General features: G+C 46.4%; 1 protein-coding gene across 2 annotated transcripts; it reads left to right on the forward strand.

Annotated features, from left to right (window-relative positions):
• The first annotated feature begins 13,186 nt into the window (after nt 1-13,186).
• On the forward strand, nt 13,187-119,558 carry LOC147701777 (sulfotransferase 2A1-like). Of its 2 annotated transcripts, none has more exons than XM_086930403.1 (8): nt 13,187-13,544; nt 40,749-40,956; nt 82,011-82,219; nt 83,998-84,124; nt 91,572-91,666; nt 100,921-101,101; nt 108,801-110,438; nt 118,524-119,558. In XM_086930403.1, exons 2-7 carry the CDS (start codon nt 40,812-40,814, stop codon nt 108,914-108,916), a joined length of 873 nt encoding a protein of 290 aa, XP_086786529.1. In that variant the 5' UTR covers nt 13,187-13,544; nt 40,749-40,811; the 3' UTR covers nt 108,917-110,438; nt 118,524-119,558. The 2 variants fall into 2 exon arrangements, with proteins under 2 accessions (XP_086786529.1, XP_086786530.1); XM_086930404.1 differs by having other exon boundaries at nt 13,297-13,544; nt 40,800-40,956.
• The last annotated feature ends 24,621 nt before the right edge of the window (nt 119,559-144,179 follow it).

Raw genomic sequence — 144,179 nt, forward strand, 5'->3', positions numbered from 1 at the left:
CATTGTCAAATTTGCACCCTGTTACTTGTTACTTTAGTTTTGTCTTGAATATCATGTTGGATTTAATGTAACTAGTTGTTTGATGCATTGGAGCTTAAACCTTGGTCTCACTGTTCAGGAGTTAGCACAGCTGAGGGATTAGCATGTAACCCTGTACTCGCTATGTTGCCTCCTGCCTTAGGGCTCTGTAGCCCTAACATATTGGTGGCTTAACACATATTGTAGAGGGAGTTTGGTTTTGCCATTGCTTTAAATTACAAAGTTAGGCTAGCAATTAAACACTGCCCTTTCAAACTGCAAAAGCTGTCCAGGAGACTCGCTGTATCTGTGCCACAACCAGTGTGGCCAGTGTGGCACACCTAGTTCTGTAATTCCTGAGGTGCCTCTGTAACTTAAAGGCCCTGCTCTCTCTGGTACCATGTACTAGAAACGTACAGCTTAATTAGATATGTCAATGGGTACAGACAATGTAACATATACAATCTGGGGTCAGGGCACTGGCACTAAGGTCTGGTTAGCAGGCCTCCATGCACTCTTAGAGTAAACAAATTAACAGCACCAGTCAAAACACCTGGGGGTGGCCAAACAAAACAGGCATTTCCTTACACGTTTCTAATGTCAGAGCCTGTTTATTTATTTGAAAAGTTTTATATATAGCGCTGGCTAGACCCGGAGGTATCAGAGCGCTTTACATGAGTTACAGCGAGTTACAGGTTACATAGTTACATCCCTTAAATCAGAGTCACAGGGGAAGGGAGGGAATACACAACAGGAGAAAAAAGGAAAACAATGTCAGATGTCCGACTGGGTAGGTGACAGCCAAGGGGGTGAAACCAGGGCCAGACTCCTCTTTAGCTGCATGTGACAGCTCCACAGGGCATCAGCCAAGGTTGCTCGTGCATCGAGGTGAGAACAAACAGTTTTGACGCCCATGGGACGTCGTCAAAGGTCCAACAGAAATTCCGAGGAACGTTATTTATGAGTTATATATAGTGCTGGCTAGACCCGTAGGTATCAGAGCACTTCACATTAGGCTACACAATGTTACAGAGAATGGAATCAAATACACATTACGTCAAAAATTAAGCAACAAATTGGGAGAGGAAAGAAAGGTGAGACAAATAGAGAGGGGGGAAGGGGGAAGTGTAAAGGGGAGGATAAGGGAAAAGACTGCAGGAGAGACGAAAAGACAGCAGGAGAGACAAAAGAAAGCCTGCCCAAAGACCGACTGGGTAGGTGACGTCCGAGAAGGGAATCCACAGACCATCACCCCAATAGCTAAACAGGTAGCTCCATCGGGCATCAGTCATATAGCTAGGTCTCAACTGATGAAGGAAAGTTCACAGAAGAAAGTCCAGTGGATAGACAGGGTGGGAACTATGAGCAAGGACGGGTGAGGGCAAAAGTCAATAGCAGGGAAGAGGAGAAGAGTAGAGAGGAGGGGGTAGGGGTACCGTGAAGAGGAGTAGGGAGAAAGGTCCAGTAGAGAGACACAGGAGAGTTTGCCCAAAGACCGGCTGGGTAGGTGATGGTCAAGGAGGGAAATCCATAGCCCATCTCCCCTTTAGCTTGCGAGGTAGCTCCACCCGGCGTCTGTTTAACTTGAGGGATAGCTTTGCTGCCAAACACCCTAGACCATGGGTTCCCAAACTGTGGTTGCGGATCCCAGGGGGTCTGTGACACATTCCCATGGGGCCCACAGGCAGCAGTTTTAAAAGCACTGAAAAGTTCCTTGTAGAATCAGCAGTTTTTGGGAAACAATAAAAGTGTCAGGATTACCAGTGATTAAAGTACCTGCTGCAGAAAGATGGGAGTTTTCTCCAGTGGCAGATTTGACTCAGCTAAGGGAGCGCAGATGGGTAATATGCCTGCTTCAAAGAACGTGTACCATGTATTTAAAAAAACAGTATTTTATGTGCATAGCTCAGTGGGCTACGGCTTTTGTCACAGAGATTCTTTTGTTACTGTGATGTTCATAAATTACAAACGTAATCTAGCACAGTGAGCTATGAACTGCCATCAAAGAGTTGCATGCAAACTGCATGGTTCAACTTAGAAGGTTATGTTTTTTCCCAGTTTTTCATTATCCTGAAGCTGCTAAAAAATGTTTGTTGGGGTAGAAATAAATTATTAATATTAAAGTCAATGCATACCACTGTGTCATGTTCTGAACCCTGAGTTTGTGCATCTCCAATCCAAGCACTCTTAAAAAATGCCTACCAGTCGGGATGACATGTGACTCCTAGACCTTGTCCTACACTTTGCCGTATGTAACATTTCCTACTGATTTACACATGTATGATTCATTTTCGTATGTGTGTGATGTAAAGTGCTCTGACACCCTACACTGGTATGAGAGGTGCGATAAAATAAATGAAATACATGTGACAGAGGGGCTATGGAGAGATAAAAGGCCCTGTTGGAGGGTGAAAAAGAGGGAATAATTGGAGAGCCCCAACAAAGATTATCGTATCCATCTACACAGTAAGGTCATCAATTACTGTGCTTTAAAAGCAAATACAATCAATCATTTTCCCCAAATTTTCAAGGGGTGTGAGCCCCACAAAGGCCTCTTTGTAGTACTCAGGCTCACTCAGTGCACTTGATGTGTACCATACGGGAACTGATTTGACAACACTTTTCACGGCTGCTTTGGATTCTCGCACTGTGAAATAAAAACAAACATTGAAAAGTTAGCCGCTATGATGCAGCACCAACCTTGCCACTACAACTTTTTCGATCTATGCAAATATTTTCAATATAAAATGCTAAAATCTTCAGCAATTCGAGAATTTGTTTGGTGTGCACATGTGTTTATTTCTTTCAAATGATTGTCCTAATGTTCGAAATGTAAATCATACAAATTGCTTGGAGGTCCCCGGCTTCCAGTAGTGACTCAATAGACGTCCTCAGGAGTCAAAAGTTTGGGAACCACTGCCTTAGACCATTAAATATGTCTAACCTGAGTAATAGTCCTTTTGTTAGATACATTAGCATGTGACATTACTCTGCTGTCTGATGTCTGTATTTATAATGTTTGAGTCACTAGAGAGATCGCACTACTACTGGAGGAGGGAACACATTAATTCTGTGTAATCAGAGAGACAGATGTTCTGTCTGTTGCCAAAACCTGCAGATCTTGCCACCTGACGTACAGCTCTCCTGCCTAAAGTCAAATCCAATAATATATCATCTTGGCAGTAGTTTGCTGTCTACAGATAAAGAGACTTACAGTGTAGTCGACAAGGTGTTCTGTCACAAATATGGCGGATATCCCCTCCACTGTATTACAAGTGCATTATTGTCCTGATTTTTAATCTATATAGAGGAATGGTAGTCTCACAATGCAAAGAAATATGGATGTGCTGAATTACTCATGCACGGAACTACAAAATGTGTGAGTACTGCTGCCTGGATGCCAATTTCAATATAAGATTTGTAATTTGAGAAACAGATATTTTATCTTAACACCTTTAAGAGTTGTGTAACCTGATCGCATTTCTGCATTGTGCCTGCAGCTGTGTGCTCTTTCTTCCCTGGGAGACAACATTCCTGTGTGGTAACTGAGCTGAGCCTGTAAATTTTGGGTTACTTCAGGGAAAGCTCCCACAGGGGAAGGGCACTGCTGTGAGTCCACAGTCCTTGAAATACTTCTCTATCAGATATTATTAGTTACAGTTTTTTTCCAAGTGGCCACATCTCCTCCCTTTTTAAAAGTTTTGCAGTTCTGCTAGTTGGAAAGTGGGTTATTGGTAGGGCCAAAAGTAGGTCTGCCACTGGCAATAAGGCCACTAACACATGATAGGACTCAGCATAGGTCTTAGAAAATTACTCCTATGCTCAACCCTTGGTAAGGTGGCTGAGAGCATACAGGCTTAACTTCAAAGACAAGTATGTAAAGCATTTAAAAACACAATTTCAGTAAATAAAAAGACACAACACATAATAAAAATCCAACACCAATTTATAACAATAGGAAATATTTTTATCTTAAAAATAACACCAAAACGACAAAAATCCAATGTAGGGAACCAGAGATATGAATTTTCAAAGATTTCGCAAAATATAGCACTTAGAAGCTTATAGCACCATATTGGGATACCTGCTTGCGATAGACCAGGTCAAAGTCAAAGTTTCAGGCCGACCACAATGGAGCCCTGGGTGGCTTCAGCTCGCGGCAGGTCCTGGTCTCAGTTTCTACCTTCGGACTTAGAAACTTTTCTGGAGCTTTACTCCCCGAGGTCCTTCGAAGCTCCCAGCTAGTCTGGATTCGGTGAGGGTTCGCCAGATTGCCTTGCGACGAGCTCCTGGCCACCTTTCTTCAAGCGGACTTAGAAACTCTTTCTTCAGCGCTTCAGCAGGGCAACCCAGGAGTCCAAGCCGACACGCGGTTGAAGACAGGCGGCTTGGCGTACGCTGTTGCTTCCGGTCACCTTTTCTACGAGCGCACTTCGAAACTTTTCTGGAGCTTTTTCTCACAGGGTCTCTCGATGCCCTTTAGGTAGCCAGATCCAGTGAAGGTTCGCCGGCTTCAGATTTCTTCTAGTCCCAGTCAAACTCTGGAAGTTGGACCAATGGAGTTTTTAGCGGGACGACCCTGGATGACTTGGCCGGCTCGCGGTGGAAGGCAGGCGGCCTGGCTGGCCAGGTTGAGTCGGTCCTTCTATGGAGCTTTTTTTTTTCAAAGTTGCTCCAAAGTTCTCCAAACTTATTGTACTTCTTCCTGAAGTTCCTCAAGGGGTCCCAAAGTGTCTCAAACTCACTCCAAGGGTCTGGAAACTCCAAGATGGTCCTTGAAAGTTGAGGACTTCAGTTCCCTCAATCCACTCTTTCGTTTTTTTTCAGCAAGATAGTCCACAGGGCTGTAGTTTTAGATAGTGCAGTCTTCGGAGGTCAGGCCTTAGAAATCTTTGCACAGCAATCTTCTCAGCTTGGCAATGTCCTGCTTCAGTAAGATTCAAGCAGCAGATCTGGAAGGCTCTGCCCCTCTCAGATACTTATTCCCAGTTCTCTGGGTCAAGCAGTAGGTCACTGCTGACCAATGGGAGCAGGCCAAATCCCCAAAAATATGACCACATCCTGTAGAGTGTGCCATTATTTTGTCCCAGACTGCACCAATTCTTCCAAATTCATAATGGCTGATTTTCCAGCAGAGTCAAGAGCTGGCTAAACACACCCCGTTGGATGGCTTATTTCCATAGGCTCTCCCCCTACCATTTGCCCATACCTTCCCTAATCCTAGGTCTGGTTGGGGTCAAAAGGGTTTAGTGGAAACTGACACTGAGGCCATCCCTCTTCCTTTGAAGACCATGGTTTACGACTCCTCCCCCTGCTCTGGCATTCCTGTGTAGCAGCACATGCCCTCCCAGCAGAGCTGGTTAACCCCAGTGGCTCTTTATCGCCTCTTCAAAGAAGCCAGGCTAATCCACTCAACTCTGACCAATCAGGACAGACCACTGGAAAACTGGATTTGGATCTACAACCAAGAAAGTCTTATAACTTCTTGTCTGTGCATTTTAGGAGAAATTTAACAATATGATATTGTTGGATTTATTAATATCATTCTGGGAAGTCTTTGAATGGCATTTCTAGACTTTTCCTATCAAGAATTATTAGTTACTAACCTCTTGTCATGTTAACCTATGTGGCCTAGGATTTGCAATGGGGAAAACGACTTGGGCCATTTTTCCAGCACTAGGGCTTACAAAACATATTTTATAAGTACTTCCCTGATTTCTACAGGACCCCCACCCCATGTGCCACTAGGGGAGACTTTAGGGGTTCTGAATCTGTAGAAATATGACAGATCCTCCCTCCACAGTGCTCCTAGCATCATAGTCAAATTTGAGCAGCACTTTACCACAATGTGGGGAGTGAAATGTGAAATTTCACTTAACCCAGGGCATATAAAACTCATTTTATAAGGGTGTATCTTATAAATATCTGACCCTCTACCCCTGGGACACCTAGGGGAGACCCTGGGGGTTCCTAATATGCCAAAACACTGTATGTTATCCATTTGTATGTGCCCCAAATCACAAAGTCGAGTTTGGGCACACTTTTTTTTTAAAGCAGTGCTGGCACCCAGGGCTGCTTTTAAACTCTCCTCGGGCTTCAGCAGGGCACACATGCAAGTGCAAAAGGAGCTGCTGGCCTCTAAACTGTCATGCTCTAGCGCACTAGGGACTTCTAGGTAGTTTCAATCCCCCTGCCCTATTATATACTAGGGGTTATAGGGTAGGTCATGCCAATCAGAGGGGTACCCCTCCATACCATTGTGCACCCTAGTGTATGTAGGTGTTTTAACTGTATTCAAATGTGTCTCTTTCAGCATAGCACTGGCCCTGGGCCTGGTTAGGCAGAGCCCAGGGTCAGTCAGAGTCAGTTACCACCAGTATCAGTCAGTAAAAAGTTGGGGGGTGCCCAGGGCACATGATGACTTTGCAACACTGCCATATCACAGCTTTGGTATCAAAATTCTCTTTAAAAATTGCTAATTCCTGAAGAGTGGAGGCGATAGTTTCTAGATTATTCCATGTTGTTGTGACACATCACACCTATTTCTGGGATTTCCTTTCACAAATCCTTGCTTTCCTTTGTGTTGTCATAATTATAGTCTTGTGCATGCTGACATAGACTCTGTACTTCAAGTACCAGAATGCAAAACAAAAAAACTTGACAAGCTGGGCAACTCACACTTGGAATTAGAAACGGAACTTCCAAAATGCACTGATAAGTTAATTGAAGGTTGAGGTCTGCAGCCAATAGTACCAGGTAACAAACATTGTCCTAGTAACCTTTGCAGGAGGGATGTGATGCAGGAGAGGTTAGCAGGTGCCACCAGGACCCTGTGATGTCCTGTCCTGTCCTGTGCCCGTTTTTTTAAAATAATCTATATAATTCTGGCTGTTGTAATGTTGCCTAATCTCAATTACGCCACTTGACTATCCCAACTGAAAGTAATTATTCAGTGGTATAAATAAAGATGTTCCCTCCAACCCCCTTTTCTGCCCTGCAGGATTTGAAGAGGGCCCGCATATCCTACATATATTTCTTGTCCCGGCAGAAATGGGGCCCCATGAAAAGTTTGGTTCCCCCCCAATGGCTGCCACGCCACACATGGGCTGCAGGGGCTTGTGTTACACCTCTGTAATTATTTGTGTGTGGGGGGTGTAAACAGAATGTAGTTTAGAAGGTAAGTCCTGTTGATATCGAGTCATTTGGTAGCTCTTGTACTGACGGAGCCACCCGGCCCGTCCACACACGCACGCACGCACGCACACAGCCTGAGGGCGGGTCTCGCCCCAGGTATAAATAAACGGGCGCGAGACCGCCTCGGGGTCTTCGGCCCTAACTGCTAGCTAGTGTCTGCCTCCATTTATTGTGCTGCTGTTTAGTAAGGCCCCACTCTGCGGCCTAGGTGTTCCCTACCCCTGCCAACAGCACACTGGCGACGAGGCGGGTACTCTGCCCACACCTCACCCCGCGGACACGCCTGCTGTGTCCCGGGGTGTTTTGGGCACCGCGCTCGCGCTGCCTGCGCTCGAGCCTGCGGCTGTGGCCCACGTCGTCACCCACGTGGGTGGCACTGCTGCCTGGGCCTGGTCAGCCCTGCCGGACCGGTGAAGAGAGCATCGCGCCTGCCTCGGCGCTCAGGTGAGCCCCCCCCAACCCCATCCTCGGGGCCTCACGTCGCTGTCCGCTGCTGCCCGCCGTGTGTCCTGGGAGGGGGCCCCCACCTCACGCCCCCATCCCCAACGGGTCCGTGCTGCTGCGAGTGGTCTGCGGACGCCAGACCACGCGGGTGCCTGAAGAGCGTCATCCGGGGGGGAAGTATCGGCCCCCGACGCGTGCCCTGCCTCCGCGCTGAACGTTCACGGATGTGCACTGCCTGCCCCAGCGTTGTCTCACGCATTTCGCGGGCACGTGTTTTCCCGCCCTGCCGATCCTCACGCATCTCGCGGAAGTCCGTTTTCCACTGCAGGAAGCATTTGGGACTACTGCTGTGTCCAGATACTGCTCCCTCAAGATTCCACGACCACCTGTGACCGGCCACTACGCGAGGGTGCACGCCTGACACCCCCCTTGGGAGCTGCGGAAGCACACGCTCGCAGACACTGCCTTAGACAGACGCACGTCGCCGCACAGTGCTTTGCGTCCGCGCGCGGCCCACGCGCCACCGCACATAGAGAATGAACGTGCAAGGGGACGGCAACGCGGTTCCACCGGCCCCAGCCCCTCAAGCTCCGGCCCAGCAACAAACGGCCCCCCCTAATGCACAGGCGCCGGCCCCCGTCGCCAACGCCCCGCCCGCTCTGCCAGGACATGCCATGGCCGCACCGCTCCCACCTTTCAGCGAGCTGGCGGATCCGCCCACAGCGGCTGCGCGGTGGCGCCTATGGTTGGGGCGGCTAGAACACTACTTCGTAGGTGTGCGGGAGACGGACGCAAAAGTGAAGCGCTCCCTACTCATGTGCTACGGAGGTGACGAGCTGTACGAGCTGTTCGAGACCCTGCCGGATCGGGGTGACGAAGAGGACTACACGGCCGCGGTCACGGCGCTCAATCGCCACTTCGACCCGCGTGCCAACCCAGACTATGAGTGGTTCAAACTGCGCCAGGCCCGTCAAGCGGAGGGCGAGTCAATCGATGAATATTATGCGAGGCTTCGCAAGCTGGCTACCTCCTGCGAACTACCGGACCGGACTCTGGAAATCAGGACACAACTTATACAAGGCTGCAGATCAGTCCAACTGCGGCGCCTCATCCTACGACAGCCCCGGATCAGTCGCGATGAGATCCTCGTCCTAGCAAGGTCACATGAGCTCTCCAATGCCCGAGCAGAGGCGATGCAAGCTGCGCTTGATAGGCCTGCCGCTCCAGCCAAACACGTGTCGGTGAAGGAGGAACACGTTGACGCACTCCGCAGAAGGCCTTTCCAAAACACGCAAAAGACCCAACAGCCGACGTCGCCGCGTTCTGCCTGTGGGAACTGCGGGATGGATCACCCATCGCATGGTCGGTGTTTTGCGAGAGGGAAGACTTGTTCAAACTGCGGCAAACTGAACCACTTCGCGAAGGTGTGTCGCAGCAATGGCAATCGACGGACTGGCCAAAGGGGGAGAAGCGTCGCCCAAGGGGTGCGCCAACTATCACTGGAGGATCCTGGCCCCGATGGTGACGCCGCCCAGTCGGCCTGCAGAATAGACGATGAAGATGACGAGGTGTTCTTTGTCTCGTTTGTAGGACGGGAAGGTTCGAGGAGGAGGCCACCGCCCATGTGCGAGGTTCAGATTGACGGATCCCCGGTGAAGGCACTGATCGATACTGGCGCATCGGTAAATGTGATGGACAATGTACAGTATTAGCAACTGTCCCCTCGACCGCCACTGTCACCCTCAAAGGCAAGAATATACACGTATGACAGCGATGATCCACTACCCCTGCGAGGGGTAATTGACGTAACAGTTGTTTGCAATGGCCAGGAGGTAAACACCAAGTTCCATGTGACCGGTGGCAAGCGCGGCACGCTCCTCAGCTGCCACACGGCGGAGGACCTGCAACTGGTATTCTTCGCTAACCAGATACATGAACGACACGCGGATGCCATGCTAGATGAGTTCCCAGCGCTCTTTCAAGGATTAGGTCGCCTGAAGGGGAAGATGTTCAAGTTGCACATCGACCACACGGTGAAGCCAACGGCACTGCGACATCGAAGGGTTCCTTTTCACCTGCGGCCGCAGGTGGAAGCCGAGCTGAAGAAACTAGAGGAACTCGGGGTGATAGAGAAAGTATCAGGGCCCACTCCCTGGGTGTCGCCCCTTGTGGTGGCCCCCAAGCCGAAGCAACCAGGTGCCATAAGACTCTGTGTGGACATGCGCCTCCCCAACAAGGCCATCAAGAGGGAGAGGCACCTCACGGCAACGATGGACGATATAGTGGCAGATTTAAATGGAGCCCGCTGGTTCTCTAAATTAGACCTCAATGCTGGATATCACCAGCTCGAGCTACACCCGGACAGCAGGAACATCACAACCTTCTCGACCCACGTAGGCCTCCGCAGGTACAAGCGCCTGAGCTTCGGTGTCTCCTCGGCCGCCGAAGTATTTCAAAATGCAATCAGGGAAACACTGTCGGGACTTCCAGGCTTCATTAACCTGAGTGATGACATCCTCGTCTTCTCCAAAACGCTTGAAGAGCACCACGGACACCTTCGGGCCACGCTCAGGAGGCTTGCGGAGCACGGCCTCACCCTACACAGGGAGAAGTGTTCTTTCTACAATGAATCGGTGGAGTTCTTTGGTTACGTATTCTCCCGAGACGGCCTGAAGGTAGACCCGAAGAAGGCGGCCGCCATCAGGGCAGCACCAAAGCCGACGTCTGCGCCCGAAGTCCGCAGCTTCCTAGGGATGGCCACCTACTGCGGCCGTTTCATCCCTAATTTGGCGTCCCTGTCGGAACCCCTACGCACACTCACCAAGTCGTGGCATCCGTGGTCATGGTCGAGGAAGGAGGACGAAGCTTTCCAAGCAGTGAAAGACGCCCTGATAGATGACAAGGTCATGGCGTACTTCAAACTGCACAGACAAACAGAGGTTGTCGTGGACGCCAGCCCGGTGGGGCTAGGTGCAGTCCTGCTGCAAAAGACAGAAAACCAAGAATGGGTTCCCACCGCATACGCAAGCCGAGCACTGACACCGACCGAGATGAGGTACGCACAAATAGAAAGAGAGGCGCTCGCAATCAAGTAGGCGTGCCAGCATTTTCACTTGTAACTGTTCGGCCACGAGATCAAAGTCATCACGGACCACAAGCCGCTCGTGCCACTGTTCGGGGGCTCTGCCAGGCTGGCACCACCCAGGATCGAAAGATGGGCCATCCAGCTTCAACCATATTGGTTCGAAGTCATCTTCCGCCCTGGAGCGGATAACCCGGCGGATTTCTTGTCAAGACACCCAGGGCAACCCTCTACCGCATCAGAGCTAGAAGACGGAGAAGACGTGGAGGAATTCGTCAGGGCACTGACCCAGGATGCCTGTCCCAAAGCGCTCACGCTGGAGGAGATAGGTGCTGCCACAGAACGAGATGAATGTCTCAGCCGAGTAAAGGCCACACTTGAAAGCCACTCCTGGAAGCGATTTCTAGAGGGCTGCGGAGCGCTCACGCAGGAAGAACAGACTTTCCGGCAACAGATGTGGCGAGCTCAGAGTGAACTAAGCATGGGGCCCCATGGCGTGGTGTTGAGAGGCACCACCATCGTCATACCAGCGAGCCTGCAGAAAGAAGTAGTTCGCCTCGCTCACCAAGGGCATCAAGGAGTAGCAAAGACAAAAGCCCGCCTGCGTAGTCGGGTATGGTTCCCTGGACTAGACAATGCGGTGGAAACAGAAGTCCAAAACTGTCATTCGTGTGCCATCACCAGCCAAGAACCAGCACCACACCCCGTCATCACAGAGGACTTGTGTGAGACCCCGTGGTCAAAGATCAGTATGGACTTCAGATCATTCCCTGATGGGCGACAGGCCCTGGTGCTCATCGACTCATGCTCCAAGTTCCCAGTAGTCGAGGTGATTCCATCCACTGCGTTCAACCACGTGAAACCTGCACTCGACCGTATCTTTGCCATGCTAGGTTTCCCAGACGAGGTTAAATCGGACAATGGACCGCCTTTGCAAGGCAGCGATTTCAAGACATACCTCAGCAGGAGAGGAATCAACCACAGGAAGATTACGCCTCAGTGGCCGCAGGCAAACGGCGAGGTAGAGAGGTTTATGAGGACAATGAACCGAGCCCTTAAGATTGGTGTGGAGCAGAGAGAAGCCCCGGAGGAGTGCCTGGCCCAGTTCCTAAGCGCATATCGGCAAACCCCACACTGCACCACAAAGTGTGCGCCGGCGCACGTCATGTTTCGAAGAAACCCGCGAGACTGTATACCGACGAGCCCTGCATGGAAGGCCCCCGAGTTAGACCACGAGGCAACCCAGAACCGCAGAAGTACCAATGAGAGGGCCAGCCGAGCACGACGTGCCCAGGTCAGACCACTTGTGGTCGGTGATCGCGTGGTACTGAAGACCCGTCAACACAACTGGAAATATCAAACCACTTTTGAACCCGAGATATGGGAGGTCGTGAACATCCACGGCACGATGGTATCGGCCATACACGGCAGGAGGGCTGTGACCAGGAATGTGTCATGGTTCAAACGATTCTCTGGAGAAGATATTGAGAGGGAAGGAGAGTCCGAGGACGGCGAGGGAGGCGACGAAGACCTATCGCCCCCTGGGACGCCGACGGAGCCGTCCGTTCGGGAAACACCGGTGCCCAGACCGGCCTTGGACCCTGGCAGCAGTCTGACAAGCCCAGCAAGTAGCCCAGTGGAGCCGGAACATGAGGAGTCTGTTGCAGAGCCGCGGAGCCAGAGGTACAATCTCCGACCCAACCCAACCCCCAGTCAGAGCCTCAAGGACTATGCATGGGGTCTCCGCGTCTCTGGGACTGTAAAGTAATTGGGACTAAAGAACTGTGAGTTTGGAGGGATGTACTGACGGAGCCACCCGGCCCGTCCACACACGCACGCACGCACACAGCCTGAGGGCGGGTCACGCCCCAGGTATAAATAAACGGGCGCGAGAACGCCTCGGGGTCTTCGACCCTAACTGCTAGCTAGTGTCTGCCTCCATTTATTGTGCTCCTGTTTAGTAAGGCCCCACTCTGCGGCCTAGGTGGTCCCTGCCCCTGCCAACAGCACAGCTCTGTTTCTGGTGGTACTTGTATTCCAAATTTCACTGAGGCCTTGCCCTGGTCTCTTTTAAGTGGTGTCCTTTTCTTTACTCTCTTACTCTTAGTCTCTGTCTAAAATACACCAACATTTCAAAGCAGGCAAGTGAGAGATAAAAAACAAATTGTCCGGAAAATGCATTTTTCCTATTGACTTAGATTGAAGGCAATCTATCTGCAAGGGGTCTATTTATATGAATGGTGACAGGCAATCAGCCTTTCATTTTTTGCAGTTTAATAAGATAGTGCACACAAAAACAGGGTTTTAAGCTCTGTTTTTGTGTGTGCAATGTAAAACGACCAACAATTAAACATGGAGGCCTGTCACCCGCTAAACAACCTCTCCAAGAATTGAGGTCAAGGCGCTCTGGCTCAGGATACGTTTCTGTGCTCCACCTGGCTCGCTTCCAGCAGATTCGAATCGGGTTCGCAGGCAGGAGGAGGAAGCTTTGATAAATAGAAAGTCTCCCGCCTGAAGTGGGAGGGTCGGCATTTTTGGCCTAGTTTCCCTGTCACGGAGGGGGGACGGAGGGAGAGAAAAAAAAAAAGTTTCCTTCCTTCTTTATCCGATGTTCTCCTGGTCCAACCGGCGAAGCCCCGCCTCCTCCGCCTGTGAAAGAGCTGGTGTGTGTGGTTTTTTCTACTCACTTCCATTCCTAGGAAGCGGTGGAAGGTCAGAGGTCGCCTGCTCGGTTCTCTGCGCGGATTTGTGTTATTTCGCAGCCGCTGCAAGCAGAAAGGACGTGTTTTGGTGAACTCTCCCCCAGGTAAGCAAGCGCCCGCCTGCTTAGACCTCTTGCGCAGCGAGAGCTACATTTATTTTCCCATCTTCGCCGTAGTCGCACGTTTGCGTGTAGAGATGGTATTCCATAATCTTTTCATTTCTTTATCTGTTTCCGAACTTCGAGTCTGTCACTGTCTGTTAAGCAGGGCATGTACTTGAGTAGTTTAGAGCTACGTGTGTGCTTCTCCTGCCTATGTTTCCAGTTGTTTCCCGATTTTCCTATTCTCTCTTGCGATCAATCTTCATATAGCACATAATAGCAAAAGCAAAACAAGTGAACATCTAAAGCCACCCCCATTGACATGGGCAATACATGGTAATTTATTTTTTTCAAAGAAGCATGTGAAATGCGTACATTTTACGGCATTAAAAAGTTCCAGTCACCTGTCATTTCAGAGACTGCTTTTTATCAACATACATATTTAGGACTTCCGACTGCTTATGTGCTTTCTGTGGGTGATGCAATGTCCGATACTCAGTTTATTTCAGATTGCATGCTTAGGCAAAACAAACGGAGGTGGCTAATTTGTGGTGGTCTAGTGTACATCTGATACAATCAAACCAACTTCAGACACCGCGCACTAATGTGTGTACCCACACGGGCAGCTTAAAACCACCACGAATGTGCATGCTCTGTTTAGCAAAGCATAATTCTGGAGAGAGTCACAGTGCCCAGCTGAACTTGCTAAAAGATGATGACTATAAAAACATTACCAGGCGAGAGACTCTGTGGTTTTTTCGAAAATGCATGCACCTCCGTCAACAGACATCCACAAAATAGATGGCATTTTTCCTGCAATGGGGCGGGATATGCGGTTAGTAATATGAGGCGGAAAGGTCTTTTAGCGCAGGTGTAAATCTTTACGTGTTTGCGAATGAAGTGGGAGTGCATTTCACGTGGCACAATACAACCAAACCTTCTAAATGCAGAATTGGAGTTACTTTGTTGACACACTGAGGCACCCAAGCTCTGCTGGACAGTTATGTCGCCGTTTGCACACGAGTTAGTCACAGCCTGGGGAAATATAATTTCACATCATTCTACCATCACCATTCTAAAAGTTAACAATAAAATGCATTCTATTTTTTAGACCAAATAACAGTTAATGAAGTCGTCAACTATGAACATTGCACTTCATGACTTAACAAAAGCCTGGATCAGTGCTTTAAATGGAAAAAAATAAGTGCAGGTGCTCACCAAAAGGAGCAGTGGGCGGAGTTTAGGGCGGGGCTAAGGGGAACAAGGGGCGGGGTTAGCTTTTTGACCGTGCCAAGGTTGTATGCACGAAATCTGCATGCATTTTATCAACCACCTAAGGATTACATGCTGCTTCAGCCTGCCTTAAATCGAACGCTCCGTCCATCATCCCCTTTTGTATTACTTTGTTCGCCCTAAGTTGGCAGAGTATGCTCAGACGTGAGTCACTTGCTCACTTGGCCACTGGATTCAAGATAGCTGATAGATGAGGATTATGAATCCGAAACCAGTCCCAGGATGCTTGTTTCCGGTCCAGGGAAGACATGGCTTGACTGTTCGGGCTGGACTGTTCCCATGAGTCACAGGGTCAGAGTGATTTGCATATGGCCATGTCTGAACTGGGGTGGCTGAGTGAGCTAAAGAATGGTGATGGATTAAACCCAGATCAGTTGACTGGGAGTGAGTTTTTGATTGGCTCAAACGCTCCGTCCATCATCCCCTTTTGTATCGCTTAAATCGAACCGGTGGCCTACAGCCCACTGAACCATCTGTCCAGTACTGGTACTCTTTTGTAACATGCACACGTCACTTTTCTTTTGTAACATACTGTTTGCTACCTCTTACATTTTGTTTGCTTTAGATACTTGCGCAAGTGCCACCATTGCCTCATGTAACGTTTGTTCTTGTCCTGGAGTGTCTGCCATTTATTGCAGTACTATACCTCTACTTGTACTTTGTATGCTTTTGTAACCTGCACACGTATCACTTTTTCCTCCTGTAATGTATAGTTTGCTACTTCTTGTATTTTGTTTGCTCACAATTGTCACCTTTGCCTCATGTAACTTAACGTTTGCTTTTGTAATTTGTTCACTTGTAAATTTCTCCTTATTTATCATTGCTGTTCCTATTGTGAAGCGCTCTGACACCTTCAGGTAAAGTCCGCGCTATATAAAAACGCATAAAATAAATAAACAAGTCTTTCCTGGAACATTTGTAAACCAGAGTTGTGGCCAGAGCTAACAACGTCTGTACTGAGGAACCAGGTGCCAATCTTCACATTTTTGATTGGTCTTAAGGCCTGTCCAAGGTCGATGAAATAGGAATCGGTGAGTGTGGAAGTGGAAGTATGCAAGAAAGCAATTCAGATGTGTGGCGACTGTAAAAGCCTTCCCATAGGTTCTTTTGTTAGGTCCTGAACGGTGCCTCCCACCTCCACCCATTAGATTTTACAGCCCCCCTGGGAAAGATCTTTGGATAAGCAAATGACTCAGCAGACACACCCCCTGCTCTGATTTACAAAGCAGCTCATGCTGGGTCATGGTGACGAGCTCCATTGATTGATTCTCTGCAGTGCTTGAAAGGTGCTGCCCTGGTATAACTTGAGGGATAAAGGGAGCACGCTGCCTCGGTTAAAGTCCGATCCCCATGAGTACCGGTACTCTCTTTCTTCTAGAAAAAAGTGCCGGTATTGAAGGGGAGAAAATGAAGAAGTGCCGGTACTCAGTACCGGTGAGTACCGGCCCATTTATAGCACTGGCCTGCATACCCTTTTGTGACAAGTGTGCTTTACAAATCAACATAAGGTGTTCCCTCTCTCTCTGCAAAGCAAGGTTGTTTGTATTGCACGCTTTTCTTTTTAACGCTTTCGAGACTAGCTGCATGGCCCCTTTTGTGTGTAATTAACCTGCTACTTTTGTTCTAAACAATTGAAGGCCAGGAGAAGGGAAGCAATATTTGTTTGTTTACATTGATTGACAGGAAGAATACTTAAGGAATGACTTGCAGGGCTTATCCCTGTCTTAAATAGATCTTTCCTCCAAGTAACTGTATGACCACCCACCTTCGAATGCACATTTCCCCCCCCCCCCCCCCGGGACTGCAATTCTCATTGGTAGAGTTCCAAATCTAGAGCCGCCCACAAAACACACTTCCGTGCGCGGGCTTGTGGTTGTGGACATTCTCATGTTTAGGAGCAGCGCAGGCACCTCTGCAGCCCGGTGGCTTTGTAGGAGCACATGGCTGTACAGTTATACTGAATGGTAGGTGCATATGGAACAATATATTTGGTAACTCAGCTTGTCATTACCAATTATTACTGAGCTTCACTTCTTCAGCTTACATTTTACATGGTGGTGCTGGATGCACGAAAAGAACTGGACCGTTTATAGAATAATTCTGACTTGTAGAATTTGCTGGAAATGTGATAAAAAAAAAACCAGAAACCAACAGCCACTCAAAACTCGAGCACTGGTGTTCCGGCCATACAAACACTTACGCCTTGGAAAAAGAGCTGTCTGAGCAAAGCGGGTGGCTCTCCGCAGCAGCTGCTGTGCACGCTGCTGCTCGCTTACGCGGCAATACTCTACAAGAGTTAACTTGTTAGAAAAAGTGGGACATGCACTAACCATTAGCAGGCTACGATTTTTGAGTGACACAGCAAAAGCCAATCCAAAGCGGTGGGATGAGTCAAGCCCCACAGAGTACATACAACTGATTGCCTGACAGTGCAAATGCTTTCTAGGCTCGACCTAATCATGAAAGTGGGATGGTGCTGTTGTTTTATTTTCTTCCCTGCACGGGGAAAATTGCATTATTGTTGTGATCTGCAACTTGTTAAACTCTATTAGTATTTCTAATTTTGAAATGCAAGGAATGTACAACAACAACAACAAAAATAACCATACAAACTAATACTAATCAATCAATCAATCAGGGAATTGTAAGCATGCTACTCACCTGTGAGGGTCTCAAGGCGCTGAGGGGGGGTACGCAGATCTGTTTAGCCAAAGAGCCGGGTCTTGAGGGTCTTCCTATAGGTGTTCAGGGAGGGGGCGTGTCTAATGTCTGCCGGTAGCTCATTCCATGCCTTGGCTGCAGTGTGAGAGAAGGATCTTCTGCCTGCTCTGGCTCTGTGGCGGCAGGGGGTTTTGGCCAGTGCGATGTTGGAAGATTGGAGGTTTCTTTTTGGTACGTTGAAGTTGATTCTGTTGTTGAGGTATTTGGGTCTGTTGTTTTGTAGGTGGGAGTGAAGATTTTGAAAGTAACTCTTTTCTCCACGGGGAGCCAGTGGAGACTTCGTAGGTGTGGACTGATGTGTTTGTGTCGGGGGATTCCGAGGACAAGTCGGATCCAGTCCAGGGCTGTTCCTTGTGTGCCTGCATTGTCGTGTGGTCTGGCGACTAGTGTGCGGTGGGAGACGGAGTAGGATGAGGGCTGCGGAGTGGCCTTGGTCCAGGAGGGTGCGGATGTCGTCTGTGGCGGCAAGTAGGGTGGTCTCTGTGCTGTGGTTGCTTTGGAATCCAGATTGGGATGGATTTACGACGGCGTTCTCTTCAATGAATCATGTCATAGTTTCCTATTGACTGTTTTTCTCTGCATTTTTGGCTGCGAAGGGGAGGAGCGAGGTGGGCCGATAGTTCTTGAGGTTGGCGGGGTCAGCTGTGAGCTTCTTGAGCAGATGTCTGACTTCTGCGCTCTTCCAGTCATCAGGAAAGAGCTAGTTTTGAAGGTGGTGTTGATGGTGTGTTGTAGTTCGGGTGCGATGGCGGCAGCGGCTCTGTGGTAGATGTGAGGGGAGCAGGGGTCGGTGGGGGCCAGAAGTGGATGCCTTTCATGGTCGAGGCGGTGTCCAGTTGGAGATGGTGGCATGGCTGGTGTTTCTGGGGGGCGGGGGACATCTGTGGCGCCTGGTGAATGGTCGATGAAGTTGTTGTAGAGGTTTTTGATCTTGAGGTGGAAATACGTTCAAAGCTTGTCGCAGAGGTCTTTGGATGGGGTGATGTCTGTGGCTTCACTGCGTGGGTTGGTGTATTCTTGAATGACAGTGAAAAGTTCCTTGGAGTTGGTGGAGTTGGCCAGGATTTTGTTGTGGATAAAGTTCCTCTTGGTGGTTCTGATCTGGTTGTGGTAGTCAGTCATGGCATCCTTGTAGGTGATGTGGTTTTTAGTTGTCTTGGTGTTTCTCCAGTTCTTCTCCAGGCGTCTGCAGGTGCATCTGGTTTCTTGGAGAGCGGTGGTGAACCAGGTGGCTTTCCTGGGGTGTTGTCTGTTGGGGCTGCGCAGCGGGCGAGCTCGTCTGCTCAGTCGGAGACCCAGGTGTGAAGTACTCTGGCTGCATTGGTTGTCTCGGGTGAGGGTGGTTGTGGTAGTCCGTCATGGCATCCTTGTAGATGATGTGGTTTTCGGTTGTCTTGGTGTTTCTCCAGTTCTTCTCCAGGCGTCTGCAGGTGCGCTCGGTTTCTTGGAGAGCGGTGGTGAACCAGGCGGTTTCCTGGGGTGTTGTCTGTTGGGGTTTGCATAACGGGCGAGCTCGTCTGCGCAGTCGGAGTCCCAGGTGTGGAGTACTCTGGCTGCGTCGAGTACCCAGGTGTGGTTGTCTCGGGTGAGGGTGGAGTTAAGTTGCTCGTCGGTAACCTTGATCCAGTTCCTTCGTGGTGGGCGTGGGGCTGGTTTTGGTGCCTTGGGTTTGTGGATGGCGAAGTGTACGCAGTGGTAATCGGTCCATGGCGGCTGCTTTGTGTGGCTGAATTGGATGCTGTTTCCTGCTGCGAAGATGGGGTCGAGGGTGTGTCCTGCTCCGTGGGTTGGTTTGTTGACGAGTTGTTTAAGTCCAATGCTGGTGAGGTTCTCACGAAGGATAGTGGAGTTGGGGTTGCTGGGGTTGTCGAGGTGGAAGTTCAGGTCTCCAATGAGTATGTAGTTTGTTGAGGCGATGGAGTGGGGTGCGATGAAGTCAGTGATGGTGGTGGCGATGAAGGGTGTTCGGGGCTGGGCGGTCTGTGGACGAGGGTTCCTCTGAGTGTGGCTTTGGGTGTGCTCTGGATCTGGAAGTGAAGGTGTTCGGCGGAGGGGAAGGTTTCGCTGGATGTGGTGAGGCGGAGGGTGCTCTTGTGGGCGATGACGAGGCCCCCTCCTGGGTGGTTGGGGCGGTCTTTCCTCTGGATCTTGTATCCGTCTGGCATGGCGGTGTTGATGTCTGGGTGGAGGATGCTTTGGTCCAGGTCTCTGTGAAGAAGGCGATGTCGGGCAAGAGAGTGAAGTAGGTTTCTGATTTCCACGGTGTGTTTGTGTACACGGCGTGTTTGTGTACGGAGCATACGTTGAGAAGGATGCATTTTAGGGTGTCGCCAGTGCTGGCGACAGAGGTATTGGAGGCTGGGGTGGCAGTGAGGCTCTGGCGGCATTGGAGGCAGGAGAACTGGCTGTGGGTAGTGTTCGGCGAGGCCTGTTGGCATTCTCTAAGTCTTCCAGGGTTGAGTGCGGGGGAGGATGGTGGTGGTGTCATAGCTATGGGTAGTGGGAGGTCCAGGGTTCCTGGCGTTGGCAGCGGACGGGTGCAGATGGGCTTGACTTAGGCGAGCCTTTGGCACACCGGCGGTGTGCCCGCTGCACAATCACCATCAAGTAGGGGAGGTGGGAGGGAGGAGAGGCTGGGAGGCGGGAGCGGGGGAATTCCGGTGGGGAGGAATGCCTACTGGGAATTCCGGGGGGAGGGGCCATAGGGGTAGCAGGAGCAAAAGGCGAAAGGAACTGGCAGGCACGAGAAAACATAAACCATGGTGGAATTGGAGCAAGACACAGGCACAATAACAATGGCACAACAGGGAAAAATTTAGAAAAAAAATGGCTGAAAAAGGTTATGGTGGTTGCAGGCAGTCTGGTCCCAGTTGGAGCGGGCAGCAGGCACAGGAGCGGACCACAGCCTCGAACCTCCCAAGGAGGAGTTCAGGGTCTGGAGGCAAGAGATGGCACAGGAGATCTGTGGGGAGAGTGGACCTTGACCGAGGTCAATCACTTTTAAAGCGGACTCTCCCTCCCCACAACAATTCCAAGGTATAATGTTTTGAAATATTTGAAATGCCAGAATGGAAAAAATGACAATAAATAATATTTATTTTCAATCGCTCTTCATTGAAGTTTGCTAATATACAAAAGGAGGACAATGTACTGAGACGTTTGGCAATTCCAATACAACACTCAAGAAAACAACTTTTTGTCATTAAGGGGCACATATATGACCGTTTGTTGCGGTCGCAAGCGGACACTTGGGCCGTTTGCAACCACTAAAACTTCTTATGCAATGTACTACCCTATTTTGCGAGTTGGTAACCTAATACTGACTCGCAAAATAGGCTTTGCGAGTCACTATTAGGAAGGGGCGTGCTAAGGACGTCCCTTCCTAATAGTGAGGCGTAAGGGCATGTACGATTGTTTTCAGACCAAAATGCAGTCGCAAAACAATTGCAGTTTACCACCTACTTCAAATAGGTGGTAAATCAGTTGCAAATGGGAAGGGGTGCCCGGATCTTTGTGAATGGTAGCGAAAAAAAAATTTTATGAGCAGGCAGTGGTCCCAATGACCACTGCCTACCCTTTTAAATATACGGTAGATAACCGATGGCAACTTCGACAGTTAATTACTCCACTGCAGGCCAAGGGAGCTCAAGTGTTTCTCCTCAACCCCGCAAAGTTGAAGATTATTTACAAAGAGAAAACACAATTTTTTACAAATGTGGGACAGGCTAAGGAATTTCTAAGCAAGATTAGTAGTCCAACCAGCTAAAAAACGATTCAGAGGGGTAGAAAGAAGAAATCCTGGGGGGTAGTTAGTCTCAGAAGTAAATCAGATGGTAATGTGTGCTAATAACCCTCTTTTGCTTTGTTATAAGCTACCAAAGTTGTTGCATGTTTCCTTTTCTTTGGGACCATGTATTGGGCACATAATTCTTGTTCAGGACAAGGTCTCTCTAAACAAGAAGGAAGGATTCCGCCCTAATTATTGAAATGTATGTGTTGCATAGTTGAGGTTTTGCGGGGGCGCGGGGAATCACCAGTTGCATCTTTAGGACCATAAGTCCAAAGGCCTCGTTATTGGGAAGGGAGGGGGGTGGGCAAGGGGGTAGATGGGCAGAGGGAGGGATGGGTAGGTGGAGGGGTTTGGTGGTGGGCTTAAAATGGGGTAAAAAATCTACTCTTGTATTTGAAGATGATATGGATTTCGAAAGACAATTAATAAAAAACATGGTAGGCAATTTGACAAAAGACTACTATATGGTCCTTTTAAGGATAAATGGGGTCATTTCTGGGGACTTTAGCTGAGCCATATGTCTACTGTTAGAGATTTCCGAATATGTTTGTTAAATGTTTCAGGGCTAAACAACTTTAATAAACGTAGAAGAGTAGCAGCTGAGTTGCGCCATGTCGCTTCTCATGTGGTCTGCTTACAAGAAACCCATCTCCCTTGGAACAAACCAACTACTAGCAGAATTGGGGTTCAATATTTTAGCTTCATCTCAACAATCTTGTATGACTCGGGGGGGGGGGTAGCTATTTTAGCAAAAAAGAATACAGTTACGGTACGAAGGAAATTAACAGATATAAATGGTAGGATGGTAGGTGGGCGATAGTTGAATGTGGAGGGCAGCACGGGAACTTTACAATATGTAACATCTATGGCTCTAATATAGATGACTCAGGGGTTTTAGAGCAAGTACATGGCGAGCTAGCAGCCTGGGCTACCCCCTTGATTATTTGTGGGGACAGGAACATTAATTTAACAACATATGATATCGTTGGGAGAGCGAAGGTTTATAAAGGCCGGAAACCACCGATCTGTAGAGCCCTTTTCAACTTGTTAAAAGATTATGGGTTGGTTGATGTTTGGAGCACCCGGTTTCCAACGGATCCTGGTTTTACCTTCTATTCCCATCCCCATCAAAAGAAGGTTAGGCTGGACTACTTTTTTGTAGAAGTGCCAAACCTAGCCAAATTGAAAATGCAGATTTTTCCCAATATTTCATCTGATCATACACCTATTGTCTTGTCAATTGCGGGTTGGAGGGTATTGGCTACAACTAGAAAATTTACCTTCGATCGAAAATTATGCCTTAATGAAGAGTTTAGAGACCATATGAAGAAATGGATAAGAGAATTTTTTGTTAGCAACACAAATTCTGCTCCAATTAATATTGTCTGGGATACATTTAAAGCCTGTTTTAGGGGAGATGTTTTAAGCTTTGGGCTTGCCCGGCAAAGAAAGGTAAAAACAGATATGGATAGGCTATATCAAGCAGAAGAGAACTTAACAAGGGGGATAGCTACCCAGGGCGATGTGAAAGCATTAGAGGTTGAGGTCGCAAAGAAAAGGGCAAAAATACTGGGAGTATAGGATAGTGAAAACGCAAGAAAATATTTGGCACAACGTAAGATCTGCCATGAGTATGGTGAAACAATAGGCCGCCACCTAGCCTTAAAGTTGCGTATGAAGGATGCTAGTCGTAATATATCATCCATGAAAGACAAAGAAGGAATTTTAAAGACTGAACCTCAAGATATATTGGCTATTTTTCATGACTTTTACTCAGAATTGTATAAGACGGAACAAATCGGCTTGGAGGAGGTAGATCTTACTATATTAGGAACACTTGTCAAGCTAGACCCATTAATGATGGATTTATTGGAGGCACCTCTATCAAAAGAGGAGCTAGCTATTGCAGTTAAAACGTTAGCAATGGGGAAAGCAGCAGGTCCTGACCAGTTACCAGGGGAAATATATAAACTGTTTTTTGAAGAACTTAAAGAGACTATGCTTGATACATTTAGGGCTGCTCAAATCGGGGTTGCACCGAAATCATGAGACAAAGCTATTATAGTTGTATTTAGCAAGAAGGGAAAAGAGACTGATCTTCCGGGGTCATATCGTCCCATATCACTCTTAAATTGTGATGGGAAGATTCATTCAAAAATTTTAGCAAATCGGATATCTAAAGTCATTATTTCATTAGTATCTGACGATCAACATGGTTTAATTCCAGGTAGAGGAACAGTGGCACATATCAACAAAGTTATTACTCTGTTTGATATAGCTGAGGTAGAGAAACGCAGCTTAGGGTTGATATTATTTGATGCAGAAAAAGCATTTGATCGTGTGGAATGGCAATATTTATGGACATTAATGGAAAATATGGGATTTTCCCGGAAATTTATGACTGCATTGCAAATTCTATATGAGGCACCAACTGCCAGGATAGCGTCCATGGGCGCAACTTCAGAAGTAGTGCAGATAACTAGAGGTACAAGGCAGGGGTGCCCCTGCTCTCCTCTTCTTTTCACATTATATATAAACCCCTTTATTGGTATGCTTTCTAGTAGCGAGGCTATTAAACTGTTCTGGGTGCTTAATATCCCTCATATTGTTTTCGCCTTCGCTGACGAAATTGCAGTGACTACAAAGGGATCCTAGAGTAGTTGTAGAAGCAACCTATTTGGGGGTTAAGATAAGGGCAGCAATGTCGGAGGTAGTTTCGGCTAGCTGGGTTTCACTATACAGAAATATAGCGGAATCCTTAGAGAAGTAGGGGAGGCTACATTTTACCTTGATTGGCCGAACCAACGTATTAAAAATGAATGTATTGCCAAGGGTATTGTATCTTTTTAGATCACTACCATTAGAAATATTACCAGCCCAAATTCAGCAACTTCAGGCTTTGTGTGCAAGATTCATATCACCTCCTGGTAAACCGCGTAGAGCTATGCGGCTTTTGACACTACCAAAAGACAGGGGGAGGGACTATCAGTCCCTGATTTTTTTTATTATATTATTACGTCTGTTTTCTCCAACAGATGCTTATTCTATTGATGGGAGGTAAAGAGGGAGATAATTTAGTAACATCAAGCTCCAATACTTCTATATATCATCTAACCCTGGGAACGGCAGCAAATCGGAGTTTGTTTAGGGAGATAGAATGGAGCTACTACAAAAGAACTAAGTTCAAGACGGTAGAAGCAGTCAGTAATATTTGGAAGAAAAGCACGCAAATTAATTAACTTAGGAACTTTAACTTATTATACCCCATTAAATGCGATAAAATTGCTCCCATCTATTTGTGGTGATAGTGTGGCGAGGGCCTGGCAGGCTAAAGGGATTAAGATGCTAGGCGACTTGTATGACCAAAGTGGAATGCTCAAACAGTTCTCATTACTTTCACAGGTCTATGGGATATCACCAACACAGTTTTTTTAATTTCTACAAATTAGAGACTTTCTAGTTAATAAAAATCTGAAACTGTTATCTAACCCTTTGATGGAGGCCCTAAAGGCTCAAAGTAGAATTGGTGGGCTATATAAAATCTTAAATTCAAGAAAGAAGGATGACTTGGAAATACATATGGCATACTGGGCGGAAACTCTTGGTGAAAATGAAATAGATATATCAATGGAGGAAGCGATTGCAAGAGCTAGGGAAGTTCTTATGTCAGCAAATTTACAAGTGCAATTTTTTAAAACTTTATTTGTTATATTATACACCTGCGCGGATGAAAAAATGCGGTAGTCGATATGATGGCAAATGTTTTCGATGTGTTTCACCCGATGCGGATATAGATCATATTTTTTATTCTTGTGTTAAGTTGTCTCCTTTCATACAAGCCATGGAACGATTCTTATCTGTCATATTAGAGACACCTGTTTGCATAACCCCTGCCTTGATGCTGTTAGGGATGGGGCAGGATGTTTCAAAGGGGGAAGCCTATAGAAGTACAGATATGTTTTATTTGTTGCAATGACTATAGCCCGATTATGTATAGCGGGGGACTGGCTACGCCCGGAGCCTCCAAGATTTGAGATGTGGAGGGCTAAGGTATACAGAATTTCAAGCCTGGAATTTAGTCTTTTTTCGTTAAAGGGGACAAGGAAACGGAAATTGGGTCTTATGATTTGGGAACAATTCTTGGCTCACATGAACAATTGAGTGAACTAATTTGTAAATTCCAAAGCATCATGCAAGGTATAAAGACTAATAGTTGCTGAAAATGTAACATGATAACTACACTTTTTAAGTTAAATTACAAATGGGGATATTCTAATGAGAAGGCACATTTTTTATTTTTTTTTGTAGTAGCTATCTGTATTTATATTTTGTGCTGCATACTTTCTTAATGAATTTTATTGAAAAGGCTCAGCTTGACAAAAACAATGCTTGAAAGCTATGTAAGAATTACATACATATGGACACTGTATATTGTCAAATGTCTATTGTGCTTTGCAAGTGTGGGAAAAAAAAGAATATGGCTGGAGCCCTGGATTAAACTTTTGATGCACCTATTGCTGTGGTTGACATCCAGGTATGAACCTCTAGTCACTACCATGACCTTTACTGTGACAGACTGCTTTCTGGAAGATGGGCAGGGCAGAGGAGTGTGCACTTCCAAACGAAACAGACCCCAATGCAAACTTCGGACTCGCCCTAACATTGGGTGTCTTGAAAAGGACTATAAGAAGGAGAACTCGAGGCCCCCAAAATTGTCAACGGTCTAGCAGCTTGAAGGGCTGTGCGAGAAGCAGAAGTTCTGCAAGATTTCTTCCTGTGACTAGGACTGGAAGCCATTAACTGCCAATCTCCCGCTGGGAAAGGGAACATCTCGCAGGAACATCCAAGAACACCTGCCCCTGGGCCATCAGTGCATGTATGCTTGTCAAGACCAGTGAGCTTTGTGAGGAAGTGGAGGGCGCTGGAGGCAGAGAGGTCCGGTGGGAATCCTAATGAGTGAATCTCTGTAGCAACAGTACCTTGCATACCTTTATCTCCGATAGTTTCTTATTGCGCTAGATGGGGGTTACTCGTGCTCAGGACCTGTTAGAAAAACATGCAAACCGTGTTCCTTTTCCGAAGCATAAGGAATCTGCAGAAGCATACGTTACTTCTTCCTTATACTTTTCAAAACAGATCTTTGCACGGTCGTGTCCTTGCAGCCACAGTTACGACACATGCATTGGCAAAGTGGAAAGGTTTCCTTCGGTGTCCTGCTAGTTTGGACGGTGTCAAACACATGAAGCCTCTAAGAATGGCAGTAGAGCACATAATGTTAGCATTACCATTCGAACGTTTAGTGCACTATTCTAGTTCCTGTGTTTGTTACGTGCATTTCTTAATGTGAACATATTTATATACAAACAAACGTTTCTTGCTTATAACTTGTTGTTATCACATAAAAGCCCTTCCATATCCATTACCCCGAGGAGGAATTGGTATAAATGCACCTCTAGAGCTTGCCTCAATGAAATTCCTATGCTGTCAAAGTCTACAAGTGTATATAATGGACAGTCAGTACGAAGTCAATTAACCCAACAAGCGTTGGCGATGCCAATAGGTCTAGTTTGTAAATAAATGCCTCCTCCGTCAGTGCTGGCTTATGCATTCCCTAGCTTATTATACATACACTCTGTCACTTTTCTTAGCACTCGTGCGTCAATATATCAACCCATTGACTCATTTTTATGTTCATTCACTTATACAACGACAGTAAACTTGCACAACATATGCAAGATAATAAGAAGTGAAAAATGGCGGGCATATGCGTACAATAACCAATAGGCATTGTGTTTAGAACTAATGTGTTCACCATCTTGGAATGGTGAAACTATGGACAATGCCAATGTATGACTGTGGCCTGGTCTAGAGGCTGTGGCCTTGTGTGGTGTGGCACTTTGAAGAATAAATGAATAGAAAGAAAGCAGGCTGTTGTCACTGTCTGGGGAGCTAGTGTATGCTCCAATATAACTGAAAATAAAAAGATGAGAATGAAAAATAAGAGGAAAAAATGGAAAACTAAAGGACTGGTCTGTCAGCCCTGCCACTGAAGCACACTCCCTTTCTGTTGAATGTGAATGTGATCAGAAAAAATACTCCACTTGAGATTCAATAGAGCCAGTGTCTGCTGTAGTTGGCCCATTGTCCCATGTTGAATGTTGTAATCTCTCTTACGCAGAGGGGCTTATTTGCTTTAATATGTGTTTCATAATAAATAAATTAGAGTTATTGCCTGTGTTAACTTTATAAGAACAGATCAGAACTATGCCATATGGCAACTTTTCCCAATGAACCAATCAGGCGTATAGCCTTTATCATTGGCTTTTCATCATAAGCAACTGATACCTTCTGTATAGAACATAAGCTTCCTCATAAGGCAACCATTAAGTGCACAATATGCCCATTTGTAAGGTTATTGACATTACAGTTTTAAAAAGCTTTTGAAATCCCCTTAAGAGGCTATATAGTAAGAATCATGTTAATGTTAGTGAAATTTATAAAGCGCAGCTTTTACCCGGAGGTGTCCTGGGTCTAGTCATCTACTGTGGCCAAAGGAAAGAAATTTATTGGGCAAAAAGCCAGGTCTTTAGGCTTTTCCTAAAAGCTAAGAGGTTCGTGATACATCTTAACTGGAACGGCAGGTGTTCCAGGCTTTGGCCGCACTGTAGGTAAAACTTCTACCTCCCCATCAAACTTTTTTTTTATGCGTGGCACTGAGATCAGCGTAGCCCCTAATGAACGAAGAGGTCTGTTCGGTGTGTACCGGTGTAAATGCTGCTTTATATAGTCCGGTCCTGAACCATACAGCACCTTAAAAACTAGACAAAGGGCTTTGAAGCGAACTCTGTTTCTTACCGGTAGCCAGTGCAATTTGTTTATTTCCTTGGTAATGGGCGCAAACCGAGGTGTGCCCGAGAGGAGTCTAGCTGCTGCATTCTGCAATGTCTGAAGTTTATTCAGGAGCCTTTGTTGAGCATTGAGGCGCAAACTTTTACAGTAGTCCAATCTCTCATCACCTTGCAAATCTTCTATCCCCATGCTTTGTTCGAGAAGTTAATCAGTACAAAAACTCTTGACTACTATGGTAATCTGTAATATATCATTTAACAGAATACCTGCCTATAGGCTTCGAGCACGATGTGATGACAATAACCATTAAAAGCCTGTTGCCTTTAACACATGTTTTTCACAACAAGTAGGTCAGACCTACTGGCTTTCCCATAGATTTTCATAATAAAAAGATAAATCCAAGGAACCTGACATAACGTTTCCCATTAACACAAGGCCTATGGTCTTTATCATTAGCTTGGCAACCTAGCTAACTGGCGTACCGAAGTGCGCATAAGCCAGTAACTATCATGCATACAGTTATGAAATTACAAATATGTACAACATAGCATTTGGGAAACCAATACACATACTCTCTCAAAATGACCTAATCCGGATTACCACACTGAAAATCTTCTACCGCCCACAGTTTGTCACAGGGGGATGGCGTACTCAAACACCGGTCTAATGTGGTAATAGTTCCTGTAACAAAATAAACCTATCTACAGCATGATAACAATCCAACATTAAAGGTGCATTGGTTTTAATAGATACTTTTTACAATAAATAAGCCAAGCCTACTGCCTTTTTCATAACGTTTATATAATAAAGAGTTCAGACCTATGGCTTCGGCCATAACTTACACTGGTGAATCAATAAGGCCTGCACGCTCCCTTTGTCTTTTACTCCACATCATAACCAACTGAGGCTTGTTGGACTGAGTGTAAGCTTACAACACAGCAGCCGTTGGGCATAGAAGTGTAAGCAGCATTGCATTTGGCAACATAAATTACGAAAAAGCCTAACTAGAATGATCACAGTGTAAATTTTCTATCTCCACAGTTTGTTAGAGGGCAGGGCGGCTCTAGGCTCATGGCGGCCCTGGGCAGGGAGCGTAGGTAGGGGGCCCTGGAAGAGGCTGTCCGGGCGGAGAGCGGAGGCCAGTGAAGAGGGGGGGTCAGGGTGTTTGGAAGTGGAACAGAGCCGGAGGCCGCCAAATCCCTGCCAGGGGCCGCCACGCAAATATGTATCCATCCTCAGAGGATTATTATATTAAGGATATATATTGGCGTGGTGGCCCCTGGGGTTTGGTGGCCCCGTGCAGGTGCACAGCTTGCACATGCCTAAAGCCGCCCCTGTAGAGGGGTTATCCAAGACTACAATCCTTGCCTGCTACGGTAAGCTGTGAGAGTGCCTGTAACAAAATACCTCTGCTGGTTTTAATAGAGTACTAGTAATCCATCCTTAAATGCCTATTGACATAACCTTCCATAGCATCTGTCGGGCCATTGGCTTTATCGTAATGTTTCGTAATAAATAAATGCAGCCTATATCTTTCTTCATTAGCTTGTCACCATAAGCAACAAAGGCCTTCCCTATAGAGCATCAGCTTGCACACATGGCAACCAGATAAGAACATTATAATTATATAGAAGTTGTCTGATGGCATCGCAGTGGCATTTATGTGACCTTCAAGGGCAAGCTCCATCCATCACAGTGACGTGTTTGACCGAAATGTCAAACACAATAGCTTAGCTTGAGAAACAGCCTAACTCTAGAAACTCGATAAACAAACAAATTCAGCTTATCGGAGAGTGCGCACTCTTTCTGTGGAAGCACACCGTTTTTGACAAATCATATGCTGTACTCATTTGAACCAACATCTGTGTGGGGCCACTGTCCATTTCAGTGCTACTCCTGAAAGTTCTTTTTGATCACATTAGGTCTCAACAACGACTCTTATCAAGCGTTACCCAAAAACTGATCCCATCGCATAAAGTGATTCTCACAAAAGAATTAAGACACAACTGAGTTATCGGGTGTAAGCTATAAAAACACGCATTTGTTGGCTACTCTAACATTCAAGTTGACAAACAGAAGGGAAAGTGTTTTTTTTTTTCCAAGTGACAGACCAGGATGAGGGCAGCACGTTTTGTTGGGGCAGGAAGTACTGCAGTTTGTTGATGGCCCTGAAAACCTCATGCAAAGCATCCTTGGTTCCGTAACAGGGGGCTGAGCACGCCTCCAGCAGCCAGAAAAAGGCTTGATGACATGGGATGAATGGGCACTCTTTTCGGGGATCTGGAACACGCAGAATCTTTGGAATAAATCTTTTTCAAGGTATTTGATTTGTCAAAAGAGGTGAGGCAGGAAGACTGAGATTTCGTTTCATAGACGTGGTGTACATGAAAACGAAAAGGTGAAATGATGTTCTCATTGGGTGTGCTGATGATCGAAGTGTGACCCTGTCGTATTTTGACGATGGCTGGGTTAGCGCTTAGCTTTGCTACACGATTCCCGCTTAAATTAGCTATACATAGAAACGCCATTTTGTATGTGTTGGCGGCCATCTTAAATCATGAACGGCCTCGTGGCCGGCGTGCCCTTTAGTCCGTTGTCCGTTCCACTGACCACTTCAATCTGCCCAGCAACAGGCTATTTTTAGTACTGGTCAAACCACACATGCGCAGTTCACACTGACCAGTCGTTCCTCAGGAATGTGCCGCAAACTGACCAGTGGGTTTGAAACCCTCCAATGAGCTGGCAGTATTCCAAAATATGCCCTTATATGTACATAATGTTCTGTAACTTTGTGCCGCGTGTACGTTTTATTACCTATAGAATCATATAAAAGAAGGGTCACACCGATGTTCGGTGTGATACCTCTTGCATTACCGAAGGGTGCTGTATGAGTGTACCACCACCCCATGGGGTCTTAATAAACTTGTTCTTTGACTTTTACAGTTTCCGTGCCAACAGTCTTTGAATGTAAGTGGGTTATCTTCGGAACATGTAGGCCTTGGGAACCCTAATTACTTCAAATTGGCGACCACGAAGGGACTCATCGGCGACTCGGATGCCCGAAGGAGAGGTCGTGACGAAGGCTTGGAAACTCGCCATGGACGCGCGCTGCCACGAGTGACCCGAGTCTTGGCTGCCACGGTGTTTTTTCCTTTCCTTCCGATCTGACCTTCCAGGTGGCGCCGGTCTCCGACTGAGTTTTCGAGTGTCTGCATCGCTGAGAAAGTGCCATTTGGCTGATTTGGCTTACAAGACCTTGGCAGTTGGAATCTGGACATTTGAGACTTTGGGTAAGCTTTGTGTTCGGTAAGGTAGTCTTCGGACGCTTACTGAAATTCTGTGATTTGTGATCGGTAAGGTAGTCCTCGGACGCCTGCCGAAGTCCTATGTTTTGATTTGAGTTAGCTAACATTGTGAATTTGTGATCTTTGAACTTATATGTGTAGTGCACTTCACATAGGCAGGCATGTAGAGATGTTTCTCTAACTTTGTTTTTTCCCTTTGAGCGGCACATTTGTGTGAAGTACTGTAAGTGCCTTTTTATACGGTGTCACGCTTTCGTGATACTTTTTGAACATGCCTGTTTTTAGCACACTTCGAGGGATGTGTTGTCTCGGAAATGGTACCACAATTAGGTTAGCGGAATCACAGCCGGCTCCCCCAGAGGGAACACCAAATCGTGAAATGTACATTAAGCATGGCCTTCCCCCTATTATGTACAGCAAATTATGGCATAAGTATACAAAGGCCGATCCTGAATTGCAATGGCCTCTACATGGGTCGTTCGATTTACGTAAAGTACAGTTTGTAGAGCAATGTTTGTTTCAACGCAGGTCTAGACAAAACATGTTTGATTGCGTGCGAATGTGGGAGAAAGCGGTGCGCGAGCGAATGAAGCGTGAAGTTGCCTTGGCGGACAAAGAGCAGCGTAAGGCTGCTCGGGATAAGGCTTTACAGCTTGAGGAGAAAGAGGTTCAGGAGAAGAAAGAAAGGGAGGAACGGGAATGTAAATTGCAGACGACTGGTCAATTTCCTATCCGCCGACCGCTTTATCCTGTCCTTAATAATGAAATTGATGATTTTTCATTACTAGATCGGTCGCCGCCTCCGTATGTTTCACCGACGGCCCCAGCTGAAGATTCAGGTGATGAGGGGCAGGATAAGTTGGAAAAGAAGGGTGTATCTGCCCTCAGGTTTTCTACGGAGAGGTCCGCACATTTACGTAGTTGGGCTCGTAAAGTGAATAAGAAATGTGTTTCTCAGGAGGAGGTGATTGCGGAGAGGAGTAAGTGGTTGGATCTTGAGTTAATGTATTTCTTGTCTTCTTTGGCGGATGAAGTTGTTGTCGCGTATCGTGATTTTTCAGACGTGTTAGAACCTAAAGCTGTCTCAGTACATCGAGAGAATTTGGATAAAGGTTTATTTGCTCTGTCAGATGTTGATGACCTTTTCAAGCGATTGATCCAGCTGCGGGATGAAACAATCAACTTGCGGGAGGAGCGAAAAAGGAGGCAAAAGGAGTCCGAGTCGAAGAGTAGCGAGTTGACTAAGGAGTGTTCTCTCCGGGGTTCAGATAAGAATTCTGCAATGCATGTTATGCCTATGCGTGAAGCTGCGCCTCTGTATGTTCCACCAAAAGGGGAAGGTACGGATGATGATAAATTGTCAAAGGATGCGAAGGGATATTTTGTGTATAATTGGGTATATACGCCGTGGAATAGAGCAGACGTAATGGCGTTGAAAAATTCTTTACCTGATCTTCGGAAAAACCCGGCGGCATTTTATGAAGGGGTGGAAGGGGCTATTTCGTCTTGTGGATATAGATTTGTTCTTTGGGTTAATTCTGCCACCTGATATGTGGCGGAAAATTCGTAAAAATAATGATGAAACGATATTGGGGGGCACATGGAAGGAAATTAATGCCTCAGATTTAGACAGGGAACCAGCATGTAAGTTAATTTTAGATCTCCCGGCAGCTATTCTGACTAAATTAAAGACGCTTGTTCCTTCTAAAAAGATTGATTGGACTATGTTGACGTCGTGCAAACAGAAACCCGATGAAACGGTCTCAGATTTCTTTACACGTTTTGAGGAGGCATTTCATGATTACAGTGGTCAATCTTTGACAGATGATACGGGTCGGCATTTGTTTGTAGATAAGTATGTGGCTAATCTCCTACCGGAGATTGCGAAACGATTGAAGTCGAGTGAAAGTTCCTGGGCCACGGCGACCCCTGCGTCCTTGTTAACTATGGCTCAGTATTATGAGCGGCAGGAATTGGAGGCTAAAGAAAGTGTAGAGAAAAGGGCGAAGGAATTGAAAACGAAGGTGATGTTGGCGCAGGTTCGGGGAACACAGGGTAGAGGGAATGATAGAGGCAGACGGGGTGGAGGAAATACGTCGTATGGTCGTACGGACATAGCGGAGGATCAGTGTGCTTATTGTAAGGAGTTTGGGCATTGGGCCGAAGATTGTCCGGTACTTCGTGAGCAGCGTAGTCAGCGTGGTCGAGGAGGTGGAAGGTCAAGAGGAGGTTATACGGAAGTGAGAGGTGGCGGAGGTGATCGTGGAAAGGTTGAGGAGAGGGGTCGTGGCCAGGATGAACGAAATATGTTTGATAGGCGGAATCAATATCAGATTTCGGAGGGAGAGAATGTGGAACACCAGGATTATGTGCATGCATAGGACTGCGTAGGATGGGGTAAGGAATCAGTTGAAGTGCCGGTAGATCAGCAGGGTCCATATGTAACAGCGGGTATTCTGGGTTCTACTGATCAATTTCTAGTCGACACAGGAGCTACACGTAGCGCTTTGTCGAAAAACTTGGTTCCGAGGGCTCCCCTGTCTGGCGAAATGATTACATGTGTAGGGTTTGATGACACACCCTCCCCCAGCCCATTGTCCAAGCCCCTTGCACTATGTCTTGACAAATACTTTAGTTTCGGTCAATTTTTGTTATCACCCCATACCCCAGACAATATCCTGGGTATTGACTTGCTTAAATATTTTCGAGCGACAATACGTTGCGCTCCGGAGGGAGTGCGGGTTATCCTGAATGATAATTATCCTGACCCCGACAGGTTTTACGCAATTTCAGATATTTCAGCTTTGGCCTCTCTCCCGCACACATTATGGGCGACCTCAGACACGGATGTGGGAGAGATGCGTATTCCACCGATACATATTACTGTTAAGGAGGGGGCCCCTCTACCACGAGTGCCACAGTATAAGATTTCGAGAGAAGGTGAAATTGCATTGACACATATTGTTCAGGATTTGATTTCTGCAGGGGTTGTGGAGGAGGTCCCTTATAATGTTTGCAACAGCCCTATTCTTCCGATCCTTAAGAGAGATACTGACGGCAAAATCTATCGCTTTATTATTGACTTGCGAGAGGTCAACAAAATTGTCATTCCTCAATACCCGGTGGTGTCTGATATTACGACCCTGCTTACTTTGGTTCCACCAACGGCCACCACGTTTAGTGTAATTGATTTAAAGAATGCGTTCTTTTCCATCCCTGTTCATCCTGATAGCAGATACCTGTTTGGCTTTACGCTCAATAATAAATCGTATAGATTTTGTCGTGTTCCCCAGGGATATACTGAAAGTCCTAGCATCTATAGTCAGGCTTTGAAAAGGCAGTTGGATTCCTTTAAATTGCAGTCTGGTGTTGCCCTTATCCAGTACGTGGATGACCTTCTGCTGGCTGCTGACTCTTATGCACAATGTGAACAAAGTACACTTGCGTTGCTTTTCTTTTTGGCACAGAATAATCATAAGGTTTCGAAGAAGAAGCTTCAATACTGTAGACCTCAGGTGACCTACCTCGGTCATCTGTTGTCTAAGGAGGGGCGTGCATTAACATCTGATCGAATTCAAGCAATTTTAGACACACCAGTCCCACGCACGCAGAGAGATGTACGTGCCTTCATAGGGTTGACGTCCTTCTGTAGGCAATGGATCATGGGTTTTTCACATATCATAAAACCTTTGCTAGCATTACTGTCCAAAGCTACACCAATGCCCCTTGAGTGGACAGATGAATGTCAGAAGGCTTTTGAACAGCTGAGGCAGGCCCTTTGTTCCGCACCCGTGTTAGGCACACCAGATTATACGAAACTTTTCACATTGTACGTGCACGAGAATGATGGGTGTGCGTTGTCAGTATTAGTGCAATTACACGGGGATAAGCAGAGACCATGTGCATACTTCTCTGCCGTTCTGGATCCTGTGGCACGAGGGTTGCCTGGGTGTTTTCGAGCGGTAGCAGCAACAGCAGTGGCCATACGACAGAGTGAGGGAATAGTGTTATCACATAAATTGTTGGTGTTAGTTCCTCACGCAGTAGATGCTTTGTTAAACCAAACAAAGACCCAATACCTCACGAGTGCACGGCTAACAGGATATGAGCTGACACTTTTGGCGCCACACATTACACTGAAAAGATGCGCTACTTTGAACCCTGCCACTTTATTGCCCTATCCGGCTGAGGAGGGTCAGGAAGAAAAACATCATGATTGTGTTTTCCTGACCGAGGAACAGACAAAGGGTCGTGTTGACTTACAGGATGTCCCACTTCCAGATGTGGATGGGGAACTGTGGGTCGATGGATCGTGTTTAAGGCTGCCAGATGGCACGACTTCCGCAGCCTATGCGATCATGACACTTAAGACAGTGGTAGAAACAGCTAGGATACCACAAAAGTTGGCTCAGGCAGCAGAGCTGATAGCCTTAACAAGAGCCTGCGAACTGAGCGCTGGTTTATGTGTGAACATATACACGGACAGCCGGTACGCCTTTGGAGTGGCACATGATTTTGGGCTACTTTGGAGAGAACGTGGGTTTTTGACATCTCACGGAGACCACATTATGCACGGAGAACTAGTGCGTGATCTCCTAAATGCGCTGCTAGGCCCAAAGAAAGTAGCGATAGTAAAATGCAGTGCCCACAAAAAGATTACGGATAAAGTGGGTCAAGGAAATGCCTTTGCAGACAGCATAGCTAGACAAACGGCTATGTCCCGAACTAGCTCCCCCATGTATGTGGTACAATCGCAGGCTGAGCGATGGAGTGATGCTAGAGCAGAAATATTGGATATTCAAAAATCAGCTACTGAATCTGAACTTGCGGCATGGGCAGCAGACTGGGTACTAGATGACGAGGGTTGTTGGAGAAGCAAAGACATGGAAAAGTGGAAATTGCCTGCAGCTTACTTGCAGGCGATGGTCCAGATGACACATGGACTGGCGCATGTCGGAGCTCTTGCAATCGCTCAGCTTTTAACACGAGTTTGGGAACATCCCGAGATTGCTAATACTGCAAAGAGAGTAGTGCAGACCTGCCTGGTATGTTTGCAACACAATCCTGGAAAAGGGGTCCATACTCCGAAAGGAGGGTTCGTTCCACCTTCTGCACCATTTGAGGTACTCCAAATGGATTATATCCAATTTGAGCGCTGCAATAACCTGAAGTACGTCCTAGTGGTGGTATGTGCTTTTAGCAAATGGGTTGAGGCCTACCCCACGAAAGACAACACGGCTTTGACAACAGCTAAGGTGTTGCTTAAGGAATTCTTTCCTCGCTTTGGAGTTTGCAAATTTCTGTGGAGCGATAATGGGCCTCATTTTGTTGGAAAGATTGTGGAATATGTACTGAAGGGGTTAGGGATTCAGCAGAAGTTCCACGCTGTATTCCACCCTCAGTCAGCAGGTCTGGTCGAGCGGTACAATGCAACGTTGAAGCTTAAGCTGGCCAAAATTGTGGCGTCTACATCGTTGAAGTGGCCAGATGCTTTGCCGCTAGCACTTCTCTCTCTTAGATCAGTACCCCATTCACGAACTGGCCTTACGCCCTATGAGGTGGTGTTTGGGCGCCCTATGAATATCTGGGGGGTGCCCAAGCCGCGATTAATACATGATGTGCCTTGTGTTATGATGAATGATTATTTGGCACGATTAACAAATGATTTGCTCTCTATTCACCAACAGGTTCGAGAAGCGCTCCCTGACAACTCTACTGGAGAGGGCCATGATCTCCGTCCTGGTGACCATGTGATGATTCGGTCGTTTGAGAGAGCAAGCAGTCTGGAGCCCAGGTGGAAGGGCCCCGAACAGGTCCTCCTTGCAACCCGCACCGCTGTGCGAGTGACCAACAGGAAGCGGTGGGTGCATTCGACACATTGTCGCCGTGTCTCTCCGGACCTGGTGACTCCTGCTGTGCTGACTGACTACAAAGAGATTTTGGAGAAAGAAAAGAGCCCAGCTGTGACGTCGGCCGAAGTTGAGGGAGCCTTCCCGGACCACACTGTTGCCGGACGAGAGCGCTACAACTTGCGCCCTCGATAAGAAGATTTTTGTCTTTTTGAACTGGTTGGTTACCGCTCCAGGTTTGTGAAACGGAAACCGGGAATTCCAAGGGGGGGGGGGATCAGTTCTGCCAGTGTAGCGACACCCGTCTTGGCCCGGAGAAGAAAACAACGGCTACCTCGGAGTTCAGCACCACATTTTTCTTTTTTAGGTATACACGTATGTGTATGAGACACTTTGTGACTAAATCGAATTATTGAAACTCAGCGAAGGTTTCAGAACTATGGCATTATCAGCAGTGCGAGATAAGAGACTCGTGGGTGCCATTCTCTTTGTTCTGACTATTGTAGTTATTGCAGCAATAGCCTGGGTAGTCGAACTTGTGGTACCTGCACGTGAACATTTGCTGCCGACTACCCCGGCTCCATCTGAACATTTCCATTTTACCCTGCCCTATCATGAAGAACGGCACCGACAGACTTATCTGAACAATAGTTTTATTCAGATCCTACATCACACACACAATATGACAAACACTTCAAATTGCTGGGTGTGTGGGATGTTGCCTGGGCATCAGAAGAAAGGGGGTACTCCACTCATCCCTCTACCGTTTTCGCATAATGGGTCTTGTAATGCATTTTATACTCTCCTCTTTACTTTGAGATGGCCCACAAAAGGGGGAGTGCTTTTTCGTTTGAATAAATTGTGCCATCATGATCGGGATGGGTATCCACAAGCTGAGGGTACTCTATTTGAATATGAGGAGTACCGCCCTGACAACGTGTCTGCTTCACGAATGTATAGCAACCAGCGAAATGTCAATGTATCGAATGCACATGTTATCAACGTTATCGCTACCAAAGCAGACCTATGTATACGTAATAAAGGTGTAATTTCTGTTGGGAGAAGTGAATGTAACACTACACTTACGTTTGATAGTCCTACTGGTATATCGTTTGTCACTTCCCGAAATACTTACTTTATCTGTGGAACGAAAGGCTATCATCAGCTTCCTTTGGGATGGTCAGGCACTTGTTACGTGTCTTTTGTATTGCCGCCTGTATTCATTGCCCCACCCATGTATCACAACAATTACGTCCTCTATCACGACTTTGTCTTGAATCGTGATAAACGCTCCTTGTCTTGGACGATGTTGACCAAACGGACACTACCTTGCAACAATATGTGGACTTCAATTTGGGTTTGTTCTCTTTCGTTGGGGCAGCTTTGAACAGTCGAAAGATCCGACGACTAACTCGTGTTGTTGAGGCTGTGGCTAATGATACCGCAATTGCACTTGGAAATATCACTGAAGAAGTACAGATTTCTAGAATTGTTGCGCTTCAGAATAGGATGGTTTTGGATGTAGTGTTAGCTGATCGTGGGGGGGCATGTAGGATCATCGGAAGTAGCTGTTGCGTTTACATACCTGATAATTCACCTTCTGTATATGATGCCATCACTAAACTACATAAGATAGCGGCTGAAATACATCCAGATAATGGTACTTGGACTCTGTCAGGATGGTTCTGGTCAATACTCACCACCTGGGGATGGAAACTGTTAACGATTCTATGTATTATTGTGGGAATTCTGTTTTCTATTTGTTTATGTATCCAGTGTGGCCCAGTTTTTTGTTCTATGTGCCTATCAGTTTTTGTACCCTCAAGACGAGCTCTTGCCCATGATAAAATGATGCTTCATAAAGAAGTAACGCAAATAATGCTAATTGACATAGAAGATGAACACCCTGACTATGTCCATTATGAGGTAGCTTCAGCTAAACGCTAAAAGGGTCGTCTGTCGTATTTTGACGATGGCTGGGTTAGCGCTTAGCTTTGCTACACGATTCCCGCTTAAATTAGCTATACATAGAAACGCCATTTTGTATGTGTTGGCGGCCATCTTAAATCATGAACGGCCTCGTGGCCGGCGTGCCCTTTAGTCCGTTGTCCGTTCCACTGACCACTTCAATCTGCCCAGCAACAGGCTATTTTTAGTACTGGTCAAACCACACATGCGCAGTTCACACTGACCAGTCGTTCCTCAGGAATGTGCCGCAAACTGATCAGTGGGTTTGAAACCCTCCAATGAGCTGGCAGTATTCCGAAATATGCCCTTATATGTACATAATGTTCTGTAACTTTGTGCCGCGTGTACGTTTTATTACCTATAGAATCATATAAAAGAAGGGTCACACCGATGTTCGGTGTGATACCTCTTGCATTACCGAAGGGTGCTGTATGAGTGTACCACCACCCCATGGGGTCTTAATAAACTTGTTCTTTGACTTTTACAGTTTCCGTGCCAACAGTCTTTGAATGTAAGTGGGTTATCTTCGGAACATGTAGGCCTTGGGAACCCTAATTACTACAACCCGGGCAGCTGTAGTTACTGAAATGAAATAACACATTGCTTGAGTCATGGCGCAAGCTCAAATGTTCCCCTCATTTGCATGTGGGCACGCCCCAATGCAAGAAAAGAAACACTTTATTGGAATTGTCAGCCCGATCCCTCTTGCATAAAGGGTCTCGAAACCAAAGTGGCCCACTTAGGGTGCAAATGGAAAATTTACTGATGCTGGGTTCTGTGGCAGTGCTAGAAATGTTGAAAATTTTCTTGAGCTTCCTTAAGGAATTTTCAAAACCTTGCAGCAGTTATGTAAAAAGTGTATTGTTTGACCCTGATTTAAAATATTTTTTTAAGCACACTAGAGACTTACTACTTGCTTTCTTGGTGCAAAACATGGCCTGTGTTAAACAGTTTCCAGGCTTGCTAATCCTTTTCATTCAACCCTCCCTCAATGTCATGAGTCTGTACCAGTCATGGGAGTGTATTTAACAATCCGGGGTGGTTTGGGGACCTGGTTATTTTAATCTTCCAGTTAGACATGTCTACCTATGCTTAGCGCCGGGAAACTTGCTGGGTAGCCGCACAGTCTATACGTGGAAATAATAATAATCTTAATTTTCATAATTGTGGCTTTATGGATAAATGGTCAATATTTTAATCCTTTGTAAAAGGGCCTTGGACTGGAATACGGTGTCATTGAGGACAAGGGGCCTTATGGTAACTTTCTGCCTCTAATTATGTGATTGTGAAGGAGTACTCCTGTTGTTCTGTTTCTTCCTGTGTCCATAGGACATGTATGCAATCTGCTAGTCTACGTGTTCTTGTCCGTGAAGCGCAGTAAAGCAGACGACTGGTAAAAATAAATTAACTTGCATAATTTCTGTTGCCACAGATTAACCCAAGTATCTCGAACGAGGTGTGCTCTGGTGTGTTCCCCATTCAGCACATTTGCTTCATGGAAGCCGTAACGACGGAAGACCTGATACACCATGGAATACGGTTTCCGGCCGTAGTCCACGACGAGGAGAGCCTGCGCTACGTGCAGCACGACTTCCAAGTCCGGGATGATGATGTCTTCAACGTCACGTACCCCAAATCTGGTAATGTGTCTCCAGCTCTTCCTGGTCATCTTAGTGTGTTTATTTTGCTTGTGTTCTCTTTCGCTTCACCTCATTCAGTCTCTGGGTGAATTGAATAATCTTTATGGAGAAAATGCTGCAGATGTGTTCTCTCATTTTGTATAGGACTCGACTTTCCAGTTGTTGAGAGAGAAAGGAAAGCTTTGCTTTATCTCTTTGTGGAGCATTCAAAATGTTGTTCTTCAGGAGAACCTTGTATGGAATGTGAACACTGTTTAGAGGGTGCACAATGTAAGGCAGTAAACCTGCACAATGAAGTTACCACATAACACAGGGTGAACAAGAGTGCAGCTCTCCAGTCCTTAAATCTTCTTTGACAGAGGCGTCTCGTGCTTTGCAGAAACCTGTAATGCCAGATTGGGCTAGTTCCCTCACAAATAGGCGACATTTTCCCCATTTGTGCGGGGAAAACCCACATCTGGCAGGTGGCTACTTTTTGGGCGGATATTAGCACATTGTGCACAAAAATACTGGCAGGTGTGGAGCCGATGAGTCTACGCCTCTCACAGTGGCGCACTGGCAGTGGCAAGGACAGTCACAGCCTTGACGAATGAGGGCACAAAGCATGCTGATAACTGGGGGATGATTGCACTGTGCTGATGATTGATTAGTAATACCACCCCCACATGCACTGCTGAACCAGCAGCACGTGTGTGTGTAAGTGGTAGCACACCTGCTGCAACTCAACTTGTGTGTGCTTTCAATGCCACTGCTGCACATGGGTGTATGTTGGTCACAGGGGTGTCAATCTTGTAGAGCACGAAAGCGCTACCAATGACTGCTCTGGGCATAATTGTTGGCCAATCCCCGCGCTGTTCTGTAAATACTGGTGGTCACGTCCTGCGCACTCAGCACACCATACATTATGAGAGCGGGGGGGCAGCCACCGGCATTGAGTGACTGCAGTCGGAGTCTGTCAGGATCATCATCACGACCAACCTAGCAAGTGACAACGAGTCCCAAGACCAACGACCAGGCTATATCCCGTGACTTGTGTCTCAAGTGTGTCACATAGTACACACTCACTTTGATGGAGACCAGGGCTGACCTGAGGTGGCCGGGTGCGTGCGGCCCAGCCCTGTGCCACTGTGACCTTGCCCCTCGCCTCGTCGTAAGTTGTGTGACCGGTGTGGGCCTGGCCTCGGCAAAAAGAAGCATGCATACAAAGCAGACGGAACTGTCTGAAAGTTGAATTTAAGCTGCCACAGAGGGTTATGCAGTCAGCACAGTCTTACCTAGCTGGGTGCCCCTACCAAAGCGTTCCTGGCCACATGCCCCTCATATATATATATATATATATATATAATCAATTTAAGGGTGGCTGTTGAAGGTATCTGGTCCCATTGTCATTCGCTTATGGGTGAAAGTTGGGCAGACCGCTAATTTGTGACCTGGGGCCTGTGGTGCTTTTCAAAGGAGCCTCGTATTACTGCAGTATCTGAGTCATCCCATCGCACGGAGGCTAGTAAATAAGTTGATTGTTGTATTTCTACCTGAAGTTACCCGTAGGCATGGGGCAGGACTATGAAATGCATGTTTATGAAATCATGAAAATGCCTGCTCAGCTGTGTATTTTACAGTGCCTTTTTTTCCATGGAATGTGTGTTTTCCTTTGCAGATGCATTAAAGGGTAAAATATGTAATTTGTATTTTTTTTCTCTTGGAACTAATGGGGATAGACATCACACGTGACATCACAGTAAGTGACATACATCACAAGACGTGAAATTAGATGTTAACATTTTTCACATATGGTTTCATTAGGTATATCATTGACTACATTTAAGTGCATTATGAGATTTAACAAATGAGATTTTGCGTTGGGGTTGTGCTAAAGAAAAGTGGTGCAATCCCGACCAAAATCTGGGTCACAACTAATTTTTAAAACCCTGCCACAAATAAACTGGCAACAAGTAGAAGCTAGTAGTAGATCTGTTATGTTTAATTGGTTGCAAAGTCTGCGTTTTCAAATATTTTATGGGGTTAATACATCTGCTGCTGAGTTGCCCTGTAAATATCAGGGAATATTAATAATGGTGAAATAACTCTGGAGGTTAACGTATTTGTTGGAGAAATCTGTGTTTTGTGTAGTCCCGAATCCGAATATGTGGTATAGAAGATTAACGTGTCTCCTGTAAAGCCCATCATGTAATAAGCAGATGACAGATTTTATTTTTTATGTAGCTAGGTAAGTTGGTTACAGCTTTGAACCTAGATCCTTTTGTTACTTGCCGTTCAAGTAGCAGCCAGTTATAGAAGATATAGGGAGATAGAAAACAAGCTAGACGAAGATCCCAAATATAGACACATTTTGAAGATTGTAATTCATATTCTCTCTTATTCCATACTTGTCTCTCTGCCTCACATAATTTCCTTCTCGCTGTGCTTGCCATTTATTTCTTCACTCCCCCAATTATTCATTATCCTTTTTCTTGTTTTCTGTCCCCTCCTACGTCTGCTTTGATTTTGTCCCTATTAACCTTTCCATTTTCCTATACACCTCTAGTTTTTTTTCTCTCTATCATCTTTCTATTTTAGTATATTTTCAGATAATTAGCTTAATATTTCTTTGATAAAAAAAGAGCCAAACATATGGCAGATGAATTAAACAATTCACATTACATAAAATTGGTTCTAAAATGATAGCTTTGTAGACCTGGAAGAGTTAAATGAGTGCTTGGGCATTACATAAGCATTTTCTGGTAAGGTACAAACTCTGGGCACCAGTGAAATGAGTCTGCTCTTTTGACTGGTGTCATTTTAGTATGATGTTTTCACTATACATGGATCTTTAGTGGCATTCTGCCATTTTATTATACTGTTTCACATAATTTCCTTTCAATGAAAACATTTGATTGAAATATGGATTTATTGTAAATCTAAAAAATGGACACACATATTCGTAGCTTGTGTAGCGGTAGATACACATGCTCTTCATACTCCTGTCCTCTTCTGTTGGTCTTGGATGTTGCAATTTTTTTTTTTTTTTTTAAAGAAATCTTTTCTAGTCATGAGGTATGAACGTTTGAGCCTGCAAAGTAAACTGTAGATTTCCACCTCTGTGAGAGACACTTTCTTGGCGTTGCTATTCCTTTTCCTCCTGTTTTCATTGTTGCCTCGGAGACAACAGGAGGAGTCTGAGTTTCCCCATCGTCTGGCTTACGCTTCCCCTCTTTTCATCATTTCAGGTGAATGAGTAGCATTCAGGTTAATGGAACATATGTCTTATAAATAAGGCTCCCCGTTTTCCGTTTTTACGGATTTTTACAGATAAATACAGACAGAAAACAATGTGTTTTCGGTCTGTATTTATTTTTAAAAGAGGATAAATACAGAATATTGTGCTTCTTTTAAATAATTATCCATGCAGTCTTTCATGTATTCTAGGCCAGCAGCTGAGCAGATGGACAGCGAGGGAAATTAAAAAACCTGATGAAATTTCTTTAAATAATAGAATATGTCATATACATTTATGGTATAATGCTAGTATTTACCATTGGATGTACTGTTACGTAATATTTGGCAGCTTAAATAGCTAAGAAACGACAGACATCATAGTATGAGTGCCCGTCTATTAGTTAAATAGATACGGAAATGTACAGTTTTAGAACTACTTGTATACGAAAAACACAAAATAAATATGGATAAATACAGATGGAAATGGCCCAAAAATAAATACCATAAAACCGGGAGATCTACTTATAAAAAAGAGCACTCTGTGTGATGCACAATACTCCTGGACCAACCTGCACAGGGTGTATTTTGTGTCTCTCCAGGCCAAAAAGACAGAGTGTATCTTCTGTATAGCTTTTCACTGCAAGAAAACACTCTGGCAGTGAAGGGATCGATGCTTGGTGCATATCGCCATGCAGCTGCAATTCACGGATTCCATGTCCAACATCTTTGGCAACATGGATCTCTCTCGGTTCTAAGGAAGAAGAGGGGGATGGGTCCCCCCCTTCAAATGACTTCACATTGCAAGCCCATCTCAGAGGTGTTCTGCTCTGGCACATCCAAGCCCAAAGAACAGAAAGAAGTTATTTCCTCCACGTCTACGGGTCTTCAAATAAGGACCACAAGCTTCAGAAGAGGCCTAGCATGGAGGTGGAGCACACATTCCAAGGGACGGAAATCCAGTTGAGGACACAAGTCTGTCCATCCTTGTGGCCTCTCCAGTCTTTGGGCTCTGCTGGCACTGGTTTAAAGCATGGGACAACATTCCTGTTGACCATCAGGCACATGAAGGCCTAAGCATTCCTTGAAGGTGAAGGCTTAATTGGCACCAATGCAGCCTTTGATGCCGAAATAATCACCGACCCAAAAACAATACTCAAGCCGCCACTGGTGCCAAAGCTGCCATCTGAGTCCAGTCTATCCACTGCCACTGGCTTATTCAACTCCCAGAGACCAATCCTGGAAAAACCACAGGAAAAGATTTATGAAAGGCAGAAAGGTACTTTCATCCATCCCCCAAATGGAAACTATCACTTTCCACAGACCCATTGCCAGACACCCCACCAGTCTCCTCCACAACCCAAGAGGCTCAGATGTTCTAAAAAACTTCCTGGTAGCAACGTCCTGGTAGCAATGTAAAGGAGGCACACCTCACATACAAGTGATAGCAGATGGGGTCAAGCAAGTATGATGTATCGTAAATTCTTTGTCTTTTGACTAGTTCTCAAAATTATCGGACACTTGCCCTCTTTTGGTCTATGTATTTGAACTCTTTTTGAAACTGTACTCTTTGTGTGTTTTAAGAATAACCATGACTCCATAATATTTATGAATTAAAAACTCATTTGATTTTGAGAACCAAAACTTGTCTATTGCCAGTAGTATTTGGGTCAATATACAGAACTTTTTCGCTTTGTATTAAAGGCTCAGAGATGTGACCACCAGTACCCATTCATGTACACTTTTGTCTCCGCCACCTCCTCTGCAAGATCTTCCTTCACCTCCACTGTTATCACCCTATCACATTTCTCCTTAGGATATCAACAATCCTATTCACACAGGCAACTCTACTCCGTACAATCCACCATTTTATTTTAAGATTAACTAAGACCTGTAGAAAGATTATGATATAGAACTTCCAGCAGACCCAGACCTTGAGTCATTCGAATCAAGGCCTCTCCCTCAGATGACAGTTTCATACCTTGGGGTCATAGAGAGAGCTGCACTCTACCACAAGGTAAATATGCTCACCATCTATGGGGATGGGGACATCCTTGTGGAAACGCTCTCTGTCAGAATGTTCTATGCAATTCCTTCTTATGTTTAAGGGGATGCAAAGAAATGCCACAGACCCTACATGCATCAAGAGCAACATCCCTCCAGATGTTTTGGTGATGCACACTGCTGGTAAATGGGTTGCTGCACAGGCCACAGGGGTTGTCCCCACCTGATAAAGAAACTACAAGAAAAAGGGTTGTGGTGGGAGCTGTCACAAACTGATGGATCAATAAATTCTGTGAGCCTAAACTCACGGTACGACGGGAGGAGATGGGCAGGGGAGGTTCTGCTTCAGTGCTTTACAGAACAGTTTACTGGGAGAGGGGAGTACATTTTTGCCAAAAACAAAATCATTTTGTATGCCACCATTCATGAGCATTTTGTGTTGCCAATACAGTGGCCAGAGAGGTTAACACCCCTATAATCCTATGTAGGCACTCATGGCTCCATATTTCTGGTTTTAAGCCGGAGGTACAGCAACATCCCATTCATCGACCCTTTGTTGGCGAGCACCTCTTTTGCCCCTAAATAGCTGAGTTGTAATTTAAGAAAACATTATTAGGAAACGCAAGGAAATAGCAAATAGCATGGGGATCCCTCCAGACTCCACCCACTAGGGGTTCCTTTCACAGGCAGTGGTATATGGGCACACCAAAGACTATTTCCTCAGAACAGCCCCAGTCATTTCAACACCTGCAGCATTCATTCCATCATCAAGGGGGTAGGAACTACACCAACTCAGCCTATTGGAGTAACAACAATAGGGTCAGAGACAGCCACCTCCAAAAATGAAGCTTCTAGCTCCAAGCATTGACTTGCCACAAATCCTTTACTATCGCCTTTCGGGGGGATTACAGGCGTTTCTCCCACGTTATTAAGAAATCACCACAGCCCTCTGGGTTCTAGAGCTCATTCAGCATGGGTGTTATCTAGAGCTTCTCTTAATCCCAACAAACATTCCACTTTATGTGCACACCCTAAGTGTAGAATACGTCTGCCTCCTCCATGAACAGGGGCATGTGTTCCTACTCCATGAGGTCATGGAGCCATTGCCCCTACAACACCAGGACAAAGGGGCTTATTCCCTATAGTTTATAATCTCCCAAAATAAGGGCTCTCTCAGGACAGTTCTTGACCAATGGCCCTTTAATAAATGCATCCTCTAGGAACATCTCCATACAACAAGCCTTCATGATGTTATGCCCCTGCTGCAGCACCATGACTACATGAGATCTACCGGAATGTGAAGGACATCTTCCACATACCCCTCCATCCTGTGCAACAATGCTACATTTAGTTCATGTTAAATGGACATCACTACCAATACAAGTTAATCCCCTTTGGTAAATACACTTGGAGCCGTGATGACACCAAGCACATAGTGGTTGTGTTTTCCCATCTCAGAAGAGGGCACACATTTCCCCATAAGCAGACGGTTGGCTGATCAAGAGCATGGGCAGGTAGCAGTGTGAAGCCACCAACTCCTTGCTCCACAGCTTGGGGTTCACCAATGCCACAAAATCCCACCTTCAGCCCCCTACAAATCTATCCCTTTCTGGGCTAATTTCTTAGTGTCATAAGAGGTGTGGCACCGCGGCCAGGGCGACTGACTGGAATCTCGGGATCACGGTTCGATCCCCGGTGCCGGTGGCAGATTAGCCCAGCACCATGTGACTCTGGGTAATAGCTTGCTTAATCTTCCCGACTGCACCTAGAGACCCTTACGGGTGATTGTTCGCGCTTTACAAATGTGGATTATTATTATTATTACATTGATATACCAAACCTTTTCATAAAATTCAGCAACTTTTTGTCACTTTTGCTTAACCTCATGAAGGGCATGCAGTATAAAAAGCTGGCATAGCTAGATGGATTGTAAAATGTATCCAAACATGTTAGCTTAAAGCAAAAAGGGTTGTCCCCACTCCCCTTAGGCCACACACATATTAGGGAAAAAGGAGCAACCATGACTTTTTATGGAATATTCCCACAGCGGACCTATGTACACCATCTACACGGTCAACCCCACACACATTTACAGAGCATTACTTTGTCAATAGGCTAAGGTTGGCTAAACTGTGCTACAAACTTTACTGCAAACTTTACTTCAAACATCTGCATCACCCACTGACTAGCCACCGGTTTGGGAAGTGCGACTTTTCAGTCTATGCAGAACATGTGTATTTACAGCCACACATGCTGTGAATGGCAAATGTTATTTACCCTGTAAGCATGTTCTTAACCTGTAGTGCTGTAGATTAACATCCGTCCACCTTCCTCCTTGGAGTAAGGGTAAGATCAGGGTTGGCGACCAGTCACCTACCTGCAACAGTAACATTCATTATACATTATTTGCATGGACAGCATATTCTCACACATCACTACTCCATACTGTTTGAAAAACAATCTAACGATAGAGTCTGCGCCCATGTGCATTGACTACTAAGGGAGGAGTCACATATTACCCTGTGACTCGAAAATACTATTTCAAACAAAAAGAACTCCCAAGCTCAACACTAGAGTATGCAATTTATATGAATCTACAGAAGGACAAGTTACGAATGGATACTTGCATGGTAAGTAATGTTTTCCTCCTTTAAAATTAAGATAATGTGAAAAATGAGGTCAAGGTCTTGTTACGGGTCACAATTTGAGTCAGTTTAAGGGTTAAGATCAGGTTCGTGCCATTTGATAGGATGAATACGAGTTTTTTGGATGGGTTGGAGTTAAGTTTCAGTGTATATATAGAAGTCATTTTAGACAAATACAATTGCAGTTCAGACTGAGAGAATTTTGATGTAAAATCAATATCTTACCAATTGAAGCTTATTCAAACAAATAGTTTCAATTGTGTTCATTTTCAAGCCAAGCCGTAGTAGAACCTGATTATTTAAATTGTTTTTAATTAAACAAGTGAAATTGAAATGCTCTGAAATTAACTGAGATGAAATTATGATAGAAAGATACAGCTTAAGGGATCTTCCTTCTCAAAGTGTGTTTTTAGCTAAAGCGCCACAAAACTTCTATGATTTGTGAATTATCTCATTTTGAGACTAGGGCATGTTTCTCCTACGTGGCCAAACAGTTGCACAAGAGAAGCTAGAAAGTGCAATACTAACCATATGTTTTCCTTTCTTGCTGAATTAGCAGTATTGCTTGTTTCATTGGACTTTGCTAGTGTCTTCCACATTTTTTGGTTTGGGTAAATCAAGCCCTATGAAAAGTTACTTTTATGCACAGGTGTTAACACACTACGTTTGTGACTATGTAAACCTTCTCCTGTATAAGCCTTAAAAGCTGAGCTTGTCGCAGGTCGACCAGCATACTTTGGGGGTGCCATGTACATCAAAGATATTGCAGCTGTCACATCTGTACACGGGGTATAACCCCACATTAGTCAAATGCAGCTTGCTGTGCAAATGTAAAACAAAGTTTGTTCCCCATGTGGGAGGAATTGTTCCTCATGGAAAAAACTCTTCCCCCCTACATCATTCCTGCATTAGGCAACGGTCTGTTCCCCTTTCAATCATTTCCAGAGTGGTAAGGTGTCGAAGAGGAGTTTGTGAATGGCAAAAAACCTTTACGTCTTGTGGTTTCTCAAAAACCTTCCAAGGCAAAGAACACCTTTATCGTCCCACTCAGCAGCCATAGCGGGATAGTTAACTACAACATACTTGCACTCAGCCGTGGGATATACTCATACTGTAGTAACGGTATTTAAACCTGTCCTACATCTTTTATTGGAATTCTGACAGACCTATAAGAAGCTACTTTTGGCAGTAAATTACGTTTACGGTTTCAAATGCTTTGTAAATTGGGCCTTTATTTTTCTCAGAACTCCAGTAAAGTTAGTGGCTGTGAAGGCCTAGACCTCATAGTCCTTATGGTCTGTGACATGTAACTGGGTGTCGGCTCCAGGGTGGAAAAGGGTGCAGGTTTAGTAACATTTACACTGTTCCTTACTGAACGTCTGAGGGCCGATAACTAGCCATATTTTTACTAGGAGCTGTCCTTGGTAGTCCCAGGTAGATTGTCTGATAGAAGTGCAGATCTGATGAATACTGATGAGAGCCTGGTGTGTGATTCAAGATGGTGGAAGGGGAAGAGCTGATCCTTGGAGCTCCTCTGGCAGCCCACATACGTAACCCTCCTCTGCCTCGAAAGAGTGACGTTCCATAAAAAAGCCTGTCTTCCAGACATGCTGGGACATCTTGAGTAGAACACTTGTTGCTTAATTGCAGCAAGACTTCTGCAACAAAGCTAGAGTCCTTGTGTATCGTAACTGTAACATCCATTGGTCCTGGACTATGCTATTTAGGTCTCCAAAGTAAGCAAAAATTATACCATCAAAACTAATCCATCTCCTAAACTCGCCGACCTTGACACCATTGTCTTTGACAACAATCAACAAGTTGATAGATGGGATGCTTACATTAATTTCAGCCACCAGATGTCACTTGGGATGTGTTAGAAATGGGGTTTCTGGTTATCTAAGGTATACACCCAGGCAGGACCCACCGCTCTAGTCTGGGTAAGCTAGATACACAACTTAGATAACCTATGCTCGCCCTCTGGTAGCAGGGCACACAGCAAGCAGGCTTCTCAAAAGATGCAATGTGTAAAGTATTTGTGCATCACACACAGTTACACTATGAATGCACCATTAAAAGACTCCACACAGGTTTATGATAAACAGCTTCATGTATTCTCAATAAAACCAAAACAATAAAAATCTTTTCAAGTTATTCTGGTTCTAAGTATCACATTGCATGCAAGATCTCCACTCAGTCAGGTCAATACTGTGCTAGCAACAGCTACGATCAAGTGGTTACTGATGTGTGCTATTTACTTGCCGTTGTGGGAAAACAGTGCTCCTTTGGGGCACTCTGGATATGACGTTGAACGGGTCCCTCGGGACTGGGAGAAGTCAAACAAATGTGAGTGAATGTGTCGGTGTCTGGGACCTTGGGGTCCAAACTTCCAATTACAGTACCTTTTCAGCCAGAGTCAGAGACAGAGACAGACTGGTAGTGCAGGGCTGTCCTTTCTTGGCAGTGGTAGTCGCAGTAGTCTTACAGATTGGGTGAGACCCATTTATTTATTTTATTTTTCTCCTTGTCGAGCCCCTCAGCTCCGGTTTTGCGGTGGAGGCACTTCGCTGACTGCCAGCTTCTGCTAGGGTGGCTGAAATGGTGCTGGCATCGTTGCCACACTCCGCGTTACCTGGGCATTACATTAGAAGGAATTGCAGCTGGTTCGCTGGCACTCAGCCAGAGGCACTGCTTCTTGCCCAAGACTTCATTATCCAATTCTACTGTGTGGGGCACGTAACACTGATCTTGATGACGGGCAGTGCTCAGTAACTTGCAGAATGCCACGCTAGGTCTCCCAAACCAGAACACCTCTTGCTTTGATGAGGAAAGCACTAATACTTGGTAGTTTGATCTGCCGGATGTAGTACCCGGGCCACAGAGATGCAATGGAGTTCTTGATGAGTCTGAAAATCTAAATCGGGGGGGCAAGCCAACAAGCCCTTTGAGAACACTTAATAGTAACGCACATGCCAAAGCTTAGCAGGCAGCAGGCCAGCACAGCAAAGCAGGGAGCAACGTGACAGTCCCTCCTGCAGCTAAATAAGCAGCAGGCCAACACAGCAGAGCAGTAAGAAGAGTGGCAGTCCCCCCTGGTAGTGTGGAAAAAGGTAGGACCGATGACCTTTTTAAAAGTTGCCCGGCGCTAACCGCCTCTAATAACACTCAAGTTACCAAACAAAGAGGCAGGCGCTGGAGACTGGAAGGCAGGAAACAGAAGTTTTATTCCGACGGAGCAGAACACATCAATTCAGACAACAGGGTATCTTCTCGAGGTGCTCTAACCGCATCTCTGAGGCCTGGCCTCTTATACACAGGTTTATGATCTTTATTACAGTTTATTGCATGTGGCACATTCTTGGAAATACTTTGAAGTACGGAAGGGCATCCTCGGAATCCCTGCTTCAGGCCCGTTCCCACACACATTTACAGTAGAAGTCCCCACCCCGGTCACAACAGGTGACGATTGTCGCGTAGCTGGACATTCCGCCGATTCCTGGAATGTATGTGGTCGATCGGGTCTCATGGGGTGGGGGCTTTGATCAACTCGTGGATCCTTTGATGGGAGAAGCTTCCTACTGTATGGGGGCAATAAACTGCATCCGCAAGGCCAGGTGGTGGCCTGGGAACGAGCAGGACAATCGGACACAGAGGAAAGGGGGGGGGGGTTTTATCAAAGGATCCGGGATCATGAAAGGAGTGGAGGGAGGTGTCGAGCTGGGAACAGGATGGGGTTCCGAGGCAGGGTTGCGCTGAAGAGGGGTTTATGGCCCAAGCATGTGAGAGCGGGGGCTGTCCGCGCGCGGGGGATGCCTGCCAGGTCAGGAGAGAGAGAGAGAGAGGGATGCGCTGGCTGTCGGCGATGGGCAGAGAGGCCATGGTATTTGAAATGGCTGCCGCTTATGCGCACAAGTGGACTCAAAAAGGGGGGGCAAGATGGCGCCCATAATGTTGACACTGCAAACTTGATTTTAACAGTCCTCCCTTTTCAACATATCTAGCCAGCTTGTCTAATCGATGTCTATCTGCATCAGATTCTTAACCTCAACATCATACAGTGCGCTCATGTGTTCCTTTTCAAAGTCCACAGTCTTAGGGCAGATACAATTCGCACATAGTGAACACAGAGGCGGCAGGCATTGAATTCCTAAGCAGAACCCACATATTACAACCACAGGAATCAGGATAATAGTAAACAGTCTCCAGCCCCAGTCCTTAACAGTACTCCAAAACCATCCACCAAGCGACCATTCTTCTTGCTCCTGGTGAACTTCTGAGGAGAGTCTGTGGAGATGTTCGATGGCTTTGTACACTGAGGGTGAATTGTCTGGTATATATGTACAGCAGCAGGACCCAATAATGCGGCATGCTCCTCCACGATCCGCTAGAACCACATCTAGAACAAGGCGGTTCTGGAGAGCCACCAGGCAGACCGCTTGAAGCTCGGCTGTATTGTTTGCAAGGATGCCAACTGTGATGTTCATTGTTGTCTCGACTGCCTGAGTCAAATGTCGGATGGCACGGCTGTTTGCCATCGGGCTCCAGAGTGGAACAAGTCCCTTCATTGCATCGAGGAACTGTGCTCCTGTAGAGTCGGCTTGTTCAATGTCCTTGGCTCGTTTTTGTCTATGGTGATTCGCCGGAGCCACATAGGTCGGAGGAAAGATGAAGGAGATAAAACAGGTGCCCCCCCAGCCTTTGGGGAGCCAGGTGTAGGCTATTGTGCCGCAAACAAAGTACATGTTTGGAGAGGATACAAAGGAAGGTGGATCGGTGGAGTCCAAAGTTCTGGTGATGCGGCAGGCACTGCGGCCCACCAGCTGTGTCCCAAGCCCTTCTATGCACATAAGGCCTGTGACGTTGATGACGGATAGGGCCACAGTCAGGGTGGCAGCTGTTCGTTTCCGGAGGTAGGAGAAGGTGGGTCTGGTTGGATTGTTAAACACCTGCATTTCAATTCGTTCTAATAAATAAATAAATAAATAAATAAAATGTCCATGTGGATAGTCGTTGGAGGTCTGCGGGCAGAAGTGTGTCTTCGTTCTGTTTCGCCAGACCTCATGAAAGAAATGCGTCATAGTTTTGCTGGAGGTGGCATTATCCCTATAGCTCTCTTGCAGGAGGATCAGCCAAGCAAGGCAGGAGCCGTGAATTGAGAAGGGTGAAGGGATGAAGGGTATCGAATGTCCAGTGGCGTGGGGTAGCAACCCACAGATCCAGCAGTTGGTGGCATTGGTGGCAAGATTGTGCTGGTGCAGCAGTTGCACGAAGGAGTTGTTCCAAAACTCCTTTCGCCTTTCTCTGAGTTGGGGTGAGAGAGAAATCAGATAATGTTCCTTCATGGTGGTAGGCTGTGCAGTGGTCAGGAATGTCTCATGAGCGGGTGCGCTTTCTTCCACAATCCAGAGTGTGCTCATGAGTAGGAGGCAGAAGAGGATCGTGATAAAGAGTGCAATTGTCTTTGAACTGTGGATTTTGTCAGTCTTTGGGTTTTTGTAGCGAATCTTCGGATGTCCGGTTGCTTCCATCATCTTCAAGGGAGCTCGGAAGCGGGCAGAACCAAAAACCTCGTCTGGCTTTCTCTCCTGACAGCCTTTGTAGTGTTAGGCCACCGATCTGAGAATTATGACTTAGTCAATGGTCTGCTTAGCTGAAACTCCCTCCTTTCGTCGCAGGTTATACCCTTCTCTGGATGGCATGGTGGGGTCAGGAATCTTTGCTAGTTCGAGTGTCTCTGTGTCTGGATAGCAGTTCTGTGATGGTCGGTCTTTGTTCAGGAGCTCTTCCTGGGTGGTCACGTCTTCGGTCGTCGTCAGAGTCGGGGGGGGGGGATCCATTTGCAGAGGTGCGCATGTACCCAGGTCCGTTTTCCCTCCACTCGAAGAGCTGTTCGGGTGGTGAGGAGGACTTGCCAGGGGCCCGTCCACCGGGGTTCCGGACTCTTGGCACGCTGGAAATTTCTTATAAGAACGTAGTCCCTGGGTTGCAGGTTGTGTCCGGGACCCCTGGAAGCGTCAGGGATGGCATGCAGCACCTGTTGGTGAATGACAGACAGCGTTTCAGTCAATTTATACAAGTAATCAGACATTAGGACGTCCGGGACGTCATGAATGGAAGTCGGTTTTGGTGCAGACCAGACGCTCATGGGTCGGCCGAAAACGACCTCGTAAGGTGTCAAGTGGTGTTTGGTGGGGGTGGAACGCATCGATAGCAATGCAAGTGGGAGAGCGTCTGGCCATTTTAGTCCTGTGGTAGCCACTATCTTTGCTAGTTTTAGTTTTAGTGTGGCATTGTGTCGCTCAACAAGTCCAGCAGACTGGAGGTGGAAGACTGCGTGGAACTTCTGTTTTACACCCAGCCCCTTCAAGATGAGCTGGATAACTTCGGCTACGAAGTGGGGGCCATTGTCGCTCCATAAAATTCGGCAAAGGCCGTAGCGAGGGAAAAATTCCTTTAATAGTACTTTTGCAGTGGCTATAGCAGTGTTGTCACGGGTTGGATAGGCTTCCACCCATTTGCTGAATGCACACACCACAACATGTACGTATTTCAGGCCTTGGCATCTGTCTAGCTGGATGTAGCCCATCTGCAGGACTTCAAATGGGTGATTGGGAACCCCAAACCCTCCCCGGGGTACTACAGTTCCTTTCCCAGGGTTATGTTGCAAGCATTGTTGGACCATACGTTTGGCGGAGTCTGTGATTTTGTCGTTGTGCCAAACTCTGGAGACAAGTTCGATCATGGGGGCTGATCCTATGTGTGCAGGGGAGTGTGCCATAGTCAATATGGGAATCCGGTATGAGTCAGGAAGCAACCATTTGTTCGTGTCTTTTGTTCGCCAGCAGCCTTCATCGTCTTTCAGTCCCCCCCGTGCCCATTCAGTCAATTCGTGTTGTGAGCTGGCCATTTGAATGTCCCTAATTGTGTCCCTAGCGTCGGTCCATTTCTCTGCTTGAGACCTGGTCACGTACATGCGTGTCGTCGTCCTATTCTCAGCTGTGGTCCGAGCAGTGATGTCGGCTAGTGCATTTCCCTGTCCAATAATGTCTGTCACCTTCTTGTGTGCCTGGCATTTGATGACTGCAAGTCGTTTGGGGAGGAGGACGGCTTCGATCAGGGCGGAGACTAGATCTCCGTGTAAGATGGGGGTGCCGTGTGAGGTCAAGAATCCCCTTTCCTTCCAAAGGAGCCCAAAATGGTGAACCACCCCGAAGGCATACTGGCTGTCGGTGTAGATGTTTGCTGTGGTTCCTGCTGCTAGAATGCATGCTCGTGTCAGGGCAATTAGTTCTGCTGCCTGGGCAGATCTTTGTGTGATGCGGGCTGTCTCTACTACAGTTCGGGCCGTGGTGACCGCATAAGCAGCTGAGGTGGTGCCATCAGGGAGTTTGATGCAAGAGCCGTCCACCCATAGCTCTCCATCAGGGTCAGGAAAAGCCGTGTCTCTGAGGTCAACCCTACTCCTAGTCTGTTCGTCTGTGAGGGTCACACAGTCATGTACAGGGGACACATTGGGATTGTTCTCCGGTAGGGGCAACAAAGTTGCCGGGTTCAGTGTGGTGCATCTTTTCAGGGTGATGTGGGGTGCAAGCAGAGTCAGTTCGTATCCAGTCAGTCGTGCACTCGTCAGGTGTTGCGTCTTAGTTTGGTTCAGGAGGGTGTCAACTGCATGGGGTACTAATACCGTGAGGGAATTCGAGAGCACGATCCCCTCACTTTGTCGGATAGAGATAGCAGCGGCAGCTACATCTCGAAGGCAGGCAGGCAAGGCTCTGGCTACGGGGTCAAGAGTGGCAGAGAAGTAAGCGCATGGTCGTTGCTTTGGGCCAATGGACTGGGTCAAGACAGATAAAGCACACCCCTCCCTTTCGTGAGTGTAGAGGGAGAAGGGCTTCGTGTAGTCGGGGGTTCCTAGGACAGGGGCCGAACAAAGGGCATCTCGTAGTTCTATGAAGGAGGATTGGCATTCAGGGGTCCAAGGGAGTGGGAAGGGGACATTTTTAGCTAGTAGAGAAAGCAGCGGTTTCACAATGAGGCTGAAGTTTGGCAACCATTGCCGACAGAAGGAGGTGAGGCCTAGTAGGGAGCGGACTTGTTTCTGAGTCTTAGGGACAGGGGTCTCTAGAATGGTTTGGATCCGGTCGGGAGTAAGTTTCCTTCCGTCTTTGGACAAAAGGTGGCCTAAGTAAGTGACCTGGGGTTGGCAGAATTGCAGCTTCTTTTTGGAGACCTTGTGGCCATTTTCCGCAAGGAAGTGCAGGAGTTGAATGGTGGCTGTGACTGCAAGTGGAGTGGTATCGGCCGCCAAAAGGATGTCATCGACGTATTGTATCAACACCACTCCATCGGGTAACTGGACTTCGTCCAGTTGTCTCTTGAGGGCCTGACTGTAGATGCTGGGGCTTTCTGTGTAGCCTTGGGGTGCTCGACAGAATCTATATGAGCGGGTTTTTAGGGTGAAGCCAAAGAGGTATCGGCTGTCTGGATGGATGGGGATAGAGAAGAAAGCATTTTTGAGGTCAATGACAGTGAAGGTGGTGGCAGTAGAAGGAATCAAAGTCAGGATAGTGGTGATGTCTGAGACCACGGGGTACTGGGGTACAACTACTTTGTTGATCTCTCGAAGGTCGATGATGAAGCGGTACGCTTTCTCATCTCCCTCTCCTTGTTTCTGTATGATGGGTAAGATAGGGCTGTTGCAAACATTGCTAACTACTTCCTCTACCACTCCTGCGTCTATCAGTGACTGAATAATCTTTACCAATGCCTTCTCGCCCTCTGGCGATATCCGATATTGTGGGAGTTTCGGGAGTATTGCGTCCGGTCGAACAGTGATGTGCACTGGGTCAATCATCATGCGTACTACGTCCGAATCTGTCTTGGCCCACAGATACAGAGGCAGAGTGTCAAGAAGGGACGAGTCAGTGTCAGTGATGGAAAACATGCGTCGGGAAGGGCAATGTCTGAGCAGAATTGGGTTGTCGTACAGAAAAACTCGAACTCCGTCTTGTGAACATCTAATAGTAGCTCGGAAATGTTTCAGCAAGTCAAGTCCCATAATGGCGTCAGGAGTATTGGCGGAAAGCAAAAACGTTGTGTCAGTTGTGTTGTTCTCTAAGTCGAAGGAGATCGGTGTGGACAAAGGGTTAGTGGAGGGCGTTCCATCGAAACCTATCGATGTTACAAGCGAGCCAGACAAGGGTGCCCTTGGAATCAGTCGTTTAGATAACGCACTACGTGTCGCGCCAGTGTCTACCAGAAATGGAGACTTTGTACCCAGGACCTTAGCGGTGACAAAAGGACCTTGCTGGTCAACATAGAGTTCGACTGGATCCCTCCCTTGCCCTAGGCAGTCCTATGCGAAGTCGCGGGCATCGTCGCAGTCAGACTGCTGGTACTGGTTCTGTCGGGGACGGTCAAATGTATTCGGTCTGTTTGATCTATCGTTATTTGTGTCATTCGTGGACCCCCGTTGCTGTCCTCTATTTCTCGGTCCACCCGCTACGTCCTTGGGGTCCCTATTTCTGTTCATCTCCAACAGAACCGGACACTGGGATTTCCAATGGCCGAATCCTTTGCAGAATGCACACTGGTCCTCGCTAATGTCTCTACGTCCAACATGGGGTGTCGGGGTATGGTCTTTAGGGGATGCGTTCCTAGGGACATTTGTCTGGTAGTTCCCTTTGTATTGCTCTCGTCCTATAGTCGCCCCTTGCAACTGCACAATCATCACCCTTTCTTTTAAGTCTTTCTTCTTTTTCTCTGTCACTCTATCGTTTTCATTTTTCTGGTGCTCGTAATATTGGGCCATCTGGAGGATAGCTGCGGGTTTGGAGGCTGCCCAACTACTCTCGCTGGCCTGCAGTTTCTGAGAGACCTCCTGCGACAAACCTTTTACATAATTCTGGACAAACAGATGGTGTCCGGTTGCAGTGGTCATGTCCTGGCCGCTGTAATCAGAGAACACCATTTCAAACCGGGAGAAGTATTCCGATAGGTCTTCCTGGGGTTTCTGACGACAGGCCGTTACTATCGACCAGTCCACTTTCTTTTCTGGGATCAGGGTTTTCAATTTCTGTACAATTTTGTCTGGGAGTTCTAAAATGGATTTCAAAGGCTTCTGTCCAGGTTCTCGTTGCCTATCTATGCCATCGAGTTGTGACCAGGTATGTCCAAACAGCTCAAGGTGGTCGACTTTCCGGATTTGCTTCCACACATCAGCTGGCAGACATAACCCGAAAAACAAGTCGATGTCAGCCAGGGTCATAATCGTTGAACCTAGGGCTGTACCTAATTCAGTGTAGAAGGCAGTGGGGTTTTTACGTAAATCGGGCAGAGACTTCCGGAACGTCAGAATATCTTGCTGATCCCATGGCTGGTAGACCCAGTTGTACACTACCCTCACTCTTGCATCTTGGTGGTTGATGTCATCGTGTGTTCCCAGACCTCGTGGGGGAACCCAGTAGGGGGCAGCCTCTCTTATTGGCATCATGGTGCTAGCTCGCTCAGTTCGGGATTCGGTCGCTACGGGTGTCGTAGGTTTAGCTTCCGATTCTTGTTCAGTGAGGTGGCGGAAAACCTCAAGCGTACGCATAAGGAGGTCCGTCACGTCACACTCGCCCTCATCCCCGATATCGACCTTTCTATACAGAGTCGTTAGGCTCTCGGGACCTTTGTCTCGATATCGGTCCTCATACGCATTCAGGGCATGATAACACAGTCGTACGGCAAAGTGCCGTCTGTGGCTCCCTGCATATGAGTTGAACATATCCGTGATGTGCTCCTCACTCTCCTTTCTTTCTACCAGTGTCCTTACTATCTTGTCAATCCCCGCTCGCTCATCTTTGCTTAACCTGTTCGTTCTTGTGGAATCTGTCTTTCGGGCCTCTGGGTCATCTAACACTGTCGCGTGTGCTGTATCTAGTACAAGGGGTTCGGCCGGCGCGGAGGCCATGGGGACCGAAGCTCTGGTACTACTCTCGTCTGTGCTTGGGGGTAGTGAGTGCTGTGCTAAAGGTTGGGAAGGGGCATATGGAGGGGGCATGTAGATGATCGGAGGACCTAACAAAAGATCATCGTTGGCTCGCTGTTTCGAGGGTAATTCAGGGTAGAGCGTAGAGGGTGTTCTAACCGGACACTGACTTGATGTCTCTACCTCTTGTTTCTGTTTTGCTTCTTCTCTCTCCTTTATCTCTTCTTCTAATTTCTTAGCAGCTAGGTGGGCTGACTTTCGCAGCTCTTTTCCCAACCTACTTTCATTTCTCTTTTTACGTTGTTCTGTTTCTTTGCACCACATGCCGAGACTATCAAGCATAGTGGGCGTTGTCTTGTGTTTCCCAAGGGCTGTTTGTAGCGCGCTTATTTTATCCTCATCGAAGGATCCTATCAGTGGCCACTGACTTTTCTGATCCTTCTTCGTATATTTATGCCACAGCTTGCTATAGGCTATAGCGATCAATCCATGCTTCATAAACATGTCCTTATTAGGGGTGCCTTCCAGTGGAGCCGGATGGTTCATCTCTAATAAGCGGTCCGGGCTAAACAGGCTACCAATCAGTGGGGAGAAGATAGGCATGACGGATTACAACAGGGACAATAGTCTGCACTACCTATCTTATCACAGCGTGCAAAGACTAGACAGAATATTTCTATTCTTCGTTATTTGCAGGCAGTGAATACCTCAAAAGAACCAATATCGAACAGTCCATGTTCGGTCAATCAAACAATCAATGGGGAGAATAAGTAGGCACGACGGGTTACAACGAGGACAAAAGTCTGCGTTACCTACCCTTTCACTACCTGCAAAGAGAGAACCTGTTCTTCCCTGTTTGCAGACAGAGAATCTCCAGAAAACAATCTGCGAACAACAGTTCGGGCCAAACAATCAATCAGTGGGGGAGGAAGATAGGCACGACGGATTACAACGGGGACAAAAGTCTGCGTTACCTATCCTTCACTACCTGCAAAGAGAGAACCTGTTCTTCTCCGTTTGCAGACAGCGAATCTCCAAAAAGAACCAACAATTCAAAGAGTAATACTAGTATTTTCCAAACGATAAAACAATCATTTCGCAATTTGTCGTGTTACACGACCTTACCCGGACCGCATGGACAGTTTCTTGTCTTCCGAATCCAGCGCCCGAACGTCCTCTATTCTTCGTGACCGTCGCGGCACTCCTGATGGTTCCCAGTCAGGACCATAGATCACTCGAGAGAGGTCTGTTCGGAACCAGTGAAGTTCGGATGATCGGCTGTCAGACGAGGGTCTATCGGACAGGAGCTCTCCCGATCGTTGCAGTCGTTCACTCTGTCGTCAGGACCTCTCCCACTGGATCCACGAGTCACTGATGGGCCCCACGTTTGGGACGCCAATTGTGGAAAAAGGTAGGACCGATGACCTTTTTCAAAGTTGCCCGGCGCTAACCGCCTCTAATACCACTCAAGTTACCAAACAAAGAGGCAGGCGCTGGAGACTGGTGTGAAATCTGATAAATTCGATGTACATAGACAGCATTCATTCCCCTTCTTCTCCCACTCCTCTCCTTGTGAGCACCATGGATACTGTAAATTATTGACTATATCACCCTGCCAGTAAGAGCCCGTACCCCTGTGTATATGCACGGCCATTCTAGGCACCATGGCCCTTTTTACCCATTAGACTCCCCAGCTTCCCTCCTGCGCGTATCTTGCACCCCCTCTCTCATGTATAGGCCATGAAACCCGCTCCCTTTGCGCGACCCTGATGTGAAAGGTAACCCTCCTGCTTGACCCAGGCCTTCTCCATTCCCCTCTCGAAGGAGCATCCTTCGCCTCAGCTGACATGGCCCCCCCAGTTGTATCTGGCTGCCCCTGTTCCCCCATGTACAGGTCGTAAGATCTCTCTCTCTCTCTCTCCCTCTCTGCGCGGCTCTGGTCCTGCACGCACCCCGTCCCCCCTCCTTCTCCTCACATGAACAAGTCATAAACCCTCTTCTTCCGCAAAGCCCTGTCCTTGCGAGTCACGGCCGCACCTGACCAGCACCTCCTCCCCTTCCATGAATGTCCCTCTGTTGACGAGCCTTCCCTCCACGCTCGATTGTCCACGCAGACATGAATATCACTCCTTTGATGACCCCTACCCCCGAGTCCGGCTGACCACACATGTCCGAGGCCATCGCCTAAGCCAGGAGATACCATTTACTGCCCTTATTGTATGCCTAGCCACCCCACCCCCTGGGCCATGATCAGGCGCACACATCCTACGACACACTCAGCTGCATGATTGCCCTCCCCTCTTATCCGCAGGTCAAGGGTCCCCATTGTGAATGTATGTGGAATAGGATCATCACGAGGATTATAGGAATGTTTTCCTTTTGCGACACACTGACCTGATTGTATCATCAAATGTTCAGCAAATGTATAAAAACCAGAGTCTCACGCTCACTTGTTAGAGCACCTCCCGAAAGACACTGTGTTTCGTGTCCGAAATGACTTGCTCTCCTCATGAGAAATAAACTCTGTTCTTGATTCCTGCTCCCAGCGCCCGTCTCTTTATTTGGTAATTATTCAGAATGGGAACTGAGAGGCGGTTTGCGCCAGCAGCCTGGGCATCGTTAGGATTATGGGCTCACTTTCAACAATTGGCGTCCCAACGCGGGGTCCATCAGTGACATAGGGTTCGGTAAGAGAGATCCAGACGAAAAAGTGAACGTCTAAAATGATCGGGGTATGCCTGCCTTGAGAGGGCCCTCGCCCGGCTGCCGATCGACAGAACTTCACCAATTCTGAACGGACCTCTCTTGAGTGACCTATTGTCCTGACTGGAATCCCACAGGAATGCTACATGGAGTAAGAGAACGATCGGGCGCTGGAGGAAGGAGTCGAAGAACTGTCCGTATGGTCCGGTCCGGGTAAGATTAAGTAGGGTGTTTTTACGCCTGATTGGTAGGGTGTTTTTACGCCTGATTGGTAGGGTGGCTCTATCCACCTGATTGATTGATTGTTTGTATTGAAATCGGTATTTGTATACTGATATTGTATTGGTTGGTATTGGTTCATTTAGCTTTGAGGGCTACTTGACATATTGGTTCTCTTGTGAGAACGAGACATTCTCTGTTTGCAAACAGCGGCGAATAGGAACGTCGTCCCTCTTTGCAGATAGAGAAGGGTAGGTAATGCAGACTTTTGTCCCCGTTGTAATCCGTCATGCCTACTTTTCTCCCCACTGATTGTTTGAAATCGATTAATAATCGATTGTTGCTCTTTGAGATCTTCCCTGTCTACAAACTGAGACGAATAGAAATATTCTGTCTTCCTTTTTGGATAGCGAAGGGCAGGTAATGCAGACATTTGTCCCCGTTGTAATCCGTCATGCCTGTTTTTCTCCCCACTGATTGGTTGGTTGCCTGGACATTGTTGTTCCAGGAATTGTTTCGTTTGAGGTATTTTCTATTTGCAAACAACGTAAAATAGAAACACTCTGTCTAGTCTTTGCAAGTAGAAAAGGGTAGGTTATGCCCCTTTGTGAATTCGTCAGTCCTACCCACTCCCCACTGGTTGGTTATTGTGGGGTAGCTCGCATGGTCCGCCCAGGAGACTACTCTTATGGAGGACATATGCTCTCTACTCATGGGCCATTTAGTAGAAATAGACCGACTGGTCCGTCCAGGAGGCTACCCTAGTAAGTGGAAGTACATCGCTCGGTCCGTCCAGGATGATACCCTAATGAAGGAATATATGTTCCCCTTTTGATCGATAATCTCGTTCCACCCCGGACCATTTATTGGAGGGGACTCGTCTGGTCCGTCCAGATGTACCCCCCTAGTGAAAAGGACACATAAAAATATGAAGTGATCACCGTTCCCTACTAACAAAAAGCTTTAGCTCGAAACACGCTAAGGAAGAGAAAGAAAAATAAAAAGAAATCAGGCCAAGTCAGTAACCCCCTGATGAGCTTTTGACTTCACCAAAAATAAGAAACATTAGAAGTAGTTCGTAATAAGAAATGTAAAAAGGCGAAAAGATTCGATATCAGAACATAGCCACGAGGTAGCTAGGCTTCACTGCCTGTTCCTGTTCCCAACATGTCTGCCTCATTGCCCGCCCCGCCCAAATAACGGTCACATGAAATAGAAACAACTCAATAGGTACCTACCCCCATTCCGGAAGCTCCCGAAGTGCAACAGGCCCGCGGTTACGCCCATCCGGAAGGCGAGGCCTGGAGGCACGAGGGACTCGCCTGCCCACGGTCAGAAGGAGACGATGTTGGGCAGGCGGTCCAAAAAGGATGACAAGGACCTCTCCGTCTTCTCCCTTCTGCCGCCCTGCAGGCCGCGGGGAGAGAGGGGGCTGTCTTGCCTCGGCCACCGACCACCCCTCTCTCTCACCCGATCCGGCTTTTGCCAAAGGCCGACGCCAAGGCGACAACGGCGGCGAATCAAGTAGTCCCGCCACATTTCAAATTCGCCGCATGCCATCGCCTGCTGGTCCAGAGCCGAAGCCAAGGCAAGAACGGCGGCAAATCAGATAGTCCCGCCACATGCCAAATTCACCGCCTGCCTTCATAGGTATAGGCAGTCCTGCCACATTCCACGCTCCCTGGAGAGTCGAAGGTAGTCCCGCCACATGTCACCAAGGGAAGGGGGGGGGGCTGTCTTGCCTCAGCCGCCGACCACCCCCCCCCCCCATCATCAATGGCTGGCACGGCCGATGTCGAAAACTATGGAGCCGAGGAACGGCGCGGGGTCGCTGGAAGGGGGAGGTGCCGCGAACGACCCTCCCCCACCTCCCTCCAGGTGGAGGCTTCCAGCGACACCCCAACACTCTTCGCTTAAGGGTCAACATCAAAAAGAGGTCCTCTGCCCAGGACGGGCACACGCTCCATATCGCCTCTCCTCGACCTTGAAGATTCTATAAGAGCCGGGGGACCCCCGACCCTCTGCATAGGTGCCCCCGTCCCCTTCGCTGGGAACCACGACAGCGGTGCTGCTCCTGCCGGCACCAGACTTGGATCGGAAATGGCTAAGATGCCGCCACGGCACAGGCTTGTTCAGTTCCGGAGGAACACCAGAAAGACCCGGTAGGAAAATTGTTGCCGCCCTTCCCACTCTTTGACTCATGGTCCACATTGTTAGACTGTTAACCACACTGCACGAGACTTTCTGAACTGCCAATGGAAAGTTCTGGGCCAACCTTGCGAGACTAGAGACACTCTGACTGTGCTAGAACTCGCCTGACCCCACCCAAAATGGCGCCGACGCAAAATGTGACGTTTTTAATGAACTTTGTTGCACCCTGATCGCGCAAGCTTTTTGCACCGAGATATATATAACGTTTGGATAATGAAAGTAAATATGAAGGGTATTGAGTATGTGCTTGAACAATGAATTGACTTAAGGATGGGTACTGTTTATGAGTTGGGAAATGAATTGGTATAAATGAATGATCATTGGACGATGTATTTATGAACGTATTTAAGATGAATTACTGACATGCATCATACTTGCTCTGAAGGAGAGTTTAATATGATTTTATTGCACTGCCGCACTTTATACAATGAACTGCCACCAGCTTCGCTCTTCCCATGCACAGTTCCAATCTGCTCCGTGGCTAGCCCACCGGGTTGTAGGCCTGTATTTATGTGTCAACCCTCTTTTATTAAAGGTATTTTGGAAACGAAAGCATCATTGTAGCGGATTGCATTAATGAGTTTTGAATGAATTACTACTATGAGCAACGAGAAAGTATGATGAAGGCTAAAGGTTAAAAAGGACCCGATATTTGGCAACCACACTATGTGTGACAGGCAGCCGGAAAGGTGCTCTAGAAGCCCTAAAAACGACACCACAGAAATGCCACCTGACCGCCGCCCTTGTACCCGATGAAAAGAGGTTACGGCCAAGTAGCTCATGTCGCACAGATCGTCAATGATTATCTGTCTGACCTTTCTGGTCCATCTGGGCTTAAACGCCGTGATGGTAGGGAAATGCACTACGTGAAAATAGGTCGAGTATGTGGTAGGTAAAGCGTTTCCGGATTACTGCACGTTGATGAGGTTTTTTGAATGTTGCCCCCACCCCTTCTTTTTCCTCCCTTCTGCAGGTCACGTCGGAACACTGGCTAATGTATGGATGGACGACGACCGAACCGCCGACGAGAGGGGGAGAAGGGGAATGTGAGCATGGTCCTTAGGACAAATAAAGGTTTTTTTAAAAAGGACGTAGACTTAAACATGACTGTTCCTCCTTAGAGCATAGCAATGGGAGGATGGACTGACATAGAGACTGGACAGGTACTGAGTGACAAAAATAAAATTGACTAGAAAAGACGCGTTAGATGAAATGACTGGACGTTTTGACTAGGTAGGGAAAGGACAAAAAGAAAAATTGTACGTATAAGGGTTGCCACGGCACCACCCGTCTAGGAAGTTAGAAATGTTGCTGATGTTCAAAATGCACAACCCCCTTTCTCACACTCTTGTAGATATAGCCAAGCTGTCCGACTGATTTCCCGATCAATACTTGCCGTTGCCTCAGCCTGGAGAACTTTCCGCCAAAAGAAGGAACTGAAAAACGGTTTAAGATCCGACCACGGGTAACTAGCACAACCAGGTTGATTTCTGATCAACCAACCGAGGTGTGAGTATTGGTAATTGGGGACGCTCGCAGGTAGAACAAGCGAGAAGGGAAAGGGGGGAAAGGCAGAAAGAGCTAAGCACGTAGATAAATAGGATAGTAAAGATATGTAGGATATATATATAAAAAGCAGATGTTGTAGACTAACAATTGTTTCCCGTCTTGTTGTGAATGTCTTGTCTATGTGTAATACATGTGCCGTCTTCCCTGTCTGAGTTTGTGTGTGTGTAACGTACGAATATATGTCTCCCCTCTGTCTATATCTGCATGTCACCTGACCTTTGCTGTTCCGTGTTGTGAACGCACTAAATGACCTATTTTCGTACACGTCTCTCTCTCCACCCTTCTTTCTCTCTCTCTCCTTACATGTCATACGTGTACCGAATGGCTCGTTTAGACTGCGGACGACTCTCACTCTCTTTGAGAGCCTCCCTATTTTCTGTCCATCTTTTTGGTAAAATTGTGCCCCACCGGCACCACTCCGATTTGATACGTATTTGAACACGAAGGTGTTCAGCGAAATTGACCAAAACTAAAATGACTGTATCTTGCCATGTTACTGCCTCTCCTTTCTGCAAAATGAATGAACTTGAATTGGCTAAGAAGGAAAGGACAGGTAAGACGACTAAAGTCCCCCAAATCAGGCCATTTCTAGGGGAACTGTATGTCAATGGCATCCTATGTCTGTTCTTCAGAGACGAACGCCAACGTCTAGATTGACACCCAATGCCCAGATTGCCCCACCCCTTTGCACCCAAGCGCAAGCGCCTGAAGCATCCCCGCCCCATTTTTGATAGAACCGCTTCCGTTGTCCCCGGTATAAACATAATGACCATGGGTAGCTGCTGACCCTTGAGGATATCTTGTTTTGCCCGACACTCGACGATAGCACCCCCGCCCTGTCTGAAAATGTTAGCCGGTTCTGAAGGGAAATGCTGCGCTAATGTTGAAAATGATGTAATGCACAGTTGATGGAAATATTATCTTGTCCTTACTTGAATCATAAATGGGCCAATGAATATACCTGCCATAAACTCAGTAGGAATGCTGACACATGCACTGCTTGGTAATAGACCTCTGACTGTGACCAATGACCATAAGGACTCAAATGCGAAAAATTGAGGGAGGAATTCACATGCGTAGATATCTTCTTCTGCCATTTCTCTAAAACACTGTCTTGTACTCATTCAAAGATGCACGATCACCGAAGGAGATGGGTCGGATGTGACGTACAGCCTGGCTACAGATCCTGGGACACGTGTGACCTCGACCAAAGGTGGAGCTGCAGAGCAACAAGATACGGACGAGACAGCACTTTCAACGTGGAAAATGAAAAATGACGGGCCGACCTGAAGCCCTCCGTCTGCTAACCCACGTGTGCCTGGAGTCTCCGTCCCCCTTCTCTGGGCCTGATTGATGGGCCTGCCTGCTTGTTATCCTTTGCTCCCTTGGTCCCTTTTGTGTGTCCCAGGAACTCTGACCCAACTCCGCTCACTCTTTCTCCCATTGACTGTTTGAACGACATCCACCCACCTTCCCACGTGACTTTTTGCCAAAGGAAAGAGCTGCAATTATGTGGGAAGAGGGTGTTGCAACAGAACTCTAGGTGCCGAGCATAAGGCGCCGCCAAACGGACTGTTTAGGGAACAGGACTGTGGTCTAACAGCAGAGGACTGACCGCACCCTGCAACGCGCCAGGATAGAACCGAGCTGGACCCATAGCTCCATCGCCGGTGCTCAACAGCGCCAACGACAAGCACTGGGATTAGAGCCTACCAGTGATGGCTCGCTGATAAAAAGACACTGTGACGAAGAAATACTGTGTATCGAACTGAATTCCGCTCTCAACTGCCTGGTCAAAACGGTCCATTGGTCACGTTTTTTTTTAAGTCAGAAAGCCTTGTGCTATGTAATGCGTTTAACTGTCAGGAACACACCGAAAATGTAATTTCGTATGTACTGCATTCTTCCCTTCACCTTAAACTGTCTATGATTGTACGCCACATGTTAGTATCGACAAAGTGCTAATTCGTCATCGATGCTTGCCTGCCTGTAATGTCATCAGCTGTAAAAATGATTGCTGCTATGTAAAAAGGGGCGACTGTGAAATCTGATAAATTCGATGTACATAGACAGCATTCATTCCCCTTCTTCTCCCACTCCTCTCCTTGTGAGCACCATGGATACTGTAAATTATTGACTATATCACCCTGCCAGTAAGAGCCCGTACCCCTGTGTATATGCACGGCCATTCTAGGCACCATGGCCCTTTTTACCCATTAGACTCCCCAGCTTCCCTCCTGCGCGTATCTTGCACCCCCTCTCTCATGTATAGGCCATGAAACCCGCTCCCTTTGCGCGACCCTGATGTGAAAGGTAACCCTCCTGCTTGACCCAGGCCTTCTCCATTCCCCTCTCGAAGGAGCATCCTTCGCCTCAGCTGACATGGCCCCCCCAGTTGTATCTGGCTGCCCCTGTTCCCCCATGTACAGGTCGTAAGATCTCTCTCTCTCTCTCTCCCTCTCTGCGCGGCTCTGGTCCTGCACGCACCCCGTCCCCCCTCCTTCTCCTCACATGAACAAGTCATAAACCCTCTTCTTCCGCAAAGCCCTGTCCTTGCGAGTCACGGCCGCACCTGACCAGCACCTCCTCCCCTTCCATGAATGTCCCTCTGTTGACGAGCCTTCCCTCCACGCTCGATTGTCCACGCAGACATGAATATCACTCCTTTGATGACCCCTACCCCCGAGTCCGGCTGACCACACATGTCCGAGGCCATCGCCTAAGCCAGGAGATACCATTTACTGCCCTTATTGTATGCCTAGCCACCCCACCCCCTGGGCCATGATCAGGCGCACACATCCTACGACACACTCAGCTGCATGATTGCCCTCCCCTCTTATCCGCAGGTCAAGGGTCCCCATTGTGAATGTATGTGGAATAGGATCATCACGAGGATTATAGGAATGTTTTCCTTTTGCGACACACTGACCTGATTGTATCATCAAATGTTCAGCAAATGTATAAAAACCAGAGTCTCACGCTCACTTGTTAGAGCACCTCCCGAAAGACACTGTGTTTCGTGTCCGAAATGACTTGCTCTCCTCATGAGAAATAAACTCTGTTCTTGATTCCTGCTCCCAGCGCCCGTCTCTTTATTTGGTAATTATTCAGAATGGGAACTGAGAGGCGGTTTGCGCCAGCAGCCTGGGCATCGTTAGGATTATGGGCTCACTTTCAACACTGGAAGGCAGGAAACAGAAGTTTTATTCCGACGGAGCAGAACACATCAATTCAGACAACAGGGTATCTTCTCGAGGTGCTCTAACCGCGTCTCTGAGGCCTGGCCTCTTATACACAGGTTTATGATCTTTATTACAGTTTATTGCATGTGGCACATTCTTGCAAATACTTTGAAGTACGGAAGGGCATCCTCGGAATCCCCGCTTCAGGCCCGTTCCCACACACATTTACAGTAGAAGTCCCCACCCCGGTCACAACAGGTGACGATTGTCGCGCAGCTGGACATTCCGCCGATTCCCGGAATGTATGTGGTCGATCGGGTCTCATGGGGTGGGGGCTTTGATCAACTCGTGGATCCTTTGATGGGAGAAGCTTCCTACTGTATGGGGGCAATAAACAGCATCCGCAAGGCCAGGTGGTGGCCTGGGAACGAGCAGGACAATCGGACACAGAGGAAAGGGGGGGGGGGGGTTTATCAAAGGACCCGGGATCATGAAAGGAGTGGAGGGAGGTGTCGAGCTGGGAACAGGATGGGGTTCCGAGGCAGGGTTGCGCTGAAGAGGGGTTTATGGCCCAAGCATGTGAGAGCGGGGGCAGTCAGTGCGCGGGGGATGCCTGCGAGGTCAGGAGAGAGAGAGAGGGATGCGCTGGCTGTCGGGGATGGGCAGAGAGGCCATGGTATTTGAAATGGCTGCCGCTTATGCGCACGAGTGGACTCAAAAGGGGGGGGCAAGATGGCGCCGATAATGTTGACACTGCAAACTTGATTTTAACAGTAGCACAGCAGTTCCTTCTGATAATATGCAGATGTAGAGCCTGCAATGCAGTATGGTTACTGGTCCACAAATGTCTGATTTGGTGGGGTCAGATCCCCGTACTCATACTAAAAAGTGCATTTAATGTAGGGGATAATTTCAACTGAACTTTGATATGCTCAAGGATCCCTTGCCGCCGAGCCCAGTGTGTCAGGCTAACCTTGGGGCGTGGAGGAAGCATCTATCGAGACTGCGAGTGTGGAAGGACCCGCAGGGTGGGGCGCAGCAAGTGCAGCCGTTGAACGCTCGGCGCGGAACGCTGGTTGTCTAACGGCGACTGTACGAAAGACTGGGGGAAAAGTTATTGGGTGCCCTGCAGTGTGGTCCGGAGGTCGTTGGAGGTCGTTGAGTTGTTTGAAGTTTCTTTTTGGAACATGCAGTAAGATTGGAGGAGCACTTACAGTTAGCAAAAACGTAGTAACCCCCTGTTGACTTAAAATGTGACCTTCTACAGAGAACTGAACTGAACTGACTAGTGGGAATTGCTACCTTTAGTTGAATTGCTACCTTTAGTTAAAAACAGTAGAGCGCTGGGCGGCCAGTGTTTCTTTTTGCCCTCCCCCCTTTTTTTTTTGCCACGGCTGAGTTATACTGAGTGAATATATTTGAACCTATTTGAGTCTACCGAATGTTATCACTGGCGCTCTAGTAGTATATCGCTGCTAATTCGTGTTAAGTACGGGCACTACACTCTGAGTGAGTACTGCAGCTTTGTAACGGTGTTGTGTGTTAAGTGGTTGGCTATGGCACCTAAAACTGCGCGTGGTGGGAAAACCAGAGACACTGGAGAAAGTCTGGTAGGAACTCGAGCTGCACTTGCTGCTAAGTATCTCAAGTTCTAAGTAGTAAGGAGCCAAGTAGTAAAGACTCTGAAATTGATGGGCAGGGCACCCCTAAGATTCCGCAAATATTCTGATCTGTCGCTGAGAAAAAAGCTGTGACTCCTGCGACTAGATCTATCAATTTGAAGGCCATTGATGAAGACAATACCGTGGTTTAAGTACCCGATGGCTTTTCAGCTCAAGTACAGGTCTATCAAGTACTGCAGGCTGCGGCGGGCGAGCACTGGGGGCGAACATAATGCGGCCAATGTGGCTAACTTTGAAGATGTAATCGACCCAGTGAGCAGTAAAGACAGTGAGTTCTACTCCCTTCCCGAACATTCAGATAGAACCCACTTGGATGGTGATCTGGAGGAAGACCTCTCACTTCACGAAGAAGGATTAGGAGACACTTCTCCTATCACGAAGGTCGCCAATCAAAGTGAAAATATCTCTGGTGCTATATCGGATGAAACGGGCACCGTTCGGAAGAAAGATGTTGAAAGAGACTAGGTGCCTGTTGCAGAACTATCTGATTGGGACTTCTCAGGTGGGGAACTACTGTTGGAGAGATTGAATTTATCAGATCAGGCAAATGGGGGCTGGGGTTCGGAGATACCCAGCCAAGTGTCGCTTGAGGAAATCTACACATCTATTTCTGAGTACAGGCTGGAGGCTCGTGCAGAGCATTTAAAAACCCATACTGCTTGCGGAAGCTGCAAAATACTGTTCGCCATTTGGCTAAAACTTGCAATGACTTCACCGATAGAATGGCGGAAGCTGAAGGCCGTATTTTTTCAATAGAAGACCAAATGGCAACTCAAAAGGAAGAAGTTGCAGATATAAAGACGCATAAGGAAGATGTGCACGACAAGCTTGCTGATTTAGAGAACCGAATGCGGCGTAATAATTTATGCATTCTTGGGGTCCCAGAAGGCCTCGGGGGGGAGGGGGGAAATTCAACGTGCGCATAGATTCCCATTTCGTCAACGACCTGCTAGGAGTGGGCAAGCCGTGCAACATCCACGAGCTATACTGATCTCATTGAATAACTTTTTGGCGAGATAGGCATTGTATGACCTTGCGAGACCGGAGAAAAAGAGATCTGTTAAAGGAATTAAATTTTTTGTGCATCCGGACTATTGCCACTCTACGGATGAGAAGCATTGGCAGCTACGCCAGTTAATTGCACCATTTCAAACCAAGGGTGTACCAAGGGTGTACAGGTTTTTCTACTGCAACCAGCAACTTTAAAGACAGTTAATAAAGGACAAACTTGTTTCTTTACTTCTGAGGCCTCCGCTAAAGAATATCTTCACTCTTTGGGTTAATGGTTCAGTGCATCGGCATGGTTGCTGTTGGTCATTAATTAGATATGTATAATATTGGTATTATGCACTTAGATTGCTTTTTCTGGATTTGACTCCTAATGTATATATTGTTTGAGTATGGGATTGGCCGAGCATTCAGCAAGTCTCTCACATCCATCAAAAGGGCGATCGGCCCTATTGCCTTAGTTAAGGGGGATGGACATTCTTGGGGTGAGGGGTGGGGGTCTGTTGGGTGGAAGAGGGTTGTAGGGGGGCATTTTTGGGTTAATGGGTTGGGTGACAACTGGGTTAAGGGTGAAAAGGTGAAATGGCAGTTCATAGCATGTGCTGTAATGATTTAGGAACAATTCTATTTCTTTTTTTGTACATTGATGACCAGCGATTTGTTGGTGGTAATGGTTAATAATAGTTTGCGTATATGTATGTGGGTTGAATAATGTGCTTAAGCGGAAACGTGTGACTGAGGAATTGCGACTAATCAACCCTGACATTATTTGTCTCCAGGAAACACATATACCTTGGGCAAATCGCAAGATATTGATTGAGTTGGGATTTACACTACTATCGGCATCTAGACAGGCTACAATGAATTGAGGGGTGGCAATTTTGGGGCGTCGAATGATAATCGCTACAGGTAAAGAAAGGGTGGACAATTTTAGGCGGTGGGCAATAGCAGAATGTATTATAGGGGGCATTAAGACTACAGAATGTACCGTACATGGTTCTAATTTAGATGAAGTTGAGACTCTGGAGTTATTGAACGTTGAGCTTGCATTGTGGGGTACCCCCCTTGTTATTGCTATGGGATTTTACCATACATGGGGTATCTTATACTTGGGATCCCCAATGTACTTGTTATAGAGGCCGTAAGCCAAAAGTATTTAGAGCGCTACGTCAATTACTGTCTCAGCAGCATGGTCTGGTTGATGGATGGCCATTGGCGAATCAGGGCGATCCTGGGTATACGTTTTTCTCCTCTCCATATAATAAGTTTGTTTGTTTAGACTACATTTTTCTACCTAGATTTTTAACTATTGGGGCAAAAATGCAGGTAATGCTGCGGATTACATCGGACCATGGGCCCGTAGTTATGGATTTGCTTCCTTTTAACATCATGGGGGAACAATGTTCATTTACATTCAGCAAAAAATTGATAACCGATGAGGTGTATATATATATATGTCCTATCCAATTAAGGGCTAAGCGGTTTTTAGAGCACAATAGAGGAACAGCTACTCAACCAATGGTCTGGGATTGTTTCAAGGCTGGGATAAGGGGCGAAACTTGTAGCTATGGTTGGGCTCAACAGAGGAAACGGAAAGTTTTAATAGAGAATTTGCTTTTAGATTTGAAAGAGGCTGAACATGAGCTTATCTTGGCAATTAGTGCACATAGGGATAGCCAAATCGCACAGACCATGGTGGCTTGCTGTAAGGCGAAGATTAATGGGGTTTGGAATCAGGAAATAGCAATTCAGTATAAAATAAATGAAACTGAGAGATATGAGTATTGTGAAACAACTGGCAGATGCCTAACCCAAAGACTTTGTGGTCGGCAAGTATCTCAACGAATAGAGGCATTGGAGAAGGAGCAGGGGTATCTGGTTGAGACTCTGGAGGATATAATGGAGATATTTCAACAATATTATAATGAACTATATACCCAGGATTTTATATCTCAAGATCAGATTGAGCAATATTTGTCAAGATTTGATCTACCCGAGGTGGGGATCCCTGTAAGAGAGGAACTAGAGGCCCCAATAACTGTTAGAACTACAGACAGTGCTTGATGACTTGGCGCTTGGGAAAGCAGCTAGTCCAGACAAACTTCCCCTTGAGGTTTACCAAATGCTTTTTCCGATTATAAAGGATGATATGTTGGCCACTTTTATTGCCGCTCAGACTGGAAATCCCCCTCCATCGTGGGATGATGCAAATAGTGTGGTGTTCAAGAAGAAAGATAAGCCCCCTAAACTCCCTGGGTCATATAGACCTATATCATTAATAAATGCAGACGCCAAGGTATACCCTAAAATACTTGCAACCCAATTAGTCCAAATTGTTCCATTATTGGTATCTCGTCATCAGCATGGGTCCCTTCCCAGTAGAAGTACGGTCAATCATTTGCATAGGGTCATAGCGTTGTTGGACTATGCTTCTGTATTTCATAAAAATATCGGTTTAATATTTTTAGATGCTGAAAAAGCTTTTGACCGTGTGGCATGGGTATTCCTTTGGTCTGTAATGTGTAAAATGGGGTTTGGGCCCCAGTTTTTGCTTGCTCCACAGACCATGTATAAGCGACCATGGGCTAAGATTTGCCCGATGGGGCAAGAATCCGCTTTTGTTTCTATTACCCGGGGCACAAGGCAAAGATGCCCGTGCTCACCGTTACTATTCGCTATTTATATTGAACCACTGTTGCGAATGCTTGAAACTACACCGGGTATACAATCAATGGTAGTGGACGATCATCATGTACGTGTTCTAGCCTATGCTGATGACATAGCGGTAGTAACATCTGATCCTGAACAAGCATTACGTGAAATTGAGTATGTGACTCGAGTTTGGGAAGTCCTCTGGTAATAAATTAAATATTGCTAAAACCCAGGTTGTTTGAACCGCTGGGCTTTGCCCTGATGAACCGCGAGTGACGCATGTGGCTAGATATCTGGGGACTTAAATTAGGATGTCACTTCAGGAGATAGTAGCTGTAAATTGGGCTGATATATTAGGATCTGTTAAGAGGCAGTTGGAAAAGGTGGAATGTCTTCACCTATCGATGGTCGGGCGAAGTAATGTTTTAAAGATGTGCATATTACCCAGGGTGTTTTACTACTTATGGACGGTAGCGTTGGAGCTGACACGCGCATAATTAATGTAGCTACAATCTGTTACGGATAGGTTTATTTGGGGCTGGAAGAAGGCCCGGAGGGCTTCAAAATATATGACGCTACCACTGTCAAGAGGAGGATGGGGGGTGCCGAATTTTGTTTTTTTATTATTTAGCTTGTCTTCTCCAAAATATGAACATTTTGGTGACTGGGGAAGAGACAATACCGTTTGAAACCCCAAATATTTATTTGATGTTATTAGGATGCCAGTCTCTTCAAGTGCTGCTTAGATTCCTTGAACCGAGTTACTACAAAATAACAAGATTTAAAACTGTATCTGCTGCATTTAAAGGGTGGAGATGGATACGCAAAGTTATTGCCCTTAATCGAATTAATTATTATACCCCTTGTGATTCTATAGAATTATTTCCTTCAATATTCTGGGACACTATGATGAGGACATGGGGGGATAAAGGGATTTGTCGTTCAGGGGATGTTTTCAATGCTGGAGTTATTGTTTCATTTACAGAGTTAATGGACAAATATGTAATTTCCCAGAATTACTTTTTTAAATATTTACAGCTGCGGGATTTTATTTTTAAACCCTGCAGTATTATTTCTATAGTTACTAATGATCTTCTTGAAGCTTTGATTACACAGGCCAAGATTGGGACTCTGCATGATATTATATTGGCTATGCAGCGAGATGATATCGATGTTCAAGATTCGAAATGGAGTACTGGACTTGGCATATCTGGCCTGTTTGTTCAAGAATCAATTGATATGGCTAGCAAAGTTACCTTGACTGCCAACTTACGGGATCAACATTATAAAACTTTGTTTAATTTATACTTTACACCAGCTAAAATGATGAAGTGGGGTGATACTCATGATGGGCAATGCTACAGGTGTCAAACAGTGGCGGCGGACATTGTACATATATTTTTTGATTGTAGTGTGCTGGGACTTTGTTTTTTCATCTATTGCACAATTTTTGTCTCGTATAACAAATGTCAAGGTTATGATATCTAGAGAGATGATGTTAATTGGGTTGTGTAAAGATAGACACTTTTCAGCTGTATTATCATATAGATTTTTCTTTTTTATGGCTATGTCGGTCGGCCGATTATGTATTGCCTCTATGTGGCTGAAACCTGAGGCGCCTTCGTATGAAATGTGGTTGCAAAGTTTTATAATGTATTTCATCTAGAATTTAACCTCTACCATATTAAATCATTGAAGAAAAAACAATTAGGACTTAAGATTTGGCAGCCCATGATACAGCATATGGAAAGTGTGTGCCCTGATTAGTGTCCTTGCTTTTGTTTTTGGCTGCTTTTTGACTATTGTTTAGCCATCTAATTTGCAATGTCTGTTTTGTTATTCTTTTTTACAGCACATTGAATATTGATTGATTGATTTATGTATGATTTTTATCTGTCGTACATGCTATGAGCTGATTAATAAAAAAGAAATCAAGTGTAATTCCTAAAAAAGTGATGTAAGCCCACCTTCACCATTAAGGAGGATTTATCATTACCATTCTAATCATAACAAACATGAAAAGCAACTCCTCTCTGATCAGAAATTACCATTTCAAAGTGTATGAGGGAATTCCTAATGCTAGCCTACTGAAAAATTAATTTTAGTTCTTTGTCATTACCAGGACATGCAAAACATAAAGATGCATGCCCTACCTTTTGCTTACACAGTACCCTGCATATGAGGCTAACTAGGTTCTACCTTAGGGGAGACTTTTATGTAATAAAAAGAGAGTTGAAGGCTTGGAAAGTTGTTCTAAATGCCAAAACAAAGTGGCAGTAAACTGCACACACAGGCCCTGCAGTAGCAGGCCTGAGACCAGATTGAAAGGCTACTTTTGTGAATGGTAAAATCAGTGCTGCAGGCCCACTCGTAGCAATTAATTTACAAGGGACATACCAGTAAATCAAATATTCCAAACCGGTGTAAACCAATTATACCATGTTTAGAGGAGAGAGCACATACACTTACCCACTGGTCAGTCTTAGCAAAGTGCCTAAAGTTCTTAAGCCAGCAAAAAGAAGATCAGAAAAAGGAGGGGTAAGGCAAAACGTTTGGGGTGAGCCTTCAGAGAGGGCCATTTTCAAACATGCTCCCTTCCAGTCAATCATTTTTCATCCACAATGCTACTCTAGACAGAGCAGCAAATCCGCACTGATCTTGCTCCTCGTGGAAACCAGCCATCCTAAACAGCCATACAAACCCCCTCCTGAAGGGAACATAAGTAAACTTATATTGCTTTGGGCCTCATCAGGAGTGAGCAGCTTGAGTCCTATAGCACAGTGAGCACTGGAAATAATGGGCACTGTGGCCACTTCCCAGTACTTGCATTTGCATCCCTTTGTCCTTTTACAATAGAACATGGTGGGGGTGTCCCTTATCCTCTTTCTTCTCTTTATTTCTCCTCATGATGATAACTGGAAGCATACAAGCACATGTAGAGCAGGGATGGACCCTTATTTCACTGTGACATTTTATGTTATGAGACTGCTTTCAGAGCAGGATGGGTGGCCAGGATCAAAACGAGCCATGGTCTTGTGTGAACTTTTTCCTAGACTTATTTTTTATATCAGTTCTGCCATAATGTAGAACCATATTTATTGTAGTAGTAGACGCAAAGCCAGCAGGCACCAGAAATAGATCAGACACAAAGGATACTTGTTACTGAGACAGATGCCAAATGACAAGACCTGGAATCTTGAGATGGTACCTATCAACTTTACTGAATAGTACATTGCTTGTGCATAGTGTTGGGACAGCAAAGTCCCTTGCATGATGACTGACGTGCACCTCTGCCTTGAGTGCCCACCTGCAACGATATCTGGATCTCTGGTATTGACTTTTGGTAATGGGCGAACATGGATCAGGTGCCCTGGCTCATGGAGTGTTGTCTTGTTTAGACTGGGAAGGACTCCCCAAAAGCATTACCATTGTGTGTTGAAAGATTACTGCCTTTCTTCAGGAGTAGTAGCATGAGTATGGTGTTGGTGGCATACTAATTTTTAAGTGATAGTGATCAATAGAGTGAACAGGCCTTTTTACCCGTGTCACTGGAGTGGGGACTGCAGGACCACCCATAAAGTTTCTAGTGCTCTGTATTTAACTCGCCCTTCGTGTAAACTGGGTTGGATGTAACGCTGCACAGTGCATGTGTGTCTTGCGTGCGTGCACTGGGAGGCATGTATATCACAAGAGGTGCAATACAGGGAAGCCAGTGCGCTGAAAAGTACATTTGCCTGGTCGGGGTGTGATACATTGGAGCCTGCTTTTGAGTGTGTGCATGGTTGGAGGAGTTCCCCCCCAAATAAATGTGTGGGATGCTACATTCTGAGGGCTAGGTGGGACATCCACTGGAGGAGGGAAGAGTCTGGATGTTCAGTACACTTCAAAAGGGCTCCTTGACACTGAAAGAGGTCAATGGTCAGAGGGGCCTCGGCACATCTCAGGAAGGAGATGGGGCTGATAAGAGCATCCTAAAGATTAATTATGTGACCCTTTGATAACCATTGTTAGGTGTATATCGGTGAGACTGACATTCAGGTGTGATTCTTGAGTCCAGCCAATGGCCTGCTTTGAGGGACTATCTGGAATAGTCTTGCTCCTGCTAGAACAGACTGCTTTCTGGGTGGAAGGACAGGACATAGGGGTGGGCCCTACAAAGGATGCAGCCCCCAAATCGAACTTCAAGACCTGAGACACTAAATCACATTTGAGTATGGAAATAGATTACAAAAAGGGGAGCCTAAGACTCACATTTTGTTAACAGTCAGGCAGCTGCCTCGATGTGGAGTAGCTTAGCAAGAGTTCTACCTTGTGTGACTAGTACCTGGGAGTAGGTTCTGCCAGTCTCTCAGCTGAGTGAGGGTATATCAGTCCAGTAATTCAAGACAATCTGACTTAGAACCTGGCGCTCCTGTGTCTGTGTGACTGCTGAGACCAGAGGATTCCTTTGAGGAGGGGGAGGGGACACCTGGAGGGAGCAAGGTCTAGTGGGGGATCCTGGCATGTTGATTCCTGCAATTAAATTATTGCAGTTGCATCAATTGGGCCATCCGCCTATGTGTTGATTTAATTCAGTGACCCATATGCAAAAGGGGGCCATCATGAAACAAAATTGCTGTTGCACTGTGCTGATTTAAGTCAGTGACACTGTATGCCAGAGGTGGCTGCCATGAAGGTGATCATGGTTGCACCTACAAGGCTGCCCGTCTATGTTCTGAGTTAAGTTGACCCTGTATGCAGGAGCGGGCTGCTATAAATCAAAACTAGTGTTGCACCAATTGGGCCATTCGCCCATGTGCTGATTTAAATCTGTGATCCATAGGGAGCTGCCACAAAGGTAATAGGCATTGCACAGATCAAGCCGTCTGCCCATGTGCTGAGTCAAGTTGACAAGCCTGTATGCCAGAGGGGGCTACCATGATTCAAAACCACTCTTGCATTGATCAGGTCAGCTGCCCGTAAACGGTGGCGTACGATGGAGACCCTGAATCCCAAAGCAGGACCCCGAATCCTAAAGCAGGACCCCATAAAGGTAACCATCATGAAGAAGCCTGCTGTTGCACCACTTTGGGCTGGCGACAAATGTTGGTGACCCTGTATGCCAACGAGGAGGCCACTGTGAAGAACAAGGGCCATCACTCTAGTTGGACCACCTGCCAAGAGAGCGGCCATCACCAGGACCATCATGATATGATGACAAACTGTGGGTGTTGCCCTGTGTGCCAGGAGGCTCGATTTAGGCATCGGCTACTGAGTGACCACCACCATGCACTAGTGGAATCAGAAGAACTTGGAGCTTTGTTCATGGAACTTCGTGAACAACCAGCTACTCTGCCGGCCATGACGACAATGCCTTTTAAAGCCGGCACTGGCTCCTGTCCATCGAGATGCCAGAGTGCTGAACACTCCTGTGGTCTTCTGTCCAGAAACACCACTGATAGCCAGGCCGAATGGCCCTAGGGTAACTTGCTCTGCATCATAGCACTGCAGTGCTGGAACACTTTGACTTATTTGAAGTCATAGCGGGACGCCTAAGGCTCACACTTGCATTGGGGGCCTATCTTGAAAGTTGTCTCCTGTAAATGGGAAATACCGCGACCAGCAGATAGGGAAGTGGTTTTCAGAACTGTGGCAGGTCAACAGTAGAGATCCGGCCTAGGAAGGCTGTGTGTATTATTTGTGTATGTTGTATTCCGCCGTGTGTTTGTATATGAAATATTACTTGCATCATAAAAGCTAAAATCAGGCTGGACATTACTTAATTGTGGTTACAGCAATACCACTTTCCCGAGAAGAAGTAGGAGACGAAAGGATTTAAATGGGGTCAGTGGCAAGGGTGATGGAGTGTCCATGTATTCTAAGAAATGTAATTTCCTCTACCCTACTTTACAAAGATATAGCTAGGCAATAAGGAGTTTTGTGGCTTTATAAAGGAAATACCTCTGCCTTGGTATCTTGCAATGTTCTTAATGACTCACTATATCCATATAATTGATGTTGTGATGTACATGTGCAGCTTTGTTACATATACAGAAAATATGCTACAATAGATCCCTACGTTGGAAGTTGTATGGATAACTAGCTTATCCACTAATGCCAGGGCAGGATACCAGTGTCAGAAATATACTCCTGAAGGTTTACTCCCATTTGAATTCTGGAAGTGATGGTATTTAAAGGGATCCTATGAGCACTTCTACTACTACACACTAGTAATAGAGTTCACCACTGTTTCCTGTACCCTTTTCTAATTTCTCATCTTTTCTCTGTCCATTCCTTACACTTCTTTTCTCTTCCTTTATTTCTTCTTTCTTTTTTCTCCTTTCCTCGTTTTCTTCCTCATGTCTTCGTCCTCCCCTCTTTTACTCCAATACTTATCCTTGCTCCTCTTCTTTCATCCTTTCATCTGTCCTGATGTATTTCCTCTGTTTTCTTTCCCTCTCCTCAGCTGACTCTATGCTTCCTCTTTCTCATCTTCCTTCCTGCCCTCCCATCCCTTTCAATTCACCTTCCTCTTACTTTTCCATTTCCCTTTCTCTTCTCTTTTTCTTTTAGCACCCACCCTCTCCCTCTCCTTGCTTCCTCTTACTCACCTTCCTCTTCCCTCCGTTCTTGTTTATACTTCTCACTTTTTTCTTCCTCCTTCTTTTTGACTTCCTTTCTCGTTTTCCTTCTCTCTTCTTTCTTTGCTTATCTCCCTCCCCCTTTCTTCCATTTATCATTTTACTACGTCTTCCTCCTTTCTTCCTGCATTGTGGTCTGTTGTGTTAAATATCCTTTTAGTAAAGCTAGCTATTCTAAATGTGATTCTGAATTCATGTGCTAGCCATTGTTGTGGTTGGATGTATTTGGTTTATCTGGTTCGCTTCTACACCGGACCTCTGCAGCACGTTTAGGGAGAACACCAGCAGTGTGGTTAAATAAAGTTCTATTGCTCCAGTAGGGATCTCACACAGCACTGCATCACTAATCACAAGACTACTATCTCCTGCTCTAGGCACCACTTGGATGCAGGAGATCCTGACGCTCATCAACAGTAAAGGAGACCTCACCCCGCTCAAGTCGTCCCCCAACTGGGAGCGCGTCCCCTGGGTGGAGCAGAAGAATGGGAGGGGGCAACTGGAGTCCCGCCCCTCTCCCCGCCTCATCACGTCTCACTTGCCTGTGCAATTTTTCCCGAAATCTTTCTTTGGCTCAAAGGCCAAGGTGAGTTGTGGTCTTGCATCAAACAGCAGAAGGGCCTTCTGAGAAAGAACAACATGTGAACTATGACCCAAGGGTTACTTTTTATTTTGCTTAGCCAATTGCAGTTGGCTACAATGTAATAATGTTCTGATGTTTACTAGTTAGCCAATTGTGTAGTGTTATTTAGACTTGCATGTAAGTTCTAGCGAAGAAGGGAAGGGGACTTTATCAACGTGCATACAAAATATTAAATGCACTTTAAAAGCTTTGATTTGAATTTTTCCCATTATTTAGAAAATTATTTATGATCATTTTGTTAACACCAGAAGGATGAAACCTTAGTTGGCAATGCCCTAAGTTAAACCTGGAACTTGCAGATTATTCAAACCTGTATGTGGCAAGTCCTCAACTTCGTCTGAATAAGTGGCTGAAGTTGAGAAGTGTAAGAGTGGGCCTTGGTTAATTTAAGTATGTTCTGCCCCAAAAGGTAGCGCTCCGAGTGGTGGCGATGGGGTCAGAGTACGCTTCTCTGCTTCGTGTTAGTGGACTGGCTCGTAGATTGAAATCTCTGCTAAAGAGCCAGCTTTGTAGGTGACCTTATGTTTACAGCTTCAACCAGGTCATCCTGTCGTCCTTCTGATGTTGACTGATTTCTGTAATGATGCATGACACTCAAACGTCAAGAGACCTTTCAGTTCGTGGTGTGTGCTCTGTAAACATTACATAGTCTTTATCCAAGCCCAGAGCAAAAGGTCACACCTATCTGCACAGTCTGAGGGAGACAGGTGAGGGGGCATCAGATCAAGGCATCCTATGTCTACGTCTGTAATTCTGCTGACGAATCTTATCGCTCTCCGTTTGATCTACGTAAGCAGGTGATGTGTAAATACGTTCAACCTTGTCCTCTGGTCAAGGGAATTCTGTGTTCAAGCCAGCTGGGCCCAGGTCCTTTGTCGTCAAGTGCCCAGTGAATCCAGGCCAGTCTGCTCGTGTTAGAGAAGGCCTGTGTAGAAGTGTGACGACAACACCTTTCTAGGCTGGATAAATATTCCGAGCAGGTTTTGTTGAAACTGGACAGTTATAGGTCTCTAGATTAGATTCACCCAATGTTGGTCCCAAGATTTTCAAGTTCACCATAGATATATTACATGTACTTTTATTTTATTTGGGTATACTGAAGTAGCCGTTGCTATGGGGCAGTAGTGGTAGGCGGAGGCGGGGTAAAAAAAACTAAAAGGAAAAAAATTTAAACACATCTGCCGCCCGCTGCTGCCCCTCCATCCTCTTCTTCCGTCAATACAGGAACATCCAGCCTTTCAGACTCCCCTAGCCAATCGCGACACTGCTGATAGCAAAGTTGTGATTGGTCTGAGCGCCTGTGGCCCAGTGGAGAACATGGCAAGTGTGCATGACAGTTTGGCTGGCCCCAGATGGCTGGCCAGACTGTGTTGCACACTTAGAGGTTGCCCATCACCCCTCCTCCTGCTCAGGGCAATCCAGCCCGCCCCGTCCCTACAGAGGAGTACTGAAAAATAAATTGATTATAACTTGCTGTTAACATTTTATTTTTCCTGTGGGGCGACGCTTCTCTGCTTTAGCAGAGGACCTGCGGTTAAACTGAATATGACATGGATCACCCCACACGATCCTGTGTTCGACAACCCTCCTCTGAAAGGTACAATCTCTATTTGGTACCTGAGGTCCTAGAAACCATCCGTGCATGCTCGCCTTGCTATGGGATCCTGATGCACCCCTGACTTCTGCCAGTTTATTACAACCTGACGTGCTTTTTGTTGCAGGTAATCTACACCGTGCGCAATCCAAAAGATGCCGGTGTGTCGCTGTACTTCTACTTCCAGATAGCAGAGTTTTTGAAGACCGTTGAAAACTTTGGAAACTTCTATCCTTTGTTCCTGAAAGGCGACGGTAAGTTTCTAGCCGAGGATAGGGAATTGGGGCTTTTTCGGAAAGGGGGGCAAGTGATCATGTTACAAATAAACAATAATTATCCTTTGTTTTCCATTTTTTTAATGTTCCGTATATACATCATTTTTATGCACATGTTTTAGGTGGCTCTAATGTGGTCCTTCCCTAAACTCCGTGCGCTTTGTTACACTTAAATAGATCACAGATATTTGGGATGATTCTAGTATACAATACATATATTCAACAGGCATGAGCAATGATCCTACTAGGTTTTGTGATGGGGATCTCCCTCAAATGGTGTATTTATTGAAATTGTTAACCTGTGGAATCAATAATAAAAGCCACTTCAGCGTTGCAGACTATTTGTACGACCCACTGGATTTTTAGTTGGAATCCAGGGAAGGTCTTATGAGCCTTGTAACATTAGTCCAATTTTTGAGTCCTTTTTTTAATGTGGTTGGTAGTTCATGTTTGGCAACTAAACACTTTGCAAACGGTTCGTTTAAAAGTTGGTGGATGGGTGCTGCTCCCCAAAAGAGGTACCACGATTAAGTTCAGTTGAAACAAGATTGGAGATCTAATGTTTTCTACCTCATGGGTGGATACGTTGTTACCAAAATGTTCTGGTTCTGCTTTTCTCCACCATTATAGCACTAAGGAATTGTTTGGTGTAAGAGCATCCGACAAATACCCAAACATTGTCATGCACCACTCCAAGTCTGCAGACACATTATGGGTTCAGCTAAAATTTAAACTGGGCATTTTATAAAGTTCCACCAATTTGTACTTTTGATAACAGATTAAGGGCCTAATTTATATGTTGGCAATAAGGGTACTCCGTTGCAATGGCGACCATCTTCCCTCCCCGCCAACATTATCCGCCTGCCCAATTCATATGCGAGCGGACCATAGTTTGACTACGACAGTGACTACTTTGTCATCGCTATGGCTAGACTCTCCCCCTCCCCCCTCCATCTCCCCAGCCCAACTGAGTAATTGGCTATTTGTTCATCCACCCAACTAGGAAATGCAGATATTTAGCAGTTTTTTGACTGTCTGTCACCGCTAGGCAATCCCTGGCGGTAAGGGACAGTAAAACACAAAATGGCCCTCGCCATGGCCCTCGCCATGGGCGATGACTCCCATGACAAAGGGAACATTATCCTTATTATTTTTTTTAAAGAAAAACCTGATGCTAGATTGTCTTTTTGGAAAAAAGAGAAAGAAAACAATTTGGTGCAAGGCTCCATGTTGACCCAGCCCTGTACAAAACTGTCCAAAGCATTGATATGTACCGCTGTGACTAAGAGTCCTGGCAATGCCTTAAAAGAAGGTCATCTGCTTGGTGGTCATTTCTAAATCTGGCAGACGGCCTCTCTATCAGGGCAATGAGGTCATTTACTCCTTCGCCCTGACCGATAAATGGGCCCTACGCCAAGATCTTTTTTTCTTCATCTGTTTTCCGGACGAGTTCTTGAGCGTTCTGCTGGTGGGACCGGGTGAAGTCAAGAGGGGCAATTAGGTGAGCCCATCGCCTGTGATTTCCTATACCAGTCCCGTTGTTTAATTCTTCATTAACTGCATCTACTCTTTTGGACCCGTGGAGAACAGCTCATTTATTCCTGTCTCCTTAAATAGTTTTTGAAGTCTTGTGAACTTTATCATCTTTGGCCCTGTGAATTGTCATAATTCAATGAAGCTTTCTAATGCAGAACCTTTCTATTTGTATCTATATGGAGTTTTGGCTCTATATGTGATTTCTCATCTGTATTAGTTCCTGGAAAAATCATTCAATGTTTTAGTGAAAATTACTTGGAGACTCCTATGTTAATTGTTTTGTCCTGATGATGACCTTCTAAGTTCATTTATGGTCTAAATGCCATTGACGCTTTAATGTGGCCCTAAATGAAGTTTTATTCAATGTGTCGTGGGATAGGTGTTTTTTAGGTTCTGTTGAGTCACGTAGTAATTTACTTATGTGTGTACCCACAGTCCTAAACTTTATTTTGTGTATTTATCTGTATATGAAGTCACTTATCTCAATGAATTTTTGATAAAACTATTTTTCTAATACACCTTGTGTCTTTGTTTGTATGTTGTGTTTTGATAAAACGAAGTATCTATATTGAATTTCAAGCTAAATAGTATTGGATTGATTCATAACAAGGATTATTTATTCATCCTTCCATAACTAATTTGAGTTACTAAATACGTAGAAAATAAATCCCCTTGAAGGCACCTTTACCTTTCCATTTCAATTACCCAAGCCCTCAAGGGTATTTTCGGGTCGCTCACTTTTTGTAAATCAAATCCTAAATGAAGAGGACACATTTTTTTGCTGTGTTTTTTTTTTTTTCTGAATCCATTCCTTGTATATTGTCCCTCAGCCACTTTGTTTGATTATACACTGTACTTTTTGTACTGTTTGTGTAAACCTATCAGCGCCATTATTGTCTTATGATTGGTTGTCTAATTGTGTTAATAATAAACAAACATTTTGTACTTCATTGAAATATTGTATATATGGGTATCTTGTGCCCAATTAATATTGGGCTGTCTTTTCTTCTCTTTTCCCCTTTTTTCTTATATGTCTCCTTTTCGGATATTGTAATTATTTAAGTGTTATACTTGAACCCTTGTTTGGATTCCAGTGTTACTTTGCCCCTGGTGCAGGTAATAAGGTTGTTGTATACAACCAAGATCTAAATTAGGGCCTAATTTATACGTTGGATGAGAGGGAACTCTGTTGCAACAGCGGCAGTGTTCCCTCCTCACCAAAATTGTTGTCCGCCCACCCGATTTAATGGTGGGTGGACCAGATGTTTAATCATGGTGGAGACTACTCCGTTTCTGCCATAATTAAATCCTCTGATGGCCCTGTGGAGTAAGAGCCGTCCCAGGCGGACATATGACTCTACCCACCTAATTTAGATGTATTGAAATTGAGGTCAGTGTACACTGTGTAGCACCACCAAAAAAACATTGGCAGAAAGGGACAATAAAAACTGGGAAATGCTCCCCTCACTAGGGGAGAGGACTTCCATGTCAAGAGGGACATTATCATTATTATTTTCAAAAAGAAAATCCCAAAGGAGGGGAGAGGATGTGGCATAACGGCGATAGCTACCAACTTTGAAACTGTAGAACCAGGTTCAAGTCTGTGCAGTCACTCAATATAGTGTCATTCTGGGCAAATCACTTCATTTCCTCGTGCCCACCAAAAATGAATTTGCTTGTTTGATGCGACTTGTGCTCATGTTATGTAATGTTATGTTAACTAAGCTTATAAAGCACGCAGCTGCCTCAGCAAAGAGGCGTCCCAGCGCTAGGAGTAGCACAGCATTGAGGCTAAGAAACTGGGCAAAGCGGTAAAGGAAGAAGTGAACATAAAAAGACAAAATTAGGCCGCAGGAAAGAGGTAGGTATTAATGGCTTTATGGAAGGCCAGCAGGCTATCCAGACTACGAATCTAAAAGGGCAGAGAGTTCCATAACTTGGCTGCCAAACAAAGAAAGGACTGTCCCCCGGCACGGAGATGGTTCACTCAAGGGATCCCAGCCAAGTGTTGCCACAGAGAGCGCAGCTGTGTCCAGGAACGTAAGGTGCCACCAAGTTGGCCAAAAGCCAGGAAGACTCAAATTTAAGAATTTTAAAAGATAGGCAGAGAACCTTAAATTCGATTCGCTTAGCCATGGGCAACCAATGTAATTGTCGGATAGCACCAGCTGTTGAGCATCTATGTGGGAGCACCAGCAGGGCTATGGCGGCTTCATTTTGGACTTCCTGCTACCGCACCACCTCAGCCTGATTAGCTCCAAGGAGGAGCGAGCTGGCGTAGTCAAGTCTAGATAGTATCGCCGCCTGGACGATCAGCTGACGAGTGGGTTGATCAAAGAACTCCAGCAGGGGTCTAAATCCACAAAGAGGGTCGAAACAAGTACCGGCTACCTTCTTGGTGTGATCCTGGAAGCTGAGGGTGTAGTCCATCCAAACCCCTAAGTTTTTAACCACTGTCTTGGGGATGGGTGCTCTACCAAGAGAGGTAGGCCCCCATTGCTCACTCCACAGGCTCCTATCTTTCCCTACAAGCAACACCTTGGTTTTATTTGCATTAAGCTGGAGGCAGTTTAAGGTCATCTACTCCACGACTGCCTCCAGGCCACTTCTAAACTTGAAAGCGTCCTGCATAGATTCGTCAGAGAGGGCCACCAGCAACTGCTTGTCGTCATCGTAGGAGACCATAGTAAGGCATTTGTCCCTAGCCACCGTATCAAGGGGTTGAACGTACTCGGAGCAGAACCCTGAGGCACTCCCTGCCCAATGCACTGGACACGGAAGTCACTCATGTAATGCGCTCCAATATCTTCGGTTCGAGTTTGCACTATAGACACTATATACAACTGCAAAAAAACAAAAGAAAATCAGAGAGGACTCCATGGTGAGGGGAGCATTTTCTTTTTTTATTTTCAGAAAGAAAATCCGTGCAAGGCTTCGGGATGTTGATGGAGCCATTCACTAAACTGCAAAAAGCATTGACCGGAACCGCCATAACTGCATAACCTGCCAACGGTTTACAAATGACTGCCAGCTTGTCAGTCATTTATAAATCAGGCGGGTGGTATCTGTCGATCGACAGAGTAATTTACTCTGTCTCCGGGCGGATAAACTGGCCAACCTCCTAAATATAAATTGGGCCCTAAGTGTTGTGACCACACCAACACCTGCCTTTCTATCTATTTATTTTATGCTTAAGCATGGTTATTGTCATGGGGTAGTTGGATTATGGTGTAATTGTATGTATGTAGCAAGGAGTCAGTTTCTGAAGATATTCCAGGTTTTTGCCCTTTATATGGAGCAGAACATTTTATGCTGTCAAGCGGGATCTGGTGGCTTAGTGCACTAATGCGTCCACTATAGGGACCTGTGTGCTACCTCATGGTCACAGGTTTAAATCTGGGTGGGTCCACTCAGCCTTTCATCCTTCTGAGGTCAATAAAATGAGTACCGTTGAGTTTGGTAACAATAAACATTTGTTATTCAGCACCAAGATACACTTCGGTGAAGATACGCTTTACAAATACTCGTTATGTTACGCTGTATTGAGGGCTAGAAACACATTAGGAGCAAGATTCATTCTCCCGCCCACATTTTCTACTCTTGTATATAAATGGAGGATTTTTGTTCCTTCTTAATATCACAACCGGGTCTCTCATTTCAGTTGTGAGTCGCCCTTTACCATATCCCTGGCCTCATGACTTCTCATTGTCTTTTTCATATCCCTGGCCTCATGACTTCTCATTGTCTTTTTCATATCCCTGGCCTCATGACTTCTCATTGTCTTTTTCATGTGTGGGCACTTATTCCCCAAACTAAAGCAGAGCTTACAACTAGCAAGGGGTTGGCTGAAAGAGTATTTTCTCATTAATCTAATTTTTTCTCATACTTATCGCAAACATGTCCTTACTCGAGCAGGCCTGTATTTGTTTTTAAACACTAAAAAAGACTGTTCACATATACAAGAGATGCTTCAATGCAGAAGTAAACTCCTAGTTGTAAATCACCAACTAACGCACACCTATTGGCAAGCACCCCCCCCCCCCCTGCCAAATTCCTGTTGTCAGACACTTCCAAATGTATACTGATGATAGTCAGTCTGAACCGTATAGGGAAGCATAGCTGACATCTCCATGCTCCTGGCCCATGTGTTCCATTGGATGAAGGAAAGCAGCGTCCTGTACATCCAAAGGGCCAAGCGGGAGATCCTGTTATAGGCAATATTAGCTGGTCTACGCCTCCTGAAACACTTCCATAAACCTAACCAGAAGCGAGGAAAATGAGAATTTTTTTTTGCATCACCCTCCCCTTTGCACCCAGAAGCGACCCTTGACAAAGCCTTTGGATTTGCAGCACATCACTCTCCAGAGGACCGAGAGAGCATCTACTCTGCCCGAGAAATTCATTGCCAGCCTGCAAAGACTTCAGAACAAAGCAGCAAGAATTTACTGAAAGCTCAGAAAACAGAACCACTTCAAACCGGTCCTTAAAACTCTCCCTTAGCCGTCAGTAGATTAAATTCAAAGTGGTTTGGATCACCCGCAAAGCATTGTGGGCAAACGTCCTGCAGAAACTGACCATCCTGCCAATGTCCTTTGCCCCATGTCACTAAAATCAACCAACAATCCATCCAGTGGATTCATCCTTGTGATGAACCACCTGAAGTTAAATAAACTGCCAACAAATTCACTTCTCATACTAGACTTTAACTGATATTGCCTGGGGGCAAAGCTAATACAGAAGACTTCGCCCCCCTCCCCCATTGGACATTAACTTCCCTTTCCTGCAGTCAATGTCTTCTTACTGAATGCCATCACTTTGAAGTTTCTAAAAAGCAAAGTAGCACTATACAAATCACCTCAATAAATACATGAATAACAAAACTTAATGGGTAAACCAGTCTCTGTTCAGCATTCTTCAGAGTTGGAAAATAACAGACTGGGGCTGGGATCCCCAATGACGTTTTCAAGCTGCAGATTTTCACAATACTTGCTTTACAGTTTTCAACCATGCGAATTTAAAGTGCACAAGGAAATGCTTTTTATCTGTATTTATGTACATGAAGAAGAAAGGCTGGAAAAGGATGATCAGCACACACCTTTAAAGACCCTGGCTATTCTGCACATAGACTTGCATATTCATAGGTGCTTTAACCCGCATTGCCCACTCTTTCATGGGAGTAGATGAACTCTTGTACTTAACACAATCACTCTCATACAGTTTCACGCGTGTATGGGCAGCTATACAATTACAGATGCTCCTTCATCTAAAGACATTTATGCTAATACAAACTCATGCACGAACTAACTCAAACATACATCTGTCCATACATACTCATGCGCACACACAATTATTAGCACATAGTTGTGCAGTAAGAAATGTACTTTCTTTCATTCTCGCCTTTATGGTAGCACTATCATGCGTATCTTTGCTAAAATGCAGATAACTCCCATAGTTGCATGCATACATGTGCACCTCTTCACGCACGCACATGTAAATAATGCAAGCACTCATCCATACAAATGCACACACTATGGTGCACATTTTTATGCACGCAGTGTTCACCCAAGGATACTTGTTCATGCAGCTCGCATTCAGTAAAGTGTACATGCACACACTTGCTCTCATGTACAGGCACATGTATGCACCCTCACAAACACATGGAGGGAATTGTGCATGCCCTCCGATTACACAGACACCTTCTTGTATGCGGACGCCTGCCTACATACACATTTGACACATGCTGACACATTTGACACATGCTGACACATTTGACACATGCTGCTGCATGTATACATACAGACCCATGCACTCGTACCCTTCGTTTTTTGAATTCTCTTTGTATTTCGTGTTTCCATTCATCTTTCACGTCCCTCTCCTTCTCTTTCCCCAGTAATGTACGGCTCCTGGTTTGACCACGTTTCTGGGTGGCTCTCCTTGAAGGACCAGACGAATATTCTGCTGATGAGCTATGAGGAGATGCTGCAGGTACCCATCAATGCGAGAGGGTAGCGATGCCTAGGAGTTTGACAAAGAACTTTTAAAAATGTTTTAAACCACTATTTTATAAAGCAGTAGGCTACTTCATTTAAACCTTAATGATGTTTAGGGAATAACGCTTTTCCAGGATTTGCATGGAGTCTTCTTTGCACTTGTAATGACTTGGATTCATTTTCAAGACACTGAAATGGAGGTATGGTGACTCTGCTGGGTTGTGTCTCCCTCAACCTTTTCTCCTGGGAGATCAGTATTTTTTGCGATTGTTCTGCAGTCGCGTTGTGTGGATGCGCCATTTACTCAACACTCTGTACAACTTTCCTTTGGTGGCAAGAGCATGTACTAGGCTGAGTTGATAGATCCATGGTTGTTTTAGACATGCTCCTCCTCCATGTTACATATGATTGAACATGTGTCGGAAGCCCCTCATCGGCCACAGTGCGTTGGGGTTTCAATATCAGGAAAGCTGTTTCAATTTTGGTATTTTGCCAAATTGTTAATGTGGGGAATCAGTCTGTTTATTCGAGGGACTTCGAAATGTCGATGGGATCTTTGTGATGTGGGTTAAAGTACATAAACCTTTGAAATTGATTGAAGGCCCAGATATGCTTTCTTTTTAGGAAATGCTAAAATCACGTTTCCAAAATGCAGTTTACTGCAGCAACACCTTGCACAGCAGAACCTCTGAGATAGTGTGCGGCTGCAATTCAATCGTTCAAAGTATAGACACAGCAGAAAATAAATACACTCTATGCAAGAGCATTATGAAATGAAAATGTGTTGGTAAGAAAATACAATAACCGTGAGGGCCTATTTATCAAAAAGTCACGCTGTGCAGGGCTGTAAGTCACCTTGCTGTGCTGCTCTACTTGACAGGTAAAGCGTAGGAATGCACCATTTAAAGGCAATAAGGCACATTCCTGCCTTTTCCTCTGCGCTGGCGCCCTTTTGGCAGCCTAGCACCAATGCAGGCGCGTTTGCACCATGGTGCAAGGGTGCCTGCATTGCATGCCAGATTGTTTTTTGTGCAGGAAGGGACACCATCCTGCACACAAACAATCCTGAGAAGCCTATTCCTCTGTGTGCTACAGAATGCTGCACACCTAGAAAGAGGAAGTAACGAGGAGAAATAAAGATATTTCTAGCGAGTAGAAATATTTCCTATCGGATACTGTCTGCCTAATTATGGTACAGCAAGTGTTCCTGTGTTGCTCCTCATTAAACAAATAGTATGTTAATTTTTTTTGTTTAAATCTTTATATTGTCATTTACAATTTCTAACAATGCAATAGATCAACGACACCGTATACCAAGAAAAAATACAATAGCAAATCATATGCAGAGGACACAGTGGTGATAGCATGCGAGTAATGTGTCCAACATGAGGGAATAAGGATGTCCGCATTGGTAGGACACCTGAGTGAAGGTGCAAATGTATGTTCTGCCATCCAGTTGTGCAGTTCATCGCTGATCTATGCGTGGCACAGTGCATTTTTGAACAGTGGGAAGAGGGTTCAACAAAATGAGACAAACAAACTCTACAAAGGGAAGGGGGTAATCACCTGTGACCTAAAGTCTCAGAGTGTTGCATCATGTGAATGACTGCTTGTAGTGTGGATTAGGATCCTATGATATGCCTGGCTGAGAAGGGATTGAGGGATGCTGCCCCACCTGAGGCGTCACAGTAGTGACAGCGGTATGTGGCATTAGAGCTGATTAGACCTCAGACTCCTCCTGTGTGTCCTCAGCGGGTGTATCTATCTTCTGCAATTCGTTTATAATAGCCCCCCAGTCAATATCTAGGGGAAACTTGCGAAGCCCCAGCAGGTATTCCCTTTGCAGAGCCGCGTCCTCTGCCCTGACCCATTTTAGCAGGGAGCAGCACCAGGCCAATGCATGGGGCAACATAGGCTCTTTCAATCTTTTAGTAATCAGGCATTTTGCTGTGACTAGGCCCAGGTCTAAGAATCGCAAGGTGACCTTTTATTTCCTGCTCCTCTTAAAAAGGTGCAATTTATACACCTTGCATTGAAAAGGGATGTTGCGCTTGGTACAGTGGGCTAAAGTGGCCGCTATGACAGTCCAGTACTCTCCCAGGGCAGGGCAATGCCAAAGCATATGCAGTAGGTCTGCATCTGGCAGGCGGCATCTGGGCCATTCGGAGTCTGCGCAGTGAAAATACTTACTTATCTGGGCTGGGGAGAGGTATGCACGATGTAGAATTAAGTATTGAGTCTGCCAGATGCGCTGGTTACGAGGGACACATGTCTGGCTTTCTAACATTGCCGCCCATTCCTTCTCCAATAGGGCACGCCGTAGGTCCTCCTCCCAAAGCTGTTTTAGGGGGGTCAGTGGGATTAGAGTATGCTGACAGCGGGATGAAGCAAACCAAAGTATCAAATGTCCCCCTGTACCCATTATATGTTAGTACTGCATCAGGAGGTGTGTGGGAGGCTCTGATATTAAGCTGCCCCACCTAGATGATAGTGAAGCTATGATCGCACGGTGAAATAGGAAATGCCCCGGGGATAGACCATCCTCTGAGATTAGATCTGCATATGGGATTAAAGCACCGTGGATGTCCTCTGCTTCTCAACCGCGCAACTCCGCTGCCTTGATAGGGGACCCACCCCTTGGTGTTCCCAGTAGAGGAGCAACACCTCTGACCTCCTGGTCAAGGACCGAGCTCTCCGCCCGTTCAGCTCCGCTGTCTGAGCCCCTGCCGCTGGTGGCCCTTCCACCTCCGAGACAGGCAGTGGTGCGAGACTGCTGTCCCTGTTCCCTCTGGTATCACATTTTGTCTGATTTCTGTGCCTTGCACATAGAATTTTATTCCGATATTCTGTGCCCCTCTCATTGTAATTTGTCTAAATCTCTGTGCCCCTGTTGTTTCTCGTATTGACCTTGCTAGTAGGTCGCTCCCCCACCCCACAGCTACGCCCTGTGTGCCCTGACGCCGCAGCTGCTGTAGAAATCAAAGCCCTCCTCCACTCGCAGGCTACCACCTGCGCCTTATCCCTGGTGGCCAGTGGTAGGCCTTAGGTCAGTATCTCTGTCACTGTCTGTTCCCTGTATTGCCCGCTTCTGTCTGTGCCCGTGTTGCTTGCCTTCAGTTTCCCCCTTGCTGCCCCTGATTTTTGCCCGTCTTTTGCTTTCCGTACCCTTCTGTTGCCTTATGTTCCCTGACTTGTGCCCATTTTTGCCTTCTGTTTCCCCCTTGCTGCCCCTGATTTCTGCCCGTTTTTTGCCTTCTGTTCCCTGAGTTCTGCCTGTTTTTTTTGCCTTCTGTGTCCTTCTGTAGCCTTCTGTTCCCCGAGTTCTGCCTGTTTTTTGTCTTCTGTGTCCTTCTGTTGCCTTCTATTCCCTGCTTTCTGCTCATTTTTTGCCTTCTGTCTCCTTCTGTTGCCTTCTTTTCCCCGATTTCTGCCAGTTTCTTCCTTTTGTTTCCCCCTCGATGACCCCGACTGTGCCCTTACTGCTCCCGTCTCTGCCCCTGCGGCCCGCCCCCTCACTGCCCATTCGCTGTCCCTGCCTCCCGACTCCCAGCTGCTCCTCCCTCCCACATCCCTATATATGGCAGCCACTGCGAGGCCACGCCGCTGGCGCGCCTAAGGCAAGCCTGTCTGCGCCCCACCGTGCCCAGCGCCAGAACCCCTGGCCCCCGCGAACGCCATAACGCCCGACTCCGCTATGATGCCAGCCCTTTCCATGCACACAACTCCGGACGAGCACACACCTGCTACCAGGCCACCCCGAAAAGCACCCAAGGACCCTTCACCTGCTGGAACTGCAGCTTCACCAGCATCCGCCCCGCCAAACCTCTGACCAGGAAAGAGCCCAACTACTTCATCTGCATCCTCATCAAAACCCGCACCACCCGCAAACACGCCGTCAAACACTGGGACCTCCTCGACTCAACATCCCCAGATGACGCCTTCCTGACGGAGACCTGGCTGAACCCCTCCTCAACACCCGACATCACCATAGCCATCCCAGAAGGCTACAAGATCACCCGCAGGGACTGCACCAACGGAGTAGGAGGAGGAATTGCCATCGCCCACAGGAACACTCCGAGTCTCAACCAACACCGACAACACCCTCAGCACCACCGAACACCTGCACTTCCAAATCCACACTGACCCCAGCACCACCCTCAGAGGAACCCTCATCTACAGACTCCACCCGGACCCCATCCACAGTACAGCGACTCAAGCGCCGACTTCATCAGCACACACGCCCTCGCCTCCACGGACTGCATCCTCCACGGGGACCTGAACTTCCACCTAGAGAACAACGACGATACCAACTCCACCACCCTGATCGACAACCTTGCCAAACTCTGACAGCTTGTGACAACACCCACCCACGCCGCCGGCCACACACTTGACCCCATCTTTTCCACAAGTCCTCACGTCTCCTTCAACCACACCACCGAACTCCACTGAACCGACCATCGCTGCATCCATTTCACCTTCAGGAAGCCCACCACACACCACCGCACCCAACAGATGTCTTGTTGCAGCTGGGGCAAAGTCCCCAAAGACCAGCTAGCCACCACCCTCACACTGAGGCCACCCGCCGACCCCACCGACACCGCCGCCCACAACCTAAGACAGTGGATCGACGACTGCGCCAACACACTCGCCCTGCTCAAGAAACCCTCCAACTGCCACACCAGCAAGAAAGCCATCTGATTCACCGAAGACCTCCAGACCTCCAAACAAACATGCCGAAAACTGGCTCCACAAGCGTACACCGGACAGCTACGCAGCCCACAGGAACGCCACCCGCAGACACCATCACTTCATCAGAGCCTCCAAGATGGCATCCTTCAAAGACCGCCTAGACAACAACGCACACAACAGCAAAGAGCTCTTCAACATCATGAAGGAACTCTCCAACCCCGGCTTCAACACCGACATCCCAACTTCGCAAGACCTGTGCGACTCGCTGGCCACCTTCTTCCACCGCAAGATCGCCGACATCCATAACAGCTTCAAAGTTACGACCGCCCGACTACCACTGAGACATCTGCCACCATTAGTACCACCCGCACCAAACGCCTACTTTCCTGGACCGGCATCAACGACGAGGACACCAGAAAGATCATGAACACCATCCACTCTGGATCACCGTTCGACCCATGTCCAAATCATATCTTCAACAAAGCCAGCACAGCCATCGCACTCCATCTCCAGAATGTAATCAACATTTCCTTCGAGACCGCAACATTCCCAGAAAGCTGGAAACACACCGAGATCAACGCCTTACTCAAAAAGCCCTAGGTGGACCCGAAGGACCTCAAGAACTTCCGGCCCCTCTCCCTGCTCCCAGCAAAGGTCATCGAGAAAACCAACTGACCCGCTACCTCGAGGAGAACATCATCCTGGACTCGTCCCAGTCCGGGTTCCGCAGCAACCATTGCACCCAAAGCCCCCTCATCGCCGCCTCTGACGACATCAGGACCCTGCTAGACAATGGAGAAACAGCAGCCCTCATCCTCCTGGACCCTGCGACACGGTCTGCCGCCGCACACTACGAACAAGCCTACACGATGCCGGGATCTAAGAGAAGGCTCCACACTGGTCCATCTCCTTCTTCTCCAACAGTACACAGAGCGTCCGCCTCCACTCCCTTCCGCTCCAATGCCAACGAGATCATCTGCGGCGTACCCCAGGGCTCATCCGTCAGCCCAACACTGTTCAACATCTACATGGCACCCCTCGGCCACGTCGCCCGACAGCACAACCTCAACATCATCTCCTATGACGACGACACCCAGCTTATCCTCTCCCTCACCAAAGACACACTGCCAAAACCAACCTCCACGAAGGAATGAAGGCAGTCGCCAAATGGATGAGGAGCAGCCGACTGAAGCTGAACTCGGACAAGACTGAGGTCCTCATCCTAGGCTCTACCACTTCAGCTTGGGATGACTCCTGGTGGCCGACAACACTAGGAACACCCCGACACCTACCTACCGACCACGCACGCAACCTAGGGTCATCTTCGACTCCACCCTCTCCATGACCAAGCAGGTCAACGCCATCTCCTCATCCTGCTTCAATACCCTCCGAATGCTCCGTAGGATCTTCAAGTGGATCCCCACCGAAACTAGAAGAACAGTCACCCAGGCCCTTGTCACCAGCAGGCTGGACTATGGCAACTCCCTCTACGCGGGAACGTAGAGGAAGTTGCCAAGCTCCTGAGACGACTGCAATGCATCCAGAACGCCTCGGCACGTCTGATCCTTGACATCCTCCGCCACAGCCACATCACACCCCACCTGAGACCTGCACTGGCTACCCGTCAACTAGAGGATAACCTTCAAGCTCCTCGTCCACACACACAAAGCTCTCCACAACACCAGCCGAGCATACCTCAACAGACAACTCAGCTTCCACACCCCCACCCACCAGATCTGCTCCGCCAGCCTCGCCCTCACCACAGTCCCCTGCATCCGAAGAATAACCACCGACGTTAGATCCTTCTCCCACCTTGCCGCCAAGACCTGGAACACCCTCCTCACTAACCTACGGCAGACCCAAGACCTACTGGCCTTCCAAAGACTCCTCAAGACCTGGCTCTTTCGATATCAGTAGCAGCACCCCCTCCCACCTCCCCCCCCCGAGCGCCTCATGTGTATGTAATGCGCTTTACAAGTGTCCTGATTGATTGATTAATTGAATAGCTGGGGCATATGGTGTGGTGCCGTGGGGGATGTATAGGCTTCTGTTGTAACATTTGTATGCTATGAAAGGTAGCAAGGAATCTGCTTGTCTGGGCTTCGCGCACGGATAAAACATGTAGATTGCGGAACGCAATTGGTGGTTGCAGTGTGGCTGTATCTGAGAGGTGGCACTGCAGCTGAGCTGCTAAGTAAAAGTGCTTGAAATTAGCCACAGCAAGCCCGCCCTGTCCCATTGATAAATAAAGCTTCCTAATGGAGAAAATACCTTACCATTGTTTCCAATTTGTTGAAGTCGGAGGGGAGAACTAAACAAGCAGGGCAGTGAAATACTAAAGTCGCAGGAGGATCATCATCTTCGCAAGGGCCCCTCTACCCGAGATACTACAACCAAAGGTTCTTCCACACCCACTAAATTAGGGTGTATAAAAACTTAACTAACTAAAAATCTGCAATATAAAAATTAAGGCATGCAAACCTATGGTAATTTGTTCCACCTGACTTTTAAACAAGCCAAATGTTTCACTTTAGCATGTTTCTTTTTCTCTCTCTACCAAAACTTGCCACTGTGGGTAAAAAAGGCTTTATACAGGTGAGACAAAGATTCATTGGCCCATTTTATGAACATTTTAAGTGAGATGTTTTAATAGTCAATGTATGTATTATTGGTTTTGTAGAGTGCCTGAATCACCCCCAAAGGGGTATCTCTGCGCTTTTGGGCAAAGCTGCTGGTGGGCTGAGGAAGATGTTAAAACAGGGAGGCCTTGAAGTTTATTGAAGCGCAGATAATCAGGGCATTGCCTCAGGTGTATGAGGAGCTAGTTCCACTACCGGGGTGAGGTAGGAGAAGGATTTCCCACCTAACCTGGCTTTCCTAACCATGGGGACTTGGAGAAGTGATTGGCTGCTAGACCTAAGAGTCCTAGAGGGGGTATATTTAAGGCTTGATTTCTCTAGAGATGTAGGAAGGGCCTATTTTGTGCAAGGCTTTATAGACTGTGCAGCAAACCTTGAACTTGACACGCTTGCGAATTGGAAGTCAGTGGAGTTTTTGTAGCCAGGGAAGGGAAGGGACGGGTTTCGGATGGAGAGTTTGTGATGAGTCGCGCAGCAGTGTTCTGAACCACCTCTAACCTGATAAGGGATGACTCATTGGCAGAGACCAGGAGAGCATTGCAATAATCCAGATGGCTCATAATCATGGTCTGAATGAGTTTTCCGAGTATAGTCTGGCAAGAGAGGGAAGATGTTGTAGCAGGCCCAACACATAGAAGCAGGTGCTAGTAGTTTGGGCAGCATGCTCCTTTAATGTCAAGGCATGATCAAGGTGAATGCCCAGGTTTTTGACTAGGGTTTTGGGTTTGGGGGAAGGGCCAAGGGCTACCGGCCACCAGTCCGGGGGCCAGAGAAGAGGGGCATCTCCAAAAAGCATTATCTCAGTTTTTCCTGTGTTAAGTTGTAGAACATTGCTTTTAATCCAATCTGCAATAGCAGTCATTCCTTCAGAAAATATGGACAAAGCTGATGAGGAGAATGTATTGAAGGAGAAAAGAAGCAGGGTGTCATCCGCATATGAAATGGGCAGGAAATCACAGGACCTGAGAAGGTTGGCCAAGGGTGCCAAGAAGATGTTAAACAAAGTAGGGCTCAAACAAGAGCCCTGGGTGACACCCTTGATCAATTCCATCGTCTTAGACCGGAAGGGTCTTAAATTGGTGGTCTGAGTGCGGGAGGACAGGAAGCTGGTCATTCACTGTAAGGCAATTCCACTAAGTCCAATGTCCTTCAGTCTCCTAAGCATAATCTGGTGTGACACCATGTCGAATGCTGCGGAGAGGTCCAACAGCACAAGAATGATGGAGTGGCCACTATCTAGGGTCATTCTTATGTTATCCGTGTCCTCTGGTAGGGCCAGTTCCCTGCTGTAGTTGGGCCTAAAACCAGATTGAGAGAGGTCCAGGCAGTTGTTGTTTTCGACATGGGTGGAAAGATGTTGATTAATGTACTTTTGCAAGATTTTGCTTAAATGGGGTAAGAGGGAGATGGGCCGGAGATTGGAAAGTTCTTCAATGGAAGCCTTAAGATTTTTACTGGATGGGTATAACATGTGCCGCCTTCCATGCCTGTGGAAGATGACCCTCTTTCAAGGAAAGGTTGAGGATAGTGCCTACAGGAGCAGAGCGTTTGTTCAAGCTGGAGGAGGCTACTTTTGCTGGGATAACATCCAGGGGGGAGCCAGACTTAACCGAATGGAGTAAGGAGACTGCCACCTCATTTGTCATAGGAGGAAAGCTTTCTAGCAATTGTGGAGTGGTGTAAACTGAAGAGGAAGGAAGGGGTGTGATTAGTAGTTACCTCCTGGAGGGAGCAATGGAATTGACTGGTGGAAATTAGTCCAGCAGAATTGTTATTTTTCTTAAAATAAAATATATTTCAAAAGAAATTCACAATTTAGGCATCTGTACAAATAAGCCTTACAACCTTAATCATTCACAAATTGCTGGAGAATTCCTATGGGCTCTACCTGCTGAAGTCTGGTTTTATTTCTTTTTCTTAGGACGCGCGAGGCAGCATCGTTAAGATATGCAAGTTCTTGGGGCGGGACCTTGATGACGCTGCAATCAATTCTGTGGTGGAGAACACCTCCTTCAAAAACCTGAAGAACAACCAGATGTCCAACTACACTTTGGTGCCTAATGAGTTCATCGACCATAGTAAAGGAGCTTTCTTCAGGAAAGGCGAGTACAGGGGGATTCTGAGGGAAGCTCAGAGGAATTCGTAATCAACAAGGAAGATGTATGCAGATATTTACTGCTTTTTTTTAAATTCTTTATTCGTGATTGTACATATAAGGTGAAACATACCGATAATCATCATACATTTAGCAATGTAAAGTATTTGTAGAGCGCACTGCTACCAAACGGTTTCGTGGCGCTATTACTCATACCGCTGTGGAACCCTTCCTGGCTTTCCCTGTGAAGTGTCCACTCCTGGGCACCCCCAGGGTGAAGCCAGGCATCCTAGCGCTGTTGGGGCCGTTGTGGAGATTAAGCAAGCTATTGCCCAGAGTTGCAGCGTGGGACCCATGATTGGAATAGGCACTGAGGCGAGAATATCAGGTCCGAGGAATTTTTGAGCCCGAGACCCGCCGAGGTGGGAATCGAACCCTGGTCCCGGGCCAGAGCTCTGCTTCAAGGTCTGCCACTCTAACCATTGAGCCACACTCCACTCTCCACACTTCTCTCACGGTTTTCTATTTTCATCCCAACAGCAGGTAAAACAGCAGTAATCTCCCTTTGCCGTGTCGGATCCACGTAATCACATAACCCCAGTATGGCCTCTCGGCGTGTGGCGCTACCCAGATTTCCACGGGCAATTCAACAGAGAGCGTCTATACTGCCACAGAGACTAAAGGGAGAGACCCGCACCCTCCCACTCCCACCCCAACTATCCCGCCCCTAGCCCTCCCATCTCCTGAGCGCAAACGCCTTATAACGATACAATTCTCCGGTCCACTGATTACTCTAATGCAATAACAATACACAATCAGATACACCTCAACTGGCCTTGGTATGAGCAATCCCCAGCCATTGTTCCTCAGTGTGTATCCTACGATCTCCCACCCTGGGACTGCGCCGGTTCCAGTCTTATCTAAGGCCAACAGCATGACCTCCCAGTCCATTGCCATAGGGGTTTTCCGCTTCCCAGTGTCCTCCTCTCTATTAGGGGTGATACTCTCCACCGGACCCCACTTCACCACATCCCTCTTCCATGTCTCCACACTAGGCTCTCTAGGGGATTTCCATCTCATTGTAAGCGCTCTGATCGCTAACAGAAGGGCCTAGTCTACAAATCTCAATTTGACTTTCAGTGTTTTAGGGCAGTGGCGTGCTCCTACTAAGCAATATAACGCGGTCTCTCGTACCTGCACTTGTGTAACCACTCTCCGTGTCTGACACACCTCCTCCCAGTATCTCCTCACTCGTGGGCACGTCCAGAGCATATGAAGGAGGCCCGCCTCATCTGCTCTGCACCGGGGGCAACAATGGGGAGAGTCTGGGAATATCCGATGGATCTTCTCAAGAAGAACCATGGTCTGAATACATTTAAATTTCACATTCCGTGAGACTCTTTTAGGGTGTTCGATTACCGTCTGCCACACCTTATCTGATGATATTTACTGCTTCTTAGTGTTAATATTATTATTATTATTATTATTATTATTATTATTATCTGTTTTTGTTTACATGAAACTGAAAGTGCACAATTGGCCCCCAATGCTTCTTCATGCATTAGTATTGGATAGTAGTTGAGGAAGGTGAAACCTATAGGCTATGCCAATGCTGGTTTGTTATGTACCTCCCAAACAGTTTCCCTCCCTCCAATGGCTGCCTTGTGTGTCCCTGGTTGTTGACATGTTTGAAGAGGTGGATTGGAGACTTAGCGTGCCCCTTCCCGAAATAGGTACACACACTTCCTGATACAATGTATGAGTCTTTCAGGTGGATACAGGAGGCTTTGCTAACAGTACAGCTATCTTAAACCTGCTCGTTCTGTGTGCTCGATCATGATGGGAAAAACTGCGTTCTTCAACAAAGTTGTCTAAAAAAAATGGCTTGAAGTTCATAGGTTTCACACGAAGTTATGAAATGGAAAGCATGGAATATCACACTTCTTAAAAAGCTGGCTCTGCAGCCAGACGTGTTGCTTATCTGCCATGAAACATATGTGAATTCCTGATTATTAGTAGCCTGATTGCACTGGCTACACAAAGCACAAATAGCCTCTGGCACATAGTGTTCATTTTATTTTAGTTAAAATGCCTGTTATTAGCCCATTGACATCCCACCACTAATTCTTATGCCATGTTATTATCCATCAGGGGAAGTTATTTGATGGGGTTGCTGCCCATATTTCCTCGTGTTGATCGAATATTAAATGGTGCAGCTAATCACAAGATTCATTTTTTAGCGATATCCCTGCAACATGTTTTATACCTTAAGACCTTCTGCTTCTAATTTATCACACAGGTTATGGATATTGCATTGATACCAGTTAGCACAATATGGCGCGCCAGCAGACAGATCGACATAATGTGCAAACTTTTCACTTGACCTGACATAAGACAACGTGGGGGCACATTTGGCATGTAGCCATGTGTACACCAGAGTTACAGCGGGTTCACTCACTCCTGAATTCCATAACCTAGTGAACTAAAACAGGAATCAGTAGTTCTGGTGACCCCCGACCAAAGACATTTCTAAAAGCCTAAAATCCGGAGTACATTTTTCTCTTGATTTTAATTCACAAAATGTTATGTATGCATAAGACTGGAACATACCACCACCATTTGAAAATTCATGGAGACCGAGTCTGATGTACTTTTTTAACGTTTTGTAAGGAAATGTACATATAAATATAGCGTATAAATTCTGTATCGATTTACTCCATAAAGCGTGAATATTAATTAAACCTTTGCATGAAGCTTATATAGGTTTATAGTTTGTCCTTAAAAATCTCAAATTTGATGTTTTTTCCCCACTGTAATTATGCTGAAAAGTGTTCCATGCTTGCTCCATTATGACACTGCAGTGCAGTATGGTCTGCATCATTATGGTGTGCGCCGTTAAATAATCTGCCTGATCACATGGGTTCAATACACAGTCTTTTAGTGAAAAGGAAGTATTTTTTCTCCTGCCAGGGTGGGAGCATCCGCAGGGTCCGCCATTTGAGGGAGGACCCTGCGGATGCTCCCACCCTGGCAGGTGAAAAAATACCAACCCTCCTTTTCGCGGACAACACCCTCCTCATGTCCAAAACCCCCTCAGGTCTCCAAAAACTTTTGAACAGGTTTGATACTTTCTGTGAGGAACGTGGGCTAACAATCAATACCACAAAAACTAAACTAATGGTACTGTCCCAAACAAAGAGATCTAGGAAGATTAATGTGGCACTTAATGGATGTTCACTGGAGGAGGTTGATGCATTTGATTATTTGGGAGTAAGGGTGAATCGGCGCATGAAGTGGGACTCCCATCTAGCAAAAATGCTCCTGAATCTGAAATTGGTTACAGGAGCCATTTCCAGAGAACACAGAGCCTCTGCAAGTAGGCCCATCGCCCCTGCCCTTGTCATCTACGAGGGGAAAGCATTGGCTGCAACTACATATGGGTCAGAACTATGGGGCTTTGACAATATCCAAGAACTAACGAAAATCGAAAACAAGTTTTTAAGAGACCTGGTGGGCCTTCCAGTCTCTACCCCTTTGAAACCACTACTTCAGGACATGGGCCGTCGTGCAATTAAAGACATCATCACCCTCCGACCATTACTAATTGGGTGCGACTGAGAAGGACACCGGAGTTGGCACACTATGTTGCAGTTCTGGACGAACTTATTACCCTGAACAGGACGACTAAGATTGTATGGTTGGACAACTTGAAGGACTTTCTCACCAATTTGGGGCTAAGTGAAACATGGTTGTCCCAATCACCACCCCCGAAAGAATCCATTAAGAAAATATATTGGGAATGGGTCCAAGCCAGGGAACTTGAAAAATCAAATTGGAGGGTTTTAACTGATCAGTTCTTAGAGCACAAGCCGGTGAGGAAGTTGGAACCCTTTCTCGATGTTGTTAAAGCACCTAGAGACAGAACCTTATTTTTAAAATTTAGATACGGAACACTTCCATTGAACACTTTTACCAGGCGTTGGAAGTCCTCTCTGTCTAACCATTCTAGCTGCCCTGGATGTGCAAACCCTACTGAGTCTCTAGCACGCTTCTTATTTGCCTGTAGAGCATACAGTGGACCCAGGAGAAGGTGGCTGAAGCCAGTATGCAGAGAACTGGGAGTCAGGCACTATGCGACGGCACTCCGTATACTGGCAACGGACACAACATCTATGATGGTTTTCTGCGGAGTTGCCAAGTTTCTGGGAAAGGCCTGGCAGATAAGTTTAAGACTGATAAAATCGAAAACGTGGTAGGAAACTGTGTATTATAAAGCATTAGAATATCACCGGTTCTCTGTCTTAGGGCCTTATTTTATCTATCTTTTAACTGTATATTGTCTCCATTTGCTGTAGAAAGGACTTCTCTTTTTAAAGTTTTTAAAATTCCTTTTAATAATGAACTGTATGTTCTTTTATGATAATCCTAATGTTTGCCGACGACTGTCTTCTTAATTTCTACCAATCCTAATGTTTGCCGACAACTGTCTTATTATTTCTAAGACCCCAAGTGGTCTGCAAAAAGCGCTCGGGATTTTTGAAATATATTGTACTGACCATGGCCTGGAAATTAATGTCTCAAAATCCAAATGTATGTCTTTTAATCAACACAAGTCATTCAAAGGAAAGGTCTTGATGAATAACCTACCACTAGAGCAAGTAAATCCGTTCTCATATCTAGGTGTTACCATCCAACATGACCTACGATGGAATGAACAGATTGACCTGGCTACCCTCAAGCACAGTCAAATGGCAGGGGCACTGACCCGCGAACATGCAAAATCCCTGACAAAACCGATGGCACCTGCACTTAAAGTTTATAATGCAAAGGCCGTGAGTGCAGCACTTTATGGGGTTGAGATGTGGGGACAGGGAAACCTAAGTAAGCTAACAGCCTCCGAAAACAGGTTCCTACGAAATCTTGCTATGCTCCCTCACAGTACCCCCATGGGCACGGTTCTACAGGACCTAGGCATAAAACCAATTGAGATCATTGCAAATCTCCGTCCTGTATTGTACTGGCTTCGAATATGGGTAACGCCTGAGCTGAAAATATTTGCCGTGGGACTCCTGGACATTATTAAATGTGATATCTTTCACCAGATAAAATGGCTCTCTGGAATTAGAGCGGTTCTCAGAGAGCTGGGACTGGCGGAAACATGGGATGACCCAACCAATGCTGTATTTCCATCAAAAAAGGTCCTTAAGGGCTTGTATTGGGAGATGATATCTTCAAAACACTTCAGGACAGTCCCCCCACTTTCATTAACAGGGGTGTTTATGGAGTTCAAGGATGAAACTCGTTTCGAGACATTCTTGGACGACATAACAAAGCCATTGGATAGAAAACTTTATTTTCAATTGAGAATTGGTAGTATACCTATCAGATCTTTTACATCCAGTTGGTCAAACGGTGGAAGTAGCTCCTGTCCATTTTGCCCAGATATCAAAGAAACAGTTGGCCACTTACTAATTGTGTGCCCAGCCTACTCTGCCCCGCGCAGAGTTTGGCTGCGACCTATGGCTAAACTATTAGGTACTCAGAGTGGAACTGTGGCTACTAGAATCATTTGCACAAACCCAAGCCCTGTAATATATATAGCTGTGGCAAAATATCTAGGATGGGCCTGGATTATTAGAAGTAAAAAATGTAAAGGGGTTGGCTTTTGAAAATGCACTTTATCAATGAATACTTGATGTATCTTAAAATTGGTTATTTTTATTACAATGAATTATCTGTTTTAAATTTTGTATAAATTTTAATTCTATTTTTATATAAATTTTTATATGTAGTGCTTTTATGACTATGTCGAATAAAGCTTGTTTGACTGACTGTACTTTTATGATAAATTTTATTTTTTATCGAAATAAAGTATTACAACAACATAGAAAAAAGGGAGTATAAACAACATCTGATAATGTCCAGCCATGGACCGCTTCCATTTCTCACTGTTTTGTTTTTGTTTCGGTTTTTACTGCACTGTTGCCAAACAGACTTATTGTTTCTAAAAAATACAATCCGATTTGGGAAGGTCTTCTTCAACCAAGTACAGTAAAACTTCTTGCTGTCGGCTAATGGATGGTGTCTCCTTCCACCTCCAACTGCATGCGTGCATTGCATAGCATGAGGAATGATTTTGCTTCTCCCTCTTACCACTTGTTGTTTCCTCCCTCTGGTGTGTCCGCAGTCATTGATCCCTATGCGCCTGGTTTCCCCACACTACTCCAGCAGCCTCCCTGGCACCAGCCTACCATTCCTGCCTAAACGCTCTTGGGCTTAAACTCAAGCTAACATGGCTGTATACACCGTGTGTGTTGCCTGCAGAGCCGGACTGGCCTTAGTGGGCACCAAGCTTTTCCCTGGTGGGCCGGAAGTGTGAGGACTGGTTTTCTACCCGTTTTTACTGGAGGACAGTTTTGCAGCAGTGCTGCAATATCCGCGCACTGTAACAAAAGCGGCAGCAGTGCTTGACACTAGCACCCTTCCCCCAGCCCGCACTTCTGAGTAGCCCCCCACCACACCCTGCCCTGGTTGAGCAGAATTGCCAGGGCCAGTTTTTGTTCCCAGTCCAGCCATGGTTGCCTGGCTCATGGGGTCACATTTAGCTGTGCCGCTCTGTTACAAGCTACATTGGTAGTCTTAAGCAATTTCAATAGCCAGCACCATGATGAGTGCCTACTTCCTGCTGCTCTTTGGTGTTTCTGAGCTTGCTCTTCTCTGCCATTATTTCTGCATCCCCGCTGCACTCGCCACCCTTCCTCTATATTGCCATGTCCATCCTCTAGATTGCCATGCTTCTGCCACAATTATGTAGGGTAGCCCCTGCTAACACTTTCATCTCCCCGCCTCTCCTCTTCCTCATTTTCCCTGTTCCTGTCTCTTGCCTACATGTTTCTTACTTTAATGTCCTTATGCTGTGGTTTTATGCATTAGCACATTAAACCCACATCTGTTGGCTTTGTGCCACTGCTTGCTTTTGGTCCCAGTACATGATGTGTGGCAGACTTGCTATAGTAATTTCTTCTTTAATAGCCGCAAATCTAGTCCTTAGTTATTTTCAATTTGTCGAAAAACGATTTGGGGTAAAAATGTCTCCGGTTTGTATTAAAAATCACAAGAGCTCACATGCCAGAATTTTGAGGACTTTAAACTGCCAGTGTTTTGTTACCTACAGGTCAGTATTTGATCAATAAGTTCTGTTCACTCTTAAGTTATTTTGAAGATATCTAGACAGTTTTTTGCAAAATGTAATTTTGTTTAATATTTGGATATTCATTTATGCGCACAAAAGGTACCATTGCTTATTCTGGCTGCACCCGTTTTCCGCAGGTGGGGTGTTATGTCAATATACTGCCATGATGTAAACCTCACTTGCCAATCGATATGTTGCTAGGAGACCCATTTGTCAATGGCCTGGTTTCGTCTATGTGTTAACTTTCTGGAAACAGCATTTTCCTAATATAGTTGCTTCATGAAAAGTCAGAAACCTTTCGATGTATGCACGTAATTCATTCCAAGAAACGGCTAAATTTCCCAGAAGAGTCATTAGCAGAGCTGCTTGGCGCAGTAGCCACTGGTGATAAGTGATTCCGGGCCTTGGTTGGACATCTAACTTCTGCTAAAGAGTCCTGCGAGGCCTGGGCTGAGGAATGCCAATCTATCCTGGCTGACTGCGCCTTTCCCCCCCCCCCCCTCATATTTTTCAGGAATCTCCGGGGACTGGAAGAATTATTTCACCGTAGCTCAGAATGAGGAGTTTGACAAGATTTTCGAGGAGAAGATGAAGAATTTCAACCTCAAGGAGCGGTTTGGATGGGACTGAAACCAGCAGCATCGGAATGACGTGGCCTCTTGATGGGATTCGATGCCTTAACGTGTAGGCAGAAGGCCGCAGAAAATATTTACATACACTACAAATGTTTTCTACGTCATAAATGTGTGCCGCCATTTTGAAAGCCTTCGTTATGTTTAGAGTGAAACTGTCAGCCATTTACCTCAGCTAAGACACATACAGATGTATTTTAATTGCAGATATGGGCGCCATGTTTGTTTAGTTTGTCTATCTCCCGTTCTTCAGTAACACTGTAAACTGTCTTTGCTCTCTCACTAGAAACTCCCAGCAATAAAAAAAAAAAATCACAAGTTCACACCCTCATGAAAGGGATGGAAAGTAAAAGATCACACTGCCTTAAAGTAGGGACAAAATGATCATGAACATGGGTGCTGCTCTCATTTCAACTGCACCAGTCGCCATCACATCCCAGTAGTGTCCTGTTGTATTGCTTGTGTTTTCTGATGCAGCATTTTCGTGGAACCACTATTCGTTCAGCTCTGCTTCTTTGTTACTGTAGAGAAAACCGGCTTACATAGTTCTCAAATTCTTGCTTTCTTTTACTTCTTCTCTGATGCCTTTACCTATTTATTTACTTTCTCAAATGTTTCACTTTGCTGAAGTTACTGTATCAGAAACTGAAGTCTGCAGTTTGTGCACTTGAAATCAGAGAGTTGAGGGGTGTCCATTCAGCGCAGTAAGCCTGTTGGTTGAGAAACTTTATAAAGTTGTGTTCTCCTGCCAGTTGCTCAGAGGGGTGTGTTTTCATTGTTTTCATAGTAGCACAAGAACTACAAGGATCACGTAAATACCTGCTGTCTTGTGGGCCAAATGCAAGTCGGAGATGGGGTGCCTGGAGGAAGCTCCATGTTTAATCACAAGAGCAAAGGACACACTGGCAAAGTCTGAGGTCCATCCCAACAAATCCTGTGCGTCTCTTTGGAGTAGTGAACAGCGCTAGGCACAAATTATGTTTCCAGAAGAGTCAAAAGGATTCACTGATTCCTTCGAAGACATACATGGACTGTGGGTAAAGCAGATGAGATTACGGCTGCTGTGGCAGCTGGACTGGAAACCAAGAAGTGTAGAAAAGCCAGGGTGGAGCACAGATAGCCAGCCACTGAAGCAAGATACAGAATTTAGAGGGCAAGTTTTCATAATGTAGGCCTAACCTTTCTAATCTCAGTAGGTAGGTTCACTCTACCACACACGAAAGCAAATTAGAGGCCTGGCATGACTTTTGAAGAGGGACAAGAATCTAAATCCGAAATGTGGCCACAAGGGTGGGAAAGCAGATCATAAAACTTTAGTACAAGAAGCTACTGATTTATTGCTAGTAAGTAAGATGTACTGATTTATTGCTAGTAAGTAAGATGTTCAAAGTTCCAACCAAAAAAGGAGGGAAAGGCAACAGGTGAGGGCATGGTAATGGCAATGTTAAGAGATCAAGGTGATGAGGCCTGGCTAAGAAACGCGGCTAAGAAGAAAACGTCCTTTGTATTTGAGCCAACTTGTGTTTGCTTATTTTTTTATTTTTTTTTTATTTAAAATCTTTATTTCGGCAAAATAGCCATAAAAGACACATGTTTATACATACATAATACAAGAGAATATCAATTCCGTTTATCAATTCATAAAAGCATGCTTGAGTTTTTTTTAAAAATAAGTGCAAAAAGACACAAGTCAACAATCTCCTTATAACACAATTCTCCCGACATAATTCATTTGGCTTAGTTCATTTAGCAGCAGGGGTGTAATACAATATAAAATAGACCTTCTTGAAGTATCTGTCATAATTTCTCAAAGCATTTTACCCAATTTCTTTCGTATAAAAAACACTGATTTTAAGAATCCACTAACGCTAAATACAATGAACTGGGCAGTGTCCGTTTTGACAATCCTATATGCAGTTTGACAATTTCTAGTTCCTAGGAGAGCGCACATAGGTTTTAGCCATTTCTTCCGGGCTTTCGTGTACGCCTTGCATACAAAGAGCATGTGAACTTCATTCTCCAGACAAGAAACTAAACACATAGGACATATTCTATTATTGTCAATTGTACACGTCACACTTTTCTTTGACCAACGTTCTAAATTAGAATTTAGCATGAGATTCCCATATCTGAATTTCAGGTAAAGGGTCTTGGCCACAGGAGGCTCAATTTCATCCAGAAATGGTTCGAAACAAGGTTCATCTTTAAACAATAAGAAATCTTTAGTTAAAGTCCCAGTTCTACTCTCATGTACAACCTTATTGTTCATATAGGACCAAAAAGCTCTCTTCACTATGGTTTTTGCAAAGGGTGGAAGGTTTTCCGGCTGTTCCCATAATGAATATAGGCCCAGCATTCTAAACCATTTTTGTATATGTCCAAACCATAGGATGGAGTTAAAAGAATCGAGGTTTAATACCTCTTTGAGACTATTCCTATAGTCCAATAATTCTGGAGTGGACCAAATTCTAATCCAGAACATCAAAGGTCTTAAAATAGTGAAATAATCAGTTCGTTTGAAATTTAAATCAAATTGGAGGGGGATTAGGGGGGTGCTAGTAGGAACCCTTACAATGGATCTCATAAATTTGTTATCCAATCCTTGAAAGCACTCTCTGTCCCAGGGACCCCATATTTCAGCCCCATATAGAGTAGCAGATTGGATTTTAAATTTAAAGAGTTCAAGAACAGGTGTTACACTCTTGCTTGTACTAGCATTCAGTTTGCTCATTATAGGCTTGACATTTTGAGCATATACCACCTTACTTTTCTCAATTTGGGCCTTCCACGTTAATTTAGAGTCAAGTACCACCCCCAAATAAGAAAAGTTATCAACAACTCCAAGAGTTTGTCCGTTCAGAGTCAAAACCCCTCTATCAGGTCTGCTAGGGTTTAATGCCATACATTTAGTTTTGTTAATATTTATTTCCAAGCCTTTTTTTTCACAGTAGCCACTAAAGGAGTTTAAGAGTATCTGGAGGCCCCTCTTAGTCTGGGATATAAGGATGGTATCATCCGCGAAGAGCAACGCAGGTACTCTCTCTCCATTTAGCTGGGGTGAATCGTTGTTACAGGCATTTAGATATTCTGGAACATCATTAACAAAAATAGAGAATAAAGTGGGGGCCAAAACACATCCCTGACGAACGCCACGCTCGATAGAAATATCGCGGGTCAGTTCGCCATTAGGGCCCCATCGAATGTTGGCATGATTTCTAGCGTGTAACTCAATTATCTGTGTTAACAGACACCCTGGCATCCCGGCTTTATTCAAGGTGCTCCAGAGCAAATTTCTAGGAACAAGATCAAATGCAGCTCTAAGGTCAACAAACGCTACATATAAGTGACCCTTCCTAATGTGTACGTACTTCCAGTAAATACAACAGAATCTGAAGACCTGGTCCAGTGTACTGGTCTTAGACCTAAAGCCGGCCTGAAATTTAGTAAATATTTTAGACTCCTCCAGCCAATCATTCATTCGATATAATAAATGCTTGGCATAGAGTTTCTGCAGGGTATCCATTAAACTAATGGGTCTATAATTAGAGGGATCAGATCTGTTACCTTTTTTAAAAATTAGTACAACCTCCGCTGCACGCCAACTTTCGGGAAAGGAACAATCTTTTGACAAAACGTTAAATAAACGATTTATATAAGGAGCCCAGACTTCAATTGCGTGTTTGTAAAGGTCACCAGGTATTTTGTCCGGACCGGGGGCTTTACTGTTTTTTAGTTCGTTGATTGCCTTCATTGTTTCTTCCAGTGTAAAATCAAGGCATTCAGGAGGTGGGGGTAGCCATGAGTCCTTATCAGCAGCACTGCCGTATTGTTTGTACAAGGATGTAAAATGATTTACCCAAGTTAATTCATCCAAAAATGTGTCCTTGACGGCTCTTCCTGCATGCCCCCCGTTTGCAACCAACCTCCAAAAGCCAACATTGTCATTTGTTTTAGCGGCAGCCAACATATCTGCCCAAAGCAGCTCATCCCATTCATTTTTAGAAACCTTTAAAACGTGCTTATATTCTTCCCTTGCAAGTTTAACATCCAATTTTGAGCCCTCCTTGATAGCAGTTAGAAGTTTCCTTTTGGCCATCTTACACGAACGATTAAACCAAAGCTTCCCATGGCAACCCATCCTTATGTTTTGCTGATTTTTCTTTGGCATTTTAGTCATGTGAATCTTAAGATTGTCAAAGAAAATTTTGTGTAGTTCAACAAAATGCGCATAGTTCTCAGTTAGGAAGGGTTGATCAGCTATGGGGCCAAAAATTGAATCAAAAAGAGAATAGACCGTTGCTAGAATTGTACCATCAGATAGCAAATGTGGCCACTTTAGGGCACGTCTATTGTTGTTGATGTGTACATTTTCACATAGTTCATCAGCAGCTTCCCTGTTCATAAAATCACCGAACATATGTGCATCGATATAGAGTTCCAGGGGATAATGATCACTCTCATCCCTGTTTACTACTCTAAAATCCATCATAAAGTGCCAAATGCTCAGCGATACAAGAATAAAGTCAAGCCTGCTTTTTGATTTTGCAAAGGTTGGCTGTTTGGTTAGATCAGACGGAAAACGTCCATTGCAGGCTCTCAAGCTATGATCAACTGTTAGCCTTATGAGTTGGACTGCTAGGGTGGTACACTTGACGTATTTTGCAGTTTCGAGCTGGGGGATGTTATAGGCATGGTCCTCATCCTCGAGAGCTTCAGTGATGCCAAGAATTGGTTCGAAATTGCAATTCAAGTCACCTCCCAGAATTACTGGGACATCGCCGACTACTGTTTTTAAGAAGGAGTCCAAGATTTCCAGGGTAGGTGAAACCCTAGAGCGACCTATGGGTCTATTATAGACATTGATAATGTAGTATTCATACCCCTTTGCAGTAGAGATCTTTATAGCTAGAATATCAGGGGTTCCTGTGTCTATATATTCCGCCCTTACAGATATTGTAATTTTAATCCATATGATCAATCCCCCAGCTGGCCTTCCCCTCTCAGATTGTGTAGCCATTTTACCAAAGGTTTTAAAACCCAACCTGTGTGGAATATCCATAGACCAAGTTTCCTGCAATAGGCAGATTTCGCCAGAATCAACGTAGTCTGCCCATTCGGGGTCCTTCAAATTTTTTCCTACCCCAGCAATATTCCAGGATAGAAATTTCAATTTTGGGATTGGCACTTTATCAGGAAGGTCACAGTTAACAGTAGGCACTACTAAGACCGACAAAGGGACAGTACTATCTAAGTGTGTGTTATCTACTTGGTTCTCTGCGTTTGTTACCACTGCCCCTATTGCACGATTAAGATTTTCACCATAACATTCTTTCGGCTTGTTAGTGCATACTGGGTTACCTTCAGGATTGGTTTGCTTATAAGAAGTGGTTATTCCTAAACTACAAGGATCCTGCCCCACACCCAGTGTACAATACAAATCATAGAGCATGGGGATACAATTTGGCATGGTCTCAAGTCAGTCCGCTGCATCTAGGCAGCTGAACCTATTGTATGTGGGAACTCCAGGCCACACATTTAGCTCAGTTTGTCTGACCGGATTTGGTGCGTAGCCATGAAACAAATCAGGAGTGGTATTCCAACCAGGACCATACTTGGGGACCCTCGGAGGAGGGTAAAAAAATGAAAGGGGTCTAGCTGTAATGGGGTATGTGTCTCCATACGATTTCCATGCACAGATTTGTTCCGCACTATGTGGTTCCTCAAATGAGACAACTATACAGTCGCCCGGAACAGACTTTGTCATTTGTCCAACCCATGGCACCCTGCGTACCATCAAAATTTTGCTTCTCATGTGATTTGGAATCGGTTTATTTGAATTTAACCAATAAATCACCTTGTTTTTTAGTGAAGCAAAATTCTCTTCGTTTTGATTTTGTAGTTCAGGGACGCCGGTGAGGACAATAACAAATGGACTAGCATCAGGGGGCAGGTCGATATATCCTCCCCTGAAGTTATTGTAGGGAGGAGCTGGCTGAGAATTATGTGAGTCTATTCTATTTACTTGGGATCTATCGAGCATGGATTTATTAGTACCCTGAGTATTATTGCTCTTGTGGGGTCTGGTTGTTTGCAAGGACTTCTGAGAAACAGAAGAATTAGCAGTCGGAGGATTAGTGGTAGGGACATTTACTGGCTGTGATTTTTTACATTGGGCAGCAGCAGAAGGCTGAGGTTTGGTTGTATTCACCGGTGGCACATTCGATGGAGTAGAAGTAGGTGCTGTTCGGTGGGTAACTTTCAAATTGGAGTTTTTATTAGTGACTGCCCCTTCTTTTTGTTGCAAAACACTAAATGGATTAGTATTTGGGGTTACAGCAGGTGCCAGAGTTTGAGCATGTATGGAAGTATTATTGCCATTGAGGCTTATACTTGCTAATGTTATAACCCTCTTCTCTACCTCAAGTAATTGATTTTCAATTCCAGCTAGTCTAACTTCTAATGGCCTGAGAAGTGCTTTAAGCGTTTCCCAGACTATTTTCAAGAATTCTTCCCTGTCCCCTTGTGTGGAGTGCCTAGATGTAGAGATATTTTCACCCTCTTCTGTTAGTTCATCCATGCTTTGTACCGGGTTAGATAGCTCTATGTTGTCAGTACTGCATTGGTTATTAGAGGGCGTAAGGTCAGTTCCAGTAGTAGTGATGACAATTGGCTGGTGGGCCCCCCCCCCCTAGGAGACTTTAGTTTGATGCTATCTTAGCCTTCTTTCTAGCGTAGACGGATGGATTATTACGTTTGCGTTTTTGTTTAAGTGGTGGCTTAACAGTTTCACGGGTGTCACTCAAACCAATTCCCCCCAGCACTTTGTCCCCCGGGTTAGCCTCAGTCAGGAGTTCAGAAGGTGAAGTGTTTTCTGAAGCTACACTATCAGGTAAACCTTGGCTGCCTACTTCTAAGTTAATAATAGGAGCTGCCTCCTCATGTATCTGGTGTACTTCAGCCAAGGTGATAATTGGAACAGGGCCAGTAACGCGCTCCGGGGTTTTAGAAGTAGCAATATGACCCAAGGAAGATTTCTTTTTCAGTGCCAGTTCTATTGACAATTTCCTTGCAGACTCCAGCTCTAAGGAGACTCTGTGCTGGAGCTTAGTTATCTCGTTATCAATAGACAGGCTAGTCCTTGTGATAAAGTCATCCAATGTCCCTGTAGCCTTTTTACCATTTTTTGTGGTTTTACTTCGTGTGGCTCTAACAGACATATTTGAAGGTGGGGATATAGCCTTTGCAGAATGAAAATTATACTACGGTTTGGACGTTACACAACCAAGGGGGATGGCCCGGTCCGGTCTTGCTCGGTCTGTAACGGCCCTGTCTTTGCCCCGTCTTCGCCCGGGCTGCGTCCCGCGCTGCGGGAGTTTGATAGAGTTAAATAGGGGCGTGGAGGGCGGGGGGCGGGCCAGCAGGGAGAGCGGACCGGAACGGTCTTGCAGGGACTTCTGGGTAATGAAGTCCCCGCACGCTCGCAGCCCCGCTAGTTCCACACGCCCAATACCGCCTGGCTGCCTCGGTGAAACAGGACTCCTCTCCGCGTTTTTCTCAGCCCCGCCACACACAGCGAAGCGGCACCCGCGTAGCGGGTGCGGCGAGATGTTGAATTAGACGCTGCTGTGACTCGCTGGTGCTTCTGCAATCCTCTGTGTGTACAAGTAAGTTTGTATCCAGTTCAAAGTAAAGGTGACCCACTCGCTTGGCCACAGGAACACCCTTTTCAGGTCTCAGGGGGGCGGGGGGCAGGCCAGCAGGGAGAGCGGACCGGAACGGTCTTGCAGGGACTTCTGGGTAATGAAGTCCCCGCACGCTCTCAGCCCCGCTAGTTCCACACGCCCAATACCGCCTGGCTGCCTCGGTGAAACAGGACTCCTCTCCGCGTTTTTCTCAGCCCCGCCACACACAGCGAAGCGGCACCCGCGTAGCGGGTGCGGCGAGATGTTGATTTAGACGCTGCTGTGACTCGCTGGTGCTTCTGCAATCCTCCGTGTGTACAAGTAAGTTTGTATCCAGTTCAAAGTAAAGGTGACCCACTCGCTTGGCCACAGGAACACCCTTTTCAGGTCTCCGGGGGGCGGGCCAGCAGGGAGAGCGGACCGGAACGGTCTTGCAGGGACTTCTGGGTAATGAAGTCCCCGCACGCTCGCAGCCCCGCTAGTTCCACACGCCCAATACCGCCTGGCTGCCTCGGTGAAACAGGACTCCTCTCCGCGTTTTTCTCAGCCCCGCCACACACAGCGAAGCGGCACCCGCGTAGCGGGTGCGGCGAGATGTTGAATTAGACGCTGCTGTGACTCGCTGGTGCTTCTGCAATCCTCTGTGTGTACAAGTAAGTTTGTATCCAGTTCAAAGTAAAGGTGACCCACTCGCTTGGCCACAGGAACACCCTTTTCAGGTCTCAGGGGGGCGGGCCAGCAGGGAGAGCGGACCGGAACGGTCTTGCAGGGACTTCTGGGTAATGAAGTCCCCGCACGCTCTCAGCCCCGCTAGTTCCACACGCCCAATACCGCCTGGCTGCCTCGGTGAAACAGGACTCCTCGCCGCGTTTTTCTCAGCCCCGCCACACACAGCGAAGCGGCACCCGCGTAGCGGGTGCGGCAAGATGTTGATTTAGACGCTGCTGTGACTCGCTGGTGCTTCTGCAATCCTCCGTGTGTACAAGTAAGTTTGTATCCAGTTCAAAGTAAAGGTGACCCACTCGCTTGGCCACAGGAACACCCTTTTCAGGTCTCCGGGGGGCGGGCCAGCAGGGAGAGCGGACCGGAACGGTCTTGCAGGGACTTCTGGGTAATGAAGTCCCCGCACGCTCGCAGCCCCGCTAGTTCCACACGCCCAATACCGCCTGGCTGCCTCGGTGAAACAGGACTCCTCTCCGCGTTTTTCTTAGCCCCGCCACACACAGCGAAGCGGCACCCGCGTAGCGGGTGCGGCGAGATGTTGAATTAGACGCTGCTGTGACTCGCTGGTGCTTCTGCAATCCTCCGTGTGTACAAGTAAGTTTGTATCCAGTTCAAAGTAAAGGTGACCCACTCGCTTGGCCACATGAACACCCTTTTCAGGTCTCAGGGGGGCGGGGGGGCGGGCCAGCAGGGAGAGCGGACCGGAACGGTCTTGCAGGGACTTCTGGGTAATGAAGTCCCCGCACGCTCTCAGCCCCGCTAGTTCGGCGAGATGTTGAATTAGACGCTGCTGTGACTCGCTGGTGCTTCTGCAATCCTCCGTGTGTACAAGTAAGTTTGTATCCAGTTCAAAGTAAAGGTGACCCACTCGCCTGGCCACAGGAACACCCTTTTCAGGTCTCAGGGGGGCGGGGGGGGCGGGCCAGCAGGGAGAGCGGACCGGAACGGTCTTGCAGGGACTTCTGGGTAATGAAGTCCCCGCACGCTCGCAGCCCCGCTAGTTCCACATGCCCAATACCGCTTGGCTGCCTCGGTGAAACAGGACTCCTCTCCGCGTTTTTCTCAGCCCCGCCACACACAGCGAAGCGGCACCCGCGTAGCGGGTGCGGCGAGATGTTGAATTAGACGCTGCTGTGACTCGCTGGTGCTTCTGCAATCCTCCGTGTGTACAAGTAAGTTTGTATCCAGTTCAAAGTAAAGGTGTTTGCTTATTTGATTCAGGCTAATCAGCAAGAACTGCTCATAATTAAAATAAGTGATCAAAGTGTGAACTGTGCCTCTGTGTCACAACTGGACTGATCAAACCCTATGTACATCTGTCTAACCCCTTTCTAATATGTGTATGGTATATTGCTTATTGCTTTTGAAATCTGGGGTCTTTTTACGGTTCTGGGGTGCTCATTGACCAGAGTCGGTCATACGTCAACCTTGTATTCTGATTCATATTTAATATAAGGGAGTCTCATTGTAAAGTGACTTATGAAGTTAGCCTGCATTAGCAATGTTTAGTGATGGATTGTATTGGATAGTAGATGGCTGGGCTAGTAGGCCTCTGCCTTCACTCACCCACTAGCAGTTCAAACACTCCTGGGCAATCTGTGGTGGGCAGCCGATGACACCTGAAGTTTATTCTGTGCTTATTGGAAATGGCTCTCTCCTAGTTAACTAAACAGCCTTATATCCAAAAAATACAATCAGTAGGAATTTAAATGAGTTGTATGTTACTACCTCAACTGTTGCACATCTTCCCACGACTAGACACTACTACCCAAACCTACTTCTACATCAAAGCAGCTGTAATATTGACATCCGCTAAACTTCTGAACCCACCCTAACCCTGATCACCTCCACAATTGTGGTTTGAGTCAACGTGTTTGAATTGCTATGGTGATATGTTGGTGTGGTGCAGTGTCAATGTACTGCTTTTTATACAGTGAAAAGTTGCAGTAGCGGATGAAGGGGCTGCTTCTCTTGAAGGAGGCAGATACCTTTTGAGTTGTGATGATAGGTAGTTTATTGCTGGCAAGTCTAGTGATCCCTCAACAACCCCCCTTTCTCTTCTAAGCAACCCTCACCTCGGTTTATCTTCCTTTCTTCTTCTTGGGGTGCTTAAAAAGGCAAATGTATTATACCGTACTTTTTTAATTATTAAAATAGTTTTGTTAAAGATGTAAAAATATTAAGATTTGAAGAAATGCATTTTTCTCAATAAAAATATTTGCAAATAAAACAAAACTGCAAGCCCTCTTTTTACATGATCTTTCATGAGTTGTACTAAGGCAAGAGGATTCTACATAGGCAGTTCCTATTGTGCCACTAGAAATTCGAAGTCCCATGGGCAAGCAGGTTCTCGCATACCATGTTTGGCTAACATATGCCAATGTTTAATAACTACAGTTGAATGTTTTTAGAGTAACACACCTAAAACACACAGTGAACTATTCCACCTGTTTTTGAGGTAAACATGACAGCAGACAAGACACTACCAGATCACATATCCAGCCCATGATGTTTCCACCACCTGCCCCAGATTTTGTCATGTTTCTGCGGGAACCCATGTGCCTCATAGATGGTTGGTCCTAGTGATCACACATAGTGATCACTCAAACCCACACCCTTTCTCCACTTTCCAGTGAGGGGGAACCAAGAACTTCTAGTGACGTGCAATGTTTCGCTTGTCCACCATTGTCGTAAAAAACGAAATTGACAGTTTTTCACTATCCGGACATGCCGTACACATCAGGACATATCCTACCTTTCACATAGACTGCACCCTGCCCACAGGGGCACCTTGGACCAACCTTAAGGGTGAGTCACATGTTAGACATGGTAAAGTTAGGGCCAGGAAATTGGGTGCACTTGCCAGGTCAACATGGCAGTACTAAACTGCACACAGAAACTGCACCTGACTTGTCTGAGACCCTTTTGCAAGGCTGCTTGTGAGGGTGACACAATCAGTGCTGCAGGCCCACTAGCAGCATTTGACTTACAGGCCATGGGCACACACAGTGCACTATACTAGGGACATAGTAGTAAGCCAAACAAGCCAATCATGGAAACACCAATCCATATTAACAATTTACACAGAGAGCATATGCACTTTAGCACTGACAGCAGTGGTAAAATGCCCAGAATTAAAACACCGGACTAGGTGTTCCCACTAAGAAGAGATACCCAGATGAAGCAATAGTAATCCTTTCATTTTCATAATCCGAAAAATGAAAGGATTACTGGTTTGATATCACTCCACTTTATACTTTTTTCACTGGCAGCAGCAAACTCTTGTTTTTTAGGTCCTGACGAAAGCCTTGATACCTTTTGGATCAATTCGGCTGAAACATGTAGACCTTAATGTTGAACATCAAGCAGTTTAAATCCATACTGTTTTTGCACTGTCTTTCAACCCTGTCAGTAGGAGCAAGCCATTAAAGAAGCTTTTTTTGTTCCTGACTAGGAAGTTTTAACCTCACAACCCAACTCGTTATACTTATTTTGCGATGCATCCTCCCCACTTATCTCCCAGCATCTCTAATCTGTGGGATTTAGTATATCCTCAAGAAGGTAGGCTTACCAAAAACATCCCTGATCTCCTTCTCAGAGAAGAAGTTGTAGCCCTTAGTGCGACTAGGCTTTCCCACTAAGAGGAGATACCGATGACTCATGCCACTTCTGGTGGGTGAGGGTATTCATGCTGAAAGGATCTTTCCTGCAAGGGAATTTTGTGAGACTATTCTGTCACTCCACATGCTAAGGTTTGTTAGCTTAGACCCAAGAATTTGTTTGTGTTTAAACACTACAAGGTAGATGCCAAGTGTGCAGAATGGGTGCTTCCACCCTCTGGAGGAAAGAGTCCAGGGGTGGCAAGAGTAGCCACGGGGTAGGAGACGGCTCCAGGTAATAGAGGGGAGTTAATGGTGTTATCCTAGTGTCCCTGGGTGACAGTGAGATGGTTCCCCTGAGCCAAGTGCCTGACAATACAGCGAATTATAGATTATGGGCCACCATCAACGGGCAGGGGTGGAGGCTCTGAGGGATTCAGGGGCCAGTATGACTATGGAAATTAGTCAACTGGTCCTCCTGGAGCAGGTAATCTCCCAGGCCGGCCACCCACCAGGTGGTGGTAGCTGACAACAGAGAGGGTAGTGTCCCGGTTACCAAGATGCCGTTTGGCTAGGCGGGGTGTTGGGGCTCTTGAAGTTCACCATGATCCCCACCATGCTAGTGGTTTGTTTGTTTGCTAATGACCGACAACCGACTATCTGGAAGGAATTGGAGCTCTGAGGTTTTTGTGCAGATGTTTGGGTTACCCAACTGGATCTGTGCTACCACACAGCCTATGGCTACCCAAGATGGGAGCTAGGAGGGGTTGAAGCCTGGAACAAAGACCCAGCCCGTCCGCTGATAAAAAGGGCAGAGGAGGAGGTTGAGGAAGCCTTGCCTCAGAGTGTACCTCCTGTGAAATGAATGGGGAAGAGAGAAGTTCTGTAGGGCATAGAGAGAGTGCCCCGCCCTTGAGGGCCTACCACGACAAACTGAGGCCCAAGCAGCTAATGATCAATCCGGGAATCATCACCTATACTGGTAGGACAACCTTCTGTACAGCGAGACAAAGGTTCCGGGCCAGGGAACTCACCGGGCCCAGCTGGTCCCCTGGTGTTATCAGCCCTTCTTATTGAAATTGGCCCATGATCTCCCCCTGGCAAGACATTTGGGCCTGGAGAAGATCTTTGCTCGGCTTGCCTCTCACTTTTATTGGCCCAGACTCGGGATGTCCTTTGATGCCTTCTGCAGGGCCTGGGCGACCTGCCAAACCAGTGGTAAGACTGGGCAGAAGCTTAAAGCTCCACTGAACCCCTTGCCTGTTGTTGACACCCCATTTGAATGGGTGGGCATGGACATCGTAGCACCGATGGACAAACCAACGGCCGCAGGGCTCCTGTACATTCTGGTGCTGGTGGTTAATGCCACATGGTACCCAGAGGCAATCTGTTGGAAAGTGGGTTATTGGTAGGGGCAAAAGTAGGTCTGCCACTGGCAATAAGGCCATTAAAACATGGTAGGACCCAGCATAGGTCTTAGAAAACTATTCCTATGCTCAACCCTTGGTAACGTGACTGCGAGCAGAGAGGCTTAACTTCAAAGACTGGTATGTAAAGCATTTTAAAACACAATTTCCTTAAATAATTAAGACGCAACACAAAATAAAAATCCAACACCAATTTATATAAATTGGTAATTTTTTTATCTTTCAAATAACACCAAAATGAGAAAATTCCACTGTAGAGAACCAGATATATGAATTTTTAAAGATTAGTCACTTTCTAGTGCTTAAAAACCAACAGTGCCCCGTTTAGTCATTTCGTTTTCTCTGACAGGGACACACTTAAACATGGTTCTGGAGAATCTCACCAAATATGTTGCGCCTTCTCCAGCAGGCGGGTCCAGTTAGAGCTCCTTCCTGAAGTTCTGCTTGCGGGTCCCAAAGTATCCAACACACAATCCAAGTTTCTGGAATCTCCAAGAGGGTCCTTGAAAGTGTGAAACTTCAATTCCGCAATCCACTTGAACACAACACTTACACATCCACTGGTACTCCAGGCTGGGAATTCTTTGTTGGGATGTCCAGGTGAGCTCTGTTAACCTGTAGCTTGCAGGGTGTCCAGTCTTTAGTCCTTTTGCACAAGGTAATCCAAAGGGCTGCAATTTCAGTTGGTGCAGTCTTCAGAGGTCAGGCCTTAGAAATCTTTGTACAGCAAAACTTCACAGCAGGGCACTTCTTGCTTCATGAAGTTTGAAGCAGCAGATATGGAGGACTCTGCCCCTCTTAGATACTTATTCAAAATTCTCTGGGTCAAGCACCAGGTCACTTCTGACCAATCTGAGCATGGTAGCGCCTCATAGTTATGACCACATCCTGTAGGGTGTGGCATTATCTGGTCCCAGAGTGCACCAATCTTCCAAATCCAGAATGGCTGTAGTTTCAATCCCCTGCCCCATTATATACTAAGGGCATAAGGGGTATGGCATGCCAATTACAGGGGTACCCCGCCATACCATAGTGTTCCCTAGTGTATGTTAAGCGTTTTAACTGTATTCTAATGTGTTCCTTTCAGCTCAGCCCTGGGCCTGGTTAGGCAGAGCCTAAGTTCAGTCAAAATCAGTTACCACCAGCATCAGTCAGCTAAAGGTTGGTGGGTGCCCAGGGCACAGGATAACTTTGCAACATAGCCCCCCCCCCAAACGAAAGGTGATGGATTACTAACCTACACCCTGGTTGTCCTCATCAGCTAAGTGGAAAAACCTGGAACGTCTATCTGCATTTGCATGGGCAAACTCAGGTCTGTGTTCCACAGCTTGGATGCTCCCCTCCCATCTGCATGAGCCATCTGAGAGGCCTGTGGTCAGTTTGAACATGAAAGTGAGTCCCAAACAAATATGGTCTCAACTCTTTCAGGGACCACACTACAGCAAAGGCCTCTCTCTCAATGGCACTCCACCTCTGCTCTCTGGGAAGAAACCTCCTGCTAATAAAGGCAACTGGCTGATCAAGGCCCCCTTCATTTAGCTGTGACAAAACTGCCCCAATCCTTTGCTCTGAAGCATCTGTCTGAACTACAAATTATTTTATGTAGTCCAGTGCCAGTAGCACTGGTGCTGAACACATAGCTGCTTTCAAAGTGTCAAAAGCCTTCTGACACTCTGGGGCCCAAATCACCTTTTTGTGCCGCTTTTTAGAAGTCCGTTCTGTTAGGGGCCCCACAATGGTCCCATAATTTTGAACAAACCTTCCATAGTACCCTGTCAGTCCAAGGAATGCCCTGACCTGAGTCTGGGTAACCGGAGCTGTCCAATCCAATATAGTTTGAGTTTTAGGTTGGAGAGGCTGTACAGGGCCTCCACCTACCAGTTGGCCCAGTTACACCTCAGAACTCTGTCCTATTTGGCACGTGCTTGCCTTAATAGTCAGGCCTGCCTGCTGCATGGCCTGAAGCACTTAGGTGGTATAAGTGAACCCCCAGGTAGAACTGTAAATAGCTGTATCATCCAGGTAAGCTGCACTGAACTGTTCCAACCCAGACAAGACCCTGTTCACCAAACTTTGGAAGGTGGCAGGTGCATTCTTTAACCCAAAGAGCATTACCTTGAACTGTTAATGTTCATCTGGTGTGGAGAATGCTGACTTCGCCTTTGCTCCATCAGTGGGGCCAATCTGCCAGTAACATGAAGTCAAATCAAACGTACTCCGGTACTTGGCAGCCCCTAACCTATAAATGAGCTTATCAGCTCTAGGTATAGGGTGAGCGTCAGTGTTTGTGACTGCATTCAAACCTCTATAGTCCACACAGAACCTTAACTCCTTGGGTCCCCCCTGAAGATCAGGTTTAGGTACCAGCACCACTGGACTGTCCCATGGACTCTCAGACGGTTCAATTACCCCCAGTTCCAGCATCTTAGCAACCTCAGCTTTAATGCTGGCTCTGACATGGTCTGACAACCTGTACAGTTTATTTTTGACAGGTAGGCTGTCACAAGTGTCAATGTGGTGCACACACCACTCAGTGGTGCCTGGGGTCAAAGAGAACAGACCAGCACCTGCTTACAGTCTCTGTGCTGTTGGTCTGTCAATTTGGGAGAGAGTACAACTCCTTCCACTGACCCATCTTGCACATTAATGGATAGGAGGTCGGGCACAGGCTCAGTTTCCTCCTCCATACCCTCATCAATGACCAATAACATGGTCATGTCTGCCCTGTCATGATGGGGTTTCAATCTATTCACATGCAGGACCCTGTGAGGGTTCCTGGGGGTGCCAAGGTCAACCAATAGGTAACCTCACCCTTATTTTCTAAGATTGGGTAGGGCCCAACATCCACACCTACTGTCCTGGAGTATACTTAGGCATAGTAGCCTTTTGAGCATACCAGTGCTTCATGGGCTTCTGACTGGCCTCCAGTTTCCTGTTTGCCTTTTACATGTACTCTGCAATTCTAGATCTCAGGCCTAGCACATAATCAAGCACATTGTCCTTAGCTTCTTTAAGAGGCTTCTCTAAAGACTCACTTAGCAGGCTCCATGGCCCCCTTACAGGGTGTCCAAACACCAGCTCAAAAGGACTGAAACCAACCCCTTTCTGTGAGAACATCCCATCTCCTCCTGAGTTTCTCTGACAAACCATTTATCATGCCCTTCAGTGTTATGTTGAATCTCTCAACAAGACCATTTGCTTTTGTTTGACAGGTGGTGGTAAACTTGTAGTTAGCACCACACTCATCCCGCATAGCAGTCAGATAGCTGGACAGGAAGTTTGTGCCCCTATCTGACACCACCTCTTTTGGAAAACCCACTCTGGTGAGCACACCAAGCAATGCTCTAGCCACAGCAGGAGCATCAATGGTTCTACAAGGTATGGCTTCAGGGTATCTAGTAGCATGGTTAACCACCACTAAGACATACCTATTCCCTGATGCAGTAGGTGGGTCCAGGGGACCAACAATGTCCATCCCCACCCTTTCAAAAGAAACCCGAACCACTGGCAGTTATATTAGGGGAGCCTTTGTGTTGCCCCCTGTCTTGCCCCCTGCCTTGCCACTGGCCTGACAGGCGACACAGCAGCTGCAAAACTCCTTTACCTTTTCAGACATATGGGTCTAGTAGAAATGGTTCACCATGTCTTTGTCTGTCCCAAATGTCCTGCCAAGGTGATATCATGACCCAAAGTCAGGATGAACTCTGTACATCTGGAGCACCACCAACCTCCTGGTGTCCCCCCTCCTTGAGGTTTCTGGCCTCCGTATAAAGCAGTCCATCTTCCCAGTAGAGTTTGTGAAACCCACTGTCATCCCCCTCCTCTTGCTTAGAAGCAATCTGCCTCAGGCTCTCAAGGTTGGGACAGTCACGCTCTCCCTGATTGAACTCCTCTCTGGAGGGTCCACCTGCTCCAGTCAGTTCTGAAAAATCTGACAGCTCTGGCAGGGATGGAGTCCCTCCCTCTGAGGACAGATCCTCCCCATCAGGGGATTCCTGCCCCTCTGGAGTTCCCTGGTTTGGCTCACCAGGCCCAGTGCCCTTGTATCCTTGGCCCTTTGTTCCAGGGTCCAAGTGTCCAGCCCCTCCCTTCTGGCTATTCTGTGACCTATTCACAGCACATACCCACTCACGGAGCTCCAATATTTTCCTATGGAGTCCTCTCCACCTCTGACCACACAGAGGCTTCAAGATCATTGCCCAGTAAACACCAGACTGGGAGCACCTTTGACACAGCTACCTTCATAGGGCCTGTCGCAGCTTCTCATTCCAAATCCACCACAGCCATAGAATGGAGTTTGGTAGTGAAACTCGCCAGGTAACAACCTCCCTTGAGGCACCAGTTCATCCAGGACCATAGTTACACTAGCCCCAGTGTCTCTGATAGCCTCAACCTTAGTCCCATTCACTTTAGGCCTCTGACTGTACTTGTCCATGTTTGGAGGTAAGGCAGCAAGGGTGGCAATATTCACCCCTCCCAGGGACACTTAGGTTGCTTCCACCACCTGGCTACCCCTCTCTGGGGCACCACTCTCCACCCCTACACTGACACTGGCAATCCCTGTGGATGGCCCCTTGGGGGAGCTTCTTGGTGCAGACAGCATCTCCCTGCTTGTGCCCTGGCTGTTGACAGTCATAGCACTTACCCACCTTTGAGGGATCGAAGAACCTACCAGGCTTTCCCTGAAACCCCTTCCCTTTGAATTTGGGTTGGCTCGGGCCCCCCTTTCTTGTGCAGGTTTTTGTGGGTCTTTGGAGGACTCCTAGATTTTTTACCTTCATTTCCCTGAGCTTTCCCCTTGGGATGGACCTTTCCTCCTTTCTTCTGGTCACCCCCCTGGTGCTGAATGGAAACCCGGGTTCTCAACCACTCATCAGCTGATTCCCCCAGCTCTCTGGGGTCTGTCCGCTTAGAGTCCACTATATACTGGTGTAACTTCTCTTCTGCACAATGAGTCAAAATGTGTTCTTTCAAAAACAAAAAATACAATCCCTCATGTGTGCCAACTTTGTTACCAACAATCCAGCCTTCCAGTGCCTTTACTGAAACGTCCACAAAGGCTTCGAATTACATTTCTGGGTGCCTTTAAATTTCACCCTGTACTACTCTGGACTCAGACCAAATCTCCTGACTAAGCATGCCTTCATCTGCTGGTATGATTCTGCATCCTCGCCCTTCAGGATCAGGAGCCTATCCCTCCCAGCTACTGGAATCAACTCCCACAGGAGTGCACCCCAATACCTAGAGTGGACCCTACTCATTTTAAGGGCCCTCTCAAAAGCTGATAGCCACCTGTCAAAGTCATCCCCATCAGTGTACCTGGGCACCATGCCTTTGGGAAGTTTAGGTTAAAATCTACCATCCCTGGACATCTCAGCGTCTTCCTCACTTTTGCTGCTTCCATTCCTTTTCTCCTCCTCCCTCTCCCATTTTCTCTTAGCCAATTCGAATTTCTCCTTCTTCAAGGCAATCAACTCTAATTGAGCCTTAAGCTGCCTCTCTGCAAGGAACAGTAGTGGTACCCGAGTAAGGGACCCTTCCCCACTCCCACCACCACCTTGATTCACCTGGCTAACACTAGTCACAATGGGAAAGGTCTCATCCTCACCCCTCTCTCGGGTGAGGTTTGGGGGAACATCTTCCCACCACTTTGGGTTCTCCTTAGCTGCCCTTGCCCAGGCCTTTAGGGACTGCATCAACCCTGCCTTCCTCATCTTCTTAGCAGCATGCAGCCCCCTAAGCCTACACTGTTCCCTAAGATCAGCCATACTAAACTGGGAGAGTTTAGGAAGGTCCAGCTCCATGGTTCCCTAGTTTTGGGTCACAAAAAACTTGGCACAATAGACTTAGAACAATTTGGAAAAAATCAAAACAATGAATTAACCCCTTCGATGCTCATGATGAGCTCAACTCGTCATGAGGTACACCTCTCGCACACTCATGACGAGCTGAGCTCGTCATTAACAATGGGAATTTATGATGGTCAGCGCACAGGGTAAATCTGCACCGCACCGATGGTGTTAAAAACAGTTTAGTTCAAATTCCAAAATTCAAACTCAAAAGTTTTGTTCTAAGGAAATTTAGAGGATTTTTATAATCTTAAATAATTCACTGAAAGGTGTACTTTTTAAACACAAGTCCTCATCCCACCGCTGCCACCAAATGTTTGCAAAGTGGGTTATTGGTAGGGGCAAATGTAGGTCCGCCACTGGCAATAAGGCCACTAACACATGGCATGACCCAGCATAGGTCTTAGAAAATTATTCCTATGCTCAACCCTTGGTAAAGTGGCTGCGAGCAGACAGGCTTAACTTCAAAGACAGGCACGTAAAGCATTTAAAAACACCATTTCAGTAAATAATTAAGACACAAAATAAAATAAAAATCCAACACCAATTTATGAAAATAGGGATTATTTGTATCTTTTAAATGACACAAAAAGAATCCACTGGATGGAACTAGAGAGATTAATTTTTTTAAGATTAGTCACTTTCTAGTGCTTAGAATCCAACAGTACCCCTTTTAGTCATTTTGTTTACTCTGACAGGGACACCTTTAAACATGATTCTGGATAATCTCACCAAATGTGTTGCTCCTTCTCCAGCAGACGGGTCCAGTTGGAACTCTTTACTGAAGTTCTGCTTGCGGGTCCCAAAGTATCCAACACACAATCCAAGGTTCTGGAATCTCCAAGAGGGTCCTTGAAAGTGTGAAACTTCAATTCCGCAATCCACTTGAACACAACCCTTACGCCAGGCTGGAAATTCTTTGTGTGGATGTCCAGGTGAGCTCTGTTAACCTGTAGCTTGCAGGGAGTCCACTCGTTAGTCCTTTTGCAGCAAGGTAATCCACGGGGCTGCAGTTTCAGTTGGTGCAGTCTTCAGAGGTCAGGCCCTAGAAATCTTGGCACAGTAAAAATTCACAGCAAGGCACTTCTTGCTTCAGTAAGTTTGAAGCAGCAGATCTGGAGGGCTCTGCCCCTCTCAGATACTTATTCAAAATTCTCTGCGTCAAGCACCAGGTCACTTCTGACCAATGAGAGCAGGGTAACTCCTCATAGTTATGACAACAGCCTATAGGGTGTGGCATTGTTTTGTCTCAGAGTGAACTTTTCTTCCAAATCCATAATGGATGATTTTCCAGCAAGGAAAAAAGAGCAGGATAAACACAACCCCTGAGGTGGCTTATCTCCATGGACTCTCCCCCTACCATCTGCACATACCTTCTTTAAGCCTAGCCCTGACTCTGGGTCAAAAGTGTCGGAGTTAAACTGAAACCCAGGCCTCCCTTCTGCCTTTGAAGAGCATGGTTTACGACTTTACCCCCTGGCCTGGCATTCCTATAGACCAACACACTGCCCTCCCAGCAGAGTGGTTAACCCTAGGGGTTCTTTATCGCCTCTTCAAAGCAACCTGGCTAATCCACTTAACTCTGACCAATCAGGGCAGACCACTGGAAGGTTTAATTTGGACTTACAAACAAGAAAGTCTTATAACTTCTTGTATGTACATTTTAGGAGAAATTCAACAATATAATATTGCTGAATTTTTCCCTACCATTCCAGTAAGAGTTTGAAAGGTAGCTCTATCTCTTTCCTATCAGGAGTTATTCTTTAATAACTCCCTGGCATGTTAACCTGTGGGCCAATAGGCAAAATGACTTGACCAGTTTTCTAGCACAAGGGCTTATGAAAATATATTTTATAAGTATTTTCCTAATTTCTACAGGACCCCCTGTGCATCCGGGAGAGACTTTAGGGGTTCTGAATCTGCAGAAATATTGCAGATCCTCCTTACCCAGTGCTCCTAGCATCAAAGTCGAATTTGAGCAGCACTTTAACACAATGTGGGGAGTGAAATGTGATATTTCACTTTACCCCTGCATAGAAAAACTCATTTTATAAGGGTGTACTTTATAGATAACTGACCCCCCCCCCCCCCTCCACCCTCCAGGATACTTAGGGGAGACCCTTGGGGTCCCTAATATGCCAAAATATTGCAGGTTTTCCATTAAGTGCCCTATCACCAAAGTCGAGTTTGAGCACAATTTACTGTTTATAAGCAGTCCTGGCAACCAGTACTGCTTTTAAACTGACCTCAGGCTTCAGCACTGCACACATGCTAGTGCAGGAAAAGTTGCTGGCCTATAAACTGCCATACCCCAGGGTACTGTGGACTTCTAGGTAGTGTCAATCCCCTGCCCTATTATATACTAGGGGCCTATGGGGTAGGTCATGCCAATTACAGGGGTACACCACCATACCATAGTGTATCCTCATGTATGTTAATTTTTTTTTAACTGTATTCTAATGTGTTCCTTTCAGCTCAGCACTGGCCCTGGGCCTGGATAGACAGAGCGTAGGGTCAGTCAACAAAGTTACCACCAGCATCAGTCAGCAAAATGTTTGGGGTGTGCCCAGGGCACAGGATGACTTTGCAACACAGTCCCTCTGATGACTGCATTGGTGGTGGCGAAGGCCCTAATGTGGATTTCTTAGTCAGGTGGTTTTCCCCAAATAGGTGGGGGTCTGACAGGGGCTCCAACCTTATGTCTACGTACATGTGGGCTATGTGGCGGGACTGTGAAATGACTTATAAGTTCTTCACCCCATACAATCTCAAAATTAATGGGCTTAGGGATAGATTCAACTAGAACCTAAAAGGCATGATCCGAGGTTTACCTGAGGCTCTGAAGAGGAAGTGGGATGTGCTTTTACCCTGCCTGTTTGCTTACTGGGAAGTTCCTCAGAAGGAGGTGGGGTTTAGCCCCTTTGAGCTTCTGTTTGGCCACCTGCTCAGGGGACCTCTGATTTGGTTTAGGAGGGCTGTGAGCAATTAACCCATGGAAACTCAAGGATGTAGCGCCCTACATGCTAGCCTTCTGGAGCCAAATGGCCTGGTGGTGGAAGCAAGCCTCCCACAACTTAGAAGCAAGCCTCCCATAACTTAGAAGCAAGCCTCCCACAACTTAGAAGCAAGCCAGGTTGTCATGAAGGAGTGGTACAACAAAAATGCCCCATCCATAGAATTGACACTGGGGCAGAAAATGTGGGTGGTGGAGGCTGTGGAGCCGGAGGCCCTTCAGGACAGATGGGCCAGGCTCTACAAGATGATTGAGAGGAAGAGGGAGACTACCTACCTGGTGGATCTGAAGACCTCAAGGCAGCCCCTCCGTGTACTGCACATCAATTACCTCAAGCCCTCTATGAGAGATCTGAGGTTACCATGCTGATGGTGACCAATGAGGAGTAAGAGCACGAGCCACTCCCTGACCTGACCCACAATGTCACTGAGTGTTCGGACAGTTTCCCTCTCTATTCGTCCTTAATGGGGGGGATGCCTCACCTGTGCACCCATTACTTAGACACTGGTGACAACCTCCCTGTCAAGCCGGGCTGAAGACGTCTGGAATGCCAGAAACCGGTCCTCGGAAGCTTGTTTCCGGTCCAGGGAAGACATGGCATGGCAGTTCGGGCTGCACTGTTCCCATGAGGCACAGGGTCAGACTGATTTGCATATAGCCATGTCTTAACTGGGGTGGCAGAGTGGGCTAAAGAACGGTGATGGGTTAAACCCAGATCTCTTGACTGGGTGTGAGTGTCTGATTGATTCAAAAGCTCCGTCCATCACCAACCCCTTTTGTACCACTTATGGAATATGGCCATTTCTATGCTCTGAGTCTCATGGGCTGTGATGTCTGGCTCCAGTTTAAACTGTGTGCCATGGGAGCAAATCTGTACATTCCCTAGCAACAGCCATAAATGATTAATGGCAGAACTCTGCCACTTGAGGCTCGATGGAATAGATAGGAGAGCGAGGTGTTGGACACTTGACCTTTTGGGCCGGATCATGCCCCCACTAAAATGAATGTCTACATTCCATGACCCCATGGCAGTAGGGTCTACAATTTAGGGTAGGCATCTGTGGTTCAAAAGAAAAACCCTTCACCACCCTGAACTTCAAATGCACACTATAGTATATCTATGGATGCCTTCCCTCAGCAAAGGATGAGATACACTTGTGGGGATGCGGAACCAGACTATGTGCTGCACATTTCTAGAGGACTCTGTTGTGCACATGGAGAATTCCTGCCATTGAAGGTGACAGTGTGGCCTTTCTGAATAGTGGCTGGCCTGAGACCTGCTGAAGATTGGTGCCCTGAAGTGTGCTCTCCAAGGGCCTATCGGCTGGCTTCCTGTTCTTTCAGCGACCTACACCATCTACCTTACACCTGGAGAACAATGCCCTCTCTACTGCCCAGATGAACTACTAAATCCCAATGGGTAGGGTGGTGTGAGCATGGAGTTAAGGCTTTTGTCTGGAGACTGGATTGTCTAGTGTGGAGCCCAGAAATCTGGCCCGCATCTAAGGCATGAGGTCCTTAAAACATAGGAACCCTGACACTCATAAGAGTCTAGTTGGTTGTGAGGGGATTCACCGGTTACAGGATCCAAGGTGACCTGCTTCGTCAATCATGCTGCATCTCTCTCATGCAACAGGCCGACTGCATGTTCATTGCTTGTGGTGTCTGGTTCACAGGGTGTGTCCCTCGAAGGCGGGGGGCAGGTTTACCTGAGTAGTGCGGCATTCCACCTAGTGTGGGTCTGCTAAACCTGTGCCTGTGTATGTGACCAGACTGCTTTGGTGCAACCAGATCACAGTTCAGAGGTCTAGGTGCCTCCTTTCCTGGAAGGTACGGAATTTGCAACTCTTCGTTGTGTGTGACCTGAATTGCCTGGTGCAACCCATTTCTACATTCACCGGTCATAGTGCCTTGTTTCCAGGTAGTTAAGGAATTTGCAGCTCATTGTGATTGGGATCTGAAGTGTCTGGTGTGACGCCTCCCAAAGCATGCAAGACACTGTGCCCGGATTGCATGGGCACAACCATTATCATTGTGTACCTGTTTGGGTGCCTCACCCTATTGAGAGGCTCCTCTGTGTTACTCTACATTCATCGGCTTTTCCCTTTTTGACCCTCGTCACAGTGGAACAGCCCTCTCCTCACCTGGCCCTCTTGAAGGCTTCTTGGCGCCAGGTAGTAAAGAGAGAAAGATTGACTGGGTTGCAGGAAGCTTCCAAGTCAGTTCAGAAGCAGGTCAAGATAACATTGGGTATTTGAGACTTGTGGGTGAACTTCCCGAGTGACTGCTAAACTCCTCTTGTCTACCTCTTAATTAAAGTAGCTATATATTTCCAGCTGCTTGATTAGCACTCTGACTAAGTGACTTCAGCCGCGTCCTTCCAGAGTTTGTTTTTTACCATCTAGGATATTAGATCAATCCGGGTGAACTAGAGGTTGGAGGGAAGATGGGGCCACGGAGCCTGCAAAGTGTGTTATCCAATGACCTGCTGGGTACCAGTGACACTGCATTACGGTGCTGAGTGCATATGTGTGGAAGAACGTTCCGTATGGACTGGGGTGGTTGCCTGTTTCACCATAGAGGAGTGATAGTGTGCGGAGAACTTTTGATTCATGACACTGGCCAGAGGTGTCTCATTATACGTTGATTTCATGCCAAAAGCACAATACATCTGACATTGGGTTTTCCCATGCAGCTCTGGCCCGCAGTGCTGCAAAAACATTTTCTCGTTTCATGTTTGTACGCATTGTTGATATCGTTATAACATAACTTGACATTTGTATTTGTAAAGCGCACGTTCACCACTTCGGGTATCTTGGCGCTAAATAACAGATGTTTGTTGTTACCCAACTCAATGGTACTCATTTTATTGACCTCAGATGGATGAAAGGCTGAGTGGACCTGCTGAGATTTGAACCTGTGACCATGAGTACGAACACAAGCCCCTGCAGTAAACAAATTAGTGCACTGAGCCACCAGACCAGGTTATGACCCGGGGTGTACCAAACAACGGTGGGGTACTGTATTATCAGGGTTTCCAGGGTGGGCCTTGGGTGGACATTGGGTAGCAGCGCATGAGCGTATTCCCTCTGTGGCGTGGGGGGAAGTTAGATTAGGAATTGTCCCCACATACATAATGTTGCTCTCATAATCATATGAGTGGGCCTAGTATTGCTAGAAGTAATTTCAAACGTGTTTTATGCCCAAAAGTACCTCCTGTTCATATTATAAAGATTGAATATGTTTTTTATTGCAAATGTTTTTACATACATCCCATGTGAAGTCGCTTTTGAGACGCTCAGTGTATTTATCCAGGCTGCCTACTGTGCCTTAGCTTTACACATTGCCTCTGGATTAAGCCTGACTGCTCATGCCAAGCTACACAAGGGTGATCACATGTTATACAGGGCGTGTAATCAGCCACCATTGACAGGAAGGGCAAGTTCTGCACGGCTGGCGGCATCCCTTCAGTCAACTAGAAAGTGCTGGTTCCAACAATTACATACTGTTTCGAAAGGGTGCTTTTATGTGTAACCTTCTGAGATTACTGACTATCTGCCTAAATAATGTATTTCACAGATCAATATTACATACAAATCTACTTCAGTTACCTTTGTCATTAGATGATCATGCTGTACCTGGAAGCATTTATGAAGATCACATTCAGCTTATGAAATCCAGCAAATAGACAAGAAGGGGTTCAGATGGTGTGGTCAGGTATTATGTTGTTCCTGTTTTCAGAGTAGTGCCATATTTGTAAAAGCATAAGTGCATGGGTCAACTATACTAGAACTGCTGAATTCCAGGGCTGTCTAGAATTGAATCCATCTAATCTCGACTTGTCTCAAATCTCACCCTCTCCCCTCAACATTTCCTGTCTCTTTACCAGTCAAGTTGTACATGTATAGCGCAGCTTTTCACCCTAGAGGGTTTCCAGGCGCTGTGCTATAGGTATCAGGCGAATAGCCAGATCTTGAGTGCCTTCCTGAAGTAAGTCAGTGAGGGTGTTCAAGGGTTTGGTGGCAAGGTGGGAGAAGAATCGTCCTCTGCAGCGGCAGCGGATAAGTGGTATCCGAGGGGAGATTCCTGGTCGGTCGGTGGAAATACAGGCAATGGTTCATGTATGCAGGTCCTTGGTCGTCGTGGGCCCTGTAGGCATGGGTCAGAAGCTTGAAATGACATCAGGGAGCCAGTGAAGTTCCTTTGGGTGCTGGGTGATGTGTGTCCTCTTGGGCAAGTTGAGAATTAGTCAAGCAGCTGTGTTCTGGATCATCCAGAGTCTATACATGAGTTTGGTGGTGGTGCCTGCATAGATTGCTTGCTGTAGTCTAGTTGGCTGGTGATGAGGGCCTGCTTCACCGTTTTCCTGGAGCTGATGGGGAGTCACCTGAGGACTTTGTGGAGGATGCGGACCATGTGGCAGCAGGCTGAGGAACTGGCATTGACCTGATGTTTCATGGAGACTTTGCTGTCAAAGATGATGCTGAGGTTGCAGGATTGTTCTTTTGGCATGAGGGTGGGTCCGAGCTCCGCCAGCCGCCAGGAGTCATTCCAGAGAGCAGTTTGTCTGCCCCAAATCAGAACTTCAGTTTGGTCCATGTTGAGCTTCATGCAGTTGTCCTTCATCCAGGCAGTGACATTCTTCATACAATTGAGGAAGTTGGTCTTCTTGAGGTGGTCAGCTGAGAGTGTGTTCTTTTTTATCTCTGCTTTCTCCCATTGTCACAGTTTTTCTATTTTGCTCTTTCTCTGTTTTTCTTCGTTTGCTGACTTTCTCTATTTTTATTACAATGTCTAATGATGAAATGTCATATCTCGTAAAACAAGCATTGGTAATGCTAGCAGGTCTGACTCCCAGCGCACCGCTGTTTCTGGTCTTGTAAGGGCCTTCACTCATTTTGTACTAATACAAGAACACCTCTCACCAAGTACTCATGCAGGCATAGGGTGTGGGCACGGCTTTCATTCTGCAGTGACATGGAGACACCTGCCTCACTGCGGCTCTGACATGCATACTGCGGACTCTCAATGGCACACTGCTTGCCCTGTACTCACAAGGGCACAACTCTCATTTTGCTCTGATTGAAAAACACTATGTACAAATATGCAGGCAAACACATGTCACTCCGCTCTCAAATCCACCAACATAAGTTCACAGATGCACAACTATCTCCACGCAACCCGAGTCTACCACCACATGTCATTTTTTTTTTTGCTCTACCTCTCGCTTTACAAACAGGGTGATCCACACCACATACGCAGCAGCTACTTCACACACACACAAACACATGCGGCAGTCTCCTCTCATGATAATACCAATAATAGAAGATGGCATGCACAGACACACAGCATGCCACAATCGCCACAGTAAGTACTGCTGGTGGAAATGAGACTGATCACCTGTGAAAGGTGGGTAACTCTGTGACTGAGCACCTTTGTAATCTGCAACCCAGCTCTATATTCCAGTTTGTTGTGCTTAGTTGTGTGAAGTTTGGGCTTAGAGGAGAATCAATTGAATTGTGTTAGCTTTAGCACCCAACAAACTAAGCAACAGTTAAAGAAGCCTACCACCTGCCTGGTTGTTATGTCTGCAGGAAGGAAGAGAGCAGAGAGCAGTTGAGAGGTGGCAGGGCAGCAACGCTTAGGTCATCTGGGCAACAATGACTCCTTGAAAGGCCTGCACACATTGCAATTGGCAGCAGGGTGTTAGTTTCCGATGCATGTATTATTTCTGCACCTTGGCTGGGTTTGTCTCTGTGACTCGTAGAAGAACCTGCCTGGGGGTGGAGGAATGTAGCCTTCAGGCTGGGCAGGTTGCTGCTGCTGGTAGAGAACATGCAACCGATGTCCCGTGCAGGCTGCCCATCTGCGGCGGCTGAGTCCTGGCTAGCGCTGCAAGGGCTTCGGGTGATTGTTTGCGACAATGTGATTTTTTTTTTCTGTGCAATGCAAGTGAAATTAATTGTGGCTGGGAGGTGCATGGTGCTAAAAGGGCAGGGCCGGTCTGCTCCTCGTCACTAATATAAATAAATGTGATTTCTGCCATGCCCTGCCCCTTTCCATTCACACAGGGCACTAGAAAGGCACAGCAGGGTCATGGGAAGCGTGGGAGGCTTCCGGTTGCTCGACCTGGTGTGCACTGATTTGGAATATGATGAGAAAGAGAAATGAACCCCAGATGAGGCAAACTATGAATCTGCTCAGGTGGGCAAGAGGCGAACCACATCGCTGGTCTTGCAAAAAGGACTAGTTTTGCAGTCAATTTCTTTTACTACTGTCCTTACGGCTGTCAGTGTGAGGACTGGGGAGGGGACGCGTGCCGCACAATGTGGCGTATTTTCTGTGTTGAACATGTAAGGCGAACGTGCCAAAAGAAAGGAACAGCTGCTTAAATAAGTCTCTGCCATGTTAAATCATATAAAGCTCGGAGGATTACCAACACAATCAAGGTCTTTGGCTGTTCATATAACACGAGCTTGGTCCAAGGACATACTTATTTATTTAGTTATGCATTTTTATATAGCGCAGACTTTACCCAAGGGTGTCAGAGTGTTTCACAATAGGACCCGTTACGTTACATGAGGAGAATGTTACAAATGACTAAGGAAATCAAAGGGGGGGAGTGAAGAGGTGATGCCGGTGGGCACCGAAGTGGGCACGTCCTCCTCTTGTCAGGGTTTTAGGTTAATCAGAAAGGGCCACCTCACAATAGGTGGATGTGTATCCAGGTGTCATTGGAATACAACATCTTTGTTAAAATACCCCTCACACACCAAAAGGGCCCTTGGTGTCATGCTTCATCATCGGGGTCTTCCCGTCCCGCTGCGGGGCGGGGCAGTGCTGCGACAAGCGGATACGCTGGAGCACCTTTTAGATGGAGGTGCTATGTGTTGGGAGTGAGTGTCAGTGGGGTCAGGGGTGATATCTGGTGTGAGTTAAAAAATTACAATAAACAAAGGAGGGGCCTGGTCAGAAACCTGTTTGTGTGCCGCAACTGAGCTAGTTACCAAAAACCATTAGAAGCACTAGAAGTGATAACCCAGGTATGTTAGAAAAATTCCCATCAGCCCACCCATGTGGCGGAATGTCGTCATGTGGGAGATGTCACCAATCCAATTCTCAGACAGTGCACCTAGTCATGGTGCAGAGTAGGATGGATTAACCATGGTGTAAGTACAGACCAATGGGCTTCACTGGTGATGCTAATGGAGTGCAGTGCAAAAATAAAAGTGATAAACGTGAAAATAAAATTGACTCCGAGGGCCAAAATTAGTTTAATCAGTATGGCGCTTGGGTCAAGATTAAAATTCTGCCAAGATAGTTTGAAATTATAACTATGTGTGGGCAGAGTAAGTGAAGGTCGACATGTTTCAGCTGTACTGACTATTGGTCTAAGCTTTCTTCAGGACCATTAAGGAAACTGCGACTGCAAAAATAAAGATTAAAGAATCAGTGGTACACGCTGATGTACAATGGATAAATCCTACCAGTTCCTCTGAGCCCAGATGGATGCTGCAGGAAGTCCAAAACTGTATGTATCTCCTAGAGAGACATAAGCGTGAAACACCATGTAGTGCAAAACAGGTCTCAGGAAAACAAGCACAATATACTAGGCACACAGACAGGGCGGTGGAGACTGTCTCTCCCCGCTCAATATATTACCATGTTAGAAATAGTGTCAAAAAATCACTTAGATTAGAATGAGCTTAGTGACTTACCCAGCATTGTGTGGGAGTACGCCTCACCTCACCCGGAACCCACTCGGGAAAAAGGGGAGGCCCCGCTCTAGTTAGGAAAGAGAGTAGATAGAAAAAGTGTCTTTGAAAAATAGCAAAGAGACTCGCACCAATAGTAGTTGTCAACTCCTTAGTTGTTCCTAACAAAAACCTAGCCTTAGTTAAAAGAGAGACTCAACCAAATATGAAAAAAACAGACTATGCATAGAATCAATCAGCCACAGTTGGAGTCCTAATGGGAGGGTGTCCTGCAACCATTGATAAACCAGAGTGGGCTGTTTCTAGCAAACAGGATTACTAACAAAATTCTGCAGTCACCAAGTAGTAGGCAGTGGGGGGAGGCTGGAATTACTGCTCTCTAAGGTAAGTGTAACTCGTACCAAAAGCAAATATCAGGGGCTCTCCCTATGAAATTGTAAATAGAAGGTCTAATAACCTACCTATCCGTCGGTACCTCGCTGCAGACGTCCGAGTGGGAACGGAGGTACCGACGCTGTGCATGTTCGTGTCTTTATACGCCCATTAACTAGCTGCAGCTGTTGTCAATTGGCAGCGTGAACGCTATCGACATCGGGTGCCAGCGCTGTATCGCGCATGCGCTTGGCATCGCAATAGTGCGCGTTAGAACGCGCATGCGCACAGCGCATAACACGGAGTGCGCATGTGCGGGCCCTGAGCCGGGTGTAGTGACCGGCGCTTGTGGTAAAGGGCACTGCGCATGCGCAGAAGCGCAAGCACAATACCGGCACTCGCGCTGCGTTTTTAAATAGCGCCGTGGCTTTAAGCAATGCTACACAGATGGCCTAATCTGGAGCAGTGGCCCGGATTAACGGCACTCCGATGTATTACGCTCAAATAAAACCCCTTATTGTCAGTGTGGGGAAAATGTGTACAGTTGTCCTAATGTCTGTAAACATGATACACAGACTAACAAGGTAAGAGCAACCAAACAATATACAGTGCAAGAGAATCATATGCAATCCTATGTATATAGTAACTCTATGCATGTAATACATAGATTGAATCATGATGGGGGCAGTTAGGCATACCCTACAGATGGCAACACGTGTTGTCAATAAGTACTGAAAATAGTAGTATGTGTGTAGAGAGTGGTGTTCACTGCAAATAGGTTCTATGTAAGTCAAGTGGTGTGTCAGGCTCAAAAAGGCTGGATGTGGATAAGGCACATAGAGACTGATTGGATGGGGTAGCTTAACAGACAGATGTGTAGGACTCTGGGCTAATAGATTCACAGGGATGTCCACGGTATATCATCGTTCAGACCTTGCCTATGACTTTTCAGAAGAAAAATAAATTTTTGCTCCTTCCTGAAAAGGAACTTGGCTACATCACTGATATGTGACGGAATGAATGGCCTTTCTAAAATGACCCATTTCATCTCGTCAGCAGTGTGTCCTTGCTCCAGGAAGTGGTTTGTTAGTTTAGTGGCCTGCTTGCGGCACCTGATGGTGCTTTTGTGCTCCCCAATTCTTAACTTAATCTTGCGGGTGGTGTAGCCAACATACTTAAGGGAACAGGGACATGTTATCATATAGATAGCGTTGTCGGTATTACAATTCGTATGCTTCTTAAGCAACCATGTCCTTCCTGTCCCTATATCTACTGTAGTAGTTTTTTCAGTCTGAGGACAGACACTGCACGACCCACAGGGGTAGTGCCCAGAGACTGGAGGAAGGTTCCATAAGGTAGTTAAGCTGTCAGTCTTGGTAGTCCTTGGTCTTGTATGGACAAGAGTGTCTCGAAGGCTAGGTGCCCTTTTGAATGAGAACAATGGTAATGGAAGATTGGCCCCGGTGCTATTCAGAATTGTCCAGTGTTTACGAACCATTTTCTGAACAGGGTTGGACATTGTGCTGAATGTACTCACAAATGTCAGGCGCTCCATTGGTGGTTTGGGTGGGCGTTTTTCAATCAATGCCTCGCGGTTGTTGTTGGAGGCACGCTTCCAAGCTTTTTTGACAAGATGTTTGGGGTAACAGCGTTCCTCTAAGTGGGTGGCTAGTGTTGTTGCATGCTTGTTAAAGAGTTCCCTGGATGAACAATTCCTCCTGACCCGGAGGAACTGTCCTACCGGAAGATTCTCCCTCAGGGAGCGTGGGTGGTAGCTGTTGAATGACAAAAGTGAGTTCCTCGCCATTGGTTTAGTAAACAACTCGCTCCGGAGGCTACCATCCTCAGGGAAGATGGATAGGTCAAGGAAGGGGAGTCTTGTGTGACTGTACTCCAGTGTGAACTTCAGATGTGGATTGCATCCATTCAGCCAAGTGTGGAAAGCTTGTACTTCAGGGATAGATCCTCGCCACACTACTAGGACGTCATCTATATACCTCTTCCATAGCACCAGATGTTTTGAGAATGGGTTGCTATGGTTGAGGATTTGAGTCTGTTCCATTTGGTGTACATAAAGATTCGCCAGACTAGGGGCAAAAACGCTCCCCATGGAGGTCCCGGAGATCTGTAAGAACAGCTGTTCTTCAAACTTGAAATAGTTTCGCTTCATGGCCAGTTCTGCAAGTGATAGAATAAAGTTAACTGGGGTTATGCTGTCCAGATCTTCCATTGACAGAAGGCCTCTGATTGTATCCAACGTGTCCTGTTGTGGGATGCAGGTGTAGAGTGATTCTACATCAAAACTGACCATCAGGTCAGTTTCCACGTTGTACTCAATAGTTGGTAATAATCTGAGGACATCGGCTGTATCCTCCAGATACGTGGGCATTTTCTTAACTAAAGGTCTCAAAAAATGGTCCACAAAAGTGGAGAGTGGTTCCAAAATGGAACCGATCCCAGAAATGATGGGACGGCCTGGTGGTGGTCTGGTGGCTTTGTGGATTTTAGGGAGACAGTAGAAGCCTGGAATGGTAGGTTTCTCTGTTACAAGGAATCTGGCTTCCTGAGGTGTAATCCACCCCTCCGTATTCCCTTCGTCCACCAAGGTTTTAATTTCAGTAAGTAGACTTTGAGTGGGGTCTGAGGTGAGACGACGATAAAATTTATCATTGTCCAGCTGTCTGAGACACTCCTGACGGTACTGTTCTAGATCCATAACAACAGTGGCTCCCCCTTTGTCCGCCGGTTTTATAATGATGGACGGGTCTAGTGAAAGATTTTTCACCGCCAACTGTTCAGGTTTCGAGAAGTTGTGGAATGTACTCCGTACGGTAGTGTGCAGCTGCGAGATATCGTGTCTGACCGCCTGTTCAAAGGTGGTAACGAGGGAAGGGACTTGATGATTCAAAGGGGTAAAAGTGGAGGAAGGACGTAGTCCTGTGTTCTTAACAGTCTCTTCACCTGACTGAGAGTCATCAGTCTTATCCTTAAAAAAGAAGTGGAGACGCACTTTGCGGAAAAACTTCTCAAGTTCTGTTCTTAGAAGAAATGGGTCTCCGACATTGGTTGGCACAAAGCCCAGACCTCTCTCCAAGACTGACTGCTCAACTGGAGTAAGAGTGCGGGAGCTTAGATTCACAACTATACTCCTGAGGGGTGGTCGACAGAGAGGTGCTATGTTTAACCAACACCCAGGTAATTACCAACATCCGGGTCCTTGGTGGCCACCAGGCCCATGGGGTTTCCAGCCACATCCGCCACCCATGAATCCATACACTCCTTTTCCTCAGTTCTTCCCTAACCAGCCTTTTTTAGGGCGTGGCCGGGGCCAGAACAGGGGAAGAAGAAAAGGACCACAAACTGTCCATTGGGAAACCGAACAGACGTTCCCGAACACTCGGAGCAGGAGAGCAGCTCAAGAGAACAACAGTCCAGAGACGACAGGAGTATAGTTGTGAATCTAAGCTCCCGCACTCTTACTCCAGTTGAGCAGTCAGTCTTGGAGAGAGGTCTGGGCTTTGTGCCAACCAATGTCGGAGACCCATTTCTTCTAAGAACAGAACTTGAGAAGTTTTTCCGCAAAGTGCGTCTCCACTTCTTTTTTAAGGATAAGACTGATGACTCTCAGTCAGGTGAAGAGACTGTTAAGAACACAGGACTACGTCCTTCCTCCACTTTTACCCCTTTGAATCATCAAGTCCCTTCCCTCGTTACCACCTTTGAACAGGCGGTCAGACACGATATCTCGCAGCTGCACACTACCGTACGGAGTACATTCCACAACTTCTCGAAACCTGAACAGTTGGCGGTGAAAAATCTTTCACTAGACCCGTCCATCATTATAAAACCGGCGGACAAAGGGGGAGCCACTGTTGTTATGGATCTAGAACAGTACCGTCAGGAGTGTCTCAGACAGCTGGACAATGATAAATTTTATCGTCGTCTCACCTCAGACCCCACTCAAAGTCTACTTACTGAAATTAAAACCTTGGTGGACGAAGGGAATACGGAGGGGTGGATTACACCTCAGGAAGCCAGATTCCTTGTAACCGAGAAACCTACCATTCCAGGCTTCTACTGTCTCCCTAAAATCCACAAAGCCACCAGACCACCACCAGGCCGTCCCATCATTTCTGGGATCGGTTCCATTTTGGAACCACTCTCCACTTTTGTGGACCATTTTTTGAGACCTTTAGTTAAGAAAATGCCCACGTATCTGGAGGATACAGCCGATGTCCTCAGATTATTACCAACTATTGAGTACAACGTGGAAACTGACCTGATGGTCAGTTTTGATGTAGAATCACTCTACACCTGCATCCCACAACAGGACACGTTGGATACAATCAGAGGCCTTCTGTCAATGGAAGATCTGGACAGCATAACCCCAGTTAACTTTATTCTATCACTTGCAGAACTGGCCATGAAGCGAAACTATTTCAAGTTTGAAGAACAGCTGTTCTTACAGATCTCCGGGACCTCCATGGGGAGCGTTTTTGCCCCTAGTCTGGCGAATCTTTATGTACACCAAATGGAACAGACTCAAATCCTCAACCATAGCAACCCATTCTCAAAACATCTGGTGCTATGGAAGAGGTATATAGATGACGTCCTAGTAGTGTGGCGAGGATCTATCCCTGAAGTACAAGCTTTCCACACTTGGCTGAATGGATGCAATCCACATCTGAAGTTCACACTGGAGTACAGTCACACAAGACTCCCCTTCCTTGACCTATCCATCTTCCCTGAGGATGGTAGCCTCCGGAGCGAGTTGTTTACTAAACCAATGGCGAGGAACTCACTTTTGTCATTCAACAGCTACCACCCACGCTCCCTGAGGGAGAATCTTCCGGTAGGACAGTTCCTCCGGGTCAGGAGGAA

This window comes from Lissotriton vulgaris, chromosome 7 (assembly GCF_964263255.1).
Source record: "Lissotriton vulgaris chromosome 7, aLisVul1.2, whole genome shotgun sequence".
NCBI lineage: Eukaryota > Metazoa > Chordata > Amphibia > Caudata > Salamandridae > Lissotriton > Lissotriton vulgaris.

Excerpts from the sequence above, each read along its gene's own strand:
- LOC147701777 (XM_086930403.1), top strand. The coding sequence starts at position 40,812 with ATGGAAGCCGTAACGACGGAAGACCTGATACACCATGGAATACGGTTT. Across the intron at positions 40,957-82,010 it reads CGTCACGTACCCCAAATCTG|GCACCACTTGGATGCAGGAG; the intron begins GTAATGTGTCTC and ends CTCCTGCTCTAG. Across the intron at positions 84,125-91,571 it reads TTTGTTCCTGAAAGGCGACG|TAATGTACGGCTCCTGGTTT; the intron begins GTAAGTTTCTAG and ends CTCTTTCCCCAG.